Here is a 144,179-nt window from a genome sequence, read left to right as displayed (position 1 = left end):
CAAGTGTAGGAAGGAGGGGGCAAGATGGCAGCACAGAGAGGAGTGGAATTTAGTTAGCCCCCTGAAGCAACTAATGGACAACCAGGAACAATTAGTAAATACTTTGGAATAACTGCTGGGGGACAACTGTGACTGTCCACACATCATACACCAACCTGGATTGAGAGGAATGCCTGAGATTGCAGCATAAAATCTGTAAGTAAAAGCTGTGGAACCCCACTGGGAGCCCCCTCCCCTGACAGCAGGCTGAGCTGCAAGACCTCACTGTGGTAGAAAGCAGCACTCTCTGAGCAAGCAAATATAGTTCAGCCCAGCTCCAACTGGGGTTTTAATTAACAAATGTGGACTGCTGAATACCAGCTATAACCCCCTAACAAGTAGACAGAAGCTTTTAGTGATGACTGACCTTAAAGAACCAGAGGACTCATCTATGCCAGGAGGGGGAGCCCAGAAGACTGGGTGTTACCTATGGCCAATGAGTGAAACGGGGGAGCTGTGGACTGGCTCTGAAAGGGGGCTTTCTTTCCCTTTTTCTCTCTCTAAACCTGAGGAGCTCAGTGGAGAGAGCCTCAGCCATTCTCAGTTCACAGCACTATGACCCAGACAGGGGTGGGGATAACAGAGTCGGAGAAACAAAGGAGATATTCAAATGCAGATGATAACTCCCTAGGGGGTGTATCTTCCCTAAGAGGAAGGAGATAGGGCCCAGCTCTACTACCAGTCTTCCCTTCAGAACCAGACCCCAGAGCCTGGGGGAAAACAGCCAAAACAGAAACTAAAAAGGGGCCACACCCCCTTACGCCAGTTGGGAGTGACAGGCTGACAGGCACCACCTGCTGGGCAGGTTAGGAAAAGAACAGTGGCTAGAGACCTCACAGGAAAGTCTGTCAATCTCTAAGACATACCGGCAGGGAGAATTGAAGCTGAATATAACTCCATTCTGAGATCTGAACCTGTTCTGGTCTGGGAAAATTTGATTGGGGTAACCAAGGAAACCACATGCCTAGACAACAGAAAACTACAATCTACACTAGGAAAAACAAAGATAAGGCCCAGTTAAAGGAACACATTTACACTTCAATCAAGATACAGTTGAGGTACTGTTTCACTTTAATGAAACAATCTGTTAAAGATTTTCAAAGAAATATGCTAAATCAAGTGAAAAACCAAATCAATGAGTTCAGGGAAGATATGGCAAAAGAGGTGGAGGCTATAAAGAAAACACTGGGTTAACATAAGGCAGAAATCAAAAGTTTGAAAAAACAACTGGCAGAATCTATGGACATGAAAGGCACAACATAAGAGATGAAAAACACAACAGAGACATACAACAGCAGATCTCAAGAGGCAGAAAAAAACATTCAGGAACTTGAGAACAAGATACCTGAAATCCTATGCCCAAAAGAACAGATAGAGAAAAGAATGGAAAAATACGAACAATGTCTCAGGGAACTGAATGACAACATGAAGCACATGAATATGTCATGGGGTGTCCCAGAAGGAGAAGAGAAGGGAAAAGGGGCAGAAGCAATAAAGAGAAAATAATCAATGAAAATTTCCCATCTTTTATGAAAGACATAAAATTACAGACCCAAGAAGTGCAGCATACTCTAAACAGAATAGATCTGAATAGATTTATGCCAAGACACTTAATAATCAGATTATCAAACATCAAAGACAAAGAGAGAATCCTGAAAGCAGCAAGAGAAAAGTGATCCATCACATACAAAGGAAGCTTAATAAGACTATGTGCGGATTTCTCAGTAGAAACCATGGAGGCAAGAAGGAAGTGGGGTGATATATTTAAGACACTGAAAGAGAAAAACCACCAACTGAGAATCCTATATCCAGCAAAACTATCCTTCAAATATGAGGGAGAGTTCAAAATATTCTCTGACAAACAGACAACGAGAGAGTTTGTGAACAAGATACCTGCACTACAGGAAATACTAAAGGGAGCACTACAGACAGAAAGGAAAAGACAGGAGGGAGAGGTTTGGGAAACAGTTTTGGGTGTTGGTGGCACAGCAATGTGGGTGCTCTGAACAGGGATAACTGTGAGTATGGTTGAGAGAGGAAGGTTAGGAACATGTGGGACACCAGAAGGAAAGAGGAAAGATAAAGACTGAGACTGTATAACTCAGTGAAACCTAGAGTGCTCACAATTGTGATAAAATGTACAAACAGGTTTTTGCATGGAGGAAAGCAAATGAATGTCAGCCTTGCAAGGTGTCAGGACTTTGAATGTATTTCAAATGGTATTGGGGGAGAAATATAGTCAATGCAAACTGGAGACTGTAGCTAACAGAAACATTGTATTATGCTTCCTTTAATGTAGCAGAGGCAATATACCAAAGCTAAATGCCTGTAAGAGTGGGACGTAAGGGAGGGGTATGGGACTCTTGGCATTGGTGATGTTGTCTGACTCTTTTATTCTACTTTAGTTTAATTCTTTCTTTCCTTTTGTTACTTTTTAGCTGTCATATTTTTTTTTCTTTTGTCTCTCTACCTTCTTGTAGAAGAAATGGAGATGTCCTTATATAGATAGTGGTGAGGGTGCTGAAAATACATTAATACATGACTATACAGGGAACCATCAATTGGTTACTTAGGACGGAAAGTATGATGGATGAACAAAACTGTCTTTTAAGAAAAATGGTTGATGAAGAAACCTTGAGGGCATTATATTGAGTGAAATAAGTCAGACGCATAAGGACAAATATTGCATGGTCTCACTGATATGAACTAATTATAATATGTAAACTCATAGACATGAAAGATAAGTTATCAGGATATAGAACGAGGCTAAAGAATGGGAGGAGCTGCTTATTATGAGCAGAATGTTCAACTAGGTTGAACTTAAGTGTTTAGAGATGGATAGAGGTGACGATAGCATGTTATTGTGAGAATAACTAACAGTGCTAATGTTGTGTGAATGTGGTGGAAAGGGGAAGCTTAGAGTCACATATGTCACCAGAAGGAAAGTTGGAGGTTAAAAGATGGGAATATATAAAAGAGTGAATCTTGTGGTGGACAATGTCCATGATTAACTGTACAAATATTAGAAATCTCTTTCATGAACTGGAACAAATGTATGAAATAGAGAGGTATATAGGGAAAAATATACCTATTGCAAACTATGTACTACAGTTAGTAGTATTTTAGCATTCTTTCATCAACAGTAACAAATGTACTGTACAAATACTATGAGTCAATGATGGAGAGGGTGGTTAGGGGTATAGGAGGATTTTTCTTTCTTTTTTGTCTCTATTTCTTTTCTGGAGTAATGAAAATGTTCTAAAAATTGAAAAAAAATTAATTGTGGTGATGGATGAACAGCTGTATGATGGTACAGTGGGCAACTGATTGTACACTTTGGATCTTTGGATAATTGTATGGTATGTGAACAATCTCAATAAAATTAAATTTTTTAAAAAAAGGTCTCACTCATTGTTAGGCAGGATAAATGAAACTGATGCTGACAATTTATAATCCCGAGGAAAGAAAGAAAACCCTCAGTGTTACCAGGGAAGATAAACAGTCTACTGACAAAGGAATTCTTAATAATTAGATTGATATCAGACTTCTCATTTGAAATTCTGGATATCAGAAGATAGAGAAATACATTCAAAGTCCTGAAGGAAAATTATTTTGAACTCAGAATTCTTTACCTAGTCAAAATAGCATTCAAGTGTGAGGCCACATACAGGAATTTTCAGATAATTCGGACTCACCAATTTTGCCACCCTATATTCCATGAATTATTTACTCAAGGATGTACTATATCAAAAAAGCATAATTAGGAGACTATTGAAGATGGCGGCATAGAGAGGAGTGGAAGCTAAGTACTAAGTAGTCCCCCTGGAACAACTACAAAAAACCAGAAACTACTAGTAAATAATCCAGAATAACTGCAGGGGGACAAATGAGACCATCCACTCATCATACACCAACCTGAATTGGGAGGAATGCCCGAGAACACAGCATAAAATCTGTAAGTAAAACCTGCGGATCCAAGTCGCAAGACCCCCTCCCCCATAACCGGAGCTGCAAAGCCTCGTGGTGCCAGAGAGAAGCTCTCTCCCAGCAAGCGAATATAGCTCAGCTGAGCTCCAACTGGGGTTTTAAGTAGCGAGTGTGAACTGCTCACTACAGGTACGCATCCCCAAAAAACAGACAGAGGCTTTGGGTGACGACTGACCTTGGAGAGCCGGAGGGTCACCTTGGACTGGGTCTGAAGGGGACTATCTGTTTCTTTCTTGGCTCAGTGGAGAAAGCCCCAGTCATTTTCAGTTTCCAGGGCTGTGACTCGGGGAAGGGTGGAGACAGCACAAGCAGAGAGTGAGACCATTGAGATGCTAATGACCTCCACCTGGGGGGTCTGTCTTCTCTAGGAAGAAAGGGGTGGGGCCCTTTCCATTCAGAACCAGACCCCAGAGCCTGGGGGAACGTGGCCATACCTCCTCACACCAGTCAAGAATTATAGGCCAACAGGCATCACCTGCTGGGCAGAAAAGCACAGTGACCTGAGGCATCAAAGGGTGGAGCAATTTTCTAAGACACACCCGCAGGGAAACCAGATACTGAATATTTCTTCCCTCTGGGACCTGAGCCTGTTCTGGTCTGGGAAAACCTGATTTGGATAACCAAGGAAACCATGCCTAGACAACAGAAAATTACAACCTACACTAAGAAAAACAAAGTTATGGCCCAGTCAAAGGAACAAACGTACACTTCAACTGAGATACAGGAATTTAAACAACTAATGCTAAATCAAATCAAAAAGTTTGGAGAAGATATTGCAAAAGAGATAGAGGCTGTAAAGGAAACACTGGGCATATATACGGCAGAAATCAAAAGTTCAAAAAAACAACTAGTAGAATCTATGGAAATGAAGGGCGCAACACAGGAGATGAAAGACACAATGGAAACATACAACAGCAGATCTCAAGAGGCAGAAGAAAACACTCAGGAACTGGAGAACAAAACACCTGAGAGCCTACACGCAAAGGACCAGATGGAGAAAAGAATGAAAAAATATGAGCAACGTCTCTGGGAACTCGAGGATGAAACAAAGTACAATAATGTACGTATCATTGGTGTCCCAGAAGGAGAAGAGAAGGGAAAGGGGGCAGAAGCAATAATAGAGGAAATAATTAATGAAAATTTCCCATCTCTTATGAAAGACATAAAATTCCAGATCCAAGAAGCGCAGCGTACTCCAAACAGAAGAGAGATGAATAGGCCTACGCCAAGACACTTAATAATCGGATTATCAAATGTCAAAGACAAAGAGAGAATCCTGAAAGCAGCAAGAGAAAAGCGATCCATTACATACAAAGGAAGCATAATAAGACTATGTGCGAATCTCTCAGCAGAAACCATGGAGGCAAGAAGGAAGTGGTGTGATATATTTAAGATACTGAAAGAGAAAAACCGCCAACCAAGAATCCTATATCCAGCAAAGCTGTCCTTCAAATATGAGGGAGAGCTCAAAATATTTTTTGACAAACAGACAATGAGAGACTTTGTGAATAAGACACCTGCCCTACAGGAAATACTAAAGGGAGCACTACAGGGTGATAGAAAACAGGAGTGCGTGGTTTGGAACACAATTTTGGGAGATGGTAGCACAACAATGTAAGTACACTGAACAAAGGTAACTGAATACGGTTGAGAGAGGAAGGTTGGGAGCATGTGAGACACCACAAGAAAGGAGGAAAGATAAAGACTGGGACTGTGTAACTTGGTGAAATCTAGAGTATTCAACAATTTGATAACGTACAAATATGTTCTTTTACAAGGGAGAACAAGCAAATGTCAACCTTGCAAGGTGTTAAAAATGGGGAGGCATTGGAGGAGGGATGCAATCAGCATAAACTAGAGACTGTAACTAATAGAATCATTGTATTATGCTTCCTTTAATGTAACAAAGGTGATATACCAAGGTGAATGCAGATAAGAGGGGGGGATAGGGGAGGCATGTTAGACACTTGACATTGGTGGTATTGTCTGATTCTTTATTCTACTTTGATTTAAGGTTATTTTTCCTTTTGCTGCTTCCTAGCTGTCATTTTTTTCCTCTTTCTTTAGCCTCTCTACCTTCTTTGACTCTCCCTCCTGCCTTGTGGAAGAAATGTAGATGCCCTTATATAGATAGTGGTGAAGGTGGTGAACACATAAATGTATGACCATGCAGAGAACCATCAATTATTGACTTGGGATGGAATGTATGGTGAGTGAACAAAACCATATTAAAAAAAAAAAATGGGTTGATGACAAAACCTCGAGGGCAATATACTGAGTGAAATAAGCCAGACACGTAAGGACAATTATTGCAGGGTCTCACTGATAGGAACTAATTATAATATGTAACCTCATAGACTTGAAATATAAGGTACCAAGATATAGGACGAGGCTTCAGAATGGGGAGTGGTTGCTTAGTATGAGCAGAATGTTCAACTAGGATGAACTTAAATGTTTGGAAATGAACAGGGGTGTTGGTAGCAAGATGTGAGAATAGCTAACAGCGCCGAATGGTGTGTGAATGAGATGGAAAGGGGAAGCTCAGAGTCATATATGTCACCAGAAGGAAAGTTGGAGGTCAAAAGATGGGAATGTATAAAACTGAATCCTATGGTGGGCAATGTCCATGATCAACTGTACAAATACTAGAAATCGCTTCCATGAACCAGAACAAATGTATGACAATACAATTAGAAGTTAATAATAGAGGGGCATATAGGGAAGAATTATATACCTATTACAAACTATATACTACAGTTAGTAGTATTTCAACATTTTTTCATAAACAGTAACAAATGTAGTATATCAATACTACGAGTCAACAATTGAGGGGGGTTGTTTAGGGATAGGGGAGGATTAGAGTTTCCTTTTCTTTTTTTCTTTTTTCATCTTTCACTTTATTTCTTGTCTGGAGTAATGAAAAGTTTCTAAAAATTGAACAAAAATTAAGTGTGATGGATGCACAGCTGTATGAGGGTACCCAGGGGCAAGTGATTGTACACTTTGGATCTTTGGATAATTGTATGGTATCTAACAATCTCAATAAAAATGAAGAAAAAAAAAGCATAATTAAAATGAATCTAAGAAAGAGGAAGACCAGATGCAAATTTTGGAGCCAAAACCATGGGTTATTTCTTTTTATATCCCCAGAACCTAGAAAAATACTTGACACACACACAAGCCCCAGCCAGCTGGAAAGAAATATGTCAGGCATACAAAAAAAAAAAGCATAAATCATCTGATTACCTATATATCCATGCCTGCACAGGGGTAAGCAATTGTTAATGCAAATGTGACCTTTTTTCTGCTTAAAATCATTGATGGCTTCCGTCACCTGCAGGAAAGAGCCATAACCACTGTACCCAGCTCCTGTGGGCAGCTCCAGGTTAGTCCTCTGGCTGCCCCTTTAGAAATGCTGAATGCCTTTTCCTTTTCTCCTGGTATTCTCCCCACTCTTCATGTTCATTTATACCTCAGTGTCTGTGCCTGTCCCCTGGGCAGCCTTACCCTTTTCTCCTGGCTGACTTTTACTCCTCCTCTATCTCTCAGCTCAGATGTTCTTTCCTTCATAAAGCCTCCCCTCGCCTCCAGATGGAGCTAAATGTCTTTTCTGTCTGTACTGTAGCATCTGCTCTAGTCCTTTATTTTAATACTTACTGCATTACACTGAAATTACCATGATTCTCCTGTTAGACCACAGGCTCCCTGAAGACAGGAATCACGTCTTTATTCATGGCATATACTGGTGTTTGGTGACTGCTTGCTAAAGTACCTCACTAAAGATGAAAGAAAAATGTGGTGAACCCCACATTGTTTTAAAAATACAGCCTGGAGAATTCGATTGGATTAAAAATAAAATAGTAATATTATCTATCTTTAATACATAAAAAGATAATATAGTACCCTTCTATTTTTAGGAAGTTACACTTTGATTTCATTTTAAGCAAAATTCAAACTCTTCATCTTCAAATTAAGTAACTCCAACAAAAAGATATCCTTTTTTCACCTATTAAGCTGGAAAAGATTTTAAAAGTTTGAGAAGACACTATGTTGGAAATGGGACTATAAATTGGTTCAACCTCTTTACAGGGCAATTCAGCACTATCAAAATGTAATATCAACATATGTACTCATTAATCTGGCAATTCTATTTCTAGATTTTTTTCTTAATGCCCTGCACATGTATGAAAGGATATGTACAAGGACATCAAGTGAAGCATTGTTCCTAATGGCAAAAGATTAGAATCAACTAAGGGCCTATCAATAGGACAATGGTAAAATAAATTCTGGCAATTTTACTATGGAACACTGCAAAACCATTCAAAAGAACGAAGTGGATCCATGTGACTGATCTGATAGGATCTCCAAATTATATTCTTAAATTTAAAAAATCACCGCATGAAAGAAAGAAAAAGAAATTAAAGGCATACAGATGGGAAAGAAAGTAAAACTATTCCTATTTTCAAAAAAAAAAAAAATGACAACCCAAATGCTGATGAGGATGCAAAGAATTGGATGACTCATACATTGCTGTTGGGAATGAGAAATGATATAGAAACATTGGAAAATGGTTTGGGAGTTTCTTATAAAGCTAAACATGCAATCACCATATGACATAGCAATTGCACTCTTGGGCATTTATCCCAAAGAAATGAAAATTTATGTTCACACAAAAACTTGTCCAGGAATGTTCATAGCAGCTTTATTCATAAAAGCCCCAAACTGCAAACAACCCAGATGTCCTTCAGCGGATGAGCAGTTAAACAAACTGGTACATCTGTACCATGGAGTTACCACTCTGCAGTTAAAAGGAGTGGACTCCTGATACACACAACAACTTGGACGAACCTCCAGGAAATTATGCTGAGAGAAAAATGCCAATCCCAAAATGTACTGTGTGTCTCCATTTATATAACATTTCTGAAAAGATAAAATTTTATCTTTTATCTGGAGAACAGATTAGTGGTTGCCAGGGTTCTGGATGGGGGCGGAGAGGCAGGCAGGAGGTGGATGTGGTTATAAACAAGGAAACCCAGGGATGCTTGTGGGGATGGAACTCTTTTGTAGCTTGACTGGTGGCGTAAACACAAACCAACACCCAGGATAAAATTGTATGGAACTTGATGTGCATAAATGAGCACAGGTAAAACGGGAATCTGAATCAGGTGGATAGATGGTATCAATGCCAATATCCTAGTTGTGATACTGTACTATAGTTTTGCAAGATGTTACCATTGGTGAAAACTGGGTAAGGGTTATTCATATCTCCCTGTATTATTTCTTATAACTCTAAGAGAACCGACAATTATCTAAAAAAGTTTTTTAAAGAAAAAAAATCAAGGTACAGAACAATGCATCTAGCATGCTATTATTTTTGTGAAAATGGGGGCTATGTACTTAGAGATATGCTTTTTTTGCATAGAATATTTCTGGAAAGAGATGAATAAAAATGGTCATGGTGGTTGCCTCTAGGGAGGGGAACCAGGAGATTGAGGGTCAGGGAGACAGGCTTTTTACTGAATATCTTTTTGTACAGTTTAGAATTTAAAACTGTGTGTGTATTGCTTTTATATTAAAAACTCTAAGAAATTAAAAATGAAGGCAAATGTAATATTCACATATATATATTTTTTTGTAGTGAAAGCAAAAACGAGAGCTTACAAACCACCGGTTTATGTAGTTGAGACCCTATGTCCCTTTTAATAAGGGGAAGTTAGGGCTTCTGCAAGGAGGAGGGGGGAATGCAGAATGGATTCTGGATCAGCAAAAGAACATGTACCTACCTCAGAAGGCCTCATGAGTCTCTAGTTTGTAAGTTCAAGATGGGGAGGGGGTGTCACTGTACCCCATGAACTGACAAAAGCAACGCTTCCCAACCTTCTGCAGCTGAGTGTGTAGACAGCCTGATTCCACTTCAAGCCTCCATGGTTCAGCCCCAGGGGAGGCTTTTATCTTCCCAAATGTCATTACACCTAATTTAAAATTTTAAATTAATCATCAGTCCCAGCCACGTAGGTGTTCTTATTGTGGATTAACATGCTGAGTTGGAGGGTGTGCTGAAGGTAAAGGGCCCACGCTTCCAGCAGGATCAGCCCCTGACAATTTTGATCCCTTGAAGTGAAGCTACTTGGAGCTGTTTGATCTTTTGAAATGGACCAACTGCCTGTTTACTTTGTTTACAATGATCAATATCACTGAGTTCTTTTAATTTCCTTACAGTTTATCACGTCCACCTAATATTTGTTGGTAAAACCTCTTTTTAGGAGACAAAGATTCATACTTAATGAAAAAAAAAATTAACAGGCAAGCCTATAAAAATACACTTAAAAAATCCTGCATCCCTCACTATCAGTAATGAAAAGGCAGTCTCACACCATTGAAATTTAAAATAGGAGATATAAATTACAAAAAGTAGTTTGATTCCATGATGAGCAGTTTAAGTATTTATTAGCTAAAAAACAATTCTTTCTCTGCACCCTATCCCCTACACCACCAAAGATCTAAAATATTTCAGAGCTGAAAGATGCCCAAATCTGTCAGCACTAGCAGTTGGGAAACCAATGCAAATAGAACATTACACCTCCCCAAAACCTACTGTTCCCGCTCTTACCACACAACAAGCTACGTTACAGACCGTGATAAAATAAGCCTTATTGGTTATACTGCCAGTAATACCAGAAAACATTTAATGCCAGAAACTGAGCATTCAGTTCTCTTGCAAAAGATGCAATGCGGAAAAAAAATAAACAGGAAAGTGGTACCTTTGGCAGATAGCCCGTTTAAGGAATACTGCATGAAAACCCGGAAGAAGTGGATCTCAGATTTGCTGAAAATGCATGGTTTTTATAAAGTTTCTTAACATAAAACCCTCTTGGCTTTGCAGGAGTTCGAACTTTGGTGCCCTTTGGAATTTCAGAAGAAGGCCAAGTGGAGGCAAAAGTGAATCCTGTGGAGTGTGAGTCTGTGTGAGGAGGTGTTGTAGCTATTGTCAGTATCCCCTTGGGCCGATGCTCTGCTGGAGACCCCTGAAAGCGTCCTCTCTTTACCTACTCAATCCTCAGAGACTGTGCTGGAAGGCCGCCATTCCTGGAACACCAAACCCATGCTCTGTGCAGGTGATGCCCTCACCTTGGGGGGCAGGAGGTGTCCTGGCTTCTGGGGCTCAGCTGGGTCCACGTCTAGGGTGATCAACTGTCCCACCTGATGCTCTGATTGGCCAGCCTGAGTTACATGACCACCCAGGTCCACCTCACACAGACCACTGGGGCTAAGAGTGGGGAAGGGGGAGTCCTCCAAGGAAAACTCAAGGGCAAATAGATTCTGAGCAAGCAAAAACAACTTGCCCGCCACCACTTGCCTCTGATGCTGGAAATACTTCATTTCTTCTTTTTTTTGGAAATACTTTGAAATGTTTCAATGTAACAACTAGAATAGATTCTCAGGCTTACTTTTCAAAGACTCCAATCCTCTAGGGCAGGGTTTTACAATCTTGGTACTATTGACTTTTTGAACTGGTTGTTTCCTTGTTGGGGGGGCTGTCCTGGGCATTGTAGGATTTTAACAGCATCCCTGGTCTCTACCCACTAGATGCCAGTAGCACCCACCTATTCTACCCCCTTTCCATTATGACAACCAAAAATGTCTCCAGACATTGCCATAATCACTCCCAGTTGAGAACCACTGCTCTAGGCTATGTGATTTTCTCAGGTTTGTTTTGTTATAATTATCCAGACAAAATCCAGTTTTATCAATTGATTCCAAGCACAGAAGGTTTTTCAGTGAAGATAACTGGCTTTTGAGAAGTTGGGAAAAGAAATCTTGCCAAAGTAGCTCAAGTGAAAGGAGGGTCTTATTTATGAGAATATACTGGCAAAGGGATGGCTGTGTGCCCCAAGCCAGACCAGTCCTGGGATCTGGAGGACGCTCTTGCCGTGGGGGATGCTGTGGGGGGCAGATGTAAGTCTCACCTGCGGGCAGGTGTCTTGCACCAAGAGAGCACCTGACTAACCTTGGAGCCCAGAGAGGCAAGCCCAGCTAAGAGGAGTGTGAGTGAGGCTGGGTTCCTTTTAAGCCACTAGATCTAGCCATCCCAGAGCCAACCCAACCCCCTCAGTTTTCAGTAAGGTGAACCAGTACATTTCAATTTGGGCTTAAGTTGGGAGGCACAGTGTGTGCTGGTTTGAATGTATTATTTCCCCCAGAAAAAGCCATATTTGATGCAATCTTGTGGGGCAGATATATTAGTGGGGATTAAGTTGGAGCATTTGGATTAGGTTGTTTGCATGGAAATGCGCCCCACCCAACTATAGGAGATAACACTGATGAGCTAATTTCCATGGAGGCATGGCCCCACCCATTCAGGGTGGGCCTTGATCAGTGGAGCCATATAAATAAGCTGACAAACAGAAGGAACTCAGTGCAGCTGTGAGTGATGTTTTGTAGAGGAGCAACAGCCAAGAGCTACACTTTGAAGAAAGCACAGGAGCTGCAGATGAGAGACAGTTTGAAGACAGCTGTTGAAAACAGACTCTTGCTCTGGAGAAGCTGAGAGAGGACAAATATCCCCAGTGCAACTAAGAGTGACATTTTTGAGGAACTGCAGCCTAGAGAGGAACGTCCTGGGAGAAAGCCATTTTGAAACCAGAACTCCAGAGCAGACACCAGCCATGTGCCTTCTCTGCTAACAGAGGTTTTCCAGACACCATTGGCCATCCTCCACTGAAGGTACCTGTTCTAGTTTGCTAGTGCTGCCAGAATGCAAAACACCAGAGACGAACTGGCTCCTACAAAAGGGGGTTTACTTGGCCACACAGTTACAGTCTTAAGGCCATAAAGTGTCCAAGGTAACACAGCAGCAATCGGGTACCTTCACTGGAGGATGGTCAATGGTGCCTGGAAAACCTCTGTTAGCTGGAAAGGCACGCAGCTGGCATCTGCTCCGAAGTTCTGTTTTCAAAATGGCTTTCTCCCAGGACGTTCGTCTCTAGGCTGCAGTTCCTCAAAAATGTCACTCTTGGTTGCACTTGGGGTATTTGTCCTCTCTTAGCTTCTCTGGAGCAAGAGTCTGCTTTCAATGGCCGTCTTCAAACTGTCTCTCATCTGCAGCTCCTGGGCTTTCTTCAAAGTGTCCCTGTTGGCTGTAGCTCCTCTTCAAAACATCACTCACAGCTGCACTGAGTTCCTTCTGTTATGTCAGCTCATTTATATGACTCCTTTTATATTGATCAACTTAGACCCACCCTGAATGGTGGGGCCATGCCTCCATGGAAATATCTAATCAGAGTTATCACCTACAGTTGGGTGGGGCACATTCCATGGAAACACTCAAAGAATTCCAATCTAATCAGCACTAAAATGTCTGCCCCACAAGACTGCATCAAAGATAATGGCATTTGGGGGACACAATATATTCAAACTGACACAGTACCCAATTGTTGATGTGTTACCTTGGACACTTCATGGCCTTAAGACTGTAACTGTGTAACCAAATAAACCCCCTTTCAAAAAAGCGAATCCATTTCTGGTGTTTTGCATTCTGGCAGCATTAGCAAACTAGAACAGAGTGGCTCAGATAGTATTTCTGACATTGGTTTTGCAAAGCATAGGAAAGACTACAGTGGTAACATGTAGTACATATATACATGTATATGACTCATAGTACATGCATATATATATATGATATGCATATATATGTACATATTATATATGTATATATGTATGTATCAAAATAGTGACACTATTTGGAGTCTTGCTTTATTGTTTGTCTTGACAGAAGATCCCCATGCCTTGCTTCCACTCTCCCTAGCCCTCTTCATTCCCTGTCGTCTTCCTCCTAATGAGTCAGTCATTGTTGCCTTCAGCCCTTTGAGTCTGCAGTTCCCTTCCTGCCAGCTGCTTGCTGTTGGCGCCATTGAACCAAATGCATGCGGACTCACACTCACTGAGCACCTATTAGTGCCATACACCGTGCCAGGTACTGCATATGTATTACTTCATTTGATCTGCATAACAACCCTTTGTGGTACTGTTATTTTTCTCACTTTTACAAATTAGGAACTTGCCCAAGACCACCCAGCCCATACGAGGTTGACCTGACATTCAAACTCAAGTCCACTGGGTTCCATCTTAACCACTACCCCATACTGCCATCTTGGTTTTTTCTTTTTTTTTTTAGAAAAATTAACTGCTTAAGCCAGAAAATGTGTTCCATGGAAAAGAATCAATTTACATTCCCAAATCATATTTTCCTACAGAGGCTTAGATATGAAGAAAGCTGCAAGTTTTCAATATCTGTGAATTGTCTTTCATTATCTCAAGGCATTTTTTTGGTTTTCTTTTAAATTCAGTTTTATTGAGATATATTCACATATCATACAATCATCCATGGTGTACAAGCAACTGTTCACACTACCATCATATAGCTGTACATTCATCACCCCAATCTATTTTTTGAACATTTTCCTTATAGCAGAAAAAGTAAAAATAAGAATACAAAATAAAAATAAAAAAGAACACCCAAATAATCCCCACCTCCCACCCTATTTTTCATTTAGTTTTTGTTCCCATTTTTCTACTCATCCATCCATACACTGGATAAAGGGAGTGTGATCCACAAGGTTTTTATAATCACACTGTCACCCTCGAGGCATTTTTTAATCCAATATAGGTTTCAACAGTTTCCACAAAGGGAAATGTAACTTGCATAGATCGGGGTTGGTCTTCCAGCTGTATAATCATTATGCAATCTTTTTAATCTCTGTTTGACAATGCATCAGCGCTGCCTGGTAATATACGGCACCATGCGGCTCTGTGTCAGTGTTTCTGAGTCATGGCCCAGTATCTATAACAGCCAAGTGACATATGCGCTAATAGGGTCTGAGTCACTTACGTGCCATTAACTTGACACAGAGTTTGCTTTTATAAAGTTGAAGAGGACTCTGACTTTGTTAGTCTCTCTATATAACCATGATGTGACTTCAAAATTATCCTGTGACCCCGTGTGAACTTGTTCTGGCCATTGTTGAATTGCTCTCCATTTGTCTTGAGGGAAATTTCTCAGAAGGGTTGTCTATCCTTGCTGTCCCCATCTCTTGCTCCCCATTCACTTCTCCACCTCTGCACTCTGGCCTTCTGGCTTCTGCTCTCTCCATGTCACTCAACTAAGCTATGACCTCTAGATCCAATGGAACCTTTCCAGATCCTACCTGGTTTGGCTTCTCTGCAGCATTTGATGCTATTTACCAGTGTATTCTCTGTAATATTTTCTCTCACATTCCAGGAAAGCATTCTCCCTTGGCCTTTTGGCATAGGTTTTAAATCTCCCTTGCTGGTTCCATTTCTCCCCCCTCTTTCCCATTCCCTTTCTCCTTCCAGTCTGCACACCTTCCCTGGGTGATCTCATCCATTCCCATGGCTTCCAGTATGACCTACCTGGTGATGACTCCCAGGTGGATGCCTCACTCCCCCATCTCCCGTGGAACACCCCGGGGTGGATGGCCATGGGCAACTAAACTCCACCAAGTCCCAGAAGTGCACCCATCACCCTCATTTATTCTTGTTTCAGTGAATGGTGCCATCTTCCAGATGCTCAAGACAGAAACCTAAAAGTTATCTGCGATGCCTTCCACTCTTCATCCTCCACATCCAACCAGTCACCGTATCTTCCTGTTTCTAATTCCTAAACTCTCAGGAATCCATCATTTCTTACCTGAAACATTGGGCTTGCCTCCTAAATAGTTTCCCAATTGGACTCACCACCTGTCTCAACTACCATGAATCCATCCTTCACCCCGCTGCCTTGGTGATCGCTAATGTAACTTGACTGAATCTCGGGGTCCCCAATGCCATCCCGGCTTAGTGTGGACTTCAAAGACACACACTCCAGTAACCAAAGGTAATTAAAAAGATTTCAATCTTCACTTCTACATTGTGAAACACATCGAAAGAGTTTCAATGCTTAACACTAGATGCTGCCTCCCTGAATCCCATTTCCCTACTATTCAGTCATTTAAAGAGTGAGGTAAGCTAAAACAAATGGCTTACTCCTAAGTAAAACACACAAGTTGCAGAAAAAGATGTATAACACAATTCCATTTCTGGTTTAAGAAAATTTATGTGGGTATATACAGGAAAAAATTCAGCATGAAATGCACAGAACTGTTAGCAGTGGTGACTAGAGGTTAAGGCAATGGTGGGGGAGGCAGGAAGGAGGTTTGGAGGAGTGGAGGTGTTCTACAGAGAGAAAGACAAAGAGAGAGGGAGAGAGAGAGAGAGAGAGAAGAGAGAGAGAGAGCAAGCCGGACTGATTACAGGTCATTTTAACTTTGTTGTGTTGTCCGGTGTGTTTTTCAAATTTAGATAATTCTGTACCATTCCTTTCGTTCTCTGCCAGAAACCCTCCCCAGCACTGTGCTTGAAGAGGTTTTTTGCTCCCCTGGCCTTCTCCTTTCTTCTCCTTCTCTCTACAAGTAAATTCTGTATGGTCACTCTCACCACTCCAGGAACTGGAGGAGGATGGGAATAGTCCTACATTATTTGTGGTCCTGATTAATATTAAAATATTGCTCCCTGCTCTAAAGCCCTTCGGTGGCCACAGGAAAACACCTATAGCCTTCAAAGCCATGAGCTTGCCATCTAATTTTCCTTCAGCCTGTACTGCCACTCTGCCAGCCTCCCAGAGCATCTCTTCCCACCTTCTATATCACCTGGTATTAGACTTTTAATTTACCTTCCTCCCTCACTTGACGGTGAGCACTGGGGAGTGGGGAGAGAGGGGCAGCCATTTACTCTTTCCCTCCTGGGTCTCCTCAGTGCTCTACACAGTGGCTGGAACATACTATGTGCATGTTCTAAGGATGAGCTAACACCTATTGAGTGCCTACTGTACCCCACTACCCTCCTCTCATAGACGGCTCTGCCCCTTGTCTGTGCGAACATAGCAGCTGCTCTCTCAACCAGGAGACGCCTCTCCTGGGCCACAGCTGCCCGAACCAGGGCTGAGTAGCTGACCAGAGCCCAGCCCCCTACAGAGGACCAGGTCTGCAAAGGACTCCGTTAAAAAGCTCCACCCAGTAAGATTGGATGGTGATTAGAGGCCTATCGAAGTCTCTCCTGGGAATTTCAGCTGGGAAATAACCAGGAGAAGCCCAGTTAGTTAGCAGCGAAAGCAGAAGATGAAAAGATGCATGGCAAAAGGCCATCGGGTTTTTATCTCCTAAATATTTCTTGAATCTACCCCTTTCTCTCCACCCTTATCATTGCTCTGATTCATTCACTCTTACATATAATTGGCCTCTGGTCTTCTTCCTCCAAATCCATCTTCTCCAAGATCCACATTTTTAGCCACTACCCTATAATAGATTCTCATCTTTACTAAAATGATCTGTTTATGCAGGTGTCTCTCTCACTAGACCACACATTTCTTTAGAGTGAGGCCTTTGTCTTAAGTGTCCATATATCTCCAGTGTCAGCTTCATGCTGGCCACACAACGAATAATGCTTGGCAAGTGTTGAAAATATCTTAAAAAGGTAAAAAAGTTAAAAATTCAAAATACATAAATGAATAAAGGACAATAAGTAACCACTAATTACACAAAATGTGTAGATGGTGACATTATAATACATACCTATATTATATATATATATATATTATATATATATATATATATTTTTTTTTAAGGGCCATCAGGCAATAGTTGTCACAAGTAAACAGAAGCAATGAGGTAGAGAAAAGGTCCAGGGCAAGGGGCAGGGTGCTTGCTGGAGCAGGAGTGACAAGAGCAGGGAAGAATGAGACAGGAGCTGAGTCTACATGATGGCGAGGATGAAGGAACCCCCACAGTGGAGGGGTGGCAAAATAATCTGTTCCTCAGAGCTGGGCTGCATCCTTCCTACCACAAACGCCATCAGTCCCCATCAGGCCTGAGCAGTGGCTCTTTCTGTGAGGTCCGGGTGGGGGGTGGAAGGGCCTGGGTGGGAGTCCAGCCTTCCTTACTGTAGGTGCCTTTATGGTATGTCCCAATTACATGCCTGGGTCTTGGGCCTATGAAACAAAATAGCCTGCCTAATACAGGTGCTCAAAATTGCTGCCTGGGTTAGGACACGGAGGCACCCAGAGGTGAAGCAACTTCCAAAGTGGCAGAGCTGGGCTGTGAACTCAGGCTCATTGACTCCAAAGCCTGTAGAATGGGCTGCATCTGCGGCATCCTAGTGTTCAATGCCTTCATTAACAAGGTGGCAAATAAATCTAAATGTGCAAAACCCGGTCTCTTCCCAAGCTCTGTAATGCAGGCTCTTATTCAACATGGGCTTGGTTTTCATAAATCACATGTTTCCCTCTGTGGAATATTGAGACTCATCATTAATTACTTCATTATGACTGTACCAGATGGTGTCCCGGGCCCTGGGTATGTGTAACCAGTTACTTTTCAACTTGGGTTCAGTGATAACAGGAGGCAACCAGGAAAGAAAACACCAGATCATATTTATGGTGGTTGACTACTGGATTAATCGATTATTGCTTTTCTGCCCCAAACCTCTCCCCCCACCTTTTTCTGGAACAGCCATGTGGTCTCAACAGCAGCCGGTCACTACGGAACCCACACCCTGGCTAGAGTTGATTGGGACAGGGATGGTCATGTCTAAAGCCAGGTCCTTCTCTGTATTTACCAACTTGGAACTTAGAGCGATATTTCAGTGTGTGGAGGATGCTTCCTCTCTTTCCTACAAATGAAAGGTACTCTATAGTTTTGTAGTAGTCATTTACATTGAAATAACACTTAAAAAAAGGAACTTCACTGGTTTCTGAACTTGCCCACTCTAAATGTATTATAGTCTAGTTATTTAACCACAGTAGGATGATCAGCCCATATTTTCCTTTTTGGAATTTCCCAAATAAGCCATGGTAGACAGCTTCTTCATTAATCTTCAAAATGACTGTACCAGATGGTCCCCAAACCCTGGTGTGCGAAACCAGTTCATTTGCAACTTGGAGACAGCTCTGCTTCTGTGCCTGATTCTACACACTAGTGGTTCTCCACAGGGGGTGATTTTGAACTCCAGGATACATTTGGCGATGTCTGGAGACATTTTTGGTTGTCACAACTTGGGGGCGAGTGACACTGGTGTCCAGAGGAGGCCAGGCCTACTGCTAACATCCCACAGGGAATTATCTGGCTCAAAATGTCCTTAGTGCTGAAGCTGAGAAATCCTGACCTACATGGTAGTGACAGTTATATGGTAGTGACAGTTCCCTGTTCCATGGAGACCACACTTCTCCTGTGGAGGAATTGTAACTACCAAAATGGAATGGAAAACCTGAATTTTCCCTGAAAGGAGATCTAGGGAGGTTTTAACCACTTTGGTCCACTACCAACAAAAACTATTTCTGAAGAATATGTTATGCTTAAAAACCTTTTCCCTGTCTAGTGATTCTAAATCTTGACCTCACATGATGCTCTATTCATATATATTTTTTTAATTAGAGAAGTTGTGGGTTTACAGAACAATCATGAATAAAATACAGGATACCACCCTATTATTAACAACTTGCATTTGTATGGAACATTTGTTACAATTGGTGATAGCACGTTTTTATAATGGTACCCGTTAACTAAAGTCCATGGTTTAACTTAGGGTTTTCTGTTTGCATAGTGCAGTTCCATGGATATTTTTAAAATTTTATTCTATTACCATATATACAATCTAACATTTCCTCTTTTAACCACATTCAGATATATATTTCAGTGTTGTTAACTGTGTGTACAATGCATTCATAACTTTTATAACCTCTTCCTATATCTTAGTTTATATATTCAGCATTTGACCAAAGAAACCAAAAATTTTGCAAATACCCCAACTTTTTGAGGAGTTAATGGTCAGGATGCTTTCTTTTAGTTATTATGAAGCACTTACAAATTCCTGGATCTCAGGTGGCCTGGAAAATGAATGTAATCCTCAAATTTATCTCTTGGTAGCAAATGCCTCCACATCAGTACTATCACATGGCAATTAATCTGAAATATATAGGACCCAGATAATTTTCTTCCCTTCGCAGCTAAGATCCTGTGATAGAAACCCACAGAATTCCCAGTTATGGTATTTTCTTGATTTCTTGAGAGGAAAAGAGGAAGTAAAACTAGGCTCTTTAGACACTGTGGGGGTCTGGAGCCAAGTACCCCAGAAAAACATGTTCTTAAACTTAATCCATTCCTGTTGGTGTGAACCCAAAGGTAAGTTGGACCTTTTGATGGGTTACTTCAGTTACGGTGTGACCTAACTCCATCAGGATGGGTCTTAATCCTATTACTGGAATCCTTTGTAAGCAAAACAAAATTCAGACAGACAGAGAGAGAGACCCACGGGAAGCAAAAAGCTGAAGGTCAGTGGAACCCAGAAGAAACGGGAAAGGCCATAGGATGCTGCCATGTGCACTGCTATGTGACAGAGGGCCAAGGACCAAGGATCGCTGGCAGCCAGCCCCAGAACGCCAGCCTTCAGGCAGAAAGCATCACCTTGATGATGCCTTGATTTGGACTTTCTCATAGCCTCAAAACCAAGAACCAATAAATTCCCATTGTTTAAGCCAACCCATTGCATGGTATTTGCTTGAGCAGCCACAGAAACTAAAACAGACATTATTTAAGAGAAGTTCTAATTTAGATGTAAACAAGAATAGCCCCAGGATTCTATGGGCTAGTCGGGGACTAAATGAATCCTTGAGTGTAAATTATATACTTTGTGAATGTAGCTAACTTCCCTGTACCATGCTAAGTACCTTATACCAAGTTACTGAGTTAGAATCCTTGTTAATCTAGTTCCAGAGGCCCCAACCCCAGTGGGCTTAGGCAAAATGGCAACTCAATGACATTTCTTGAGCGTTTCCTGGGGAGCTGGATTCTGGACCTCAACGTAATGGGTTCAGGTCCCTATGTCTGGGACTTCTGGCTTTGTTCTTGCCTGGGTGTGAGCTTCAGTCTCAAGCTTTAGGAAGAGGCAAGGTGGTCACAGCTCCACCTTCACATTCTTCCAGGTTCACGCCTAGCAATAAAGCACAAGCACGGACACGCCTTGCTCTCCTAGAAGCTCCATCTAAAGCCACACATCACCTCACTGGGTCACATGCTATCTTGTAGCCAGGCCTGAGCCTCCTACCTCACCAGGGAGGGGGGCAATGGAGTCAACTGCACCCAAAGCATAGGACTGAGAGTAGTCCGGGGTGGCCCTCAGGGGCAAATTTGCCAACTGTGAACAGAAGAAAGGAAAGTTAATGGTGGCCCGTTAGAATAGCACCACTAATGTAAAACATATAGAAAACCAATAATGAAACAAAGAACAAAGTGAAAGAAACCCTTGGGCCAGCTAACATTTCAGCATTTTTAAAATTTCAAAGTGTTTTTAATGGTTGTTGTGGACAGCCCTGGCAACATTCCCATGACTTAGTAAATCAAGCATGGCTCCTCCCTCTTCTTGGGGAGGGAAACTAGCACCCTGCCTGGTTGTCCGAGGTCCTCTACTCAGGGGCAGAAGCCTGACTAGAAACCAGGTCTTAGGCTCCTAAAATTGCTCTCTCCTTCATCCTGAGGGCCGAACTGCTTTGTTTACAGAACACAATGCAGGAGGAATTTTGCTTGTTGTTGTTGTTTTAAGTAGCATTGGCCAAGTTTCCGCTTCAGTTCAGTCAAAGAACTTGCCACTCAAGTGCCTAGAAGTTTTCCTGCTCCTCCAGTTCAGTCAAAGAACTTGCCACTCAAGTGCCTAGAAGTTTTCCTGCTCCTCCTGATGAGACTGGATTGCGCTCAGGAATCATTTTATTTCCAGAATCTGGGCAGGAAGAGGTTGAGGAGCATGATGGAGAGGTAAGTCCACATATGGTGGACTTTCAGCTTGTCCATGAAATCATAAAAATCTCAGTAAAGAACAGAAAACACGAAAGCCTTTAGATGGAGGTGCGCTCTCTGCCCATGGTGCTAACCTGAGCTGTCACCCAAGTGCAGCCCTCCCCAGAGGGCTCTGCAAGCAGCAAGGTCTTGGGAAGTGAGAGCCACCAAATGGTCAACCTGGGTGTCACCATTAGCCTCGTGTCCTTTCCGAGGTTAAAATCTTTCTGAAAGGAGCTTGGGTGGATTAAGCCTTTGTGATTTGGTTGTTGGCACTCAGGAAATTTCTTGTCTCCATTCCTAATTTTAGAGCCAGCAGCTGTCACCGCTTTGTTCTAAAAGTCAGTAATTTTCCATTCCCCTTACTTACTTGTATTCCCTTAATATATTTTAATCACTCACTCTGCAAAATCTTCTAACTTGGTCTTATTTTTCTTAACCTCAAGGAAAGACGTGCATGTCATTATATTCTGTAGTTGAGTGATTCCATCTATTCTGTAATTTGTAATTGCTTTTTTAAAAATTAAAAGTTTCTATCACCTTTTATTTTACCTACGTACACTTTACTTATATAAGCCTTCTTATATTAGCTCCTAATATGACAGATATAGAGTTTTATCATGTGTTTTATAGTATATGGGATTCGATGCTTTTCATCTTCATAACAAGGGGTTGCATTTTTTTTCTCATTTGTCCATTTAATTATGTTTTAGGATTCCATGGGTGGTCACTAGAATTTCTTGAAGGTATGTTACAAGGGGTATAATAATTTTTCTCTGTTAATTTTGCATTAGTCTGGCACTTGTTTGGAAATAACCCAGTTGGGGACAAGGAGCAGGGATTAGATATGAGTTGATGAAACAAGACTGGCCAAGCGTTGCTAACTATTGAAGTGGGCGGAGGGACATGATAGTTCATTAATGTCCCTATCTTTACGTATGCTTGAAATTTTCCACAATAAAAAGTTTCAAAAATTTTTGCAGAAAGATTAATTCTAATAATCTCCCTCTAATAAAGATGATGTTGATTGTACAAGTATTGCCACCTATAGGTGGAAAACATATTAACAATTGTTTTTCTTTGCTTTGGATAAGTTGCGACACAAAAAAAGAGGAAAAATTAATTAAAACCTTCATCTCCAACCTAGCAAGTAGTAACTCTAAAATATTATTGCCATCTTTACTGTTTTTTTCCCAGAACTCTGTTCATTTGAATTTCTAGTTTCAATCCACATACATTTTATTTTATTATAATCTGTCTTCTATAAATCAGTAAAACTAGTGTTTGAAAAGGGCCAAATTATTTTTCAATATAAAGACCCATGATTTTTTAAAGTTTGAAAACTCCAAACCAGACTGTAATAAAAAGTGTATTTTTGACACTTGAAATGTGTTTGGAGACTTTGAGATTCTGTCTATATTTTAGTTTTGCATATGCATGTGAGGTTGGCATTCTTCAGCAAGTAAAAGAGCCTACAGAAAGTACTGCTTTCAAATTTGGGTGAAATGTAGGAGGCACTTCTTTAAATCACACAGAGTAGGCATAGGTAACTTTATAGATGCCATAAATGAGTGACAAAAGTAAGTACTTTGGGGGTTAAGCAGAATGTGTTGGAAAGTGTACTTGAAGCTTTCCGCAGTTCTGATACCAGGAGGGGCACAAAGTCGCCATCAGAACATATTTCAGACCTCCCTTCCTATCCTGTGATGAGTTACAAAATTCAATTAATTCTTCTTTGTTTTCCCAGGCATAAAGTGTAGTCTACATAGTAGCTGTGCCTACCCCTTTCAGATGAAACTTATAATACTATTTGGCTATTAAATTTCCAAGAGTAATCATCTCTTCTGAAGGGCCTTGCTCCGCATTTTTTCTTCATTAATTGCGACTGCTGGATCATGTCTGCCCCTTCTGCTCCTTACAAGGTATTCTGAAATGGACGAAAGTTTACTAGTAAATGAAAACATGTTCATTACCTTGATCCTGTAGGCCAAATTTATTGAAGCAAGGAGTCAGAACACAGACTTTTACATCTTCCTGAAAAATCTATACAACTAGCTAACCCTGGCTCTCTCAGTACTAATCAGACACAGCACAAAGATACTATCTCAACATGCTCAATAATCCAAACACAAATCCTAATCAAAAATCATTGCAATTCATCCATGATTCCTTTACAAAACAGTGACAGTTCCTGCTTGATGATGTTGAATTTCTAATTTTTTTTAGGATTAGAGCTCATTTTGGGGTCTGCATTTCACTGTCAAATTGTCAGTTTGTGGAAAAAAGAATAGTTTTTGAAAGAGAGAGAACTTCAAAATACAATGAGAGGCATGACAAATCTGGATGTTGCTGTGAATTTGTGAATTCAACTTGGAGCCATCTTCATTTATTCAATCAAACAACAGACACTTTTTTTCTTTCTAGTTTTTTTTTTTTTTTATTAGAGAAGTTGTGGGTTTACAGAACAATTGTGCATAAAATTCCCATATACCACCCTATTATTAATACCTTGCATTGGTATAGAACATTTGTTACAACTGATGAAAGCACATTTTTATAACTGTACGATTAACCATAGTCCATGGTTTAACTTAGGGTTCACTGTTTGTGTAATGCAGTTCCATTGTTTTTTTTGTTTTAAACTTTTTATTCTGTCTAGTTTTATTATTTGGTAGAAAGACAGGCTTATTTAGCACTTTATAAGAACATTTCGCAAACTGTATCTTCTAGATTACAAAAAGTCAAAGCCAATTTTCTTTTCTGGGTTTTTAAATCTCATATTCAAGTCACCATAACAGAAATAGGAACGGCTGTACCTGACATTCTGGTAGGTGCCTCAACAAGGGCATCTGAAGTCCTGTCTGTTTAAAAACCTGCTAGCATTTAAATCCTATGAATGACACTAAAAAGAGAATCCCAGTTTAATGATTCCAAACTCCATCCTCTAAATCTGCTCTGTGGACACTCAGTGAAATGACTTCTCCCTTCTTATTACACCCAGGTGGTTTTCTCAAACACAGGTTCAAGCCTCCCTGGGACCCAGGCACTGGCAGCCTAACATAACCTCACCCAGTCTCATCATCTGGTCTCTGGCTTTTGGTGAATTTCATTGTCATTAATCTTCAGTACTTGGAAAAAGTCTTTTTGTTAAAAAACAAACATACGAACAAAACAGCTGGGGGATGGGAGGCTATTCTAAGGATTCAACAAGAGAAATAGGCACCTTTTATGAATAGGACTTTCAAGCTCTCTGAGCCCACAACTTCACCAAAATATCATTACAGAAGTGTCTCCAAGTAATCACTTCCAACTTCAGCCCAGCAGCCAGACAGATGGGATCTGTGTACAGTGAGCATCCATTTAAAATGTCCTTGTTAGAGGAGAGCAATTTATCCCCTTAAGTCCAATCCACAGTTCTCCAGGCTGCACGTTACAGAATTAGTTGTAGAAGTAGTTAAGTCCTGCTGGACAGCCGTGAGTGCCCCGGCACTCCCGGGATGCCCCCAACCTAATGAGAAGCTCCCAGCCTAGCGAGAAGACACTGGAGATGTCTGCTTTGGAGGTGGGTGCGGGCAGGGTATGGTTCTCAGCAGGTGGGCATTGTGGAGGCTCCAGATTCACGTGTAGCAGTTGGCAAACTGCACCGGGAGTCGTCTTCCTCGTGCACGTGCAGGGGCAGGTAGGCTACTCAGTCTTGGGACCCTCAAACCGCCTGACACACTCCTTGGCCCTCAGGTCCCACAGCTTGATCTTTCCAGCCATGTCTGATGCCATCAGGTACTGCGCTCTTGTTGGAGGATTTGTACAGAGGTCACAGCAGGGTCCTGGAACAGGCGGATAGGCTCCCAGCTCTTGCCCTGATTTCAAGAGCACAGACCAAGTGCAAAGATCTCCCAGAACTACAATTCTTAAACAGCACCGGGATCAGGACAGTAAACTGCTGGGCCATCGCTATTGGTCCCAAATGACTGCCAGTATCCCGTCACCACACTGGTTGCCAGGACCAGCAGAGACAAGCCTGTACTGAAGCAGTTATTTGCCTGGATATTCAGGGGATCCGGAAACTGCAGAGCAGGCCAGGCCCTTCTCCCCCTGAATTGCTATTGGCGAACAGGGACGCTGGGAGCGGAGTGGCACAGCCTGGGGCATCTGCGATTCTCAGAAGGCACAGCAGAATGTGGGGATCCAAGTGAGTCAGCAAGGCCCAGCACACAGAATTCACCTTCCAGTTAGTGAAGTAGAGGTTTTCATGCATCTTCACGGTGAGTGCCTGTGTCTGAAGCCCGCCTGGGGAGGATGATTCCATACTTGATGCCTCCGACTGTGACAGCGTTCACTATGAAGAGCCGGTCCCTGTTGGTACCTGCCAGAAGGAGATTAAATTGGTCGCTCACCAAAGCAGAGGGATCCGAGCTCCATCCTGGACCTTTTTCTTCTGCACGCAGCTCACTCGCCACTCACGGGTTAAATGGCAGTAACTGGTGTCGCTGAGAACACCCAGCTGTCTTTTATGTAGCAAGGAAGATGCATTAAATCCCATCCTAGCTATTTGCTTTTCCTGCTTGTCCTCCTCTAGCAGCTATACTCTTTTTTTTAATTAATTTAATAAATTTTATTTTGAAATAAATTCAATCTTACAGGAACAGTTGCAAAAACAGTACAAACCCCATACATAGAACTCCATCATACCCCAACCCCCTCCCCCGATAACCCAATCCACCACCTTTAACATCCTGTCACACCACTGTTTCTTTCTTTCCCTCCCTCTTTCCCTCCCTCCCTCCCTATCTATCATCCATCATCTATTGTAGCAGCTATACTCTTTTGCACTCCATCTCTTTCTGCAGGATGCTCTCCTTCATGAGGGGGTTGCAGTTGTTATGTCAAGGAGCAAGAGGAAGTAGTGTTTCCTTTCAGGGTCAAAGTAACCCCCTGGTAGACCTGGCCCGGAAGAACTTCTACCTCTGCTGGATGAGGTAGGTGGGGCCTCGTCATCACCGCAGCCAGAATCCTGTGGGCCTTGGGGTGTCCCTGTGTTACACCTCTCAATAGAGCCACCTTGTCTCACCAAGGGCTTTGCTGGTGATTCCTTCTCCCATGGCTCCTTCTATTCTGATGGCTGCTTTTATCCATTTCTGTTCCAGATTGGTGGGTCCCTCCAACAGATACTTTTTAATTTTTTTTATTATTAAATTCAGTTTTATTGAAATACATTCACACACCATACAATCATCCATGGTATACAATCCACTGTCCACAGTATGATAACATAGTTATGCGTTCATCATCACAATCTGTCTCTCCAACAGATACTTTTTGAATAAAGCAAGGACTATAGAATTTTTGACACTTTCTCTGCCCTCAAAGATCTTATAATCTAGTAAAGGAGCTAAGGCATGTATGCAAAGAATTGTAAGTCAGAAAGTAACCCATATGATAAAAGTGACTGAGAAGTAATTAAATCAGTTAAAGATTGGCACTTGAGTAGACATGCAAATCTATGGGACAGAATAGAGTCCAGAAATAGACCCAAAAAGACAATTTGTTTCTGGATAAAGGTGGTATTTCAAATCAGTGGGGGAAAGGTAAGTTTGTTTAATACATGGGGCTGGAGAAATGAGTGTTTAGTTCCAACTTACTCTATGTAAAATACATTCCAAATATGTCAAGGATTTAAATGCAATGAAATCATTAAAAGTCCTTGAAAAAGTTATAGCAAAAATATGTTTTTAAATCTTGAAGTGAAGAAGCTACACAGAAAACCAAGGAATCTTTTAAAGATTGATACATTTTACTGTATAAAGGTTAAAATGTATTGCACAGGGAAATAGTATATATTGCAAGATCTATCTTAGATTGAGTGAATTTCTTTAATGCATAAAGTGCTCCTATTGATTAACAAGAAGTCCAACAAACCAGTAGAAACTCTAATTGAAAGGAATAAATTAATATTTTTTTTCATGCATCAGAATGGCAAAGATAAATATGTTAATACTCCAAGGGTGAAGGAGACAAAGACTCATTTAGTGACTGTTTCTGTAGAAATTCAAGGACTGAGGCTCTGGACTAGGAAGGAAAGTAATTTTAATCCCATTTTTAGGTTGTTGAGAGAGAGAGAAAAAGATTGATTTTGAATGAGAGAAGGTTTGGGTGGGGGAATGAGGGAAGACACTCATGCTGCCCGGGTCAACAGAGCGAGGCCTTGTGGAGGGCAGGACAATGAACTGGGCTGAGAACACCGTAGCTGCAAAGCAGAGATGCGGGCACTTCTGAGTTTGAAACAATGTCTAACCTAAATTCCACATTTTCATCAACTGAATGAGGCTGGGATCTCAAAGGTTCTTTTATTAAACAAAAGGATTATGGCCCTGAAAAAAATCAGAACATCCTGAAAACTCAGCATTCTTTTGTTTTTTCAGATTATAGGAACTAAGTTGTGTTAGTGACCAAAAGAGAACTCTCTGGGAACTTGGTTCTATGTTCCAAGGCAACTCTAGCTTACAAATGTCAACTTTTGAGAACATATTTCTTATGTTTGCAGAAATCAGAATAGGTCACTTGGGATGTGGTGGATAAAACTCCTAACTGAACATCACATCTCCTGCCTCTAGACCCAGCTGTGCTGCCAAAGGGGATCCAGGCAGGTAACAATCCACCCTTCCCTTCTGTAAAATGATGGAGTTGGACCATCTGGGCTCTGTGCTTTCCAACTCCAAAATTATACATGGTGTTTCTTTACGACTTGTTGCCAGAACTAGTACAAAGAGATGATGACTGGTTTTCCTTGAGGCAACAAAATGGAGCTGAATAAATGTCTGAGGAACACAGGGGAAGGAGGGAGGGAGCCCTTGGAGCAGTGGGGTAGAACAGAATTCTGTCCCAGGAGAAAGGTCTGAATGAGACAAACAGATGTTCATGTAGACTCACAGGGAAGTCCTCGCCCCATCCAGATGTTTCCTCTTACCCAACAATTTTTTCTAACTTCATGGATGTTATACAATCACATTTCCAGGTGTGCTACTGGAAAAACTCCCTGTGCTCTAAGTGGTGAGACCTATTTTTGTCTCCCTCACAAAAGAGTTTGGGATACTTCTAACTTGTGAAAATCAGAAAGGGTTGTAGTTGGTCATCTTTTCAAAATAACTTTGTTATAGATCTTCAGACTTCTGGGAAGATAGCAGAATAAGGACAGGCAGAACTCACTCCTCCACCATCAAAAAATAGAGAGGGAAGCCATTGGGAAGAAACCCTGAGCTCTGCTGGGCCTCTGCTCCCTGACATGTAGCCTAAACGCCCTCCCTGCCCTGAGTGGGTTTGGGGGCCAGGAGTGGCCATTAATTTAAAATCCTATAGGGAAGGCAATGGCAGTGGGTGGGAGTGATGGGCAGCTTCAGCCCCTTCTGAGAGCAACTTTCAAACTCACACCAACATCTTGGTGGCACCTGGGCAGGACTGAGCACTGTGCACATCTGGACCCAGCAGGGTGGCGACCATTCAAGAGGGGCTGGAAATCACCTGGGACCACAGTTTCAGGGTGTGAGCAGCAGAGAGACTGCACCTCAAGGGACAGGGTGAGTTTGTTCAGCCGGGACCACCTTCTGGGGCTGGCAGCAGCAAGACAGCCACTGGGAAAAGGAGTGAACAGCGGCTTTCCACTCCTGTGCAACCACCTTAACAATTAACTGGGGAGATAATTCCCATGAGAGAACCTGGGAGGCATGACTATTGACTGCATTTACACTCCATCCACAGAAGTCCAAGGTGTACAGGCAAGAAGCAGGGATAGGAGAGGGAGCCACATGGAAGCACCAGCAGCCCCTCCCTCACCCCAGAGGCTCATGGGTGCATGGCAGGCAGGGAGTGGGACACGTTTGAGCTGGAGAGTGCCCCTGAGTGGATTCCCTGCCATACTGCACAGGGCCCACATCGCATACCCAGGGCAGGCAGTCCCCACTGCACAGAGAACTGGTGCACTGACTGGATTCCCACCCAGTTTGGACCCCACTCAGCACACAGAAGAAGTTGGAGGAAAGCTGGCTTGAGGGTAAGAGGTGGTTCAAGAGTACCATCTACTGCTAGAACAGGGAAAGTACACTCCAGCAAGCTGTAGCTCTGCAAAATTATACATAAATGCTCAAATAATCCTGCATTTCCCAAAATTATCTTAGCAAGATAAAAATGCCCCGAAGCCAACAAAAAATCATGAAGCACATGAAGAACCAAGAAGATATGGAAAAGCCAAACAAACAAATTAAGAAGCTAGAAGAGACAAAATTTGGAGCAATTAATTAAAGAAGTACACACAACCTCCAAAACAATTTCAATGAAAGGGCTAAAAACATAAAGGACATCAAGAAGACTCTAGAAGAGCATAAAGAAGAATTTGAAAGAGTAAATAAAAAAATAGAGCTATGGAAATAAAAGATATTGTTGATCAAATTAAAAATAGAGACATACAAGAGCAGATTTGAAGAGGCAGAAGGAAGGATAAGTGAACTAGAGGACTGCACAATTGACTGAAAACACACAAAGAACAAATTGTGAAAAAAAATGGAAAAATTTTAAATGGATCTCAGGGAAATGATGGAAACATGAAGCACACAAATATAAGAATCACAGGTATCCCAGAAGGAGAAGAAAAGAATAAAGGGCTAGGAAGAATGTTTCAAGACATAAATGGGGAAACTTCCTAACCCTTCTAAACAACTTCCTAACCCTTCTAAAAGCAAATCAAAGATACCCAATGAACTCAAAATAGAATAAATCCAAATAAACCCACTCTGAGACACATACTGATCAGATAGTCAAATTCTGAAGAGAAGGAGAAAGTTCTGAAAGCAGCAAGAGAGAAGTGATTCACCACATACAAGGGAAACAACATAAGACCAAGCACTGACTCAGTGGGCACCACAGAGGCAAGAAGGCAGTGCCATGACATATTTAAGATTCTGAAAGAGAAAACTTGCCAGCCAAGAACTCTTTATCTGCAAAGCTCTCCTTCAAAATTGAGGTAGTTTAAAATTTTAACAGACAAACAAATGCTGAGAGAATTTGTTAACAAGAGATTTGCCCTGCAAGAAATACTAATGGAAGTTCTACTGGCTTAGGAGAAAAGAAAGGAGAGAGAGGCCTGGATAAGGGCACAGAACTGAAGAGTATTAGTAAGGGTAACTTAAAGGAAAAAAAGAGAGAGAGGGAAAAGTAGATCTGACAACTAAGTAACAAAGGATAAGATGGCTGGTTCAAGAACTCCCTTCATGGTAATAACTTTGAATGTGAATGGATTAAACTCTCCAACTAAAAGATACAGATTGGTAGAGTAGATTAAAAAGTATGACACATAGATATGCTGTTGACAAGAAACTCATCTTAGACCCTGCAACACAAAGAGACTGAAGTGAAAGGATGAAAAGAATATTCTATGCAAGCAGGAACCAAAAGAAAGCAGGGGTAGCTATCCCAATATCAGACAAAATAGACTTAAAATGCAAAGATGTCATAAAATATAAAGGACACTATATATTAATAAAAGGGAGAATTCATCAAGAAGAAATGACAATCATAAATGTTTATGCACCCAGTCAAGTAGCTCCAAAGTACATGAGAAAACATTGGTTAAACTGAAGGGAACAATAGACATTTCTAACATAACAGTAGGAGAATTCAATACATCACTCTCTTCTACAGATAGAACAACTAGACAGAGGGCCAACAAGGAAATTTGGAACCTAAACAGTATGATAAATGAATTAGACTTAAGAGACATATAGATCGCTAACATCCCAAAGTACCAGGATGTTACTTACAGAACATTCTCCAGGATAGATCATATGCTGGGGCACAAAACAAGTCTTAATATATTTAAAAAGATTGAAATTATTCAAAGCATATTCTCTGACCATAATGGAATGCAGCTAGAAATCAACAACCACCAAAGAACCAGATCTTTCACAAACATATGGAGGTTAAAAAACAACTCCTAAACAACCAGTGGGTCAAAGAAGAAATTGCAAGAGAAATAGATAAATATCTTGAGATGAAGGAAAACAAGAGCACAACATATCAAAACCTATGGGATTCAGGGCAAGATGGCGGCATAGAGAGGAGTGGAAGCTAAGCAGTCCCCCTGGAACAACTACAAAAAACCAGAAACAACTAGTAAATAATCCAGAATAACTGCGGGGGGACAAACGAGACCATCCACTCATCATACACCAACCTGAATTGGGAGGAATGCCCGAGAACACAGCATAAAATCTGTAAGTAAAACCTGCAGAACCAGGTCGGGAGACCCCCTCCTCCATAGCCCGAGCTGCGGAGCCGCGTGGTGCCAGAGAGAAGCTCTCTCCCAGCAAGCGAATATAGCTCAGCTGAGCTCCAACTGGGGTTTTAAGTAGTGAGTGTGAACTGCTCACTACAGGTACGCATCCCCAAAAAACAGACAGAGGCTTTGGGTGACGACTGACCTGGGAGAGCCGGAGGGTCGCCTTGACTGGGTCTGAAGGGGACTATCTGTTTCTTTTTCGGCTAAGTGGAGAAAGCCCCAGTCATTTTAAGTTTCCAGGGCTGTGACTCCGGGAAGGGCAGAGACAGTACAAGCAGAGAGAAAGACCATTGAAATGCTAATGACCTCCACCTGGGGGGTTTGTCTTCTCTAGGAGGAAAGGGGTGGGGCCCTTTCCATTCAGAACCAGACCCCAGAGCCTGGGGGAGCATGGCCACACCTCCTCACACCAGTCAAGAATTACAGGCCAACAGGCATCACCTGCTGGGCAGAAAAGCACAGTGACCTGAGGCATCAAAGGGTGGAGCAATTTTCTAAGACACACCCGCAGGGAAACCAGATACTGAATATTTCTTCCCTCTGGGACCTAAGCCTGTTCTGGTCTGGGAAAACCTGATTTGGATAACCAAGGAAACCATGCCTAGACAACAGAAAATTACAACCTACACTAAGAAAAACAAAGTTATGGCACAGTCAAAGGAACAAACGTACACTTCAACTGAGATACAGGAATTTAAACAACTAATGCTAAATCAATTCAAAAAGTTTAGAGAAGATATTGCAAAAGAGATAGAGGCTGTAAAGGAAGCACTGGACATGTATACGGCAGAAATCAAAAGTTCAAAAAACCTACTAGTAGAATCTATGGAAATGAAAGGCACAACACAAGAGATGAAAGACACAATGGAAACATACAACAGCAGATCTCAAGAGGCAGAAGAAAACACTCAGGAACTGGAGAACAAAACACCTGAAAGCCTACACGCAAAGGAGCAGATGGAGAAAAGAATGAAAAAATATGAGCAATGTCTCCGGGAACTCAAGGATGAAACAAAGTACAATAATGTACGTATCATTGGTGTCCCAGAAGGAGAAGAGAAGGGAAAGGGGGGCAGAAGCAATAATAGAGGAAATAATTAATGAAAATTTCCCATCTCTTATGAAAGACATAAAATTACAGATCCAAGAAGCGCAGCATACTCCAAACAGAAGAGATATGAATAGGTCTACGCTAAGACACTTAATAGTCAGATTATCAAATGTCAAAGACAAAGAGAGAATCCTGAAAGCAGCAAGAGAAAAGCAATCCATTACATACAAAGGAAGCTTCATAAGACTATGTGCGGATCTCTCAGCAGAAACCATGGAGGCAAGAAGGAAGTGGTGTGATATATTTAAGATACTGAAAGAGAAAAACCACCAACCAAGAATCCTGTATCCAGCAAAGCTGTCCTTCAAATATGAGGGAGAGCTCAAAATATTTTCTGACAAACAGACAATGAGAGACTTTGTGAACAAGACAGCTGCCCTACAGGAAATACTAAAGGGAGCACTACAGGGTGATAGAAAACAGGAGTGCGTGGTTTGGAACACAATTTTGGGAGACGGTAGCACAACAATGTAAGTACACTGAACAAAGGTAACTGAATACGGTTGAGAGAGGAAGATGGAGAGCATGTGAGACACCACAAGAAAGGAGGAAAGATAACGACTGGGACTGTGTAACTTGGTGAAATCCAGAGTATTCAACAATTGTGATAAAATGTACAAATATGTTGTTTTACGAGGGAGAACAAGCAAATGTTAACCTTGCGAGGTGTTAAAAATGGGGGGGGCATTGGGGGAGGGATGCAATCAGCATAAACTAGAGACTGTAACTAATAGAATCATTGTATTATGCTTCCTTTAATGTAACAAAGGTGATATACCAAGGTGAATGCAGATAAGAGGGGGGGATAGGAGAGGCATGTTAGACACTTGACATTGGTGGTATTGTCTGATTCTTTATTCTACTTTGATTTAAGGTTATTTTTCCTTTTGCTGCTTCCTAGCTGTCATTTTCTTTTTTTCCTCTTTCTTTTGCCTCTCTACCTTCTTTGACTCTCCCTCCTGCCTTGTGGAAGTAATGTAGATGCTCTTATATAGATAGTGGTGAAGGTGGTGAACACATAAATGTATGACCATGCAGAAAACCATAGAGTATTTACTTGGGATGGAATGTATGGTGAGTGAACAAAACCATATTAAAAAAAATGGGTCGATGACAAAACCTCGAGGGCAATGTACTGAGTGAAATAAGCCAGACACATAAGGACAATTATTGCAGGGTCTCACTGATAGGAACTAATTACAATATGTAAACTCATAGACATGAAATATAAGGTACCAAGATATAGGACGAGGTTTAAGAATGGGGAGTGGTTGCTTAGTATGAGCAGAATGTTCAATTAGGATGAACTTAAATGTTTGGAAATGAACAGGGGTGTTGGTAGCAAGACGTGAGAATAACTAACAGCGCCGATGGTGTGTGAATGAGGTGGAAAGGGGAAGCTCAGAGTCATATATGTCACCAGAAGGAAAGTTGGAGGTCAAAAGATGGAAATGTACAAAACTGAATCCTATGATGAACAATGTCCATGATCAACTGCACAAATACTAGAAATCACTTCATGAACCAGAACAAATGTATGACGATACAATTAGAAGTTAATAATAGAGGGGCATATAGGAAAGAACTATATACCTATTACAAACTATATACTACAGTTAGTAGTATTTCAACATTTTTTCATAAACAGTAACAAACGTACTATATCAATACTAGGAGTCAACAATTGAGGGGGGTTGGTTAGGGATAAGGGAGGATTAGAGTTTCCTTTTCTTTTTTTCTTTTTTCATCTTTCATTTTATTTCTTGTCTGGAGTAATGAAAAGTTTCTAAAATTTGAACAAAAATTAAGTGTGATGGATGCACAGCTGTATGAGGGTACCCAGGGGCAAGTGATTGTACACTTTGGATCTTTGGATAATTGTATGTTATCTGAACAATCTCAATAAAAATGAAAAAAAACCTATGGGATTCAGTGAAGGCAGTGCTGAAAGGGAAATTTATAGCTCTAAATGGATATATCAAAAAGTAAGAAAGAGCTAAAACCAAAGACCTAACTGAACAACTGAAGAGCCTAGAGAATGATCAGCAAATTAACACTTAAGCAAGTAGAAGAAGAGAAATAACAAAGATTAAAGCAGAAATAAACGAGCTGGAGAAAAAAAAAACAAAACAAACAATAGATAAATAAAACCAAAAGTTGGTTTTTGAGAAGATCAACAAGATTGACAGACCCTTAGCTAGACTGATAAAATCAAAAAGAGAGAAAACTCAAATAAACAGAATAAGAAATGAGTGGGGTAATTATTATGGATCCCCCCCAAAATTAAAAAAAAAATCATAAGAGGATACTATGAACAACTGTATGTCAACAAGCTAGACAATTTAGAGGAAATGGACAATTTTCTGGAAAGACATGAACAACCTAGACTGACCCAAGAAGAAATAGAAGACCTCAACAAACCAATCACAAGCAAAGAGATCCAATCAGTCTTCAAAAATCTACCTACAAATAAAAGCCCAGGGCCAGATGGCTTCACAGAGGAATTTTACCAAACTTTCCATAAAGAATTGACACCATACCTGCTGTTCTAGTTTGCTAATGCTGCTGGAATGCAAAACACCAGAAATGGACTGGCTTTTATAAAAGGGGGTTTATTTGCTTACACAGTTACAGGCTTAAGGCCATAAAGTGTCCAAGGTAACACATTGACAATTGGGTACCTTCACTGGAAGATGGCCAGTGGCATCTGGAAAACCTCTGTTTGCTGGGAAGGCATGTGGCTGGTGTCTGCTCCAAGTTCTGAGTTCAAAATGGCTTTCTCCCAGGATGTTCCTCTCTAGGCTTCAGCTCCTCAAAAATGTCACTCTTATTTGCTCTTGGGGCATTTGTCCTCTCTTAGCTTCTTTGGAGCAAAAGTCTGCTTTCAAAGGCTGTTTCCAAAATGTCTCTGTAAGCTGAAGCTTCTCTCTCAGTTCCAGTGCATTCTTCAAAGTGTCCCTTTTGGCTGTAGTTCCTCTTCAAAATGTTACTCTCAGCTGCACTGAGTTCCTTCTGTTTGTCAGCTCATTTATATGGCTCCAGTGATTTAATTTAGACCCACCCTGAATGGGTGGGGTAACACCTCCATGGAAATTATCCAATCAGAGTCATCACCCACAGTTGGGTGGGGCACATCTCCATGGAAACACTCAAAGAACTACAATCTAATCAACACTGATACGTCTGCCCACACAAGATTACATCAAAGATAATGGCATTTTGGGGGACATAATACATTCAAACTGGCACACCTGCTCAAACACTTTCAAAAAATTGAAGAAAAAGGAACACTATCTAACTCATTTTATGAAGCTAATATCACTCTGATACCAAAACCGGATAAAGACATTACAAAAAGGAAAACTACAGGCCAATGTCCCTAATGAATATAGATGCATAAATTCTCAAAAAAATACTTGCAAATTGAATTCAAAGGTACATTTTAAAAATTATACACAGACTAGATTGATCCAAGAAGAAATAGACCAATCATAAGCAACAAACCAATCATAAGCAAAGAGATCCAATCAGTCATCAAAAATCTACCCAAAAATAAAAGCCCAGGGCCAGATGGCTTCATAGGGGAATTTTACCAAACTTTCCGTAAAGAATTGACACCATTCCTGCTCAAACTCTTTCAAAAAAGAGAAGACAACATATCAAAACCTATAGCCTATACCATGGCCAAGTAGGGTTCATTCCTGGCATGGATGGTTCAACATAAGAAAATCAATCATTGTAATACAATACATTAACAAATCAAGAGGGAAAAATCAAATGATCATCTCAATAGATGCTAAAAAAGCATTTGATAAAATTCAACATCCATTTTTGATAAAAACACTTCGAAAGACAGGAATTGAAGGTAACTTCCTCAATATGATAATGGGCATATATGAAAAACCCACAGCCAGCACAGTACTCAATGGTGAGAGGCTGAAAGCCTTCCCTCTAAGTTCAGGAATGAGATAAGGAAGCCCACTGTCATCACTATTATTTAACATTGTGCTAGTAGTTCTAGCCAGAGCAGTTCACCAAGACAAAGAAATAAAAGGCATCCAAATTGGAAAGGAAGAAGTAAAACTGTCATTATTTGTAGACGATATGATCTTATATTTGGAAAATCCTGAGAATTCAACCACAAAGCTACTTGAGCTAATAAACAAATTCAGCAGAGTGGCGGGATACAAGATTAATGCACATAAATCAGTAATGTTCCTATACACTATGTGCTCATTTTATGTATTGTGTCCCCAGAAAAAGCCATGTTGTTTGATGCAATCTTGTGGGGGCAGACATATTAGTGTTGATTAAGTTGGAATGTTTGGATTAGGTTGTTTCCATGGAGATAAGCCCCAACCAACTGTGGGTGAAAACTCTGGGTAATTTCCATGGAAGTGTGGCCCTGCCCATTCATTGTGGGCCTTGATTAGTTTACTAGAGCACTAAATAAGCTCAGACAGAAGGAGCAAGCTTGCTACAGCCAAGAGGGACACTCTGAAGAACACACAATAGCTGAGAGAGGAGCTGCTGTAGCTGAGACAGACTTTTCTTTTTTAAGTGAAAAAGAACACTGGGTGGGTTTTTTTTGTTTTTTTGTTTTGTTTTGTTTTTTGCCCCCATTCTTCTACTCATCCTTCCATACACTGGACAAAGGGAAGTGTGATCCACATGGCTTTCCCAATCACATTGTCACCCCTCATAAGCTACATTTTTATACAATCATCTTCAAGATTCAAGGGTTCTGGGTTGTAGCTTGATAGTTTCAGGTATTTACTGCCAGCTATTCCAATTCATTAGAACCTAAAAAGGGTTGTCTATATTGTGCGTAAGAGTGTTCACCAGAGTCACCTCTCGACTCCATTGGTTTGGTTTTATTTTTTTATTTATTTTTTTTTTTTTTCATACAAAACAAATCATACATTCGATTGTTCACAGTACCATTACATAGTTGTACATTCATCACCTAAATCAATCCCTGACACCTTCATTACCACACACACAAAAATAACAAGAATAATAATTAAAGTGAAAAAGAGCAATTGAAGTAAGAAAGAACACTGGGTACCTTTGTCTGTTTGTTTGTTTGTTTCCTTCCCCTATTTTTCTACTCATCCATCCATAAACTAGACAAAGTGGAGTGTGATCCTTATGGCTTTCCCAATCCCATTGTCACCCCTCATAAGCTCCATTTTTATACAATTGTCTCCGAGATTCATGGGTTCTGGGTTGTAGTTTGATAGTTTCAGGTATCCACCACCAGCTACCCCAATTCTTTAGAACCTAAAAAGGGTTGTCTAAATTGTGCGTAAGAGTGCCCACCAGAGTGACCTCTTGGCTCCTTTTGGAATCTCTCTGCCACTGAAACTTATTTCATTTCCTTTCACATCCCCCTTTTGGTCAAGAAGATGTTCTCCATCCCACAATGCCAGGTCTACATTCCTCCCCGGGAGTCATATTCCACGTTGCCAGGGAGATTCACTCCCCTGGGTTCGACTCCATTTGAAATCTCTCAGCCACTGAAGCTTTATTTCATTTCATTTCGCATCCCTCTTTGATCAAGAAGATGTTCTCCATCCCATGATGCTGGGTCTAGATTCCTCCCCAGGAGTCATATTCCATGTTGCCAGGGAGATTTACTCCCCTGAGTGTCAGATCCCATGTAGGGGGGAGGGCAGTGAGTTCACCTGCCAAGTTGGCTTAGCTAGAGAGAGAGGGCCACATCTGAACAACAAAGAGGCATTAAGGAGGAGACTCTTAGGCACAATTATAGGCAGGCCTAGCCTCTCCTTAGAAGCAATGGTGAAACAGACATTTTGAAGACAGCCATTGGAAGCTGATGCAGACATTTTGGAGAACGCCATTTTGAAATGCAACCTGGGAGCAAGCAGACGCCAGCCACTTGCCTTCCCAGCTAACAGAGGTTTTCCAGATGCCAATGGCCATCCTCCATTGAAGGTACCCAATTGTTGATGCGTTACCTTGGACACTTATGGCCTTAATACTGTAACTGGGTAACCAAATAAAACTCCTTTATAAAAGCTGATCCATTTCTGGTGTTTTGTGAAAAGGCATCATTTAGCAAACCGGAACACACTAGCAATGACCTAACTGAAGAAGAAATTTAAAAAAAAAAGAAAAAAAAAAAAAAACTCCATTCACAATAGGAACTAAAAAAATCAAGTGCCTAGGAATAAATTTAACCAAGGATGTAAAAGACCTCTACACAGAAAATTATAAATTGCTACTGAAATAAATCAAAGGGCACCTAAAGAGGTGGGAAGATATTCTGTGTTCATGGCTAGGAAGGCAAAACATTATTAAGATGTCAATTCTACACAAACTGATCTACAGAGTGAATGCAATTCCAATCAAAATTCCAACAAACTACTTTGAAGTCTTGGAAAAGCTAGTTGTCAAATTTATTTGGAAGGGAAAGGGGCCTCGAATTGCCAAAAACATTATAAAAAAGAAATGGGAGGACTTACACTTCCTGACTTTGAAGCCTACTATAAAGCCACAGAAGTCAAAACAGCATGGTACTGGCACAAAGATAGACATATTGATCAATGGAATCAAATTGAGAGTCCAGAAATAGACCCCCAGAAATCTATGGTTGACTTATTTTTGATAAGGCCCCCAAATCCACTGAATTGGGACAGAACAGTCTCTTTAACAAATGGAGCTGGGAGAACTGGATATCCATATCCATATCCAAAAGAATGAAAGAGGACCCCTACCTCACACCCTATACAAAAATTAACTCAAAGTAGATCAAAGACCTCAATATAAGAGACAGTGCCATAAAACTCTTAGAAGATAATATAGGGAAACATCTTCAAGATCTAGTAATAGGAGGTAGCTTCTTAGACCTTATACCCAAAACATAAGCAATGAATGAAAAAAATAGATAAAAGGGAACTCCTCAAAATCAAAAGCTTCTGTGCCTCAAAAGACTTTGTCAAAAAGGTGAAGAGGCAACCAACTCAATGGGAGAAAATATTTGGAAACAATATATCTGATAAGAGACTGATATACTGCATATATAAAGAAATCCTACAACTCAACGACAGTAGTACAAACAGCCCAATTATAAATTATAAAATTTACAATAGTACAAACAGCCCAATTATAAAATGGGCAAAATATATGAAAAGGCATTTTTCTGAAGAGGAAATACAAATGGCTACAACACACATGAAAAAACATGTTCATCTTCACTAGCTATCAGGAAAATGCAAATTAAAATCATAATGAGATCCCATCTCACCCCAATTAGAATGGCTGCCATTAAACAAACAGGAAACAACAAATGCTGGAGAGGATGTGGAGAAATTGGAACTCTTATTCATTGCTGATGGGACTGTATAATGGTACAGCCATGGTGGAAGACAGTTTGGCAGTTTCTCAGAAAACTGGATACCGAGTTACCCTACGATCCGGCAATTTCACTCCATGTTGTAACATGTATCAGAGCTTCATTTCCTTCTATGGCTGAATAGTGTTCAACTGTATGGGTATACCGCATTTTCTTTATCCATGATCTATTGATGGGCAATTGGCTTATTTCTTCCTTTTATCTTTTGTAAATAATACTGCTATGAACATTCATGTACAAGTTTTCATTTCAGTTCTATTGGGTATACACCTAGGAATGGAATTGCTGGGTTGTATGGTAATTCTATGTGTAACCTGTTGCGGAAATCAAATGGAATCTTACCTTTACTCTCCAGTAGGAAAAACAGGCAGAAGCCGAGGTGCTCGGGCTGAAGAGATCCCTTCTTGGCCTCCTGGATTCATGCCCCATGTATAAGCAGAAGAGTGGTTAGAACCCCAAGTTTCAGTGATCCAGAAATAACAATGTTCCAAATGCCACTGGCCAATTAGAAGACAGTGACAGCTGCAGAGAGCCACTTTCCTGCAGTCAGACATTGTGCTTTTAAGAGTTTATTTCACAAAAAGTGGAGGGTGCTAAGCTGCTATGCGTCTGCCATTCAGCCTTACCGGAAAGGAGACAAATACAAGAGTCATTTGACAGCGAGACCTTTCCACAAAGCAATTTCTGGGGCATTCCTGTGGCCCTCACCCTGTGTCCTCTGCCTAATATGAGAATTGAGACCCAGGATGACGTCAAGGGGCAGCCTGCCATCTGACGGCCTCTTCAGAAGGGAGGGAGGGGTGAGCCGCGTTTTAGGCTTCTTCATAAGACATTTGTCTTTGTGCTCATGGATGTTTTTCTGGAGTGAGCATGCACTTGTCTTGAAATAACAAAGGGGAAAAAAAGGTACCCATCTGGTGCCTTCTCTCCCTGTACTTCTGTCCCTGGAATAAATCTTCCCTCTCCCAACTTTGAGCCCATGCCTGTCCCTCTGTCCTGAGTGTCCTTCCCTTACTGGTATTTCAGGTCTCGAACATAACTTCCTAAGGCAGGCCTTCCCTGGCCCCAGGCGAGATTACATTCCCTTGATGTGCCCTCCCATAACCACTAAACTTCCAATCTTGTTCCGTCCACCCATCCTGCTTGTTAATGCTTAATTAATGGTTGTCTCCCCCACTGGATCTGAGCTCAAGGGGAACATGGGCCAGTCTGCCTGGCTCACTATTGTTTTCTCAATGCTTAGTCCAATGGCACCTATAGATTCTCAATAACTATTTATTGAATTGGCACAAAGATCATTAAATTGCATTTCTTGGATAACTCAGTGAAATGTACATTTCTCTGGCCATACTGCCATCCACCTCATCTCCCACCTTCCCATCTGCGCCTGGTTTCTGCTTGGGGATCCATATGTCCCTAACTTCTCCCTTGAACCAGCCACAGCGGAGGCAGCCACGGTAGAACAAGTCACCCAGGCTGCTAAAATGAGCCCACGTTATCCCTCTGACTGTGCGATTGGTTCAGAGATGGACATGTGACCTGGACCTGTCCAATCACAAGAGCCTCGGAACGTTTGCTGGGAATTCTGGGGGAAAAATCCCTTTCTCTGCCTTGCCTGCCGCCCATGTAGGAGGACACAGAAAACCCTGTGGTTGCTGTGGGGATGCCGAAGAGCACCAGACAAAACCGAAGCTTTGGAAGGCAGAAGGGAAGAGAGGAGCTGGCTTCCTGGAGCCCCTGTGAGTCCATCGATAAAGCCTCGCCTAAAGCCTGCCCTGCTCCTGGACTTTTCTGCTGCATGAGCCAATTAAGTCTCTTTACTGCTGAAGTCAATTGGAGTTGAGTTTTCAGTTAGTTGCAACCAAAAGATCTCCAAGTGGTGCTTTAGTTATGCGGACCACCTCCTCTGATGAAATCAGAAACAAAGAACCAATTATCACTATTGCAAAAATCTGTATATGCAGAATACAATTGTCTTGCTAAACTATATGCATGTCATTAAGATTCTTCACTTTAAAAAGGACTTGACGTTTAAAAATGATTAATTTTGTTAAACACCAAGCTACCCTTATATCTATAAAGATTAAATTGAATGTGTCAGGAATACAGCTGTTGATTCAAGGGAAGTATACCTATCACCTGAGGATTGTGGTCAGGATCCACGCTCACCCATAGGACATCTTGGGGAATTAGAAGAGGGTACCCCTCTAAATGAAAGTATCCCCTGGTCGGTGGGTGGGGCACTGACTGGGTTTTAGCTGTACCTGTGCAGTGAAAGATCTGCACCCCCATATACAGACCCTGCCTGGAACGCTAACAAATGAAATGGAAGATTTTTTATTTTAATGTGGGATTGATTAGAAGTATTTTTCAGTGTAAACCCAGGTTAAAGTGTTTTTGTGTTTTGTTTTGTGTTGTTTTTTCCAAAATAGATGTGTTTGGAATATGTTCCCATAGATTATGCTAAATTTAAGTTTTTCACATATAGGGATAATATTTTTGGATATTCTCTTATTGACAAACAAGTTTCTTCCCAAACACCCCCACACTCCTGTTCCCCGTCAGCCATATTCAGTCCCAGGGCAGGGGGAGGGGGCAGAGCAGGGCAAACGCCACCTCAGGGAACAGGAGGGTAAGCTATGGGGACTTTCTTGTCAGACAGGAAGATGTGGAATCCCACGCCCTTCACTGGAAAAAGCGGTAGAGGAAATGGTAAGCCACGGTCAGATATGTCAGTCATGGTTCACCGCAAATCTCAGAACAAGTGTCCTGTTAGCTAGGTTGAGGGAGAGTAAAAAGCAGCAGAGAGCTTTTGAGTTACAAAATTCTGGGGTGGGGGCGTTCCTGTCACATGAGGGGTGATCCATGGACAGTCGGAGTGGTGGGCAGAATGACAGTGTAAGGCAGGGAGAGCCCAGGTTAGCAGCCCCCTCCCCACTTGCAGCATGGAAGAGACCCAGCAAGTCCCACCTCCCTGGGGAATGAGAAAGTGGCAGATGGTGCAGGGCGGACAGACCAACTGGTGGACATGGATAAAGGGAGTCAGACCCCAGAGTGACTGGGGCGGGGGCTGAGTCCACTGAGCAGAGAGGCCGTCCAGCCCCAAACAGCCACGGGGACAGACCACAAGGTCAGGCAGCTAGAAGACAGAGGAGCCTTGGGAGGACTCAGAGGACATCGGGCACATGGGGAACCTCTTCTCCTCACTCCACGAGGTCATGGAAGCCCCTTCCTACAGCCAGATACCATCTGGGGGGAACAGGGAGTGAGGACCCACAGAAAGTTGGACTCTGCCATGGATGAAGATCTCCCAGACAAAAGGCTGGTTTAAACCGAGTGTCACTGTTAGTCAAACTAACTCACCGTCCACCACCACCACCGCCCCTCCCCTGGAACCTACCCAGAGAAAGGAGAAATAGTGTCAGTAATAAAGAACCAGCTGAAATATGGCGAGAGCAAATTGGCACATGTGATACACAAATACAAAAAACGGTGTCAGGTTATAGGGTGGATAACTCCTGCACTAGTGGTTCTCAGACTTGTGCTGTGCCGGAATCACCTGGAAGGCCTGTGAAAGCCCGATGGCTGGGACCCACCGCCCAGAGTTTCTGCCTCAGCTGGTAGGGGTGGGCTGAAATTTTGTAATTTCGACAAGCTCCCGGGTGATGCTGTGGTTCAGGTATCACACCTTGAGAAGTGCTGATCTACATTTCCAAATGGCACTGCCCTACTCTTTTTTTAAATTGTAGTAACTTATGTAACATACAATTTGTCATTTTAATCCTTTTAAAGTTACAATTCAATGGCATTAGTTAAAATGCTGTGCTACTAATAACCTCAAACATTACCAAAACTTTTCCATCATGCCAAACAGAAACTCTGTACCCATTAAGCAATAACACTCTCTCCCTGCTCCCCAAGCCCCTGGTAACCTCTAACCTACTTTCTGTAGCCTGCCCTATTTTTGCAGGTGTTGAGATTTTCTCAACCCTGTGGTTAGGCAAGGCCCACCTATAAGGATCTGATTCATCTATAAAATGGGCAGACAGGAGAGAACTGGCTGAATATTTGTAGGGTGGGTCCTCCAGTCCGCGGAGGGGTTGCAAAAGGGAGAACTGCATACTTCTGCAGGATCTCTGAAAGATTTTCACATTTTTTTTTCATTTTTATTGAGACTGTTCCGATACCATACAATTATCCAAAGATCCAAAGTGTACAATCACTTGCCCCTGGGTACCCTCATACAGCTGTGCATCCATCACACTTAATTTTTGTTCAATTTTTAGAAACTTTTCATTACTCCAGACAAGAAATAAAGTGAAAGATGGAAACAGAAAAAAAGAAAAGGAAACTCTAATCCTCCCCATCCCTAACCAACCCCCCTCAATTGTTGACTCCTAGTATTGCTATAGTACATTTGTTACTGTTTATGAAAAAAATGTTGAAATACTACTAACTGTAGTATATAGTTTGTAATAGGTATATAGTTCTTCCCTATATGCCCCTCTATTATTAACTTCTAATTGTATTGTCATACATTTGTTCTGGTTCGTGGAAGCGATTTCTAGTATTTGTACAGTTGATCATGGACATTGCCCACCATAGGATTCGTTTTATACATTCCCATCTTTTGACCTCCAACTTTCCTCTGGTGACATATATGACTCTGAGCTTCCCCTTTCCACCTCATTCACACACCATTCGGCACTGTTAGTTATTCTCACATCTTGCTACCAACACCCCTGTTCATTTCCAAACATTTAAGTTCATCCTAGTTGAACATTCTGCTCATACTAAGCAACCACTCCCCATTCTTAAACCTCGTCCTATATCTTGGTGCCTTATATTTCATGTCTATGAGTTTACATATTATAATTAATTCCTATCAGTGAGACCCTGCCATAATTGTCCTTATGTCTCTGGCTTATTTCACTCAGTATATTGCCCTTGAGGTTTTGTCATCAACCCATTTTTTTTTTAATATGGTTTTGTTCACTCACCATACATTCTATCCCAAGTAAATGATCGATGGTTCTCTGCATGGTCATACATTTAAGTGTTCACCACCTTCACCACTATCTATATAAGGGCATCTACATTTCTTCCTCAAGGCAGGAGGGAGAGTCAAAGAAGGTAGAAAGGCAAAAGAAAGAGGGAAAAAATGACAGCTAGGAAGCAGCAAAAGGAAAAATAACCTTAAATCAAAGTAGAATAAAGAATCAGACAATACCACCAATGTCAAGTGTCTAACATGCCTCTCCTATCCCCCCCTCTTACCTGCATTCACCTTGGTATATCACCTTTGTTACATGAAAGGAAGCATAATACAATGATTCTATTAGTTACAGTCTCTAGTTTATGCTGATTGCATCCCTCCCCCAATGCCTCCCCATTTTTAACACCTTGCAAGGTTGACATTTGCTTGTTCTCCCTCGTAAAACAACGTATTTGTACATTTTATCACAATTGTTGAATACTCTAGATTTCACCAAGTTACACAGTCCCAGTCTTTATCTTTCCTTCTTTCTTGTGGTGTCTCACATGCTCCCCACCTTCCTCTCTCATCCATATTCATAGTTATCTTTGTTCAGTGTACTTACATTGTTGTGCTACCACCTCCCAAAATTGTGTTCCAAACCACGCACTCCTGTCTTCTATCACCCTGTAGTGCTCCCTTTAGTATTTCCTGTAGGGCAGGTGTCTTGTTCACAAAGTCTCTCATTGTCTGTTTGTCAGAAAATATTTTGAGCTCTCCCTCATATTTGAAGGACAGCTTTGCTGCATATAGGATTCTTGGTTGGCAGTTTTTCTGTTTCAGTATCTTAAATATATCACACCACTTCCTTCTTGCCTCCATGGTTTCTGCTGAGAGATCCACACATAGTCTTATGAAGCTTCCTTTGTATGTAATGGATCGCTTTTCTCTTGCTGCTTTCAGGATTCTCTCTTTGTCTTTGACATTTGATTATTAAGTCTTGGCCGAGGCCTATTCATATCTCTTCTGTTTGGAGTATGCTGCGCTTCTTGGATCTGTAATTATATGTCTTTCATAAGACATGGGAAATTTTCATTAATTATTTCCTCTATTATTGCTTTTGCCCCTTTCCCTTCTCTTCTCCTTCTGGGACACGAATGATACGTACATTATTGTACTTTGTTTCATCCTTGAGTTCCCGGAGACGTTGCTCACATTTTTTCATTCTTTTCTCCATCTGGTCCTTTGCGTGTAGGCTCTCAGGTGTTTTGTTCTCCAGTTCCTGAGTGTTTTCTTCTGCCTCTTGAGATCTGCTGTTGTATGTTTCCATTGTGTCTTTCATCTCCTGTGTTGTGCCTTTCATTTCCATAGATTCTACTAGTTGTTTTTTTGAATTTTTGATTTCTGCCGTATATATGCCCAGTGTTTCCTTTACAGCCTCTATCTCTTTTGCAATATCTCCTCTAAACTTTTTGATTTGATTTAGCATTAGTTTAAATTCCTGTATCTCAGTTGAAGTGTACGTTTGTTCCTTTGACTGGGCCATAACTTTGTTTTTCTTAGTGTAGGTTGTAATTTTCTGTTGTCTAGGCGTGGTTTCCTTGGTTATCCAAATCAGGTTTTCCCAGACCAGAACAGGCTCAGGTCCCAGAGGGAAGAAATATTCGGTATCTGGTTTCCCTGCAGATGTGTCTTAGAAAATTGCTCCACCCTTTGATGCCTCAGGTCACTGTGCTTTTCTGCCCAGCAGGTGATGCCTGTTAGCCTATAATTCTTGACTGGTGTGAGGAGGTGTGGCCATGTTCCCCCAGGCTCTGGGGTCTGGTTCTGAATGGAAAGGGCCCCACCCCTTTCCTCAGATATTATGCTGTGTTCTCGGGCATTCCTCCCAATTCAGGTTGGTGTATGATGAGTGGATGGTCGCGTTTGTCACCCCGCAGTTATTCTGGATTATTTACTAGTTGTTTCTGGTTTTCTGTAGTTGTTCCAGGGGGACTACTTAGCTTCCACTCCTCTCTATGTTGCCATCTTGCCCCGCCCTCCCACATTTTAAATTAAAATAGGAGGTTGGAATTTCTTAGGGAGGGCAGAGAAGGAAGTGGGAGGAGGGTAGCTCATAGCATCTTATAGTGTTTGTACTAAGCCTAAAATGACCAGTTTAATCCTGGTTCAGAGAAGCAGCTCCCTCATCTGTCCTGCTCTGCCTCCAGTTTTCTGCTTCTCTTTGCCACCCCTCTTCATCGTACCTTAACTCCTATAGGAAAATAGAAGGAGCCATCTGTGAAAACTGTCTAGGAAGTTAGCATCCAACCCTCAGAGGTGCCCAGCCTTCTCTACCCACTGACTCTTCATTGAATAAAGGGGGGGGGGCATCAAAATTTCAATAAAGTTTTAACATTTTCAACAAATTGAGAAAGGCAAGCAGTTTTCTTTTAAAAAAGCAGCTCCCCCCCAAAACAGTGATTAGGAACCAGTGAAACTAGTTTGCTTTTGCACATGTTTCTCTTGCTGTTTATAAATGGCAGCCTGTCAACCTAGGAATCAACAGTGTAGAAACCTTTTTACATCAATTTTCTTAGTGCTTTGGCTGCCCTTTTGAGAAACTTGAATGTAGAATGTTGTAAGCAAGATCGCCACCTACTGGCTAACATGAGCATTGCTCGTGAGCACCAGTGTGGCATTTGATGGGGAGGCTGCTGGGGCAATAGGAATGTTTCTTACCAATACACTGGTTGGACTTTCCTGGGCGATGTATGGGCCATAATCTTTATGTGGTCACCTAAGGAAATGACCGACAGCTCAAAATGTACCTCGTTGAGGAAAAAATGTTCCCATGTCTGTTGAAACTGTCCTGGGATGCTTTATACCTCTGGGACAAAGTGTATTGTCCAAAATGACTGATGCTTCTCAAACTCACCTTCTTGTGAAATAGAAGCTCTAAAAATATTTCATTTAATTGATTTATGGGTTAACTTTTAAAGAGCAATGCAGCCCATTACTTTCCCCACAGAACACATAGTTTAGGGGGTGCCATAAGAATACTAGACCTCTTATTATAGGGAGAGGGACTTCAGGAGTGGCCAGTGCTCATCCAGCACCTCTTAGGCCTAGTACCGGGCTACAGGTTGTGAACCCAAGGCTGGAAGACAAGGATCCCTCCTCAAAGGCTGCACAGTCCGGAGTTTAGCTTATGTCTGTTCTATTTTGTTAAGCATGCCAAGTGACTAGCCTTTCTAGACCCTTCTTGCCACCCTGGGTGGGGGAAGCACCAATGCAATTGAGTAAGTCACTCCTTTTCTGATATATATTTTTCAAGAGCATCAGACAGATCTGGGTTCGGATCCCAGCTCCACTATTTATAAACCGTGTGACCTTGGTCAAGTGGTTTCACCTCTCTGGGCCTCGGCTTCCTCATCTTTAAAATGTGGACAATAAATTTTACCACATATGGTTGTTGTGAGGATTAAATGAGATGACATCCATTAAAGCATTTAGCAGAGTCTGACCCACAGTAAAAATAGTTGTTATAAGAAATGAAGCTCTGATACATGCTACAACATGGATGAACCTTGAAAATATTATTCTAAGTGAAAGAAGCCAAACACAAAAGGTCACATACTGTATGATTCCATCTTTATGGAATATCCAAAAATTGGTAAATCCATAGATGCCAGGCCCCACTGCAGATTAATTAAACCAGAGTCTCTGGAGGTGGGGTCAGGTATGGGCATGGTTCGGCTCCCCAGGTGATGGCACGGTGCAGCCCGAGGACCATTTGCAGGGCATGCACAGCTCATTTCTCAGACGAGACGCACTCAGCTCACACCTGGCCCTGTTCCATCCCTCACTCAAGTGTCCCTGTCTTCAGAATGTCTTCTTCAAGTGCCCCTGTGCACCTCTCTGCCCAGGTGGGTGGCATGCCCTCTCCCGTCAGTACTCAGAAAATCTTCTTCCAGAGGGTGCTCTGTATTCGAGGGTCTCCTTCCCTCTAGACCACAAGCTTTCTGGGGGCAGGCACCAGGCCTTCCTTATATCCCAGCACAGTCCGGCAGAGAGAGGAGCCAAAGAAATGTTGAGTGACTGAAAGAGTGAATGAATGAACGAGTGAGTGAGTGAATGAGGGGAAGCATGGTGTACCTGTCCCTTGTAGCATTTCTTCCACCTACTGAGCTTGCCGAGAGCTTTCATAACAGAACTTTTGAAGGATTCTTTGGGGAGTGGGACCCTCATTTGTCCTACAGGCCTATCCCTGCAAAATTAAGTGGCTTCAGTGCTGACAGGTGGAAGACATTTCAAACTTCTTGTCAAGTGTCTCATGCCATTCCGTTGAACATCCCTGCACCTTAGAATCACCTGGGGAGCTTTAAAATAATACCAATGTCCTGGCCCCATGCCCAGAGTCTGCTTTAATTGGCCTGTGGTGTTAAAAGCCCTCAGCTGATTCTAATGTGCAGCAAGGCTCACACATCACTGTATAACGTGCTTGTTTGCTGTTTTCTTGAATACTTTCATTTCTAAAAGTCCCATTCAGAAGTTGACCCTAAGTTTCCTGCGCATGGAAGCAGAAAGATGTTTAGGCACAACTATGGCAGAGGCCTTGAATTTGTTCTAGAACTGGGTGCCATTCCTTGAGTGTTACTGTCTTTCAGGACGAGACAGCCCCTGGGGGAGATGATTTGCTGTCACTGTCCCCTGGCTAAAGGAGGCTGTCCCCAGCTGCTGTAGCAACAGCTTGTTTTGTTGATGTAGCTTAAAGCTGATGAAGTGAGAAATATTTAGGGACTTGTAAAAGCTGGAGGTTGTGTTTCTTTCCTCTTCTATAAATCAACAGAAAGAGCAATGTGAAGTCAACCTCATAACCTGCCATTCCAAGCATTTCATATTCACTTAGACAACACAGTCTATTTTAAAAACACAACATGTTTCATATTATAGCTAAAAGAGTTTTAACTCCATATGTTTGTTTTGTTAAAATTATTATACCTTGCTGTTGAATTAACAAAAATATCAGCTCTCCTTTGCCTTGTTTTAGTTAAATAAGTAAATATTTGTTGTTTTGGGTGATATTTTGCTGGTAGTATTTTTGTTTCTCTTAATGCAATGTGACTAAAAAAAAAAAATCCCTTAAATATTCATGGCCAATTCTTAAACTAAATATGGTCTCTGCCCATTGAAGTCACAGATTTTGGTTTCCTTTAGCTTGACTGGTAAACATAGACCTCCACTGGCTTTTATTTGTGGCTACAAGTGTTTTATGTATAGCATACAGCTTTCTTAAATGAAGAGTTATCTCAGAATTGTAGAAAAATGTACTAAGGTTGTGTTAAAGAGCAACTTTTCATAATTTTTCCTTCCTTCCTATTCTTTGCCTATGCCTGTTCTCTTATCCAGAGGGGACAATTCAATTGACTGTCTAACTAATAATGTGATACCACTTCACATCCACTAAGATGGCTAGACATAACGAGTGTTGATGAGGATGTGGAGAAATTGGAACCCTCCTAAACTGGCAGACAGGAATGTAAAATGGTGTAGTCATTTTACATTCCCAACATACAGTTGGGCCGTTCTTCAGAATGTTAAACATTGAGTTACCATGTGACCCCCTAATGCCCCTCACAGGTATATGTGAAAAGGGAAATGTATCAGAAGTGAAAACGTGTGCATTAAAAACTTGTACAAAAATGTTTGCAGCAGAATTATTCATAATGGCCCCAAAGTGGAAGCAACCTATCTGTCTGTCAAATGATGAATGAATAAACAAAAGGTGGTATATCCATAAAACAGAATATATCTGGCTATAAAAAGGAGGCAAGTACTGATACATGGGCAAACAAATGCAGGTGCACACATGTTCCTGGCAGTGTGATTCACAATAGCCCAAAGGTGGAGGTTAAATGTCCATCCATGGATGAATGGAGAAACAAACTGTGGTCTGTCCACCCAATGGAATGTTCCTCAGCACAAGAAGGAATGAAGTCCTGATACATGCTACAACATGGATGAACCTTGAAGACCTTATGCTGAGTGAAAGTAGCCAGTCATCAAAGAGACCATGTATTGTATGATTTCCATATACATGAGGTGTCCAGAGTAGGGAAATCCATACAGACAGTAGCTTAGTGGGTGCTTAGGGCTGAGGGTTTGCGGGGCAGGTGGTGAGAAGGGAGCGACTGTCAATGGATATGGGGTTTCTTTACGGGGTGATGAAAATTTTCTAAAATTGAATAAGTGATAGTTGTACAAGTCCATGTATTTACTAAAAATCACTGAATTTTACACCTCAAATGGGTAAATTTTATGGTATGTGATCTGTCTCCATAAAACTGTTTTTTTTTAAAAAGCAACAAAAGCACTTAATGGCCAATCTGAGCTCTGAATAAGCCTCAGTGTGATATTTATTGCTTTGTAACTTTAACTGTTTTACATAGCTAGAATGTTTGACTCTCGGGATTTATTAAAATGGGTGTCTCACTGCAGGGAGTTCCCAAAGGAAAACTGATGTACATCTTCCCTGCTTCTTCGTCTAACTTGGTGTGCTGGTTTGGATGTATTATGTCCCCCAAAAAGCCATGTTCTTTAATGCAATCTTGTGGGAGCAGATGTATTAGTGTTGATTCGGTTGGAATCCTTTGATTGAGTGCCTCCATGGAGATGTGACTCAATCAACGGTGAATGAAATGTTTGATTGGATTATTTCCATGGAGATATGGACCTCGCCCATTCAGTCTGCATCTTGATTTAATCACTGGACTCCTATAAAAGAACTCACAAACAGAAGGACCTCAGAACAGCTGAGACAGACATTTTGCTGCTGCAGCCAAGAGAGACATTTTGGAGATGGCCATTGAAAGTAGATATCTGCTAGTCCAGAGTTTGCCTGGGAGAAACTAAGAGGACACCCCCAGACGCCTAGAGAGGAATATCCTGGGAGAAAGCCATTTTGAAATCAGAACCTCAGAGCAAACACCAGCCACGTGCCTGTGCCTTCCCAGCTAACAGAGGTTTTCCAGATTCCACTGGCCTTCCTTAGGTGAAGGTATACTTGTGCTGATGCCTTAATTTGGACATTTTCATGGCCTTCAGACCGTAACTTTGTAAGCAAATAAACCCCCTTTATAAAAGCCAATCCATTTCTGATATTTAGCAAACCAGAACCTTGGTTTTCTGATGCTTTTTTTTTTTCTTGTTCAGTAAGGAGTGTTTTAAGGCTAGACACTTCCCGTAGAGTACAAATGGTTGAATAATAATCATAATTAGAATAATAATCATTTATTATTCCAATTTTTATTATTAGAGAAGTTGTAGGTTAACGTAAAAATGCAGAAAGTAGAGAGTTCCCATAGCCCCCCACCCCCAAATACAGTTTTCCCTATTAGTAACACTTTGCATTAGTGTGGTACTTTGTTACAATTGATGAAACACTATCAAATGGGTGACTTTTTGCTCCTACTTTTGAATTTATTTCTAGGTTCAATTTATTATGATCAGAGAATGTGATCTGTACTATTTCTAATTTGTTGCGTATAATGGGTTTTCTTTGTGGACAATTTTTATAACTTTCTCCATTCATGCTTGAAAAGAAGCTACTCTTTTCAGAGAACAGAGTTTAGAATATTTAGGAATTAACGTTATTCTTATCTTTCATAGTCTTACTTTTCTTTTCTCTACCTAGTCTAATAAGAACCAAAATAAGCAGGAAAATTTTTACCTCCACTTTTGCATTTCTGTTGATTTTCCTTGGTTATTTGCTGCAAAAGTTCTCTACATATATAACAGGATGCTGAAATGGGACTCCCTCATTTCAGCTTCAGCTGAGGCCCCAAAGTGGGGTGAGATCAATGCAACAGATGCCAGAAAACCCCATCCCCTAAAGGGGGGGACAGGAGTGTCTGTGCAAGACATGCTGAGAGGCTGCAAAAGTGTCCAGTGTAAAAAATACACTTTAACCCCACAATTAGGATTAAATGTGCATTTAATGTGTATTAAATGTGTATTTAAATAAAATATAACAGTAATTTATAGTAGGTTCATATGATAGAATTTTATGCTATTGTTAAAAGTTGTACTTTTGAAAAATAATTATCTGGAAAAAAAGATCATAACATAAAGCAGAAAAATGCAGGACACAAAAGTACATTTATATATTAAAAAGCAACAAAAAGTCTCAATATACAAACATATATTAATTCTAATTTGATCAAATAAAATTCACATAAGTACATATAGACACACACACACCACAGGAAAGAAATACCCTATTGAGATTTCAGGTACTTTTTTTTTCCATCTCTTTTCTGAATTTCATAAATTTTCTACAATCAATGTATTTTGTTTTCTTTTCTAATTGTCATTTTTATAATTAGAAAAAAAGCAGTTTTTTCAAGGTAATTCAAATGCCCAAATAATCACCTGCTTCCCAACTTAAGACCAATATGAATAAGTCCCAGAGGAGGGAGGGGGCCAGTGGCCCCGCCTCAGGAGCAGGCAGTTTTCACAACAGGTCCTAGCACTTGTCTTCCCGGCAACCAGAGTGTCCTGATGTGCAAATGTGGCCTCCTTTGTTCTTGGATATTCCCTTGCAGCTGGTGCTGGGACGAGTGCAGTAGGTCTAGTTTGACGTTGAATCAAGGCACAGAAATTCGGTTGCCATAGACACAGAGGATGGGAATGATGTTACTGTTGCCATTTGTCTCACGAGCTGGTTAAAACTGACCTTTAAAACCCGATCTTAATTATCTTCACTGCCAAAACAGGCCCCAGGGACATGCAGCAGTGAATTCATATTTTGACAACCACTTCCTTCTTTCTTCATCATTACAACTTTTTTTTTCTTGGTCTGCCGTTGAATCTGCACTAGGCTTCTCAAATTGCACATTTTCCAAATCCACATATGGCAAAACTCTTTATTTGTGCTCTGCTTTCTCCTGAGAGGAGCAAGATGACAACCCAGGAAGAAGGTGGCCTAGTTCCCTCTCTCTGTCCCTCCCCGCCAGAGGGATTGGGATCTACTGTCAGGGGAGAACTGGTGGGGGTAAGGCTGGAGGTTGTAATGATCCAAGGCTCCCCGACTCCTTCCTGTTCCTCTCACTCAACACAGCAGCACCCTGTTTTATAAATGCTCTGGGAAAAAAATTCTATAAGTTTGCTGTGGTTTAAAAAATCTTTAGTCTCCTCAAGGATCATGCAACGTATCAGCCGTGCACCCAAGCTGCAGCTGCACGTCCCTGTGCACACGGCAGAGGCACCCCACCAGAGCTTCAGCTGCTCCATGAGCAGTTGAACACACATCTTCAGTCACTGAACAAATGTCCTGGAAACTGAGGACACAGCAGTAAACAAAACAGTTGAGAAGCTAGGTTTTACGTGGGAGGCAGGCAGAATTCCCTCAGCATTAGGTGCTGTGAGGGAAGACCTCGGGGTGTCATGAGAGCCTATTTCTGATCTCCAGGGTGAGGGGGGCAGAGGTGCAGGGGGGAGCAGGGTTCAGGCAAGTCTCCCCAAGGAAGTGGCATTTAAGATCTGAAAAATAGCATCCCAGAGTTTCTGTGTGGGAGATGATTTGGGACAGTATTGATGTTACAACAGGAGGTTGGAGGCTGTGTATTGTTGAGAAAATGAGAATTGCTCATGTCAGAGAAGGGGAGGTGATGGGTAAGAATCCCCCACACATCCCTTTATGAGGCTGCCAAAGGGAACAGCAGTGCAAAGGCCCCGAGGTTCACCCCCTAATGGGGCATTTGGATAAAAGATCTAAACCCAAGTGGTTATCATAGTAAGCCAGTGGCTCTCAAACATTTTGGTCTCGGGATCCCTTTACTTTATAAAAATTACTGAGGGATCCAAGACCATTTATGTGGATTAGATCTCCTAAAAATAAATTACCTATTAGACATTAAAATTGACCAAAATGTTGTTGTTTGTGCCAGTTTGAATGTACTATGTTGCCCCAAATGCCATTATCTTTGATGTAATCTTGTGTGGACAGACCTATCAGTGTTAATTAGATTGCAATGCTCTGAGTGTTTCCATGGAGATGCAACCCACCCAACTGTGGATGATGACTCTGATTGGATAATTTCCATGGGGGTGTTGGCCTGCCCATTCAGGGTGCGTCTGAGTTAAATTACTGGAGCACTATATAAGCTGAAGGAGCAAGCTTGCTACAGCCAAGAGGGACACTTTGAAGAATGCACAGAAGCTGAGAGAGTAGCTGCAGATGAGAAATACTTCGAAGACAGTCGTAGAAAGCAGACTTTTGCTCCAGAGAAGCTAAGAGAGGACAAACGCCACAAGAGCAACTGACAGTGACATTTTTGAGGAACTGCAGCCTAGAGAGGAATGTCCTGGGAGAAAGCCATTTTGAACCCAGAACTTTGGAGCAGATGCCAGCCACATGCCTTCCCAAGCTAACAGAGGTTTTCCAGACACCATTGACAATCCTCCAGTGAAGGTTCCCTGATTGTTGATGTGTTACCTTGGACACTTTATGGCCTAAAGACTATAACTGTGAAACCAAATAAACCCCCTTTTATAAAACCCAATCCATTTCTGGTGTTTTGCATTCTGGCAGTATTAGCAAACTAGAACACTGTTTATTAATTCTTTAAAAATAATAAACCTATTATTTTAATATAAATAACATTTTGGTGGGAAAAAAAGCAACAATAAAAGATATGCAGGATAGAATGAGACAGTCTAACATATATCTATTTGAAGTCCCAAAAGTAAAGAACAGAGAGCCTGAAGAAAAGACAATCTGTGAAAAGATAATGGCTGAAAGATTTCCAGAACCTATTAAACATAAATCCCCATATCCCAAATAGGATAAATAAAAAGAAATGCATGTTTCAACTCATTATAATGAAACTGTAGTATGCCAAAAACAAAAGAAGTTCTTCAAAGTGGCCAGAGAGAAAGGAGAGATAAAGAAACAAGTTATATTTAGGATAGATTTCTCAAAAACAGTGGCACCCTGGAGACACAGGAAGAATATCTTTAAAGAATATCTTCAAAAAACTGAGAGAAAACAGCTCTCAACCTAGAATTGCGTAGCCATCAAAACTATTTTTAAAAAAGAAGGATGTAAAGCTGTGAGACACGCCACAAGGTGAATGGATCCTGTAGACAGCATTTTGAGTGAAGTACGCCAGAAACCAAGACAAACACTATAATGCCTCACCAACATGGACTAACTACAATGCATAAAGTCAGAATTGAATCTTAGAGCACAGCCTAACAAGGAAATGCTTATAATTGTGCTTAAGGGTCTCCCCCTGAGTGCCTCTTTGTTGCTCAGATGTGGCCCTCTTTCTCTCTAACTAAGCCACCTTGGCAGGTGATCTCACTGCCCTCCCCGCTATGTGGGACCTGACTCCAAGGGTGTAAATCTCGCTGGCAACACAGGGTATGACTCCCAGGGATGAATCTGGACCCGGCATCGTGGGATTGACAACATATTCTTAACCAAAAGGAGGATGTGAAATGAAATGAAATAAAGCTTCAGTGGCTGAGAGATTTCAAATGGAGTCGAGAGGTCACTCTGGTAGACACTCTTACGCACTATATATATACAACACTTTTTAGGTTTTAATGTACTGGAATAGCTAGAAGTAAATACCTGAAACTACCAAACTCCAACCCTGTAGCCTTGACTCTGGAAGATGATTGTATAACAGTGTAGTTTACAAGGGGTGACAGTATGATTGTGAAAACCTTGTGGATCGCACTCCCTTTATCCAGTGTATGGATGGATGAGTAGAAGAATGGGGACAAAGACTGAATGAAAAATAGGGTGGAATGGGGGGAGTGATTTGGGTGTTCTTTTTTACTTTTATTTCTTATTCTTATTCTTTCTGGTGTAAGGAAAGTGGCCAAAAATAGATCGGGGTGATGAAGGCATAACTACGTGATGGTACTTGAACAGTTGATTATACACCATGGATGACTATATGGTATGTGAATATATCTCATTAAAACTGAATTTAATTTAAAAAAAGAAGGATGTAAAAAAAGACAGACTGGCAAAAACTGAGAGCATTTTCCATCAAGAGACCTATACTAAAGGAAGTTCTAAAGAATGTTCTTTGGGGAAAACATACCAGATACAGATACAAGGTCTGAGATACATGAAGAAATAGGAGTATGAAGGGAAATGGTTGCTTTTTGATGATTCTGAAGTGAAAGTTACTGAAGAGAAGGACTTTTTGAATTCTCTTTCCCCTTCTACATCTCCTACATCTACTCCTTACTTGCTATTTTATAAGAAATTGTAGAATGAGTGTATTTTCCTTGTGTATATATTAAACAGACATGGACAAACATTGGTAAATGTAATTACAGTAAAGAGTTGTTAGCTTATCTTTGGAAGCTACTGGAATTATTGGTCTCTCTAGGTTTTTATATAAATAGTGAAATTTGAATTACTAAAAACCATGTTAATTTTTAGAATTCACTTTTTTTACTAGAGATTAGTGATGCATTAGCTTCTGGGAACAAACTTGTATAGATTCTGAAATGAATTATCCAAAATGGAAGCATTAAACACTTTCGAATTTACGCCTATCTTTTGTGTTTCCTTTTTAAAATAAAGTGCTTGACCTCCTCCCGAATGCCTCTTTGTTGCTCAGATGTGGACCTCTCTCTCTACCTAAGCCAACTTGAAAGGTGAAATCACTGCCCTCCCCGCTACGTGGGATCAGACACCCAGGGGAGTGAATCTCCCTGGCAACATGGAATATGACTTCTGGGGAAGAATGTAGACCCGGCATCGTGGGACGGAGAACATCTTCTTAACCAAAAGGGGGATGTGAAAGGAAATGAAATAAGCTTCAGTGGCAGAGAGATTCCAAAAGGAGCCGAGAGGTCACTCTGGTGGGCACTCTTACGCGCACTTTAGACAACCCTTTTTAGGTTCTAATGAATTGGAGTAGCTGGTAGTGGATACCTGAAACTGTCAAACTACAACCCAGAACCCATGAATCTTGAAGACAATTGTATAAAAATGTGGCTTATGAGAGGGGACAGTGGGATTGGGGGGGCCATTGGGATCACACTCCCGTTTGTCTAGTTTGTGGATGGATGAGTGGAAAGGTGGGGGAAGGAAACAAACAAACAGACAAGGGCGCCCAGTGTTCTTTTTTACTTTAGTTGCTCTTTTTCACTTTAATTATTATTCTGGTTATTTTTGTGTGTGTGGTAATGAGGGTGTCGGGGATTGATTTTGGTAATGAATGTACAACTATGTAATGGTACTGTGAACAATCAAATGTACGATTTGTTTTGTATGACTGCGTGGTATGTGAATATATCTCAATAAAATGAATTAAAAAAATAAAAAATAAAGTGCTTGTATTTGTATTCTCCATATTTTGGAGTAATTATCCACATGATGTTTATAGGTCCTGTGGCTTTTCAGTGAAGCAGCAGAAGCTCATTCAGTACATTTAGTTTTATAACACAGATGAGAGGCCAAAACTTTGATGGGCTGTATCAGAGGCACAGAGAGTCTAGATGTGTGTATTCACAATGGTGTTCATTTTGTGCCTTGAAATACTTTTAAAGTGTCTCAGAAAACCTGGACAGTCCCCTCCTATCTTTAGAAGAATTTTATATGTATTTATGAAGATGATTCTGTACTCTAGTAAGCTAATCTTTTTGGGCATGGACTAATTTGTATCTCTTCATAGTCATATTCTGCATGATCTGTATATAATACATCAAACTTACAGTTGTGACCTTAAATTTAACTTTTTTTAAAAACCGGGAGGTCAATAAAATTTGAACAGCTTAACTACGTATACAAAGAATATGTGTCTGTATAGACTGATAGAAAATAAACACGAACAATTACATTTGATAATGCTTACTACTTTCTGACAGTGGCAGTAAAGAATTTTTCAAATAGGATTTGTGCTTGGTCCATCCAAGTTGTCATGCTTGAAAGTTTACAATAAAAATTGTCACATCTTGGTTGACATTTAAAGTAGACATCTAACTTTATGGAATCCAAACTAGGAGAACTTCATGCTTGGGTACACATAAAAACTTGGTTAAATTTTCATTATAAATAGAGTACACTAAATTGTAAATGACCAATTATCTTATGACTTGTTCAAGGAAATTGTTGGTACTAAGAATATTTCTTAAAAATGATTTTAAGTATGTAAATGCAATTAGAATAATACTGTTATACTCTTTCAACAAATACCATTGCCTTGGAACAAATACATTAGTTACATGGTTAAAAAAAAAAAATCAACCAATAAAAGCAGGCATAGTTATATGAATATCAGGAAACTTTAATACAAAAGGTATTATTAGGGATATGGAGGGTCATAAAAAGCTCAATTCACCAGGAAGATATAAGAATTTTAAGATTGTATATCTAATGAAATACCCTCAAAAGATATAAAGCAAAGTTACCATATCTATGGGGAGAAATTGATAATTGGCACCTTTCTTAATTATTCATAGGTCCAGCAGACAAAAACCAAGAAAGATAAAGAAGATTTGAACAGCACAATCAACAAGCTGGTATACAAATGACACATTTTCCTCAAGCTCACATGGAAGAGTTACAAAAATTCTAATCACATACTAGGCCAAAAAACAAGTCTCAGAGATTTTGTAGAATCAGTATTACATAAATCACATTCTCAAACCGATTAGGTTAGCATCTATCAAAAAGGTGAGTAAAAACCCACAGCTAATATCATGTTCAATGACAAAAGACTGAAAGCTTTCCTTCTAAGATCAGGAACAAAACAAAGATGTCCATCGTCACCACCATTATTCAACATTGTACTGGAAGTTCTAGCCAGAGCAATTAGACAAAAATAAATAAAAGGCATCCAAATTGAAAAGGAAGAACTAAAGCTTTCCCTATTTGCAGATGACATGAATCTATATACAGAAAATCCTGAAAACCCCCCAACAAAGCTCCTAGAGCTAATAAATGAATTCAGCAAAGTGGCAGGGTACAAGATCAACACAAAATCAGTAGTGTTTTTGCACACTAGTAATAAACAATTGGAAAAAGAAAACAAGAAGAAAATTCTATTTACAATAGCAACTAAAAGAATCAAATATCTAGAAATGAATCTAACCAAGGATGCAAGGGACTTGTACACAGAAAACAACAGAACATTGCTAAAAGAAATCAAAGAAGGCCTAAGTAAGTGGAAGGACATTCTGTGTTTTTGGATTGGAAGACTCAATATTGTTAAAATGTCAATTCTAACTGAAACTTCATATGTGTGTGTGTATATACATATACATATACATATATATATATACATATATACATATATATATATATATATATATATATATATATATATATTTTTTTTTTTTTTTGCATGCTGGGGTGTTGGAGTGACCCAAAGTAGGCTAATGACATGGTAGAACTGTAGCCTATAGTATCCCTTGGGATTTGCTCTATAGCTGCTCGCTGAATTGTGCCTTGAAGGCCTTCACTTTTCTGTATATAACTCGTATTACATAATAAGGAAAGAACAGAAACTGTGGAACTGTAATCCATAACAATTTTTGAAATTACCTATATGACTGCTTGTTGAGCTGTATATCAAGAGATGATACCTTTCTGTATGTATGTTATATTTTACAATAATGGAAATGGCTGAAGTTGTGGAACTGTGACCCATGACATTCTTTGAAATGTGCTCTCTAACTACTGTGAAATTGTACTTTGAAAGTTATCACTGTTATGTATACATGTTAAAGTTCACAATAAAAAAAAAGATGTCAATTCTACCCAAAGCGATTTACAGATTCAACACACTCTCAATCAAAATTCCAAAAGCCTTCCTTGCAGAAATGGAAAAGCCAATCATCAAATTTATACAGAAGAGTAAGGGGCCCTGAATAGCCAAAAGCCATCTTGAACAAGAAGAATGAAGTTAGAGGACTCACACTTCCTGATCTTAAAGCGTATTACAAAGCAACAGTAATCAAACAGCATGGTACTGGCACAAGGACAGACACATAGACCAATGCAATCTAACTGAGAGTTCAGAACTCAATCCTCACATCTATGGCCAACTGATTTTTGACAAGGGGGCAAAGACCACTCAATTGGGAAAAAAAAAGTGTCTTCAACAAACAGTGCTGGGAAAACAGGATCTCCATTTGCAAAAGTTGAAGGTAGACCTCTACCTTACACCATATACAAAAATTAACTCAAAATGGACCAAAGACCTAAATATAAGAGCCAGAACTATGAACTCCTAAATGTAGGGACACATTTTCAGGACTTTGTGTTAGGCAATGGTTTCTTAGACTTTACACCCAAAGCACAAGCAGCAAAAGAAAAATAGATAAATGAGACCTTCTCAAAATTAAAACTTTGTTTTTCAAAGGACTTTATCATGAAAGCAAAACAACAACCTCCACAATGGGAGAAAATATTTGGAAACCGCATATCCAATAAGGGTTTAATATCCAGAATATATGGAGAAATCCTACAACTCAACCATAAAAAGACAACCCAATTTAAAAATTAGCAAAAGACTTCAATAAACATTTCTCCAAAAAAGATAGGCAAATGGCCAAAAAGCTCAACATCATTAGTCATTAGGGAAATGCAAATAAAAGCCACAATAGGATGCCATTTCACACCCACTAGAAAGGCTCCACTATTTAAAAAATGAAAAAATTACAAATGTTTGAAAGGAGTGGAGAAATAGGAGCACTCATTCATTGCTGGTAGGAATGGACAATGCTGCAGCCACTGTAGAAGACCGTTCGGCAGTTCCTCAGAACAATCTCACTGCTAGGAATAGACCCAAAAGAATTGAAAGCAAAGACTTGAACAGATATTTGCACACTGATGTTCACGGTAGCATTATTCACAATTGCCAAAATACGGAAGGATCTCGAGAGTTCCTCAATCAATGAATGGATAAATAATATGTATATGGTGTGTGTGTATATATATATACATATATACATATATATATATATGATGGAAGTTCTGATACATGCAACAATATGGATGAACCCTGAAGACATCATGTTGAGTGAAATAATTCCAACACAAAAGGACAAATATTTAATGATCTCCCTGATACGAAATAATTAGAATAAGCAAACTCATAGAGTCAGATTCTGGAATATAGGTTACCAGGGGATGGAGTGGGGTTAGAAAATGGGGAGTTAAGACTTAACATGTACAGAGTTTTTATTGGGGATAATGAAAAAGTTTTGGTAATAGATGGTGATGATGAAAGCACAACACTGTGAATGTAATTAACATATATTTGAATGTGGTTAAAAAGGAGAAATCTTAAGTTGTTTATATGCTACTAGAATAAAAGTTTTAAAAAAAGAGATTAGTAAAAATACCCCTATATATGAAATTTTAAAACACACTTCTAAGTAGTTCAAGAGTCAGAAAAGGATTGTAATGGAAATTTTAAAATCCTTAGAAGTGAGTGATAAGGAAAGTAAAACCTATCAAAACTTAAGAGATACCGAGAAAGAAGAACTTAAAGGGAAACACAGAGCCCTAAATGCTTAGGATCGTTAAAAATTAATGGTCTAAATGTCCAGCTTTACATTTTAGAAAAAGAACACAGAATAAATCCAAAGAAGGTAGAAGAAAACAAATGATAAAGATAAGGGCAGAAAGCAATAAATTAGAAAACATAGATACAAAAAGAATATCAACAAAGAAAAATGTTTATCCTGAAAACACCAATAAAATGGAACTCTGGGGAAACTGATAAAAAATAAAGACAGAGACATGAACAAACAATACTAGGAATGAGGAGAAAAGGATGTTAATTTTTACAATAGAGATTGAAAAGATAGTGATTACTAAGGCCTTATGCCAATACATTTTAAAACAAACAAAATGGAAAAGTTTCTAGAATAGTAAAATTTGCTAAAGATGTCTCAAGATAAAAAGCCTGTATAGCCCTAGAAGTACTAAAAATGTGAAGCTGTGGTTAGAAATCTCTCCACAGTTTTCAAATGAGTTCTGCAAACTTTCAAAGAACAGACCATTCCATCTCCCTAATTAAATCCATAAGACCAGCATATTTGACAGGGACAATCCAAGAAAGAAAAATTACAGGCCAATCTAACTCACAAACATAGATGCAAAAAATTCTATACAAAACAGTGGCAAACTGTGGTATAGAAACAGATACATTAATCTCTGAAATTCATGAGTGGTTTCACTTGAGAAAGTCACATTAACAAATTAAAGAAGAAAACCATGTGATTATTTCGATACCAGAAAATTATCTGGCAAAATTCAATCCCAGATTTTGACAAATATGAAACAAAGCCTAGAAATAAAAGGGAAATTCTCTAACTTGATCAAGTAAATCTAACAGCAATCTATAGCCTACATTATTCTAAATGAGGACATGTTAGAAACCTTCTCTTTAATCCAGACCACGACAAGGATGCCCACTATTTCTGGTTCTATTTGACTTTGTATGGAGGGCTTAGCCAAGGCGGTAAGACAAGAAAAAGAAATGACAGACATAACAATTGAGAAGGAAGAAATAAAATTGTCATTATATGCAGGCAATATGGAAAACCCAAAAGGATCTAAAGAAAGATTATTAGAAATAAGATGATTTAGTAAGAAATAGTTAAAAGGCCTTGTTATAAAAGAAGACATCATTTAATTGCAGCCAAAAAATATAAGATACCTAGGAAAAAATTCTATCAAAAGTTTTATAAGACATCTGTGCAGAAAGTCAGAAAATTTTATTGAAAAATCTCAAAGAAGGCCTAATTAAGTTGAGAAATACACTGTGTTCATGGATAAGAAGTCTCAATATTTTAAGGTTGTTAATTTATCCGTAATAAATTATCCGTAAATACAAGGAAATTCCAATCCAAATCTTAGCAGGGTTTTTTTGTGTGTGGAACTTGCCAAGTCGATCTAAAATATATAAAAGTTAAAGAGCCAAGAATAATCAAGATAGTTTTGAAGAAAAGGAATTAGGTGGGAGCACTCGCCCTACTAGATTTTAAGACTTGTTATAAAGTTATAATATTGAAGATTCTGTGAAATCGGCACAAGGACAGACAAATTGACCAGTGCCCCAGAAGGGGAAACTTGGAAACAGTCCTAGGCATATGGAATTTGATAATCGTCCAACAACTCATCACAGATCTGTGGGGAAATAAAGCGGGTACAACTGGGTATCCCTGTGGGCATCCACCTGGGAAAGATGATTCCAGTGTGAAGAGTTGAGAAGAAAACATGGTAGACTAACTCTCTGATATTGGGCTAGGGACGGGTTTCTTGAACAAGACACAAAGATCAATACATTTGACTTCATTAAAGGTAAGACCTCCAGTTAATTAAAAAAATAACGTTAAAAAATTGAAAACACGGGCGACAAATTGGTAGATATTTGCCATACATATAGTGAATAAGGGCTTACTATCCAGAATATATTAAGAATTTCTAAATATCAATAAGTAAAAGGCAAGCAGCTCGAGAGAAAAAAAGGACAAAAGATAAAAAGATGAACTCTTACAGCCAGTAAACATATGGGAAAATTTCTCAACCTTAGCAGTGATCAGGGAAATGCAAATGAACATGAGCTATCATTTTATACCCACTTGACTGGCATAAAGTTAAGGCTGAGAGTAACACGTGTTGGAGAGGACACAGATCAAAGGAAATTATACACATGGTTGGTATGAGTGTAAATTGGCACGACCACTTTGGAAAACAATTTGACATTAGCTTGCAGTTAGGTACTCACAAACCCTGTGACACAGCCATCCTACTCCGAGGCATATCCACCCTGGGGAAGCTCTTGCACACGGACTCAACATATTGTTGACTTACGTACATACGGATAAAGCTATTAATGGGCACAGGAATGATGAATGCATTTCTTCCCTGGAAATGGGAGGATGAGATAAGGAGGGGAGGGACACGTGTCTCTTGGATTGTGTGTTGAGTTTGATGGTACGAAGAAATAAGTTTTTAAAATGCTCCTTTTAAATTGAATAATCTAAAATCCATAGTTGTCAGAAGAGAAATTCACACTAATAGACTTAAAGTACATGCGGTACAAATATTCATTATTCGTCAATCTCAGAGATCATTGACATAGTAATTTGATTTTCAGGGGTCAGTGGCTAATGACATGCATTTCATTTTGATAAAAATTGAAAACCTGTTCCACTCAAGCTCTTCCTTGATAAACATGATATTCTGTTTAAAACACTTTAGGAAGATAATAATATTCTGTGAATGACCTGTTTCACTAGGCTTGCAAATCCAACACAGATATCTGAAAGTAAAATAAATACACCAAATAATGGCATGAAACCATTAAACCATTTTTGTCATTTTCAAACAAGCACAATGACTTCTCTCATAAGTAGAAAACATGGGGTACACGAACGTGGAAAAATTACTTGATTATTTTTTGTTCTGTTTCACAAGAGAAGAAACTTTTACATGTAGGTAAGCTATTATTGGTATGTTTAAAAACCATTTTCCAAAACTGCAACAGAAGATGATGAAATGTTATCCAGAAGGGGAAGCAACTAACTGGACTAGAAACTCCCCCATCACTATCTCCAGGATGAAACATTCAATTCCCAGGTTTGGGAGGTGGGTAGACCCGTGAGCACACCGAGGGAAGTCATCAGTGAAAAAATCTCTCCTTGATTTTGGACTCCCTGTTCAATCTGCGTATCCAGAATATCTGGCAGAGCTTCCAGAACTTGCTGCCATTCCAGATGTCCTTTAATTAAGAGTCAGGTTTTTCTAACTTAATGAAAATAACAAGTAAATATAGAAAGCCATGGGTTGAGGAGCCAGAACTGTTTCAGCCTACATATGGAGTCCTTGATGAAAAGATTGCAAACGGATTTCCTCTCAAAGATAGAAACCTATTATTACCGTTATTCTTATAACGGTAAATAACTGGATAACTGTTTTAAAAATAATTAAATATCTGTTTTTTTTCCAAAATCATGATGAATCTTTAAAAAATTACCTAAAGTTGGTAATTTGCATTGACCAGCGCAGAGAGGCTGAAGATTTGAGGCCCGCAGCTCCCAGGGTCTGCGGGGTGGGGGGTGGGGGGCCGTTGAGGGATTCTGAGCCTGACTTGTGGGTTATGCTGGATCCTTCTTGTGAGGAAATAAGAAGTCTGCACTTTTTCCTGCAGGAAATTTAAAGGGGAATGTGGAGAGAGCTGGGCCTTGTGCACTAGCTTCAGCATCCTCACGCTTACGGAGGGGCTCCTGGCTTTGCACCAAACACCATTTCTGCTTCCACCCCTTACAAAGGCAGTGTGGCCCCAGCTGAGGAGCGCAGACTTGGAGTCAGTGCACCGCCCACACAACTGAAGGCTCTGGGTGGGAGGCCTGCTTCTGCCACTGTCTAGGCGTGTGACTTCCCCACTCCAGGCCACCACGTTCTCATCTGCAAAGCTCAGGTAATTCCTTCATCCTGGGAGGATGACTGTGAATCGCAAATAGGAAAATGCACTTGAAAGTTCTTTAGGACCTGAGACACAGAACAAATTAAAAAATCATCTCCCACTTCTCCCCCTGCCAAAAATCTTTCCCATTCTATTCTCTCAGCAGAAGCCAACCCTGCCTGGTGTAGGGTGGTAAGGGCTGGGGCATGCAGGATGCCAGGGAAACCATGAGGGGAAGTATATAGCAGCTTTTTTCTGATCCAGACTTCACTTTTTAGCCATCCATCCTGCCTTCCATTGGCCATTCATCTACTCATCCAACATCTTTTAAATGCCCGTTATACCCCAGGAGCCTGCCAGAGCCCTGTAGTTCCTTGGAGTTACATCTAACCACAAAGTTGTCAACACTTTTCTCAAGTCCAGGAACTTGCACTGAAACCAAAGCTGCTCCCAGTGGCTGGAGTTCAGGCCCCATCAGGCCCTGGGTTTGGCAGAGCCAGGCTGGTGGCCCAGCTTGGACCCTCAAGTCAAGGAGCTAAAGGAGATCAGGCTGAACCACAAACAGAACACACAGTGAGTGTAAGAACACTCGCAGGGATTGGGAAATACCAAACCTACCTTAGTGTGGGTTTCCTCTATCCAGTCTCACCAACTCTCGTGGATGCTTAGCATTTGCAGGGCAGGCACTGAGGGGGTTAGAAGCCAGGCCATGGCCACAGCCGGGCAGGACTCTGTGACCAGCAACAGGGATGTCTTCTCAGTACAGCCATTCCCCGGGGAGAGCCCAGCTTCCCCATGTCCAGACGTTTGCTTGGTGACACCATGGTAACCGTGATGCCACAATGGAACATTCTTCCTCAGCTGGTGGAAGAAATCCTGTTGAGCTCTGTGTAAGGCCAGATTGAATTCATTTCTCCTTTGGGAAGAGCAGTTCACAGAAGAACTCTTGAGAACCATCCTGACAACAACAGACATCGGGTGTCATGAGCAGAAAACGGTGACTTAGAACTGCACTCCTGGGTCCCTTAGGCTACTGTGCATTGCTTGAGGCAAGGGTTTGGACCTGGTGGAGCAGCCTCTGGTGAAACACGCATGGGTTTTGGACTCAGACACACCCAAGCTGGAATTCCACCTCTTGCTAGCTGTGGGATCTCAGGCAGACTACTCAATGTTTCCGAGTGTCAGTTTCTGAATCTGTAAAATGGGAATAATGATAGCGCCTACCTCATAGGATTATTGTGCAGAGTGAGCCAGATACTGGCCGTTACTCGTTAAGAGGAAATGCAGCTGAGCTTAGCATGGGGGTAGGCGTGGGCTTGTATTAACCCTGGCCTTTTCTTTCAGCAGCATTGTATGGCCACAGAATTAAGGCAAGGGTTGAATTCCACAAGTCAGAAAACCACCCTTTTCAGAAACCCAACTCTCCAGGAAGCCCAGAGGCTCAGGCTAGACGGAGGAGAAAACTACCGAGCAGGTGCCTGCTGCCTTCTCTCCTTGGGCCATCTCACAAATTGCTAACCAAGCATCAGCATCGGACGGCTGGTCCTTGCCTCTTTCCTGCCCGGAACCACGCAGCAGGGGCATGACAGGTCGGTGCCTGCAGCCTTGGAAAGGAGAAAGGCAGGGCCCCCGATGCCAGGGGAGAAGCACCACTTTGGGGCAGAGAGGAAGAACCTGCGCATGTTTGGGAAGATGATGGTATCATTGGCTTTTGTTTCCACAGCTGCCCATGGTGTCTGCTGCGGTTCTCTTTGGGGATGGCGGAGATGAGAGGCATGCTCCTACTACTGCTCTGTGTTTCCCACTCTTCTGCCAGTGAGTGTGGTTTCTTCTGTAATGACTTTAGCTGAACATGTACCACAGAAGGGGATCGTCCAGGAAATTAAATGGTCTAGAGAGGGGCCCCAGAGAGGGACTTGGGGGGCAGAGCAGATGACTCACAGCCCTTTGCTCTGCGCAGCAGGCACTGGTAGCAGGAACCAGGCGGAGAAGTGAACTGTGGGGTGTGGCTGTAGGAACCCAGGTCTAATCCTCAGGGTGGGAGCGGAGTCAGGAAATAAGCCTCAGGCTACAGCCCTCCGGCCCGTGGGGGTCCGCGTGCAGCCTGCCTTCCCCCTCCCAGCCCCTGCCCTGCTCTTCCTGGGGAAAGTCCCTGGGCACGGTCAGATAAGGATGTGCTCTGCCGGTGATGTGTCCTGTGCTTCTGGGAACCACGCTCACCCTGTGCTTTTAACGTCAGCATTGCTGTTCCAATGGATCCTTTTGTGATGAAACTAAAAGGGCTTATTGCTCTTTTGCAAACTATAGCCCTTAATTGCCTGGCTGGACCTAGGAGGAGGGATGCACAGGGGGATAGGGGAAGGGGACAAGGAGCTGGGCTGCTACTGCTGCCAGTGCCGCAGAGACTGCCAGTGCCTCTCTGACCTCCAGGCTGTCCAGGACTAAAGAATCCCAGTGGAGAAGGGGCAGGCAGAGGAGCCCCTGACTGAAGCAGGCTGTGTCCCACCTCGCAGCCACCCCAGCTGGCTATTTCCTTTCCTGGAGTCACACAGGAGATATGAGAGAACCCCCTCGCCAACACACATGCAGAGAGGGGAGCCCTCCACCTTCCTCAGCTTCTCCACCTCCTCTGCCTCCTCGTAATCCTGAGGAGCCACAGCCCAGTGGCCTGTCTCTGGGTCAGATTTCCTCATGACATCCCGGCCTTCCAAAGGTTTTGTAAAGTTCAATGAGCTAACAGACTATAGCTTTGAAAAAGCAAAAGGCATCACACATGTGTAGTTCTTGTTGTGTTAGGAAGGACAGGTGAATGCCTTGCTTGTCACAGGTCACCAATGTCCTAAGAAAAAATCACACTGAAGATAAGGAATCCTTTCTTTGGAGATGCCAAGGCACTTCGTGGCCTTGCACACCTCATCTTGCTAATAACCAGCTGTCACTGTCCCAGGAAAATCTCCAAGTGTCAATAAATAGAGATGTTGGCTCACATAGCGCCCCCGAATGGAGAGGCTTTTTATGGTCCTTTAATGATAATACTGTATATTCCAACTCTAGTATCATGGCATGAAAACTCTGTCTCTCGCGCTCACCTTAAAGGTCACCACCTGCGGGAAGCCCTCCCAGACTTCCCCGCGCAGAATCCACGCCCCCTCCTCTGCATACTTCTAGACACAGTCCTCTGTCTCCCCACATGGCCGTCACCCTTTGGCTTGTCTGTCTCCCCCATCAGTGATTTTAGAAGCTTCCCTGGTGGCTGTAATATGTAGTCAGGGAGAGAATCACAGCACTACACTCTGCTTGGGTGAGGATGAGATGGGCACCCCTGGGTCCATAACGGGGTGGGAACCCACTCTCGTGGCATGAACAGGGCATACTGATCAGGGAGGGAGGACACGGGGCAGTGGGGGGAGTCAGCTGTCAGTGACAGCAAAACACCAACTGGTGTGAATGCCACAGTCGTGGGGCCTCCTGAAGTGAGGTGGTCGAGCGGAAAGGGCCGAGGCTTTAAAGAAGTCAGCTCTTGTTTCCGACTCAATGACCTTCAAGGACTCTTCCTGTTCTAACATTCAAACATCCTCAGTGACTCTACGAGTATAGAATTAACCACCACAACAAAATACAGGGCAATACATATTCTCTCGGACCAACCCAGGGCTGGCAGGGGGAGAATATCACTTAAAACTTTAATTGACATTTTAACTTTCATTTGAAAGAAAGTCCAGGCTTCCCTCCCAAGAGACTGGCCAGTGGAGGTGACCCACACTGGGTGCAGGAAGGCAAGGGCTGGGCAGCCTGCAGGGCTGGAGCCAGAGCCAGCCTCACCTGCCAGGGCCTTTAGCCCCTTGATGACAAGAAGTCAGGGGCTGCTTAGTTGGCAGAGCACTTCTGTTCATTCATCAGATGATTTATTGAGCATCTACTATGTGTCAGGCACCTTGCTGGCCTGGAGGATACACTGGCAAGCAAAATGGGTGCAGCAGAGGGAACCCCGCATGCAAACAACCTCAGCAGGGAGGGACAATGGCATAACTGGGGAGATGAAATGTGGCTGCAGCAGAGACTGGGGAGTGTGGGTGTGGAGTCGACATTCCTGCAACTGTATAACCTGAACCAGGACTCACCTTGCTCAAAGACTCAGTTTCCTCATCTGCAAAAGGAGGGCACTGTCCACTTGTCAGGGCCCTTGGGTGGACTGGATGAAGTGGTGCCTATCAGCGTTCTCAAACTTTTTGGCCTCAGTGGACTTCTTTACACTCTTAAAAACTATTGAGGAATCCAAAGAGGTTTCATTTATGGGGTTATATCTTTGGATATTTACCATATTAGAAATTAAATCTGAGAAAAAATTAAAACACAAGAATACACAATCACGCGTGCTGTTAGCTGTCAAAGCCATTGACGTCATGTAACCTCTGGAAAATTCCACTGTACACTTGTGAGAAAATGGGAGTGAAAAAAGGCAAATAATGTCTTAGTATTCCTAGAAAAATAGTTGTAAGCTCACAGACTCTGGAAAAGGTTTTTGGGACCCCCAGAGGTCTCCAGACTACAATCTGGGAACTACACTTTGCACAGAAAAGATTTTGCATACTTCCTGCATGGACGTGTTCAAGACATAATAATGTCTATTACCAGTAGTCTAATGCTATTTTTAGGTTCAAAGATGCCACCAAGACCTTATGGGGACAAGGACCCTCTAGTATAAGAAAAGGGTGATAGGGTAATGACCCAGATGGAGGCTTGGGAGTAGTGGGGAGCCAGCAGGACAGGGGATCCTGAGGTCTAGTGCAGGGGAGCGATGGACCCCTTGCCCTGGCAGTGAGCCCCCGGCACCCCCTCTGCAGGATGTGGCATCCAGAAAGTCTTCCAACGGGACACTTCCCAGAATGTGGTCTTCAGCAAGGAGTTCCCGTGGGTGGTGTCACTGCAGAACTCCCGGTACAAACACCTGACTTTCGGCTGCATCCTCAGTGAGTTCTGGATCCTCAGTATCGCATCCACCTTTCAGAACAGGCCAGTACCCCCTGCTTTTGGGCCCCCCCAGCTCCCGGGTGAGGGGCAGGGGTAGGGACAGGGGTGGGGGCTCTACTTCCTCCTCAGCCAGGGGACACCGGCCAAGGTGGACCCAGGGCCAGAGCCGCAGGGCGTCTCCCTCTGGCCTGAGCCTCAGGACCTAAAGTGACCAGTCGCCGAGCGGGGCCTGGTCTGCTGTCCCCTGCGCTGTGCAGACTGCGGGCGGCACAAGTGACCAGGGAAGTTTTTACTCCCCGTTCTGCATGGGACGGAGAGGAGGCCGCTGACTCTTGCTCCTAGAGGTCCATCCTGGCTTAGCTTGTTACACAAATCAATAGGAGCCTTGGTTTCTTTTAAAAACAGTTTTCTTGGGCTTTGAAAATGTTCCTGCCATGAATATGTATGTAGAAAAAAGACCAGAAGGAAAAATTCTTAAATTCTTTAAGAGTGCTTATCTGTGGTTGCTCAGGATTCACGATTGCCATTTCCTTCTTTGAACTTCTCTGTAGTCTCCAAATTCTGTAAAAGCATTATTTTAAATCAGGAAAAACATTAATGTTATTAAAGGATTATAACTTTTTTTTTTTTTTTTTTTTTTTTTTGGTAAAACATCTCAATTCCTAGAGATTCCCCTTTTGGGACTTAACGTTAAGGAAATAATTTCAATCACTGAAAAAGTTTTAAGCAAAAAGTTGTTCCCAGGATCTTTAACGTCGTCGTTTCTTAGGGCTGCCTTCGCCAAGTGGCTTAGAACAGAAAGGTAATCTCCCACAGTTCTGGAGACCAGGGCTCAGCAGGCCGTTCTCTCTCTCGGGGCTCTGGGGAAGAGTCCTTCCTGCTCTCTCCTAACCTCTGGGGCTGGCCTCCCTCGCTCCCTCACACTCTGTGGCTCCCAGCTGCACACCTCCACCCCTGCCTCCATCTCCGCAGGCCCTTTCCTGGGTGCCTCTGTCTGTCTGTCTTCCACGTTGGATTCAGGACCCACACTGCTCCACCTGCACTGAGCCTATTTCCAAATAAGATCATATGCTAAGGACCGAGAGTCAGCACTTCAACCAACTTTTTGGGAGACACAGACCTAGGACACTTATGTACCCACAAAGCACTGGAAAGAAACTTAATGTCCAATTACTGGGCACTGGCTAAATAAATGATAGTATAAACCCTCAATGGAATAGGTGCAGCTGCTGAATTTTTAATATTAGATTTATTATTTTTAAGTCAAAAACACGTACGCGATGGTACATACATGGCTCACAAGGAACCCAAGGGTAGACGGTGAAAGCGACTCCCTCCGTCCCTGCCTTCAGGTGCTTCCTCCCCTCTGTCCTAGTGTCCCGCCCTGTGGTGACAGAGGGCCACAGCTGGGGGGCTGGAGACGACAGATGTGTTGTGTCACAGTTCTGGAGGCTGGCAGTCCGGAATCAAGCTGTGGGAGGGCCATGTTCCCTCTGACGTCCGTGGGGGAGAATCTGTTCCGTGCGTTGTCTGTCCTGGCTTCTGGAGGTGGCGGTGGTCCTTGGCGCCCCTTGGGATGTGGCATAACTCAGTCTCTGCCCCGTCGTCCTGTGGCTGTCTTCTCTCTGTGTCCATCTGTATCTCCTCTCCCCTTCCTCTAAGGACGCCAGTCATCACACACCATATTCTTTTTGTCGTCTGTATGCTATTTCATTGCATGGATGTACCATAATTACAGTCCTCCAATAATGGAAATGTGGGTTGGTTCCCATCTTTTTACTATTACAAAAAAATGCTACAGGAGATATACTGGTACATATATTACTCCAAATGCATGCAAGTATATCGTGGCATAAATAACCCAGGAGTGGAAATCCTGGGTTAAAGAGGATACGCATTCATAATTTTGATAGCCATCACCAGCTAGCCCTTCAGAGAGGTTCTGTTTTCTATGCAGAATTTTCATTATTGCTGTTTTCTATCTAGACTGCTGTTAGGGTTTTGATTTTCTCTTTGATTCAAGGGTTTTATTAAAGACAGAATTTTCTTCCCCCCTGCAATTTTACTGAGATATATTCACATACCATACAATCATCAACAGTGTACAATCAACTGTTCACAGTATCATCATATAGTTGTGCATTCATTACCACAATCAGCCCCTTAACATATTTGCCACTCAAAAAAATTAAAATAATAAAAATTAAAATAAAAAAGAACACCCACATGCCCCCCCTCCCATCCCCTCCTATTATTCATTTACTTTTTGTTCCCATTTTTCTACTTATCTGTCCATACACTAAAGAAAGTGTGAGCACAAGGTTTTCTACAATCACACAGTCATACCATATAAGCTATATAGTTATACAATTGAAAGACAGTTTTAAAATATCCTGGTGATAAGGTTGTTTTTTTTTTCTTTTCCCCCCAATAATGATTTTGAGTTATACTGCAGAGTGATTTATTTAGGAATTTTTTGTTGTCCTTATGGCCTAATATGTGTAGTTCATCTTAATATTTTCCACTGGTAAATTAAAATGTGTATTTTTTGTCCTTGTGTACAATGTTACATATAAAATTGATCTGTCCTAGGCTGAGAGAAGTGAATGAAAATCTTCTACCATAAATGAACTTCTGACTTTTTTTTCCGTGCATTTTCTTTAGTTTTTACTTTGTAAACACTATGTCACTTGCTGCAGATATTTATAACTGTGAGATCTCTGCTTTGGACAGAATTCCTTATCATTACTTTTGTCTTAATGCTTTTTTGCTCTGAATTCTTTAGTCTTGTTTGATGTTAAAAATGTGACTCCTACTTATCTATCTTAGGTAATGTTTTCTGTTTTTATTGCATCTTGTTTTGCTTTTTTAATATGTATCTCCTTTGTTTTGCTTTGTATGTCTGTTCTGACAAATTTGGAAATTTGTATTTTCATTCTGGTATTCATCTTAGAGTTACAATTTCATGTAAGATACCTAAATCCTCTGTTTCTTTCTGGAAGTCATCTCTTGACTCCTTACTGTGATCAGTGCCAGAATTTGTATCTTTTTACTTCTTCCTTCCTCTCCCCCTGAAATGACCCAATTTAAATAGATTATATATGTGTTTCTGTGTTTACCTCTACCCATTGATACTTACACAAACTCATTTTACTCAGATATTAGCTGTAAATAATGTTTTGACTCCTAGCTATAAAAGATAAGGAAAACATAGCTTCTTTCCGTCTTTAGTTATATAATTTGATTACTGCTAGGATTTATAACATTTTTACTCTGATCTGTATCTTGCAAAAGGTTTTCTGAAGGCGGGGCAAGATGATGGCATAGAAAAAAGTGGAATGTAGTTAGTCTTCCAGAGCAACTAGTAAACAGCCAGGAACAGCTAGTAAATAGTCCGGAACAACTGTTGGGGGACATCTGTGACTGGATACACATCATACACCAACCTGGAATGGGTGGAACATCTGAAATCACAGCATGGAACTGTAAGTAAAGCTCCCCAAACTGCGGAGCTGGTGCCCCTCCCCTACCAGCACAGCAGGCTGACATAAAACATTTCCCTGTGGAAAAAAGAAGCAGATTACCTGGAGCAAGGGCAAGTAACTCAACCAAGCTCCAACTGAGGTTTTAGTTAACAAATTTGGATGACTGAATACAAGCTAAAAGCACAGATAAACCTAGAGCAAGCAGGAAAGGAACCTGAGGTTCCTCCTGGCAGACAGGAGGCAGGGCTGCTGGAAAAAAAAATACATAAATAAATTAAAACAGAGGCTTTTGGAGACAGCTGAGCTCAGAATACTGGAAAACAACTGTGTCCCAAGAAAAGGGGCACAAAGAACTGGGTACCAAACTGGTCAACTGGTGAAACTGGGGACTGTCTCTGAAAAGGGGCTTTCTCTCTTTTTCCCTTTTTTTTTTCCCCTCTCATTCTAAGTAGCTCATTAGAGAAAGCCTCAGGCATTTTCAATTGTCAGTACTGACACAGGCAAGGGCAGAGTTAACAGAGTCAGAGAGACAAAGGAGGAATTCAAGTGTAAAAGATAACTCCTGAAAGAGTATATCTTCCCTGAGAAAATGAAGGCAGGACCCAGCTCAAGTGGCTGCCCTCCCTCAGAGAATTCAGATGCCAGGGGGGACAAAAACAACTTAAGCTTTGCTTCTGACACCCTCAGCCCCTGTCCAGGACAGGGTCCGCTGAGAATTAAAGGGACCACACATCTTTACACCAGTGGGGAGCTGTGGACTGAAAAGCACCACATGCTGGTTAGGATAGGAACAGCACAGAGTCTAGAGGCCTCACAGGAAAGTCTGACAACCTGCTGGGTCTCACCCTCAGGGAAACCTGATACTGATTATACCCTCCTGAGACCAGGGCCCGTCTGGTCTGGGAAAATCTGATTGGGGTAATCAAGGAAACCAGATGCCTAGACAACAAAAAATTATAAATCACACTAGGAAAAATGAAGATATGGCCCAAAGGAATAAACTTACACTTCAACTGAGATACACAAATTGAAACAACTGATTATTAATCAAACAAATCTCCTAAATCAAATAAAAAATCAAATCAATGATGAAGATCAAATCAAAGATGAAGGATATTAAGGAGACATTGGGTGAACACGAGGAAGAACTCGAATGTTTGAAAAAACAATTGGCAGAACTTATGGGAAAGAAAGGCACAATACAAGAGATGAAAAACACAATTGAGACATACTAGAGCAGATTTTAAGAGGCAGAAGAAAATATTCATGAACTGGAGGATAGGATATCTGAAATCCTACACATAAAAGAACAGATAGGGAAAGAATGGAAAAATATGAGCAACAGCTCAGGGAATTGAATGACAACACAAAGCACATGAATGTATGTGTCATGGGTGTCCCAAAAGGAGAAGAGAAGGGAAAGGGGGCAGAAACAATAATGAAGGAAATAATCACTGAAAATTTCCCATCTCTTATGAAAGACATAAAATTACAGATCCAAGAAGTGCAGTGTACCCCAAACAGAATGGATCTGAATAGACCTACACCAAGACACGTAATAATCACATTATCAAATGTCAAAGACAAAGAGAGAATTCTGAAAGCAGCAAGAGAAAAGTGATCCATCACATACAAGGGAAGCTCAATAAGACTATGTGTGGATCTCTCAGTAGAAACCATGGAGGCAAGAAGGCAGAGGTATGATATATTTAAGATATTGAAAGAGAAAAACTGCCAACCAAGAATTCTATATTGAGCAAAACTGTCCTTCAAAAGTGAGTGGGAGTTTATTCTCAGACAAACAGAAACTGAGAGAGTTTGTGAACAAAATACTTGTTTTACAGGAAATACTAAAGACAGCACTACAGACAGATAGGAAAATATAGAAGAGAAAGTTTGGAGCACAATATTAGGTGATTGATAGTAGCACAATAATGTAAGTACACTGAACAAAGATGACTGTGAGTGTGGTTGAAAGAAGAAGGTTAGGGGCATGTAGGACCCCAAAAGGAAAGATAGAACATAAAGACTGAGACTGTATAACTTAGTGAAATCTAGAGTGGTCAGTGATTGTTATTAAATGCACAAATGTTTTTACACGAGGGAGAAAAAATGAATGTCAACTTTGCAAGGTGTTGAAAATGGGGTGGTATTCGGGAAAAATATAATCGATGCAAACTAGAGTCTAGAGTTAAGGGTAATATTGTAATACACTTCCATTAATTGTAACAAAGGCAATATGCCAAAGCTAAATGTCTATAAGAGGGGGATATAAGGGAGGATATGGGATTCTTGGCATTGGTGTTTTTTTTTTTTTATTGTATCTTCTCTTTTCTTTTTCTTTTTCTTTTTTTTTTTTTTTACTTTTTATTTTTTTGCCTCCTCCTCTTTCTTTGTGGGAGAAATGGAAATTTCCTTATATAGATAGTGGTGGTGAATGCATAACCATGTGATTATACAGGGAACCATTGATTGTTTACTTAGGATGGAATGTATGGTGTGTGAGTAAAACTGTCTAAAAAATAAACAGAGGGATACAAGTCCTGGAGAAAATGTGGAGAAAGGGATGTACCTAATCACTGTTGGTGGGGAAATAGAATGGTGCAGCCCGTATGGAGGGCAGTGCGGTGGTTCCACAGGAAGCTAAGTATGGGATTGCCATATAGTCCTGCAGCTCTGTTACTGGGTGTATACTTGGAAGAACTGAAAAGAGGGACATGAATGGATATTTTTGCAGTGGGGTTTATGGTGTCAGTATTCACAATTTGCAGTGGATGGAGGTGGCCTAAGGGTACATAGACTGATGAACAGAATGGCAAATTGTGGTGTATACATACAATGGAATATTGAGCTGCTACAAAAAAGAGGGAAGTTGTGAGATGAATGGACATTGAGGACAGTATGTTGAGTGAAATAAACCAGTAATGAAAAGGAAAACATTATAATACCTCACTAATATGGACTAACTATAATGTGTAAACTTTGAGAATTGAATCTGAGAGCATAAGTTATCAGGGGAAGACTTGTAAAGTTTCCTAGATTGTAAGCTCTTACAGAAATTACATCTATTCCTGAGTTGTGATGGCTGTTTCTAAATTCTGAGATGCTGAGTTCTTTGTGTATAACCTGGTTGCTCCTGGGAACTTTGGGATCCATGTGACACCTGAGATTCAGAGCCAGAATCTGGCAGCTATGAATGTCTGCATTACCCCATACAGCAAATGTTAAGGAGCTTGGAAAAAACAAGAGAGACCAGACTTCAATCAGAGATATGAATGAAATGAACTTGGTTAGGACTAAGGTAAATCAGACTAAAGGGCAAAGGACTATATTGGCGGTGTTTTTAAAACTTCACCTTCTGTGTAAGAACAAAGGAAGAGATGTTTATTAGGTGCAAAATCTGTATTTTTTGTTACACACTATATAATTTAACTTGTATGGTCAGTTTATTCAAAAAACATAATTAACATGGAATGTTGAATAGAGAGTGAATTCTGTTTGGTTTTTACCAGTTGGTGTAAAGCCCCAACACATCCCAGAGTAATTTGGACACAGAATAAAAGTGTATTTGCAAAGCTCCCTTGAGAGACTGGGGGAAAATGTGGAAATATTGAATTTCCCCACCTGGGGAATTAATGATATTCTCACAAGCATTAGGGACTACCAATTTAGAAGGCTGAGCCCTCGATCTTGGGGCTTGCCCTTATGAAGTTTGCTACTGCAAAGGAAAGGCTAAGCCTACTTAAAATTGTGCCTTTGCGTCACCCCCAGAGAACCTTTGTTGCTCAGATGGGGCCTCTCTAAGCCAACTCTGCAGGTAAACTCACTGCCCTCCCCCCTACACGGGACGTGACTTCCGGGGGTGTAAATTTCCCTGACAACGTGGGTCATGACTTGTGGAGATGAGCTTGGCCCTGGCACATGGAATTGAGAAAGCCTTCTTGGACCAAAAGGGGTTAGAGAAATGAAACAAAACAAAGTTTCAGTGGTTGCGACATCTGAGAGTCAAGAGGTCATTCTAGAGGTTATTCTTATGCATTATATAGATACCCCTTTTTAGTTTTTAGTGTGTTAGAATAGCTAGAAGGAAATTCCTGAAACTGTTGAACTGCAACCCAGTAGCCTTGATTCTTGAAGACGACTGTAAACTATGTAGCTTACACAGTGTGACCATGTGATTATGAAAACCTTGTGGCTCCCACTCCCTTTATCCAGTGTATGGACAGATGAATAGAAAAATGAGGACAAAAAGTATATGAATAATAGGGAGGGATGTGAATTATAGGATGTTTGGGGCATTCTTTTTTACTTTAACTTTTATTCTTATTCTTTTCTGTGTGTGGTAATGAAAATGTTCAAAACTTGATTGTGGTGATGAATGCAGAACTATATAATGGTACTGTGAACAACTGATTGTACACCATGGATGACTGTATGGTATGTGAATATATCTCAATAAAACTGACTTTTGTTCTTAGTCCAGTATTATAATGGATTCTTTACCAACCATTCTTTTGCTGGATTTTCTCCATTCAATAGTGGGTTTGGCTGAAGTTAGTCTTCAATTAGTTTCTTAAAGAAGGTCTCCAAAGCACCATATTCCTTGTTTCTTGCATGTTCAAGAATGTTTTTGTGCCACCCTTAAACCTGAATGACCACAGAAGTATAGAATTTATGACTCACGCCTTCCTTCCTTGAGAACTTGACAGCTATCATTCCCCTGGCGTTCTGGTTTATCCTGTTGTGGAGAAGTCTGAGGCCATTCTGACTGTCTCCCATAGGTATGGTGACAACACTTTCTAATAAGCCTGGGAGACCTCTGGTTTGCACTTATTATCCCAGCATCCTTTCACTCTCACAAGTTCCCTGGATTGGACAATAAATTATATGGGCAACCTTAAGATGACAATGTCATTTTTTTTTTGTTTGGATGCCTAAGGATTCCTTTCTTGTCCAAAGTCCTGCAACTTCACTAGCTGTGCTGGATCTCTCCAGGTTCACTCTTTTTCCCTTTCCTTTGGCTCCTTTCAGGATTTTCTCTGTCTCTGATTTTCTGAAGTTTGAAAACGGTATGCCTAGTATAGATTTCTGGGTATTTATCCTTCTGGATGTTCTCTGAACTTCCTTGATCTGTGGTTTGGTGTCTGTCAGTAACTCTGGAAAATTCCCAGTCATTATTTCTTCAAATATTTCTTCAGTTCCTTTCTTTTGTCTCTTTCATTATATGTACATTATACCTTTGTAACTGTCCCGCAGTTCTTGCATATTTTCTTCTGTTTTATTTTTTTCAGCTTTTTTTCTCTTTGCTTTTCAGTTTGGGGAGTTTCCACTGAAATATCTTCAAGCTCACTGATTCTTTCTTGGCTACGTCCAGTCTACCGTTGAACCCATCGAAAGCAGTCTTGATTTCTGTTAGTGTTTTTTATCTCTCTAGCTTTTCCTTTTGATTATTTCTTAGAGTTTCCATCTCTCTGCTTACACTACCCATCTGTTCTTGCATGTTGTTCACTTTTTCCATTAGAGCCCTCAGCATATTAATCATAGTTGAATTCCTGGTCTGATGATTTCAAAATCTGTCATATCTGGGTCTAGTTCTGATGCTTGTCCTGTCTCTTCAGACTGTGATGGGTTTTTTTTGTTTGCTTGTTTGTTTGTTTGTTTGTTGTTTTTGTTGTTGTTTTGCCTCCGAGCATGCCTTGTAATTTCTTGTTGAAAGCCGGGCATAATGTATTGTATAAAAGAAACTGAGGTAAATAGGCCTTTAGTGTAACGCTTTACCTGGTGTGAAGTTAGGCTGTGCTTACCATTGGCTTTAGCTGCAGATGTCAGAGGCTAAAATGTCCTCTGGTGTCCTTGTTTTCGTCTTCCCTGTTGTCTTTGGGTTTCCCTAGAGATTTCTCCTTAAATAGGGTGTGAGCCTGGCAGTTCTTTTATCTGTCACTTTCTGTTATCTCTTAGGAGCCCTATTGACGTGGCGGCAAGATGTGTGGGGAGGGGAGGTGTTCGATAATCCTATGAGGAGGTCTCAGCCTTTTAGACCTTCACAAGCATTTCTCATCTTTGTTTTCTTCAATTCCTTAGGTGGGACAGGAAGGAGAGAGGGACTGGAGTTGGGTATTTACCTTCTTTGGTAAGGTATTTTCCCTTGAGGGTAGGACTTTGTTAAGGAGGACAGAACTGTGTGGGCATGTTTCAGAATGGTTACTTTTCCCCTCCCTGCCAAAAGCATGGGTATTTTGCTCTGGCATTCACCCTGAGAACCTGGTGGGACTCCTGTAGGTAATCCTGGGCCTCCAGGAGTCTTGACCTCTCAAGCTAGTCCAGGATTAGCCTCCAGCAATTAGTCAATTACCCTTTAAGAATTCCTGTCTGATTTGGCTTCCAGTGGTGGTTTCTACTCCTGGCAAGCTGTGATTCTCCAGTTTTGGGGACAGTGGTTTGTCCTGTGACCTCAATTCTCTGATGGATCTAAGCAGTTATTGATTTTCAGTTCTTTCCTTGTTGTGAGGATGGGAGTGACAACTTCCAAACTCTTTACATGTCACAATGGAAACTGGGAGTCTCTACAATTTTCTACCTTTCTGTGTCCTGGGAGGCTGACTTATGTGGGTTTCATCAATGGGCTGTTTTTTTTTAATCTTCCCAACTTTCATAATATTTTATTATACAAGCAATGCAGGTTTGTTGTATAAAATTAGAACAGACACATAAATATAGAATAAATAGCCTTACTTATATTATTACTACTAACCCTTTTGCAGTGATTCTTCAGATTTTTTCAATGAAAATATGTACATATAATCAGTTAATAGGAGCTTGTAAGAGCATATTTTTTTATTTTTCATTTTTATCATGTTTAGTTTATTTAGTTTATAGTTTATATAGACAACATAATATTTCCCATTTTAACCATTTTCAAGTGTATAATTCCGTGTTGTTAATTACATTCACAATGTTGTGCTACCATCTCACCATCAATTACCAAACTTTTCCATCACCACAGTCAGAAACAATACCTATTAAGCATTTCCCACCTTCACTCCTGGTACCCTGAAATCTACATTTTGTCTTGATGAATTTGCATATTCTAATTATTTCATATACGTGAGATCATATATTTGTCCTTTTGTGTTTGGCTTATTTCACTCAATCTGATGCTTCAAGTTTCATCCATGTTGTAGCATGTATCAGAACCTTGTTCCTTTTTACAGCTGAATAATATTCCATCATAAGTATTTACCCACATTTTGTTTATCCACTCATTGGTTGGTGGACACTTGGATTACTTCCATCTTTTGGCTTTTGTGAATAATGCTGTGTTGAACATTGGTGTATAAATATCTGTTCGAGTCTCTGCCTTCAATTCTTTTGGATACATACCTAGAAGTGGGGTTGCTGGGTCATACGGTAATTTTATACTTAACTATCTGAGGAACTGCCAAATCATTTTCCACAGTGGCTGCACCATTTTACAGTCTGACCAACAATGCATGATTTTCATTTCCCTAATGGTTAATGATGCTGAGCATCTTTTCATATGCTTATTAGACATTTGTATGGCTTCTTTGGAGAAACGTCTATCCCAGTCCTTGGCCCTCAATGAGCTCTTTGCCTTCTAAGTTTCAGTTTGGTGTGGCCAAGGGGAGCAATTGCAAGAGATTAGAGGGAGGAGAGAGAGTGAGGTCAGAGCCCTTGCTCTCCTGAGGGGCACTGTGAACTGGCTGCATCCTCCAGCCAAGTGGCCCACTCCCCACAACTCTGCTTCTGCCTGCCCACCTTCTCTCCTCACAAAGACACCCTAAGGGTAGTACTGGCATCCTGCTTTTACTAGTACTCTTATTAGTACTAGTACTGCATTGTTCCTTGTGGTTTCTTTACATTCTACCAAAACCTTTGTAAAAGGTCCTGTTATTAAACTCTCCTCATTTTCCTGCCAAGACCTGATTAGGATATGTCTCAGTGTTGACCATTCTGTATCATTTTTCGCCTAGCATACGCAGTGCCCTTTCATAGATTTCATGTAGATTCAAGTCTGATTTCTGTAAAGCTTTCTTAAATTATATCTTGAAGTATCTTTTTTTCTGTTTCATTATTTTGGGTACCTTCTTTGTAGTACGTTGGCTCTTCTTGGACTCTCATATCTGCTATTTTCCTCTCTAGCCTCTAAAAATCTTTAATCTCCATTTCATTCTGGTCACTTTTCTCCAGCCTATCTTCAGTGTTCTTTAGTGTTTTTTCTGGAGTCTCTTCTCCTTTATGCTGCTTCCAATTTGATCTTCATTTCTGTGATGGTTTTCTTTCTTTTCCTTCCACTTCTTTGCTGAGAAGGATGCACAGCCAGCTTTATCTGAGCTCTAGGTAGTAGGTGTCATCTTGACTCCCTGCGTTCCTGCCATCCCCACTGCTTTTGTCAGCAATTCCTGTGAATTTAAAATTTGGAGTCTCTTGTGGTGTCTCTTGTGGAGTCTCTTTATGGTGTTTGCATTTGTTTCTCATTCTTGTAGTTCCTTAGGTGATTCCCAAGAGGAAAAGGAGAAACACCCAACTTTATTCCATTATTATTAAAACCAGAATTTCTTTGAAGTGTATTTACACTTCAGAGTGTATAATATAGAAAGATTAGATTATATTAAATGGTAGGTGCTAGAAACAAGAGTCAGTATCACATCTTTGTAATAAGCACAACTATGTAAAAAAAAAAACTGCATAGAAAACAAATCAGTAATAACATTTAGATTCATTGAGTGGTGGAACAAATGGTGTTAAGATAGAAAGATCTCTAAGATTCTATGGGCTCACGAAGGAGGGTACAAGCCTGGGAATTCAGAAAAGATATCCTGGAGATTTGGTCTGAAGAGATGAGTGAAAACTAGCCCTGGACGATGAGTTGGGTGAATGTTCCAGGCAGAAGGAATAGTAAGTGTGAAAACAGGGTAGTGTGGATTTTCCTGGGGGCCTCGGCTTCTCAAGATGCCCTTGTTCTCTCTCCAGGATGAACGCCGTCGTTATAGTTGGTATAGCGAACATGGATGGCAAAAAAATAGCCCATGAAGAGTATCCAGTCAATACCATCATCATCCACGAGGACTTTGATAACTTCTCAATGAGCAATAACATAGCCCTCCTGAAGACAGACACGGCCATACAGTTCAATGACCTGGTCCAGCCCATCTGCTTCCTCGGCAGGAAGCCACATACGCCACCAGTCTTGCAGAACTGCTGGGTGTCAGGATGGAATCCCACGTCTGCAGTTAATGCCCTCCTTTTCCTAGAGGAGGCTGTGTGTATGGGAGCAGCGGGGGTGACTTGCAGGAATAGTTCTAGGGCTTAATTTAATACTTCAGGTTGCTTAAGAGTCTAGAATTGGGCTGGAACCCTCACCTACTCAGTTTTTCTTTCCCAGTGCCTGCCCTTCCTGTGGCCACTCTTCCACTTGGTCCTTTCTTCTCTAGTCCGATACTGAAACTGGAATTATGGAGGCAGTGGACAGCCTGAAACGAGTGTGAGGCTATGGAGGAGCCAGGGAACATTATTTCCTGAACAGGAGTTGATTGTCCTTTTATCTAAGCCATCCTTGTTTTCTTTTATCCTTGGGAAAGAGAGAAAAAAGGACATGTATACTCTGTAGATGTAGAGGGAGAGTGACTAAGTTCTCTACCTATTTTCATGTTCAAGTTCAAAGCAACAGCAGTTTTCAGTAGAAACTCAGACACAGGTTCTGATTTCTGTGAGGAAAAGGGTGAACTGGGACATTTTCTTGTTAACAATTCTTGGGCTCTCTGTTGCATGGTCCAGACAGGAAATCACATGACGATGAGTATCCTGAGGAAAATCTCTGTGAAAGATGTTGAGCGGTGTCCCTTACGCAAGGACCAGAACACAGCATGCGGCAGTAACACACACCAGGAAGCAGAGCCCACCTGCTTGGTAAGAACATGCTGGAGTAGAAGCTAAACATTGGGAGTAAGTACTGCTTACTTCAAGGGGAGCCCCAGCACCCCACCCCGCTCACTGGATGGTGAGCGCTGTGAGGGCAGAGGTGGTGCTTGGGATCCACGGCTGTCTCCAAGGTGACTAGCCCTTGGCAGATAGCAAGTGCTCAATAAAAATCTGCAGAATGGACTACCTAGTCACCATTTTCAGTGTAACATGATTAAAAACAGCTAAATGTAAATGTGTTTTAACTAGCTAAAAATTTGGAAGTGTGAGTCCAAACCAGACATGTAGATAAGAGCAAGCTACAGTGGGGTTCACCATATTTATCCTCTATGGAACTTGGATTCCCTTCTGATGTTTAACAGCTGTTGGGAATGATTCCTGTAAGAAGCTCTGTCCTCCACCCAGAGGAAAGCTGGGTGGGTATGGTTGTCTTGCTGTCTCAGGAAAGTGTGTAGAATTCATGACCACCACCTGGGCCAGGACCCTCATGTCCAAGAAAGTGGTGGCTTACCAAGCTCTTACAGGTAATAAATGTTAGACCAAAGGTTTCCAGCTAGGGTTTCATTCCTCTATGTTAAAATTGTCTTTCTAAGATATTTGATGACATGCTCTCCTCTAAACAACCTTCCAGACCTCCTGATTTTTTTTTTCCAGAGGATCCAGAAGTTCAAGCTTTTTAGGAAAAGGGGGAAAAAATACATATATGTAGACAATTCTTTTTAAAAATCACTTTATTCCTAAAGCATGACGACTGCTTCTCATTGGGCAGTAAGTTTGCCCTTCCAAAGTTTGTTCAACACTCTTTGGGTGACTACTTTGTACCCTGCCAGGTGCAGGATCTTCTCTTAAATAGACAATGTGTTTAAACAGTAGAAAACGCAGCCGTTAATGAAATCCTGCCAACCATTCCTGCAATCTAATACCATACGCCATCAAACCTAAGGTGCTGCCAGTTGTAGGATAAAACCAAGAAAGAAAAATGCTGCCAAGTAAACTCTGATATCCACTGATTAAAAGACACATACATCCCAACTTCAAAGGTGTTAATTTTTTAAAAGGGCATATTAGACTCAAAGAAATTGGGTGAGTCATTTTTACTTTAAATGATCCCCATTTTTAATCCACCTGCAAAGTTCAGATTGGTTTTAACTGCAGCACACCCATAGACATTCCTTTGTTTTTTTTTGTTTTAACAAAATTGTGCTTGTAAATGCCTCAAACAAATGGCAACCTCCCTACCCAGGATGCTGCCCTTGGCAATGTGTCCTAGTGTCTGCAGGTCCTTGAAGCCACACTTCTTGTGTCTGGTACAAACCACCCATGTTCAATATCTGCCTAACAGGTCTCCCCAGAACCCCAACAAAAGTGGAGACACTCTGAACTCATTTAAAAAAAAAAAAAAAAAAAAAAAAACTGTTGAGTCTCAAGGGAGAGGATTGTGCAATGAAAGAGCCCCTCCCTAGGGAAATGAGGTGGGCTGCTCCCCAGGGGTCACTGGGTACTTTTTGCCTCAGCTGTTTCAGGAAGCCACAGTCCTACTGGATAATGGGAAAAGAAAAAGCAGGGTGCTCTACACCCACCTGGGTGGAACAGCAAGCTGTCAAACTGGGCAGTAGCCCGGAATGTCTACCACACAATCATTCACCAAACGATTTGTTCTAAACTGCATGCTTTCTCTTCCTAAAGCTATAAAACCACAGTTAAAAGAAACTGGGCATGGGACGGATAGAGGTGGGGAAACCAGGCCATTCTAGACCAGTGACTCTCGCTGCACCACGCAGACACAACGTGTAGGAGAGGTCTGTGGACAAGTCCCAGGATAACTGGCCTTTCTTCTGTCATTAGTGTGGGGAAAAAACAGTAGGTTGTGAGAAGGTGAAAAATCCAGAACTCTCCACGATGGCCCTGCTTTCTGTCCAGTTAGAGGTGCAGAGTGAATTCTGGCACGCCATCCCCACACGTCCAGCCTGGGCCCTCTGATAGACCACCAGGGAGTAATGGTGGCTCTGCAGAAGTGCCAACCTGCGGCCCTGCTCTTTGGAGTTGTGCCTTTCTTCCCCTGTTCTCTTTCCTTTGTTTTCTGGTGTACCTTCCTCAGAAAAAAGGTTTACTGAAAGTGGATACATGCATGTAGAAACACAAGAGCTTTGGAACAACCCGATCTTGGGGTGGACAGGTCTGAGCTGCTTACTCTCTTGCTTTGCTGCTTCTCGTGGTTGAGTCTGTTCGGACAGTTTCCCGTTGTCAACTGTACCGCCTCTGTGTCTCGGTCCAAATGGCCGAGAGCAACATGGGATGGCCCAGGTCTTTCAGCCAGGCAGGCCACACAGCTCACAGGTGACTGACCAGCCTTTGGATGGTGGTGACCCCTCTTTGGGCCAAGATGACCATGGGAGGGGGAGGGCATAGTCCTTTAAGAGGGTGCCTGGGGAGGGGCTGGGGGAGGCAGGTAAAGTGTATTATTCCTAGTAGCTTGTCTTGTTGCTTGTCCCATATTTCTCAACTTTTTACATAAAAATGATGGCCTTTTATAGACACTAGAATAAGAGTAGCTAATACTTTCTTGAGAGCTTACTGTGTGCCTACCGCTGTGCTGAGTGCCCGCCTGTGTTACAGGCACTGTTAGTGTCCCCACTTTAGCTCAGAGGGATTAGGTAACTTGCCCAGGGTCACAGGTCTAGCTGAGTGTGCCAAGCTTCTACCCCCTCACCTTAATGAGAATAAGGGCTGTAGGGAGAGTTCTGGAGTCCCCTAGGAACTGGGAAGGCCAGGAGCATGGGCAGGGACTGGTGTGCAAGTGGAATAACAAGAAGCTGCTGGGGTGGAAAAGCTGTGAACCTAGACCAGTGTGTGCCCCCAGGAAGCACGCTCCGACCCTGCAGGACCAGGGGTGAGAGGGAAGAGTAAACCAAGGAAGGGAGAATATAGCAAGGAGAGGGGCAAATGTGGGCATTCCAGGCCAGAAAGGAGAGAAATACCAACATTTGGGGAATGAGAAACCAAAAGAGTGGGAGGAGTGAATCAATATCCGGAAAGGGGCAAGAAAATGTAGTGTGAACTAGGGAGCTACAGGCAAACTGCAGGTGTCCATCAATAATCTGCATAATAAAAGAGTGTGCTGGAATTTGTGGTGGTCCCTGCCTAGATGTGAAAGTATCCTATAATTTTACCCTACCCCCAATGTGAAATCAGCATAAGACATTTCTAGGACAAACAGTAAACTGCACAAGGATATACTAAAAAAGAAAAGTTTTTCTAAGACCTGAAGCCCTCTGTCCTTTGTCACAGGCAGACCCAGGAAACCCAGTGATGTGCCAGGTACAGCACTCAGACGTGTGGGTCCTGAAGGGAATCCTGTCGCGCGGTGACAAGCGATGCACCATCCCCTTTCTGTACACCAAGGTAGAAAACTACGGCGACTGGATCATGGCCAAGACTGAGTGGGTCGGCCCCACCCTCTCTCACTCCCGCCCCTGGGAGAAGAAAACCCCTCTCTTTGGTGTCCTGTCACATGCCCCAGAGCTGAGGGATGCCGTGACACAGAAGACACATTCGGGGCTGCGCCAAGCTGGAAGGTCCAGAGTAGGCCTCAGAGGACACGGCTGGGGCATCCGGGGTTCATGGCCGGCAAACGCCTCTAGAAATAGCCTACACCTGATAAAGGGTCTGAGCGGTTCCAGCAGGTCTGACCATGGCGTCCTCCAACCCATGTACTATGACTACTACGGCGGGGAGGACAGGCTTATTTCAGGTCAGAATAGGTTATGTCAGCCCCAAGGAACGATCTTGGTTTTCTTTGCACTTGTTTTCTTTTGTGGTGGTATCTAGTCTGGGAGCTAACCCACCAAACGGAAGAGTGAGCTCGGGCTGCCGGGTGCCAGGCACTCATCAAATTGTTAGGGTGTCTATTTTTGATAGTTGCATTCCTGGGCTGCCACAGCCAGGCCCACGGCACCTCCTGGGCTGGCTCTCCCTCCTCTGTCTCACTCCCGCATGCGGGAAGGTCACTTGAATTTGTGCTTGTGAACTAAATGTGGGCTAACAAGTGTCAAATCATTAGAGTGCCCTGTGATTCTTTCAGTGGTAAGGGTTCCAGGGGCCAGGCTGTGAAAATACTCCCCACGGGCAGATGTGGCCCGGGAAGTGACGGTCAGCCTGGTTCAAGAGTCGGGGACACCAGCCAGCACAGGGCACAGTGAAAGGACCCCATGACTGGAAAGGAGCTGATTACTTTAATGGCTATTTCCCAGGGGGGCAAATTGCCTGCAACTGCTCATTGGTTGTTTTCATTTTATTCCAAGCCTTGCGGTAGCCTTTTAAGGACATCTGTAAAAAGGAAAAAGGGTGGGGAGAGAAGGTCATTTGGGAAAAAACAATTGTGACAATGCAGAATGCACCCTGCCTCCGGCCTTGCTGGTGGTGTGGATGACCGTGTTTGGGGTAGTGCCCTGTGGTGCATGCTGCTGGGCAGGAGCTGCCAAGGGGCAGAACCTTCCGGAAGTTTCTTCTAATGAGCATATCTCTGTCCAAAGAAGCGGGAAGTTGCAGGTTCCTACCGCAATTCCCAGCTACTTCTCAGCTCTAGCTCTGACTGGCCCGAGTTTGGATCCTAATTCACTCCCTGCCACCCAATGGTCACAGGAAAAGCAGGAGAGAGTGCCAGGGGACAAGGAGCTGGGGTCTGGATATGAAAACGCCATGCTCCTGTTCATTTCCCAAATTAAGCTACTCTAACAATGTCTTAAGTGACCTCGGTATGCAGCCTGGCCTGGGGCAGCCTTGGGGCTTTCCTTCTTTCTGATGCCAGCATATCGTTTCCTCGTTGCCCACTTCTCTGCAGTTCACAAGGAGCACGGGGGCTACTGCACCCACTGTGTCATAGGAAAAGGCTGCACAATTAGTTAAAAACAAAAAAGGCCCATGGCAACTATGTAAATGCATGGAATCGGGTACAGCGTGATGTTAAAAATCCATTGTTATCTCTTTAAAAAAAAAACAAAACTGGCTTCTCCATGTATAAGGTAGCAATCACTAAATTAGCAGTGGTGGGAGGGATTCATGAGCTTCCTGAATTCATTGAGAAAACAGCAATTAAAAACAAACTATCTTCAGTGCCTGAAGATACTGTCCTTAACAATGAAAAAGGAGCTTAATAAAAAAAATAATAAAATCAACCTTCGTTTTGGTATAATAGTTAAAGCAACTACTCAGATGTCTCACAGACATTTGTCCAAACACCTATATTCTTACCCTCAAAAACAAAACCCTCAGCAAAAACTTATTCCCAAAAAAGGGAATAAAGCTTCCCGTCTCGGGATGCTCTCACAACTTACCTCTGCAATCTCAACTTTCCTTTCCCACGTCTTAATGTTCTTCTCCAGCTCCCCATTTAGTATCTTCTCCTGGACATACACCATCACCTGCGGCGCCCGGAACTCGGCCAGCTGCTTCCGGAACTTCTTGTTCGAGGCCTCGGCTTTGGCCCGGTCCTGGATCAGGAATGACAGATTAAATGCAGGGAACCCTGGAGCCCCTTGCCTTGAGGACTTGCTTGCCCTGGCATCTCTCCCCACAGTTTCAATATAATTCTAAAAATAACTTTTTAATTTTCCATGCAAGATTCTGATTCTTTATGGATCATGAGGTTTTAATCCAGTTCAGAAACACGATACACAGTCTAAAGCACAGTGTTTCTTTCTTTCTTTTTATACTAAGGAAAATGTTTTACTTATTTTGATTTCTTAGGTTTTTGCGTTTTTTTTCCTGGAAGAATTATCTATAACTTTGATTTGATCAGGTTCAATGCACCTTTCTGTCTTCTGAAAATTTATTTTTCAACCTATCCTATCGTAAAATCAACTGGTCCTTTTAATTAAGTGAATCTTTTCGACTTAGCATTGTCCTTTTCATTTTTATTTGAACAATTATTTTAAGTATGGTATACAGCATAAAAATGATATAAAAGTACACATTGACAAGTTGCCCCTCCTGCCCCAGTCCCCCACCCACCCAGGTCCCAGTCTCCTTTCCAGAAGCATTCACTATTTTTTAGATTCATGAATCCCTGTAGAGATCTATGCCTACACAACATACATTTTCCCCTTTTTTGACCCAAATAATAGTTCATTCTATTCGCTTTTATTCATAGCTCTTTTTTTTTTAATCATTTTATTGAGATATATTCACATACCACGCAGTCATACAAAACAAATCGTACTTTCGATTGTTTACAGTACCATTACATAGTTGTACATTCATCACCTAAATCAATCCCTGACACCTTCATTAGCACACACACAAAAATAACAAGAATAATAATTAGAGTGAAAAAGAGCAATTGAAGTAAAAAAGAACACTGGGTACCTTTGTCTGTTTGTTTCCTTCCCCTATTTTTCTACTCATCCATCCATAAACTAGACAAAGTGGAGTGTGGTCCTTATGGCTTTCCCAATCCCATTGTCACCCCTCATAAGCTACATTTTTATACATCTGTCTTCGAGATTCATGGGTTCTGGGTTGTAGTTTGATAGTTTCAGGTATCCACCACCAGCTACCCCAATTCTTTAGAACCTAAAAAGGGTTGTCTAAAGTGTGCGTAAGAGTGCCCACCAGAGTGACCTCTCGGCTCGTTTTGGAATCTCTCTGCCACTGAAGCTTATTTCATTTCCTTTCACATCCCCCTTTTGGTCAAGAAGATGTTCTCTGTCCCACGATGCCGGGTCTACATTCCTCCCCGGGAGTCATATTCCACGTTGCCAGGGAGATTCACTTCCCTGGGTGTCTGATCCCACGTAGGGGGGAGGGCAGTGATTTCACCTTTCAAGTTGGCTTAGCTAGAGAGAGAGGGCCACATCTGAGCAACAAAGAGGCATTCAGGAGGAGACTCTTAGGCACAAATATAGGGAGGCCTAGCCTCTCCTTTGCCATAGCTCTTTTTTTTTCACTCAATAAATCTTGAAGATCCTTCTGTACTAGCACATAAAGAATTTCCTCATTCTTTTTGACAGCTGCAGAATATTTCGTTGTATGGATGTACCGTGACTTAATTTAACAAGCCCACCACAGTCACTTAGCTTTTCAATCTCTTATTACAACCAACAATGCTGTGATTACAAATCTTCTGGGTACCCATCATCTTGTAAATATGCAAGTATATCAGTAGAAAAAGTTACTAAAAGTGAAATTGCTTGCTCTAAGGTAGCGATTCTCAACCATAGGCATTTTCTTCCTCCAGCAGATATTTGGCAACATCTGGAGATTTTTGGTTGTCACAAGTTGGCAGGAGGATGCAACTGGCATCTAATGGGTAGAGGCTAGGGATGCTACTAAACACCTACAAAGAGGAAGGGACATCCCAGCCCAAAATGTCAATCAGTGTCAAGGTTGAGAACCTCTGCTCTAAGGATATGTGAATGTTGGGTAAATAGTGCTAAATTGCCCACTATAATGATCAAACCAATTATACTTCTGGAAGCAATGTTTGAGATGGCCATTCCACATTCTCTCACCACAGTCTTACCAACTTTTCCATCTTTGTCAATATGACAGATGCAAATGTCTTGCTGTAGCCTTATGGTGCATTTCTCATATTGAGAGAGGTAAAACACTTGTAATATGTTTTAAGATATTTTTCATTTTCTGTAAACTGTTTAAATCTTTTTCCCACTTTTTCTATTAGTTATTAATTTTCTTATTAATTTGTATGTTATTTCTGTTTGAAGAAAATTAGCTCTTTGTGATGAGATACAGTTTTTTTCCCAGTTATTTGTCTTTTGACTTGCTTATGATGGTTTGCTATGCATTTACCTTTCATTTTTATATAATTGACTTTATTGATTTCATGGTTTCTGGATTTTGTGTTGTATTTTAAAAGGCCTGTCCAGTCTAAAATTAGATTAAAATTTTCCCATTATTTCTTTTAGGACTTCAGTGGTTTTATCAGTTACATTTAAATCTCAGATATACCTGAATCAATTTTGGTGTAAGATATAGTTCCAACTTAATTTTTTCCTAAATGGCTACCCAGTTGTCCCTTTTATTAAATGATCTGGCTATATCTCATATACTGTAATACCACCTTTACCATAAAATAAAGGTACCAAAATCAAAACTTTATCATGTCATATACTTAATTGTATATGTAGCATATATGATCTGTATCAGGGCTCATTATAGGACCTTATATTTTTACTTTGGTCTTCAAGTCTATTCATTAGCTTGTTTAAAATACTGTAACTTTACAACATGTTTCATTATCTAGTAGGGCCAGCCTCCCAGTTACTTTTCTTATTAAGAATTTTGGGGATAATCTTATTTATTTTTCCAAAGGGATTTCTGAGTCGATTTATTCAGATCCTTAAACAACATCCCTTTGTTATTTTAATCTGAACACCATTACATCACAGGTCAATTTAAAGAGAACTGACATTTTAATGATGTTGAATCTTCCTATCCTAGCACTGTCTTTTAATTCTTTGTTTCACAAAGTACAGTCTATAGTCAGCATCATCTGGAAGCTGGTTAGAAATGAAGACTACTGAGCCACATGAAACATAATCAGAATCTGCAATTTAACAAAATGCCCAGCTGATAAGTTTGCACTTTCCAGTTTGAGAAACACTGTTTTAATTTAGTATGAAACAAGCTAAAAAAATTATAACTTGTTTTCTGAATACAATAAAAACTTGTCAAAAAGCAGTCAGTGAATACCTACTATCTGTCTAGCACTGAAATTTTACTGCGGGGAGAACTAAAGATGTACTCAGAACCAGCAGTGCACACTTTAGTCAGGATAACAATCAGATAATATCTAAGATAAAACATAACAAAGTAGCAACAACTGAGGTAACAAAAAGTATTACAGCCGTGAGGGGCATGCTGAGAAAACCCAGGCCTACAGTCCTCACCCAAGACCCCACTCCTAGTACAGAGATGTCACTATGAGAGAAGTAGGACACTGTTCGCACCCCCCCCAGCTCCACTGCACTGGTGTAGAGAAGATTTCCCAGGTGGAAAGGTTCTGAGAGCAGAGAGCTCTGCATCTCGGCCTAAAGGTACTGATTATATTTGGAACAGAGGGTGGGGAAGTTCATGCATAAAGGCTTTTGCGGAAAACAAATGAGACCTTTGGGGTGAGCAATTAAGAAGAGGCTGGTAGTTCCAAGATATTAATAGAAATAAAACAATAGACAAGCTAGAGGTTTAACAAAACCAGAGAAAGACAGCTAAGAAGAGCCCTCCTGGGGTTGGAACAAGTCTCAAGACTGGCAACACTTCACTCTGGCAAAGAGGCCCAACTTTAATTGGATCAAAATGTGGAGCAATTTATGCCTCAAGGTGCTGTTGGAAAAACTTGAGCAATCAGCTAGCAATTAGTGGAGGCTAACAGCTGGCAGATAAGCCATCATCTTAATGGTAAGATGAGGGAAAGAATCAAAGAGAATTCAGTTAAAACCAAATCATCCCTGGTGGTCAGTGAGACTATAGTATGTTGAAGGCTGCACTCTCTGAGGAGTGACACGGGAGTTACACACAGAAGACTAGTCCAGCCATGTCACTAAACAAGCAACAAGCTAAAACAATGACAAGCACAACAAAGGGAGTTGTGCAACTCAGTATCCAGAGCTGCTATAATATATTATAAAAAAAATTATGAGTCATACAACAAGACAGGAAAGTGTGACCCATACACACTGGGTCCAGATGTTGGACCCAGCAGGCAAAGTCTTCAAAGTAACTATTATAAATATGTTCAATGAATCAAAAGAAACCATGTTTGAAAAATTAAAGGAAAATGTGACAATGTCTCATCAAATAGATATTATCAAGAAAAATGTAGAAATTTATAAAAATAGCCAAATGGAAATTATGGAGTACTTTTCAACACAGTAAGCAAAATGAAAAATTTACTAGAGGGGTTCAATAGTAGATTTAAGCTAGAAGAAGAAAGAATCAGTAAATTTGAAGATATGCTAACAGAGATTATGCAACATGAAGAACACAGAGAAAAAAAAGAACCAAGAAAAAATTAACAGTTTCAGAGAAATGCCAAACACACAAAGCACACACACGTGTAATGGGAGTAAGAGAAGAAGAGAAAAGGAGAAAAATATTCAAAGAAATAATGGCTGTAGACTTCCCATATTTGATGAAAAACATTTAACCATACATCCAAGAAGCGCGACAAATTCTAAGTAGCATAAGTGCAAAGAATCCATACCTCAACACATCATACTCAAATGCTGAAAAACAAGGCAAAGAGAAATATTGAAATCAGCAAGAGAAAAACAATCACATATAAGGGAAGCCCAATAAGATTAACGCTAACATCTCATCAGAAACAATGGAGGCAAGAAGGCAGTGGGATAACATACTCAACATGCTAAAGGACAAAAGTCTGTCAACAAAGGATCTTATGTCCAGCAAAATAATCTTTTAAAAATGAAGCTGATGCTGCAGCTGCAGAACCAGCGCGGGGGCCGCATCCTGCTCCGTGACATCAGCAAGCCCGAGCACAACAACTGGGAGAGCGGCCTGAAGGCCATGGAGTGCGCCTTCCACCCGGAGAAGAGCGTGAACCAGGCCCTCCTGGAGCTGCACCAGCTGGCCACCGAGAAGAACGACGCCCACCTGTGCGACTTCCTGGAGACTCACCACCTGCATGAGCAGGTCAGGTCCATGAAAGAGCTGGGAGACTATGTGACCAACTTGAGCAGGCTGGGGGCCCCGGAAGACGACATGGCGGAGTACCTTTTCAACAAGCTCACCCTGGGCAACAGTGACAAGGAGAACTGAGCCTTAGGCCGGCTTCCCACAGCCAGGGGCGATTCCCGGTGGTCACCAGAGCCCCGCATGCAGAGTTCTTTGAAAGAGCCTTCTCTTAAGGTTTTTTTCTTTCCATTGTAGCATTTATTCCAATAAAGTGATTTGGTACCAAAATAAAGAAAAAAAAAAAAAAATGAAGCTGAGCAATGAGAACACTCAGATCTTTGTTTCTCATACCATTCTCCAATAAATGGAACCAGGGCTCCATGGAAAAATGGTTGATTCTAGGACTGGTTAGGAAATATACGAGATGAGCCGGAGCATCCTGTAGTGCCAGAAAGCAAGGGAAGTGCTAAACACCAGAACAAAGATGGGGATATGTTAAAGGAGCAGAGAAGCCAAATGAAAGAACTATCAATGGCCTTAGCTGGAACAACTTGAGGAACAAAATAAATGGAGGAGTATTGGATTATTACTCAAAGTATTAAAAAAATCCAAGAATTCATACTGATATAATAAATGATTTAATAAATAAGTGGGGAGAATAGACAAATTTCTCAAACAGAAGAATTCCAAATAATTTATGTGGTACATAACTCTCCACTCCTTAGTGTGGGTGAGCACAGAGAAAAGTATGAAAAAGTGGGGGTGGGGAGTAACTTCTACAGGAGAAACCTGTAAACCACTATTTCACCAGGTGATCAAGGTTATCAACCATGATAAGTCATGTTGATAGCACATCCCTTTCATATGATGTGATGAAAATGGCACTTTATCTCTGTGATCTTTCTCCCCAAAACACATAACCCCACTGCAATCAGGAGAAAAACCCCAACTGAAGAACATTCTGCAAAATACCCAACCAGTACTCCTCAAAACAGTCAAGGTCATCAACAACAAGGAAAGTCTGAGAAACTGTCACAGCCAGGAGGAGCCTAAGAAGACATGGCAACTAAATATAACACGATATTCTGAATGGGATCCTGGAAGAGAAAAAGGACATTAGGTAAAAATTAAGGAAATATGAATAAAGTAGACTTTAGTTAGTAGTGATGTATCAATATTGGTTCATTCACTGTGACAACGTATCATACTAATGAAGATGTTGATAATAGGTGGAACTGGGGTGGGGTATATGGGAACTCTCTGTACTATTTTTGCAATTTTCTTGTAAATCTAAAGCTGTTCTAAAATTTAAAAGTTTGTTTTAAAAAAATAGAGAAATAAAAACATCCCCAGATAAACAAAAACCAAGAAAATTCATTGCTAGAAGACTCACCTTACAAGAAATACTAAAGGAAGTTGTTCAGACTGAAAACAAGTGACGAAGACAGTAACTCAAATCCACACACGCAAAAAACAAACAGCACAAGTAAAGGTAATTAGTATGTAATTATAAAATACAGAATAATTGTATATTTCTTTTCCTTTCTTAACTGATTTTGAAAGTAATTGCAGAAAAAAAATACATATATATTTGTATTCTTGGACCCATAAACATAAGAATGTAAAATATTTGAATGTAAACAGCACAAAGAAGGCAAGTGGGAACAAAACTGTACTGGAGTAAGGAAATGACATCAGATGGTTACTCAAGTCCACAGAAAGAAATGACGAGAACTACAAATGGTAAACAAGAAGGTTTATAGGACATACTCGATAAATATGTACGTCATCTCCTTCCCCCCTCAGCTTTTAGACCCTTTGCTCACACCACACTACACAACTCAAAGGATTGTTCAAGGCTGAGACTGGCAACTCCAAACATAATGTGAGCCTTCGGATTATAAATCTGATACTCTTTCTGCCCCACCTCCTCTCCCAAAAGACCTCTTTGAGTCACATATATACGTGATGGAAATTCAACTATACATGCTCAGCAAAATAGAGAGAGAGATAGATAACATCGATGTAGGGAGCTCAGATGATTCCACCCCCACTTCACAGTGACCACCGGCTCTGGACAGAGCCCAGGACCGGGCCACAGCTCCACGGGCCTTCAGCTATTCTCTGCCCACGGGCTGCTCACGCTGAGCATCCACTGCACCAAGTGAGTTACGTGTTCAAAGAGCTCTGCCTCCTTTACATAAAATTATTTTTTGGCATATGTACTTTTCTCAAATTTAAGTTACATTACTATGTGCATTGTACCTTTACTACAGGGTTGTATACACCAAACTCTGAATGCTCTACTTTATGGGCTACTTAAGGACTCCTAGAGGGTTATTTGGATGCTGTGTGATTTTTATCTTATGAGCTGACTCTAGAACCTAACCCTGCCATAAATGCAACACTCCTGTAAGCCTCCAGATGCCACTTTCCCCTTTGATGACAAAGACCTATTTTGTTTTTAGGGGCTAGGCTTTTCTAGACAAAACAGCAAGGGTGGCTTGGATCTTGGTGGATACTGACTCAAGTCCTTGTAGACAGAAGGAGATAAGCATCAGAAATGGCACGTTTTATCCTCTCCTACCTCCTCTACTTGTATGGTTTCTCTTTCAATTTTTTCAAGCAACTCTTTTCTCAGCAAGAGCTCCCTGTCCAGGTTGATGGACATTTCCATTGCTTGGTGAAGCTTGCTCTGAAATAGAACAGCACAGCCAGTCTTGAGCAAAGACGATCTCTCAGAACTACGGGAAGAGTGGACAGCTCTTTATTAAGCAGGAGGAAAGCAGGACTGTCTAGGAATGTGGGCCACTCTTCTCACAGGGGCCCAGATTTTCAGAATCCGGTGTCTGAGAACGAACAGGAGAAGGGGTAGGGAGAGCTTGGGAATCTTGTCCTTCCTTGGAAAGGCAGAGTGGCCGGACCCACTGGGACCCAAATCGTAGCCCCGCCCCACCCCTTACTACCAGAAACTGTCAGAAACTCACTGATAGTTACTCACCTCGTAGGGTTACATGAGATCCTTTTTGTAAGGCACTGAGCTCAGCGTGCCTGATTCAGGGAGGACACTCAGCAAACAGCTGCCATCACCACCTCCCGAGGACTGAAGGGGAGGAACGCTTCCCCTGAGTAGGTGCTGCTGTGGTCCCCACTTAACAGGGAGGGACCTGAACCTTCCAGATGTGAAGCAGCCTGCCCAAGGTCACAGAGACAAGGGGGGAGCCCAGATATGAATGCAGGCCGTGTGATTCCATGGACCATGGATGCCCTTGTCTCCATCACCTAATGAGGCTGGGGCCTGCAGGATCAGAGAAATCCTGCAGTAGCTGCCCCACGGCTTTTCACTGCATCATTTGCTGCTGCCCCCCATCCCACACATACACACATACCCCTCCCCAGGCCCCTGCCTCTCAGCTTTGCCCCTTGGGACCAGAGTCAGCCTGGAGGAGTTGGGATCTACTCTGCTTGGCTGAGGAGAGGGCTGAGGGATAGAAGCCAGCGACTTCAGGGAGCTTGCTCCAGAAACCCTGAGAACCTGCCTGCCCTGCACTAGGCCCTGGAGATGGGACAGTCAGCGAAGCAACCCAGGCACAGCCAGGACAGGTGGGAGGAGGCACTCAAATAATTGCAGGAAGAAATGTAAACAGCAACTCTGCCAAGCACTAAGAATTCAAGGACAGTGATCCAAGGTTTTCCTAGGGAAGAGATCCTGGAAGGAGAGCTGAAATATTAGGGCAAGTATGTCTATGTCAAGAGGGAAGAACCTTCCAGGCTAAGCTGCTTTGTACCATAGCCTTTGGAAAGGAGGGTCTAAAACGAGCTCGGGGGGTGGGCAAGAAGCCACAGTGAAGGTGGAGGGAGGTGGGTGTTGGGGCCTTGTCCTTGGGTATCAAAACTCAGACCTAGCAGAAAGGCCTGGAGCCACTTGTGTGTGGGACCTTAGGATGCCCAGGGCCACTCCCCTCCCCATTCTTACTCTTCTCTGCAGCTCTTGTTTCTCTGAGGTCCTTTCCTGTGCCAGGTCCTGCACTCAGTTGCTGTGCCCAGGAGAGCCAAAATGAGTAAGAGATGAGACTGAGGGGTCAGCTATGGGGAAGGGGAGTCAGAGCAGGACTTGGGCTTCATTGCAAAGCCAGCAATTCAGGTGGGAGAAAAGAAAACTCAACTGCAAGGGACAAGGCAATAACTGGCTTTACTGGGGCAGGGTCTTCCACCAGGTGTGACGAGAGCAAAATCTGTGATGCTTACTTGGGGTGCCAGTCACATGAGGGCAGCTCTGAAAAGGCACAGATTCGCTTTCTGTTTCTGCATAACAATCTACCACAACTTTGTGGCTTAAAGCAACACCCATTTATTATCTGCTTCTATGGGTCAAGTACAAGCATGGTGTAACCGGATTCTCTGCCCAGTGTCTCACGAAGCTAACATCAAAAGGTTGGCCAGGGCTGCCTCATCCGGGGCTTGGGGTCCTCCTCCGGGGCTTGGGGTCCTCCTCCAAGCTCACTGGTTGTTGGGAGAATTCATCTCCTTATAGCTGCAGGACTGAGGTCCCTGTTTCCTTGCTGCCTGTCAGCTGGAGGTCACTGTCACCTGCTAGAAGCTACCCTCAGGTCCTTTCCACATGGTCCCCTGTATCTCCAAACAAGCAATGGAGAACTGCCTGTCCACCAAAATCTCTTTGCTTTGAGTCCCTGATTTCCTCTTCTGCTACCAGCCAGAGAAAATGCTGTTTTTAAGGGACTCAGGTGATTAGGTCAGGCCCATCTGGTAATCTCCCTATTTTAAAGTCCACCATACCATATAAAATAATCTAATCACGAGAGAGAAATCCATCCTCTTCATCCTAAAGTGTGTGTATGTGGGGCAGGGAATCTTGGGGGGTATTTTAGAATTCTACCTACCACAAGGCATTAGATCACTGGTTTACAGTCAGTTAAGGGGGACACATTGCAGCTGTAAACACAAGCTTATATTCTACCAGACTCCACCAGGCAGGCTTGAGGGTAAAGGTTTAAAGCCAGAGGAAAAGATGCCATCTTGTGTCAGGCTCACTCATAAAACCCACAGAGAAGAGACCTGGTCTGCCTTTCTCATAGCTGTACCTTTAGCCCTTAGTCCTGTGCCTTGCCTACCACAGGTACTCGCTTTTGCTATTACATGAAAGCTATTCTGCATGTTTTTAACCAGGTCTCACCCTTGGGTGATTATTATTTATATCAAGGTTTCCCTGCCAGCCCCATTTCCCACACACACACCTGAAATGCTAGCAAGTCATTCAACAATATTGGTTGAGCATCTGCTTTGGCCAGGTACTGTTCTCAGGGCTGGGGACGTGGCACAGACCACATGGAGCTCCATCCTGTGGGAGACAGAAAACCTGCCTCCGAGAGGTGCAGCATCTTGTGCAGGGGCGCCAGAGGAGTCCAAATTCAAACCCAGGTGAGGTCTGACTACAACTCACAGCTGTTCTGCCTTCATTTCCCCCAGGGCCCCCAGGAGCCCCAAGCACTCAGACAAGGAGGAAGGGAGCCTGCTTCTCTTCAACCCTCACTAGTGTCCCCCTTCAGGCCCCTGCGGAGCGTCTCCTCCCAAGCTCCACCACCTGCTCTGCCCCTATCCCCACAGGCCTCCCAGCACAATGGCCACTGGGATTCGGACTGGAAGCTTCTCGTTCTGCCCGCCAAGGCCTGCATTGCTGCCACTCAAGAATTACAAACTATCTGTACCATGCATTTAGGCCCCGTCCTAAAGAACTCGAGGCCTGCAACCAGGGAGCTCCGTTTTATCAGCTAGTAAGCTCCACTTTCAGAAGTCCTGGCTTTTCCACCCACAAGATCCAGCAGGCCCCTGTGCTGCTTAATTTATTCTTCCAGATAAAATCAAGGCTCTCAGCCAGGGAGGGTCTGGTGGTCATGTGTATTGGCTTGATCTTGAAATAACAGTGCTCAGATAAGATAAACACCAGTGAGACAAGCTAAAAGTGGATGCTCTGTTGAACATTTTCAAATACATCAATCTCAGAATGGCTACACAATATTTTTCTACATACTTTATGCCAGGGAAAGGCAGGTGGGTTAGGTGGGTGAAACAGTGGACTAGCTGTCCTGGCTCTGTCACTAACTTGTTGCTTGAATCTGGCAATTACTCTTCTCCTTTGGGCCTCAGTTTTTTCATTTGTCAAAGGAAAATTTTGAGAACGTAAGTCTGGTCTAAACACCCTCAAATTTACATTTTTTAAAAATACTGTGTGGGCCAAATGAAGCCCACCTGAGCTACCATGCAGGCCACCTGTGCGCTACCTGGGTCCTCTGCCAACGTAGCCAACGTTGCTGCCTGGGCACTAGACCAGGGGTCAGAAAATTTTCTGCAAAGGGCCAGAGAGTAAATAATTTAGGTTTTGTGGACCAGAAGGCAAAATTGAGGGTGTTATGTAGGTACTTATATTAAAAAGAGAAAACGAATTTCCCCAAATGTTTTATTGATGAAATTCAAAATATAATAATAATTGAGTACAATTATTGTGATACAAGTCTACTATTGAGAATAATGGAATTCTTTTTTAGAGAAGATACTATTTCCCTTAATTGGGCTTCAAAGTTAGTGTTCCCTATCATCAAATCGATTGCAAGTATTCTGTAAAAACCATTCTTAGCTTACAGGCAAGTGGGCCAGTTATTCTGGCTGACAATTTGCCATCCCCTGCAAGAGACAGTTGTAGCGGGGTGACCAGATGGCCTGGTCTGCTGGGGACAGGTTCTGCTCATGCTTGTGGTTCCTAGTCCCTGATTAATTATTAACAGCACCTCTTTTCTTTCTCAAAGGGGCTCTGTTTGGATGATAAATTATTCAGTAGTTTTCTGATTTGTACCTAAGACCATTTTCCTTTGTAGGGTTTTATGTAAGAGAGTGCATAAAAATCACTTAGGGGAAAAAAAAAAGATACATATAGACTTCACCCCTTAATTCAATTGGTCAGGGTGGGACTAGGTTATAGTGGGGGTTTTTGTTTTGTTCTGCTTTTTGTTTTGTTTTGTTTTAAGAAAAAGCTCCCCAGGTGGTTCTAATCCACAGCAGGTTGTAGGAACATTCAAGGAATTTAGGAAACATGGTTTTGAGTCAAGAGAAATCAGGGAGCAGTGGGACAGCGAAGGACACCTGAGCTCTGGGGTAGAAGTGCAGTGGTGCATGGGAACCTCACTGTGGCTGGAAAGGCAGGCACAAGAAAGGTGGTGGTGGGGGGGTGGTTGCTGAGCCTGGGCATCGGGGGTGAGCCTTACTTTGTACGCACTGAGGATCTGCAGGGTGTTTCCAGATGCCAGCTTTAGCTGGATCAGTTCTTGATTCCTTGCTTCAATCGTTTCTAAAAACTGAGCATTCTCGATCTTCAGCTGCTGAAAATCAACATCATGGAGGGCCTCGCCCACCTCTTCTTTCTACAACTCAGAGAAAAGAAAGGAATGCTGGTCCTTAACTTGTAACTTCCGAATGCATGGCTCACACTTTGCAACTCTCAGTGAGTCTTTGGAAGTCAGTCATCATTCAGTCATTAGACAAACCTGTACTGGGCATTGGTGCCAGGCATGGTGCTAGGCAGTGGGGACAGAGATCTGAGTAAATGAGACGCCACCTGACCTCAAGGAGTGCATACACAATTAGGACTCACAGAACAAGGGCTTAGGGCACACAGTCGCCCTTCACCAAGGTCAGGGGGAGGAAGGCTGGGTCAAGGAAGGCTTCCCTTAAGGGTAGTGTTTAAACAGACTAAGGAAGGAAAGTAGGAATAAGGTCACTTAAGAGTTGTTTTTACCCTGGAAACCCAAGGAAAACCAGCCGATGAATTCCCCTCCTTTGATCATCTGACATTTCTGCCCTGTAGGTATATTGCGTTCCCCCTTGGGCCCCTCCCTGACCCAGCCCCACCTTCCCTTCTATGACATCTTACATTCGTGGTATGCAATAGCCAAACTCGGTGACTGCCACTATTCTTCACCCCCACGCCCTACTCATGTCACAGGACGTATCTTCTTCCCTTTCCCAAAAACAACACAACAATTTCCTTGAGCCCAAATAAGATTCATCTCCACCTCAAGGGTTCCTTAACTATTTCCCATACCTGAGGGCAATCCTCTCCACTGAGCTTTCCAAAGGCTTTAGCTCCGTGGTCCTTGTTACTATGGCATCTGTATAAGAGTTAGGTATCCATGCCTTTTTCTCACCATCACCACTCCCTACCAGGCTGGGAGCTTGCCACTGTCATCTCTGGATCCCAAGCCAATCAAGGAATAGTTGCCCCACACATAAACTCTCCTGCCTAACTTTGTCATTTGTCAGTGGCCCTCTCTGATAGGCAGGCCATCAGTGGTCACAGTGGAGTAAATAATAAAAGTAGTGAACCAGGAAAGGATAGAGCCACATACTACAGTTCCAGAGGCTCTGCTCCATACTGGCTTACTGTCTTTAATCAGGAGCCTTTAGCTCTAGCTGTTCAACAGCACGACCAAGCCACCAAGGCCACATTCCCCCAACAGGTCAACAAGTATGCCATGGGGTTCTTTCAAATTCAAGCCAACTCTGTCTATAGAAAACTCCAGATCTGTCAGCATAGTAACTGTATTAGTTTCCCCTGGCTACTGTAACAAATTACCACCAATTTATGGCATAAAACACCACAAATTTGTTATCTTATGGTTTAGAGGTCAGAAGTTTGAAATAGGTCATTGGACTAAAGTCAGTGTATCTGCACAGCTGTATTCCTTCTGGAGGCTCTAGCAGAGAATCTGTTTCCTTATAATTTCCAGCTTCTAGGGGCTTCCTTCCTGTATTCCTTGGCCCATGGCCCCATCTCCATCTTCAAAGTGCCTCACTCCAACCTCTGCTTTAGTTGTTGTATCTTCCTGATGCTGATCTTCCTGCTTCCTCTTACAAGGACCCTACAATTATACTGGGCTCACATGGGTAATCCAGAATAATCTCCTCATCTCAAGATCCTTAACTTCATCACATCTGCCAAGTCCCTTTTGCCATGTAAAGTAACATATTCACAGGTTCCAGGGATTAGGACATGGATATCTTTAGTGGGGCCATTATTCTGTCTGTCACAATAACCTTTAAAAATATTTTAAAAATAAATAAATAAATAAAAGAAAAAGAAAATCCACATACCTGCCTCAATTGCAAAAGAAGTTTTTTCCTCTGGACTTTGAGAGAAACATTTTTCAAACGTAATTTATCCTTCATCCTATCCTAAAACACAAAAGCATATTTTAATCCATTTCTCTTATTCCCTGTCAGTTTGAAAAGCTGGCAGATCTGGGGCTTCAGACAAACCGTGGAGCCCTAAAATTCAGTCACTCGCCCCTTTTCAACATGAACAGGTTAGGGAGGTCACTGCTTAGACATCCCTGAAGATCAGGAAAGGGATTAAACTAGAGGAAGGGGTAGCAACAGACAAGATGGAATTTAACAAAGGATTATGAATACTGAATCTTTATATAATTTTCTTTTTCTTAGTTGCTAGAGTACTAGAATAGCTAAAAGGAAAGAACATTTTGAAATGGTGGAACTGTAACACATAGCATCCTTTGAAATTTGTTCTTTAATTACCTGTTAAATTGTAATTTGAAAGCTACACCCTTTTGTATATATTTTATAGTTCACAATAAGGAAATAACTGAAACTATGGTACTATAACTCATAACAACTTTGGGAATTTCCTATACATCTATTGTTAAATCATACTTTGAAAGATATTACCTTTTTGTATATATGTTATATTTCATAATAAGGCAACTTATTATGAAACTGTGGAACTGTAACCTATAATTTTTTTGAAATCTGCTCTCTAACTACTTGTTAAATTGTACTTGGTAAGTTACCACATCTATGTATATATGTTATATTTGACAATAAAAATATGACTAAAAAAAGAAAAAAAAATTCAGTAACTTATTTGGGGTTGCATCCAGAACCAAAAAGCAGAGGACACTGGGTTGGCCACATGCAAATATCTTAGGGTTCCTAAATTCAAGATAATTTGGGTATAGTGCAACTATAGGGGCAGAGGCAAGATCGGGTAACATCTCGAGACCTTCCCCCACAAAACCATCTTAAGATTCTTTGGTCTTCTAGCCTCTCAGTAGTTTGCATGTGTTTTACTATTCACAACATGTAAGGATTAGTGACCTTTCCAAACTGCCTCCAGTGTCCAATGTTTGAAGAGTTATGAAACCTCTCAAAATGAAGGTGAACTGCAAAAAGTCCCCTCCCTTTCCTATGCTAGCTGAAGGCCCATCTCCTCACAATAAGGGAACCCAAAGAGCTTGAGATTTACCTGTCCCCCTCCAACCAGTCACCACTAGGCAGGCTGAATCAGCCCAGTCTCTCACCTTTCTCAAGAAAACACATCAGATCTTGGAACAAGTAATAGTAACAAAAAAAGAGGAAGTCCATCTGAGATACTACTAATAAATCATTCTGCCTGTCTTGATAAGCTTGTATTTAAAAAAATACACATGCACACAAACTTTGGGGGAGGCAAAAATCTGCATATGGGGGCAACATTTATGGTGGGCATGGATAATCTCTAACCTAAAAGAGGTCATTTCTGTGCCATTGTTCTGTGAGCTTATTCTCCCTTTCTAAACTCTAACCCATCCACCAACTCACCCTCTGGCGATTCATGTCCTCAATATACTTCATCACTTTCTGAGTGGCCAAAATACTTCCTTTCTTCTTGGATATGGTTTTCAGAATGTCTTTTTCAAAATCATGTACTGCTTTCTGAACTTCAGCCAATCGAATGTCAGCTTCCTCAATGATAGCCTGAGGGAGTCAGCACAAAAACAGAACAGTTTCCAAAACTTCTCAAGGATATATTCTCTAAGGAAACTAATTTCTCAGGCCTCTTGTGTCCCACACATAATATTTCTTCTGGGTCTTAGAAAGGTATCCTTAAGGCACAAATTTGACTATATAAATATTATTAAAAAGTATACATCCTTCCAGGAAAATGGTAGAATAGGGAGGGAGCTATAGGGCTCACTCCTCTCCAGGCAGAAACTGTCCAAATCTACTGTTCTGGGGCTTGGGAGACCAGGGGAGTTCTATGCAGCACCCAGGGAGGTGTGGGATGAAGAGACTGAGAAACTGTGGTAAAAGACTGTGAGAAACTCTGCCCTCGGCTCTTGGTACCTATCCCCTACCCTCAAGGTAAGCAGCTTTGGGCAGTCCAATCCCCAGCTGTTGGGCTGCTGTGGCTGGGGACAGCCACGGGAGTCCACCCACCTCCACCCACCCCCAAGTACAGAGAGGGCACTGCCCAGAACTGATCCAGATATTGGCCAGTGAATTTAAACCACTGAAGTCCACTGTTCCAGCCCATCCCAGTCAGAAGAATGGAAAAATTGAGTAGGGTTTCAGGGAATTGAATAACAGCACAAAGCACACAAATATACACATCATGGGTGTCCCAGAAGGAGAAGAGAAGGGAAAAGGGGCAGATAGAATACTGGAGGAAATAATGGCTGAAAATTTCCAAACTCCCATAAAAGACATATTTATATTTATATCCAAGGATGCAGCATACTCCAAACAGAATAAATATGAACCACTCCAAGACACATACTAATCAAACTGTCAAATGCCGAAGATAAAAGGAGAAAGCAGTAAGAGAAAAGCAATTCACCACATATAAGGGGTACCCAATTAGATCTAAGTTGTGATTTCTCATCAGAAACCAGGGAGGTGAGAAGGCAGTGGTATGATATATTAAAGGTCCTGAAAGAGAAAAACCACCAAATCTGGCAAAACTGTCCTTCAGAAATGAAAGAGAGTTTAAAATATTCACCGATAAACTGTAAGAGTTCATCAACAAGAGATCTGCCCTACAAGAAATACTAAAGGGAGTTCCGCAGGCTGAAAGGCAAAGACAGGAGAGAGAGGCTTGAAAGAGAGTGTAGAAATGAAGATTATCAGTAAGGGTGATTAAAAGGATAAAAAGAGGGATAAAAATAAGACATGACATATAAACACCAAAGGATAAAATGGTTCAAATACTGTCTTTACAGTAATAACACTGAATGTTAATGGATTACATTCCTTAATCAAAAGATACAGATTGGCAGAATGGATAAAAAAGTATGATCTAATGATCGCTGTCTACAAGAGCCTCACCTTAGACCCAAAAACACAAATAGGTTGAAAGTGAATGGCTAGAAAAATATATTCCATGCAAACAGTAACCAAAAAAGAGCTAGGATAGCTGTACTAAAATCAGACAAAGTAGACTTTAAATGAAAAACTGTTATAAGAGACAAAAAAGGATGCTATATAAATAACAGAGGCAATCCACCAAGAAGAAATAACAATCATAAATATTTATCCACCTAAGCATGGTGCATCAAAATACATGAGGCAAACACTGGCAAAACTGAAAAAAGAAATAGATGTCTCTACAGTAATGGTTGGAAATTTCAATATATTGCTCTTATCAACAGATAGAACATCTAGACAGAGGATCAGTAGGGAAACAGAGAACTTGAAAAATATGATAAATGAACTAGACCTAACAGATGTTGTTCTAGTTTGCTAGACTCCAGTGGTTTAAATTCACTGGCCAATATCTGGATCAGTACTGGGCAGTGCCCATTGGTGTCTCTAGAAATGGATTGGCTTTTATAAAAGGCGGTTTATTCAGTTACAAAGTTACAGTCTTAAGGCCATAAAGTGTCCATCAACAAAGGGTACCTTCACTGGAGAAAGGCCATTGGCATCTGGAAAACCTCTGTTAGCTGGGAAGGCACGTGGCTGGCATCTGCTTGCTCCTCGGTTACGTTTCAAAATGGCTTTCTCCAAAACATCGGCATCAGCTTCCAATGGCAGTCTTCAAAATGTCTGTCTCAGCTCCAACTCACTATAAGCTCCTTCTGTCTGAGCTTACATAGTGCTCCAGTACGCTAAACAAGGCCCACACTGAATGGGCGGGGCCACGCCTCCATGGAAATTATCCAATCAGAGTTATCACCTATAGTTGGGTGGGTCACATCTCCATGGAAACATCCAATCAAAAGTCTCCAACCCAATCAACATCAATACATTTCCTGCCCACACAAGACTGCATCAAAGATAATGGCATTTTGGGGGACATAATACATCCAAACCATCACAGATGTATACAGAACATTACACCACAAAACAGCAGGATATACATTATTCTCAAGTGCTTGTGGATCATTCCCTAGGATAGACCAAATGTTGGGTCACACATAAAAGTCTCAATAAATTAAAAAAGACTGATATTATACATAGCACTTTCTCTGGCCATAATGGAATGAAGCTGGAAATCAACAACAGGCAGAGAACTGGAAACTTCACAAAAATATGGAAGCTAAACAACACATTCTTAAACAATCAGTGGGTCAAAGAAGAATTTTCAAGGGAAATCAGTAAATATCCTGAAATGAATGAAAAAGAGAACACAATATATTAAAACTTACGGGATGCAGAGAAGGCAGTGCTGAGAGGAACATTTATAGCCCTAAAAGCCTACATTAAAAAAGAAGAAAGAGCTAAAATCAAAGACCTCACTGCACACCTGGAGGAACTAGAAAAAGAACAGCAAATAATCCCAAATCAAGCAGTAGGAAAGAAATAACGAAGATCAGAGCAGAAATAAATGAAATTGAGAATTTAAAAAACAATAGAAAGAATTAACAAAATGAAAAATTGTTTTTTGAGATGAATAAAATTGAGAAATCTTTAGTTAGACTGACAAAGAAAAAAAAGAGAAAAGATGCAAATAAATAAAATCAGAAATGAGAGGGGGGACATTACTACTGATCCCACAGAAATAGCAAGGATCATAAGAGGATACTGTGAACAACTGTATGCCAACAAAGCAGGCAACCTAGATGAACTGGACAAATTCCCAGAAACACACAAACAACATACACTGACTCTAGAAGAAACAGAAGACCTCACAGACCAATTACAAGTAAAGGGATTGAATCAATCTTCAAAAACCTCCCAACAATGAGAAGCCCAAGACCAGATGTCTTCACCGGTGAATACACCAATCATTCCAAGAAGAATTCACACCAATTCTGCTCAAACACTTCCAAAAACTGAAGAGGAGGGAATACTACCTAACTCATGCTATGAAGCCAACACCACCATAATACCAAAGCCAGATAAAGTTACTACAAGAAAAGAAAATTATAGACCAATTTCTCTAATGAATATAGATGCAAAAATCTTCAACAAAATACTTGCAAATCGAATTCAGCAGTACATTAAAAGAATTATACTCCCCGAGTACCTCTTTGTAGCTCAGATGTAGCCCTCTCACTCCAGATAACCCAACTTGGCAGGTAAACTCACTGCCCTTCCCGCTATGTGGGACCTGACACCCAGGGATATAAATCTCCCTGGCAATGCAGGATATGACTCCCAAGGATGACTCTGGAACTGGCATCATGGGATTGAGAACATCTTCTTGACCAAAAGGCAGATGTGAAAAGAAACAAAATAAAGTTTCAGTGGCTGAGAGATTCCAAATGGAGCTGAGAGGTCACTCTGGTGGGCATTTTTATGCACTATATAGATAACCCTTTTTAGGTTTTAAGATATTGGAATAGCCAGAAGTAAAGACCTGAAACTATCAAACTGCCACCCAGTAGCCCTGACTCTTGAAGACGACTGTACAACAATGTAGCTTACAAGGGGTGACAGTGTGATGGTGACAGCCTTGTGGATCATACTCCCTTTATCCAGTGTATGGATGGATGAGTAGAAAAATGGGGACGAAAACTAAATGAAAAATAGGGTGGGATGGGGGGGATGATTTGGGTGTTCTTTTTTACTTTTACTTTTTATTCTTATTTTTACTTTTTCTGGTATAAGGAAAATGTTCAAAAAATAGACTGGGGTGATGAATGCACAACTATATGATGGTACTGTGAACAGCTGATTGTATACCATGGATAATTGTAAGATATGTGAATGTATCTCAATCAAACTGAATTAAAAAAGAATTATACACCATGATCAAGTAGGTTTTTTTCCAGATATGCAAGAGTGGTTCAACAAAAGAAATTCAATTAATGTAATATACCACATTAACAAATCAAAGGGGAAAAACCATACGATCATCTCAATTGACACAGAAAAGGCATTTAACAAAATCCAGCATCCCTCCTTGATAACAACACTTTGGAAGACAGGAATAGTAGGAAATGTCCTTAACATGATAAAGGGCATATAGAACATGATGAAGGGCATAAACATCATACTCAGTGGTGAGAGACAGAAAGCTTTCCCTCTAAGATCGGGAACAGGACAAGGACGCCCACTATCACCACTGCTATTCAACATTGTGCTAGAAGTTCTGGCTAGAGAAAAAGGAAGGAAGGAAGGAACAAAGGAAGGAAAGAAGGAAGGAAGGAAGAAAAGGAGAGAGGGAGGGAGGGAGGGAGGAAGGAAGGAAGGAAAGAAAGAGAGAGGAAGAAAGAAAGGAAGGAGAGAAAGAAAGAAAGAAGGAAAGAGAGAGAGAAAGAAGGAAAGAGAGAAAGAGAGAGAGAGGGAAGGAAGGAAGGAAAGAGAAATAAAAGGCATCCAAATTGGAATGCAAGAAGTAAAGCTTTCACTATTTCCAGATGACATGATCCTATATATAGAAAGTCCCCAAAAATATACAACAAAGCAATTAGAGCTAATAAACAAGTTTAGCAAATTGGCAGGATACAAGATCAATATGCAATAATCAGTAGTGTCTCTATATACTAATAATCAGCAATCTGAGGAGGAAATTAAGAAAAAAATCCATTTACAATAGCAACTGAAAGAATCAAATATCTAGAAATAAATTTAACCAAGGATGTACAGGACTTAGAAAACTACAAAACATTGCTAAAGAAATCAAAGAAGACCTAAATAAACGAAAGGACACCCCATGTTCATTGCTTGGAAGATTAAATACGTTGAGATTTCATTTTTACCCAAATTGACTTAGATTCAACACAATTACAATCAAAATTCCAACAGCCTACTGTGCAGAAATGGAAAATCCAGTTATCAAATTTATGTGGAAGGGTATAGCCAAAGCCATCTTGAAATAGAAGAACAAAGTTGGAGGACTCACACTTCCTGGCTTTAAAGCATATTACCAAGCTACAGTGGTCAAAACACAGCATGGTACTGGCATAAAGATAGATATAATGACCAATGGAATACAATTGAGATTCAGAAATGGACCCTCACACCTATGGCTAATTGATATTTGCCAAGGTTGCCACATCTACACAATTGGGAAAGAACAGTCTCCTCAACAAATTATGCTGGAAGAATTGTATATCCATATGCAAAAGAATGAAAGAGGACCCCAATCTCACACCTTAAACAAAAATTAACTCCAAATGAATCAAAGATCTAAACATAAGAACCAGGACCATAAAACTCCTAGAAAAAAGCGTAGGGAAACATCTTCAAGATCTAGGTAATAGTTTCTTAGACTTTACACCCAAAGCACAAGCAATGAAAAAAAAAAAAAAAAAAAAAACAGATAAATGGGACCTTCTGAAAATTAAAAACTTTTGACCTTCAAAAGACTTTGTCAAGAAAATGAGAAGGCAACCTACTCAATAAGAGTTCAATAGCCAGAATATATAAAGAAATTCTACAACTCAACAATAAAAGACAAACAACCCAATTTAAAAATGGGCAAAAGGCTTGAACTGACATTTTTCAAAGAGGAAATACAAATGGCTAAACAGCACATGAAAAGATGCTCAACATCACTAGCTATTAGGGAAATGCAAATCAAAACCACAATGAGACACCATTTCACACCTACTAGAATGGCCACTATTGAAAGAACAGAAAACTAAAAGTGTTGGAGAGGATGTGGAGAAACAGGAACACTCATTCACTGTTGGTAGGAAAGTAAAATGGTGCAGTCACTGTGGACGACAGTTTGGCAGTTCCTCAGGAAGCTAAGTACAGACTTGGGCTATTACAAATATAACTGCTGTGAACATTCCTGAAACAAGTTTTTCTGTGCACATAGCTTTTAGGTCTCTTGGGTAAATATCTAGGAGTGGAATGGCTGGATCATATGGTGGTATATGTTTAGTTTTTTAAAAAAAATCTGCCAAAATTTTTCCAAAGTGGTTTTACCATTTTACATTCTCACCAGCAGAGTATGAGAGTTCTAATTCTTCCATATCCTTGTCAACCCTTGGAATGGTCAGTCTTTAAAATTTTAGCCATTCTAATTGGTGTGTAGTGCTAACTCGTGGTTGAATTTGCATTTTCCTAATGATTAATGATGTCAAGCATCTTTTCATATGCTTATTATATATTCTTTGATGAAATATCTGTTCAAATCTTTGACCCATTTTAAAATTTGGTTATTTTTTTTTATTGTGGAATTTTGAGTGCTTTGAAAGTTTATTCTAGATAACAAGTTCTTTCTCAGATATGTAATTTGTAAATACTTTCTTTCAGTCTGTGATTTGTCTTTTCATTCTCTTAACAGTGTCTTTTGAAGGGCAGAAGATCTTAAGTTTAATGGAGTCCAGTGTATCCATTTTTTCTTTTATGGATCACACATTTGTTGTTAATTTTTGTATATAGTGCAAGGTGTGGATCAAAGTTTAGTTTTTGCATATGGACGACCCATCGTTCCAGCATCATTTGTTGAAAAGGCTTTCCTTTCTACACTGCCTTAATTGCCCTTGCACCTTTGTTCAAAATCAGTTGACCATATGTGTGGGTCTGTTTATGGACTCTCTTTTCTGTTTCATTGATCTATTTGTTTATCTAGCACACTACCAGTGTTTTGATTACTTTTTTTAAGGGGTTTTCCACCCAACTCATTGATTTATACCTCAAATCCCTTGTATTATTAAGGAATTATTATGAATTTGTAAGGGCTTTTATGGGTATCAGGGTAATGTTTTTTTTAAAAGAATTCATATTAAGATCTTAGAGATAGAGACTGAAATTTATAGAAAAAGTATGTCTAAGATTTGCTTCATAATAATCCATGGAGGTGAGGGAAAAGTTGGTAGGGATACCAATGAACAAAAGTGGCCATACATTGATGATTATTACCTCTGGGTGATGGCTACATAGGCATCCATGGTGCTAGCCTCTCTACTTTTGTGTTCTTTTTAAATTTTTTCATAAACTGAAAGTTTAAATTTTGTTCTCTTTACACAGGTGGTTAAGTTCCTTAAAGGTGGACCCTCAATTTGTCTTATTCTACCTATGTTTCATCCAAAGCACCTATGTTTCAGTGAAAAGACTATAGAGACTTCTTGGTGAGGCCAAAGAGGGGAGCCCAGAGCGGACACTGAGAGCAAGGTGTACCTCATGGTGCTGCAGGTCCCGCTCAGCATTCGCCCGCATGTGCCTGACCTCATCCTTCATGTCTTCCAGCTCCCTCTGTACAAGCTCGCATTTTTGGTCAACAGTGAGGCTTGTCAGACCTATGCGGGATTTGGATTTTCGCCGGCCTCGGAACTGCAACCCAAGAAAAGCAAAGCCATTTTCAAATAGGAATTGGTAATGAAGCAGTCCAAGATGGGCCTCAGAATGGCCACTCAGACCTGCTGGAAATTACCCTGACTGACAGCAAGAGAGAATGACCTCACGGAGAATGAATTAGGGATTTTAGGCCTGAGGTGACACTTGTTTCACGGTCACCTTGTGATGGTTTGAATTGTGTCCCCTCAAAAGATATATCAAAGTTCTAATCTCCAATACTTCAGAATGTGAACTTACTTGGGAATAGGGTCAATATGGATGGAATTAGGCAAGTTAAAACGAGGTCGTACTGGAGTAGGGTGGGCTCTTAATCTAACATGACTGGTGGCCTTAGAAGAAGAGGAAATTTGGACAGAGACAGAAAGAAAGGAGAATGCCCAGGGACACTGAGGCAGAGAACGCCATGGATAGCTGGCAAGTCACTGCCAGGAGCCAGGAGCCAGGCATGGAACATTCTCCCTGACGGATTCCAGAGGGAGCAGGGCCCTGCCGACACCTCGATTTCAGATTTTAGCCTCCAGAACTGTGAGACAATAGATTTCTGTTGTTTTAAGCCACCTAATTTGTGGTTATTTGGTACAGCAGCCCTAGGAAACGAGGACACATCTTAAGGTCCTGGGCTAAATACTTCAAAGGCTACGTTTGACAAGGAACTGAAACTAAGTAAGAGAAAAGTGTCTCCAGGGTAAAAAAGAGTGTGAACTGGATTTAGACCTGCATTCAAGTGAGAGTCAAGGGAACCCCAGACCTCGGTGCCTTCAAACTGAACAAAGAAGAGAAATGGCATCTGGGGATGCTGAGTTCAGCAAAAACAAAAAGAGACAAAATTCTTGGGCTTTCTATGCATAAAAGGCAAAGGTCCCAAGCCAGGGATGCAGAAAATATGTGGCCTTCAGGTGGGTTTACTTGGCCCTCGAAGTTGGACAGACCTGCACATGGTTTAAAATGTTTTAAAATTAATTGTCCACATTTAAAAATCGGAAGATTCCATCCAAGAAATCCAAATTTCCAGTTTCTCTTAAAAAACCCAGCTGCTCTGGCAACACCAGGCTGATCCTTTTAGATAGGAGAGGTACTTACGTGGCCACATCGGGCCTACTTCACTCCTGCAGGTGGGTGGCCAGGCCTTGTAAACATTTAAGTTCAAGTCCCCCATTTAAGGGAATTCTTTGAACCAAACTAAGATATTCTGGGAGGGTCAATCCATTCTTAATCAAACCTGATTCCTTTTACATTCACTTGAAAGATAAACTCAGGAGGGGAAGGAAGACGCAAAAACAAAATCAGGAGAAATTCATATGGTTACATGGCCAACAGCATAGTAAAGGCAGACACACAAACACCACTTGCATCTTAAGGTACAAACAGAAGAAAGAAATTCTTAGACCTCTGCTGTGTACCTGTGAAAATTCTGCTGCTGATATTTTAATTTCTGATAATCGTGGATGTCGCTGATCCCTTGGCTCCAATTTATTGTAATATTTCTCAAACATCTCTGTCTCGATTTTGAGAGCAGAGTTTCCATAGCTGTAAGACAGAATACCTGAGTAAGTTCTACTGACGCAAGAGTTTGAACACCAAATAACTAGTATCTAATGTTTACTAGCTGTGTGTGACCTTCTGCAAGACACCTAACCTTTGGTGCCTCAGTTTCTTCATCTGTAAAATAGAAATAGTAACAGCACTTCCCTTTCAGGGTTGCAATAAGGAATGTAAAGCCTTTAGAACAGCGCGTGGCACACAGTAGATGCTATAAGTATTTGGTATTTTTATTAGTATATTTAATGAGCCACAAAATTCAGAGGACTGGGATGATACTGAAAATTGTTACTTAGATGAAGTTACAGGTTTCATCTTCATGTATCTTTTAATCCATTTGTGAAATTCTTTCTGAATTATCACATTCTTGAAATTACACACACTCACAATCTTCAGATGTTTCCTTTAATTTGTTTCTCAGCTCTTTTATTTCTAGTACCCAACAGATGAACCAATCCACTGGAAGTTTATTACAAATGGTGGAAAAGCTTTGAACAGATGTTTTTTAAGGAACTAGAGGTGACAAATCTGGTTTATCCTGCATATGGCAAGATTCCTGTTTGGCAAAACTTTAAGATTAGTGAAAAAGGTGGAATGGAAAGCCCAATAAGTTGAAACAGTTTCTTTTTCAGCATTTATCATGTTCTCAGTGTAGACTGTGTAATCACACCTGAGTCTGAATCCTGGCACAACCGCTGACTAGCTGTGTGACCTTAGGGAAGTGACTTAAGCTCTGTGTCTCTGTCACCTCACCCACCTTCTAGGGTTATTGTGTCATTAAATAAGGTCATATATGCAAAATACTTGGCATATAATAAGCACTCAGTAAATGGTAGCTATTAGTAATAATACCTCAATTCTGACCTCAAGTATTTCTGATGTATAGAAATAACATCTATTCAGTTTCCAGGGCCACGATTTTCTGATTGAGACCAATAAGTGTTGTACAATTAACCCTCAACTACATCGTGAAAGCTTGCTATCCAGTTTACTTGCCATACAGATATAGAACAGACTGCTAAAAATACAGAATATTGGGTCAATCATTTTTTGTTGTCCATTTCTGTGCTTGTACACTTTCAGGCGCATGTGGCCTTATATTAAAACCATCTCGAGAGCCTCCTTTCTATCCTGCTGCCATTTTAGTCGTGTTATAGAACCTTAGCATCGGAAAGGGCCTGAGAGGTCGCCTGGTCCATCCTGTCGTCTCAGGAAGAACAGGGGAAGGATTAAGTACGCAACCTGGCACTGGACTGGCCTCACCAGTCACCCTCTGTGCTTCCCACCAGCGGCCCCAATCCCCTCCCACCTCCACCCCGTCTGGCTCCATCAACGGTCGGTTCAGTAGCGGTGGAGGCACAGGGATAAAGCAGCAAAGACAAGTTCCTTCCGTACTTTTGGCTGGTAGGGGTGGGGGCTGTGTCTCAGTTTCTCCAATGTTCAGTGCGAGTTTAGATTGTCTCCGTGCTGGACCCGAGAGCACGAGGGGCGGGGGGCGCACCCGGAACAGGAGTTGCCCTAGAGGCCGGCCCTACCTGAGCTCCTCCACCAGCCCGCACAGCTGGATGACCGGCAGGTCGCTCTCCTCCCCGACCTGGGACTCGGTGCGGACGCTGTCGGAGTCATCATCGGTCATGTCGCTGCAAAAGAGGCCTTCGCCAGTGCCGAGTGCTCCCGGGAGCGCCGGGTGCTAGGGACGCCGCGTCATTCCCGCTGCGACCTGGCGGCTCGTTGCCAGGCGACGGGACACGGGCTGGGGGGCGGGGACGGGCTTCCGGCGGACCACCCAGCTCGCCCCCAGCCCGCCTCAGCTCTGACCACCGCGAGGTCGCTGGCCTCGACCGGTCTTCAAGCCGCGGTCAGCTTCACTTCTTTAACCTCTTTAACAGTAAGTTTTTAAATGTCACTAAAACAGCTACTACTATTTAATGAGCGCTGTGTCCCTGGCACAGTGTTAAGCACAACTTAATGAAAAGCCTTGCAACAACCCTGTAATAATATCTCCTATTCTCTTCATACACCAAACGGAACCAAGGAGCCCAGGGGGTCTTCTTCCCCCTCCCTCACTGTGGGGCCCCTGCTTTGTTGCTGCATAAATGCTAATTGCAATTTCTCTTAGATGTCAACATCCTGCATTCCTGGAAGGAAAAAACCTGGCTGATTATTAAATTGGTATAAATTCAAGAAACATCCCTGAACAGGCACTGAACATCTCTGTACCGGGTATGGTGGGGGAATCCATGGGAAAGACCATTCTGGCCTTTAAGGAGCTTCCGGTTTAATGAGGTCAACAGCCCCTTAACATGCTTTTACAATCTGGAGTGAGAGACATTGTTATCCTATGCTTCATAGACATCATCTTTCTTAATCTCAGAACAATATTATGCAATTGGTATTGATATCTTCATTTTACACATCAGGAAATTAAGGAATAGAGAAGCTTAGGTGGGTTGCCTGTGGCAACTGAGGAGTGGAATCCAACTATGCCCAACCCCAAAGCCATGTGCTGGTGTGCATGGAGGCAAGGATCAGGGAGGCAACAGGGTTGCCTTCTGTCTGCTCCCCATCTGGATGGAAGAGGGTAGAGGGCAGAGGGCAGCCTGGGCAAATTTCTCTTGGGGGTGGGGGTGGGGGACTGGATGTGGTTAGAAAGTCTGATGATTAGGTTCATGTGTCACCTTGGACAGGTGATGGTGTCCAGATGTCTGGCCAAGCAAGCCCTGGCCTAACCGTTCCTGAAGGCTGATTTCTTAAATCATCAGTCAGTTGACTGCACCTGTGAGTGATTATATCAGCAAAGGGCAAGTCTTCCCAATGAGAGAATTCAATCAGCTGGATTTAATCCAATCAGTTGAAGACTTTTAAGGGAGAAAGAGAGAGAAACTTCACTTCTTCTTTGGCTAGCCAGTGAAGTGTCTCCTGAGGAGTTCATTGAACACCTTCATCAGAGTTGCCAGTTCACTGCCCGCCCTATAGAATTTGGACTCGTGCATTCTGCCCTATGGAATTTGAACTTGTGCATACCCACAATTGCATAAGACATTTTTATAAAATCTTGTATTTACAGATATCTCTTGTTGGTTCTGTTTCCCTAGAGAACCCTAACTAATACAGAAAGCAAGCCATGATAAACTGCTTGGGGTGGAAGTCAGCTGCCTCCCTTCCTCCCTTCCTCCCCACACCCCTAACCCCCAAGGGACATGATTTAGCATCAGTAGGGAGTCACAAAGCTCCAAAGGAGGGCTTTTTTTTTTTTTTTTAACTGTATGGGGTGCACAAGTTTAGGGCTAGAGTAGAACTGCTGGAGGTGATAGCAGAGAGGTTGAGCCCCCCCCCACGACCATCTTTTTCCCTCTGCTGGTAGGCCTCTTTGGACTCCAAGGGCAATGAAGACCCCATTTAGGAATTCTGCTCCAGCACATATACCAGGTGACACAAATAGCTACCCGCCCTGAGAGGGCCCAGAGCAGGAAAGGACTCTGCAGCAGGTCCAGGCTATGTTGCAAACTGCCCTGCCAAATAAGCCATGTGATATGGCAGACCCTATAGTGTTGGGGATAGGAAAAAATGCAGGATGAAGCTTAAGGCAAGATCCAGTAGAGAATTACTTTAAGAAACAGCTCCTGGCATGTGCCCATTATGAGCTGGGTTCTGTTGAACCCACCAAGCCATTAAGTCAGATGGGCCCAGATTGAGTCCATTGGAAAATGGAAATAGTTTATCCATAATTAAGCCCCAGCAGGACCAGAGAGCACACATGAGCTGCATGAGCGGGGAGGCTGGACCAATATGTCATCCACCACACTCATACCAGTATATGTGACCATATTTAGGGAGGCGGTGGTGCACAACCAACTGAAAGAGGGGGAAACTTTCTGAGCTTAGTTTAAACATGGCTTTGGATGTGGGTACAAACCATCAAAGGTCAGTAGCTGCATTACAACCACATTCATGGGAGGCCCTGAAAGACAGTGGAAAGGGAAAACCTTCCCAGTGGGTGGATCTCTGAGTGTTGTATCTGGTCATATATTTTATGTGGAAGAAGTGGCCCCAGGTGAGTGTATATTTAAATGTCTGTGTAGTGGCGAATAAGCTGTCCTTCTGGTTAAAAACCTGGAAAGAAAAAAGATGGGAAGAAAAGGAAGTTTGGGGTAGAGGGATGTAGGTGGGAGTAAGCACAAAGTATGAAGATTTTTATGTCACCCATTAATTCCAAGCAGAAAGCATCTGTGCCAGTTTCGATGTATTATGTCCCCGAAAATGCCATTATCTTTGATGCAATCTTGTGGGAACAGATGTATTAGTGTTGATTAAGTTGGAACGTTTTGATGGGATGTTTCCATGGACTCATGACCCACCCAACAGGTGATGACTTTGATTGGATAATTTCCATGGAGGTGTTAACCCACCCATTCGTGGTGGGTCTGAATTAAATCACTGGTGCCATGTAAACGAGCTAGCAAACAGAAGGAGCAAGTAAGTGAGAGTGACATTGTGGAGAGCAGCTGTAGCTAAGAGAAGAAAAAACTCCCCAAGAGCAACATTTTAGAGAATGCCATTTTCAAATGCAACTTGGGAGCAAGCAGACACCAGCCACATGCCTTCTGAGCTAACAGAGGTTTTCCAGACACCAATGGCCATCCTTCAATGAAGGCAGCCTGTTGATGCCTTACCTTGGACACTTTGTGGTCTTAAGACTATAACTTTATAGCCAAATAAAAGCCAATCCATTTCTGGTATTTTGCATATCGGCAGCATTAGCAAACTGTAACAGCATCCATCATGGAAGAGGCACTGAACAGAGATAAGATGGCATGGCCACTCTCTCTCTGGCTAAGCCAACTTGAAAGGTGAAATCACTGCCCTCCCCACTACGTGGGATCAGACACCCAGGGGAGTGAATCTCCCTGGCAACGTGGAATATGACTCCCGGGGAGGAATGTAGACCCGGCATCGTGGGACGGAGAACATCTTCTTGACCAAAAGGGGGATGTGAAAGGAAATGAAATAAGCTTCAGTGGCAGAGAGATTCCAAAACGAGCCGAGAGATCACTCTGGTGGGCACTCTTACGCACACTTTAGACAACCCTTTTTAGGTTCTAAAGAATTGGGGTAGCTGGTGGTGGATACCTGAAACTATCAAACTACAACCCAGAACCCATGAATCTCGAAGACAGTTGTATAAAAATGTAGCTTATGAGGGGTGACAATGGGATTGGGAAAGCCATAAGGACCAAACTCCACTTTGTCTAGTTTATAGATGGATGTGTAGAAAAGTAGGGGAAGGAAACAAACAGACAAAGGTACCCAGTGTTCTTTTTTACTTCAATTGCTCTTTTTCACTCTAATTATTATTCTTGTTATTTTTGTGTGTGTGCTAATGAAGGTGTCAGGGATTGATTTAGGTGATGAATGTACAACTATGTAATGGTACTGTAAACAATCGAAAGTACAATTTGTTTTGTATGACTGCGTGGTATGTGAATATATCTCAATAAAATGATGATTAAAAAAAAAAGTTTTGCTGTGATCTCAGCTTTTCCTTCAATTCAAAAAAAAAAAAAAAAAAAAAAAAAAAAAAAGATGGCATGGCCAGTTGACAAGGCTGGCCTTTGTCATTGATAATCTGGGAACTGGCATGATGGACACATGAACGGTGGTAGGGATGGGAGGCTTCTTATGGGCCCAAGACCATGGACTAACACTTACCAAGGCTAATTTAGCTATTGCTGCCTCTGAATGCCCAGTTTGTCCAATGCTGAGCCCCCAATATGGCAACATTCCTTAAGGAGACCAACCAACCACTTGGAGAGGAGTTGGCTACTTTGGGCCCCTCTGCCTGGAAGGGCCAGCAGATAGATTTTATTCCAATTATGGGTTGGCCTTTCCTGCCCACAGAGCCTCAGCCAGCACCACTAATCAGGAGCTTACAGAATACTTGATCCAGTTATGGAGTCCTAACTAACTTTGCATCTATCCAGGAGACCAACTTCACAGTGAAGGAGATGTAGGAGTAGGCCCATGACCACTGCAACTGGTTGCATCACATGCAAAAAGAACGTGTATCCAAAATAAACAAAGAACTCTCAAAACTCAGTTATAAGAGACAGTCCAGTTTTTAAAGTGGACAAAAGATCTGAACAGACACGTCATTGAATAAGATATACAGATGGCAAATAAGCCCATAAAAAGATTATCATTAGGAAAATCTTATTGTACAAATGAACATGAAAGTTACACTGAGTTACTTCTACACACCTTTAGAGTATATAAAATTAAAAACACCAAGTGTTAGGTGAGGATTCTCACTGCTGGTGGGTATGCAAAATGGCACAACCACTTTGGAAAATAGGTTAGCAGTTTCTTCAAAAATTAAAGATACAAGGTGGAGCAAGATGGCAGCATAGAGAGGTGTGGAATTTAGTTAGTCCTCTAGAGCAACTAGTAAATAGTCTGGAACAACTGTTGGGGAACATCTGTAACTGAACACACATCATACATGAGCCTGGAATGGGTGGAACGGCTGAGATTGCAGCATATAACTGTAAGTAAAGCTCCCCAAACTGTGGCGCTGGTGCCCCTCCCCCACTGGCACAACAGGCTGAGCTGAAACACTTCCTTGTGGAAGAAAGAAGCAGGTTACCTGGAGCAAGGGAAAGTAACTCAACCAAGCTCCAATTGAGGTTGTTGGTTTTTTTTTTAATTTTATTGAGATTGTGTACATACCATACAATCATCCAAGGATCCAAAGTGCACAATCAGTTGCCCATGGTACCATCCTACAGCTGTGCATCCATCACCACAATTAATTTTTTTTCAATTTTTAAAGAACATTTTCATTACTTCAGAAAAGATATAAAGGCAAAAAAGAAAACTCGAATCCTCCCATACCCCTAACCACCCCCTCTCCATTAGTGGTATAGAACATTTGTTACTGTTGATGGAAGAATGTTAAAATACTACTAACTGTAGTACATAGTTTGCAATAGGTATATTTTCCCCTATATACCCCTCTATTATTAACTTCTAGTTATAGTGTCATACATTTGTTCTAGTTCATGAAAGAGATTTCTAATATTTCTACAGTTAATCACAGACATTGTCCACCACAAGATTCACTGTTTTATGCATTCCCATATTTTAACCTCCAACTTTCCTTCTGGTGATGTATGTGGCTCTAAGCTCTCCCTTTCCACCACATTTACATACTATTCAACACTGTTAGTTATTCTCACAGTAATGTGCTACCATCACCTCTGTCCATTTCCAAACACTTAAGTTCAACCTAGTTAAACATTCTGCTTATAATAAGCAACCACTCCCAATTCTTTAGCCTCATTCTATATCCTGGTAACTTAAATTTCATGTCTATGAGTTTACATATTATAATTAGTTCATATCAGTGAGACCACGCAATATTTGTCCTTATGTGTCTGACTTATTTCACTCAATGTAGTGCCCTCAAGGTTTCTTCATCAACCCATTTTCTTTAAGACGGTTTTGTTCACCCACCATACATTCCATCCTAAGTAAACAATTGATGGTTCCCTGTATAATCACGTATTTATGCATTCACCATCACCACTTTCTATATAAGGACATCTCCATTTCTTCCACAAAGGAGGAGGAAGAGTCAAAGAAGGTAGACAGATAAAGGAAAAAGAAGAAGGAAAAAAAAAAAAAGACAGCTAAAAGGAACAAAAGGAAAGAAAACTAAACTATAGTACAATAAAAGAGTCAGACAACATCATCAGTGCCAAGAGTCCCATACCCCTCCCTATGTCCCCCTCTTATAGGCATTTAGCATTTAGCCTTTATTACATTAAAGGAAGCATTATACCATGTTTCTGTTGACTATAGTTTCTAGATTGCATTGATTGTTTTTTTCCCCCAGTACCACCCCATTTTTAACACCTTGCAAATTTAACATTCATTTGTTTTCCCTCATGTAAAAACATATTTGTACATTTTTTCACAACTGGTGAGCATTCTAGGTTTCACTGTATTATACAGTCCCAGTCTTTATCTGTCCTCTTTCTTTCTGATGTCCCACATGCTCCTAATCTTCCTCTTTCAACCATACTCGTAGTCATCTTTGTTCAGTGTACTTACATTGTTGTACTATGGTCACCCAAAATTGTGTTCCAAGCTTCTCACTCCTGTCTTTTCCTTTCTGTCTGTAGTGCTCCCTTTAGTATTTCCTGTAGGGTAGGTATCTTGTTCATAAACTCTCTCATTGTCTGTTTGTCAGAGAATATTTTAAACTCTCCTTTTTATTTGAAGGACAGTTTTGCCGGATATAGAATTCTTGGTTGCCAGTTTTTCTCTTTCAGTATCTTAAATATATCACACCACTTCCTTCTTGCCTCCATGGTTACTACTGAGAAAAATGCAAATAGCCTTATTAAGCTTCCTTTGTATGTGATGGATCGCTTTTCTCTTGCTGCTTTCAGGATTCTTTCTTTGTCTTTGATGTTTGATAATCTGATTATTAAGTGCCTTGGCATAGGTCTATTTATATCTATTCTGTTTGGGGTACACTGTTCTTCTTGGAGCTGTAATTTTATGTCTTTCATAAGAGATGGGAATTTTTCATTGATTATTTCCTTTGTTATTGCTTCTGCCCCTTTTCCCTTCTCTTCTCCTTCTGGGACACCCATGACACATACATTCATGTGTTTCATGTTGTCATTCAATTCCCTGAGACGTTGCTCATATATTTCCATTCTTTTCCCTATCTGTTCCTTTGTGGGTAGGATATCAGGTGTCTTGTTCTGAGTGTTTTCTTCTGCCATTTGAGATCTGCTGTTGTATGTCTCCATTGTGTTTTTCTCCTCTTGTGTTATGCCTTTCATTTCCATAGATTCTGCCAGTAGTTTTTTCAAACTTTCAGTTTCTACCTTATGTTTACCCAGTGTTTTCTTTATATCCTTCATCTCTTTTGCCATATCTTCCCTGAACTCGTTGATTTGGTTTTTTATTTGATTTAGCATATTTCTTTGAAAATCTTTGATTGTTTTATTAAAGTGAAACAATATCTCAACTGTATCTTAATTGAGGTGTAAGTTTATCCTTTGACTGGGCCCTATCTTTGTTTTTCCTATTGTAATTTGTAGTTTTCTGTTGTCTAGGCATCTGGTTTCCTTGGTTACCCCAATCAGATTTTCCTGGACTAGAATGGGTTCAGGTCTCAGAATGGGGTTATATTTAGGGTGTATCTTAGAAGAATGACAGGCTTTCCTGTGAGGCCTCTAGCTGCTGTGCTTTTCCTAACCTGCCCAGCAGGTGGCACTTGTCAGTCTGTTGCTCCTGACTGGTGTAAGGAGGTATGGCCCCTTTAGTTTCTGTTTTGGCTGTTTTACCCTGGGGTCTGGGGTCTGAGTTCTGAAGGGAAGGCCAGCCCTAGAGGTGAGTCCCACCTCCATCCTCTTAGGGAAGATACACCCCCTAGGGAGTTATCTGCTGCATTTGAATTGGTGCTTCTGTTATCTCCACCCCTGTCCAGGTCAAAGCACTGTAACTGAAAATGGCTGAACCACTGAGGTTGAGAAAGAGAGAAAGGGAAAGAAAGTCCCTTTTCAAAGCCAGTTCATGCCCTCCCCACCCACCCACCCCCAGTTTTGCCCATCGGTCAGAGAGAGCCCCTGGTCTTTCTGGCTCTTTAAGGTCAGTCATCTCTAAAAGCCTCTGGCTGCTTGTTAGGGGTTTTGTCTATGTTTGTAGCTTGTATTCAGCAGTCCACTGAGCTACATTCACTGGCTCTGGGAATGCTGGTTTCTCCTACAGCGAGGGCTTGCAGCTCAGCCTGCCATGGGGGGAGGGGATTCCAGCGCAGTTCTGCAGTTTTTACTTACAGATTTTATGCTGCGATCTTAGCCATTCCACCCAATCCAGGTTGGTGTACGATGTGTGGACAGTCATGGTGGTCCCCCAGCAATTGTTCCAGATTATATACTAGTTGTTCCTGGTTGTTTATTAGTTGCTCCAGGGGATTAAGTAAATTCCACTCCTCTCTATGTCTCCATATTGCCCCTCCTACTCCAGTTGAGGTTTTAATTAACAAATTTGGACTACTGAATACAAGCTATAAGCACAGATAAACCTGGAGCAAGCAGGAAAGGAACCTGAGGTTCCTCCCCACAGAGAGAAGACAGAGCTGATGGGGAAAAAAATACATAAATAATTAAAAACACAGGCTCTGTCACAAAAAAAAAAGGACAGAGAATTGGGTATCAACACTGGTCAGCCAGTAAAACTAGGGGACTGGGGGCTGGCACTGAAAGGGGGCTTTCTCTCTTTTTCCTTTTTTTTCCTCTGTCATCCTAAGTATGTAGCCCATTAGAGAAAGCCTCAGGCATTTTCATTTGTCAGCACTGACCCAGGCAAGCGTGGAGTTAACAGAGTCACAAAGGAGGAATTCAAGTGTAGGAGATAACTCCCTAAAGGGTGTATCTTCCCTAAGAAAAGGGGGGTGAGGCCCAGTTCAAGTGGCTGCCCTCCCTCAGAGAATTCAGACCGCAGGCCTGGGGTGGGGGGGAACCAGAAACAACTTAAGCTTGGCTTCTGACACACTCAACACCTTGCCAGGACAGGGTCTGCTGAGAATTAAAGGGACCTCACCTCTTTACACCAGTGGGGAGCTGCGGGCTGACAAGCGCAACCTGCTGGACAGGATAGGAAAAGCACAGAGTCTAGAGGCCTCACAGAAAAGTCTCACAATCTGCTGGGTCTTGCCCTCAGGGAAACCTATACTGACACAACCTCCTCCTGAGACCGGGGCCATCTGGTTTGGGAAAATCTGATTGGGGTAATCAAGGAAACCAGATGGCTAGACAACAGAAAATGACAAATCACACTAGGAAAAACAAAGATATGGTCCAGTTAAAGGAACAAACTTACACTTCAACTGAGACACAGGAATTGAAACAACTAATTATTAACCAAACAAATCTCCTAAATCAATTCAACAATCAAATCAACGAGTTGAGGCAAGATATGGCAAAAGTCATGAAGGATATAAAGACACTGAGCAAACATAAGGAAGAGCTTGAAAGTTTGAAAAAAACAATTGACAGAACTTATGGGAATGAAAGGCACAACACAAGAGATGAAAAACACAATGGAGACATACAACAGCAGATTTGAAGAGGCAGAAGGAAAGATTCTTGAACTGGAGGACAGGACATCAGAAAACCTACACACAAAAGAACAGATAGGGAAAGAATGGAAAAATATGAGCAACATCTCAGGGAACTGAATGACAACATGAAGTGCAAGAATGTACAAGTCGGAGAGGTGGGGCAAGATGGCAGCATAGAGAGGCGTGGAAGCTAAGTAGTCCCCCTGGAACAACTATAAAAAACCAGAAACAACTAGTAAATAATCCAGAATAACTGCGGGGGGACAAACGAGACCATCCACTCATCATACACCAACCTGAATTGGGAGGAATGCCTGAGAACACAGCATAAAATCTGTAAGTAAAACCTGCGGATCCAAGTCATGAGACCCCCTCCCCCATAGCCCGAGCTGCAAAGCCTCGTGGTGCCAGAGAGAAGCTCTCTCCCAGCAAGCGAATATAGCTCAGCTGAGCTCCGACTGGGGTTTTAAGTAGCGAGTGTGAACTGCTCACTACAGGTACGCATCCCCAAAAAACAGACAGGCTTTGGGTGACGACTGACCTTGGAGAGCCGGAGGGTCACCTTGGACTGGGTCTGAAGGGGACTATCTGTTTCTTTTTCGGCTCAGTGGAAAAAGCCCCAGTCATTTTCAGTTTCCAGGGCTGTGACTTGGGGAAGGGTAGAGACAGCACAAGCAGAGCGAGACCATTGAAATGCTAATGACCTCCACCTGGGGGCTCTGTCTTCTCTAGGAGGAAAGGGGTGGGGCCCTTTCCATTCCAACCAGACCCCAGAGCCTGGGGGAACATGGCCATACCTCCTCACACCAGTCAAGAATTATAGGCTAACAGGCATCACCTGCTGGGCAGAAAAGCACAGTGACCTGAGGCATCAAAGGGTGGAGCAATTTTCTAAGACACACCCTCAGGGAAACCAGATACTGAATATTTCTTCCCTCTGGGACCTGAGCCTGTTCTGGTCTGGGAAAACCTGATTTGGATAACCAAGGAAACCATGACTAGACAACAGAAAATTACAACCTACACTAAGAAAAACAAAGTTATGGCCCAGTCAAAGGAACAAACATGCACTTCAACTGAGATACAGGAATTTAAACTAATGCTAAATCAAATAAAAAAATTTAGAGAAGATATTGCAAAAGAGATAGAGGCTGTAAAGGAAACACTGGGCATATATACGGCAGAAATCAAAAGTTCAAAAAAACAACTAGTAGAATCTATGGAAATGAAAGGCACAACACAAGAGATGAAAGATACAATGGAAACATACAACAGCAGATCTCAAGAGGCAGAAGAAAACACTCAGGAACTGGAGAACAAAACACCTGAAAGAATGTACAAGTCATGGGTATCCCAAAAGAAAAAGAGAAAGGAAAAGGGGCAGAAACAATAATGGAGAAAAAAATCAGTGAAAATTTCCCACCCTTATGAAAGACATAAAATTACAGACTCAAGAAGTGCAGTGTACCCCAAACAGAATAGATCTGAACAGACCTGTTCCAGACACTTAATAATCATGTTATCAAATGTCAAAGACAAAGAGAGAATTCTGAAAGCAGCAAGAGAAAAGCAATCAAACACATACAAGGGAAGCTTAATAAGACTATGTGCAGATTTCTCAGTAGAAACCATAGAGGCCAGAAGGCAGTGGTATGATATAGTTAAGATATTGAAAGAGAAAAACTGCCAACCAAGAATCCTATATCCAGCAAAACTGTTCTTCAAAAATGAGAGAGAGTTTAAAATATTCTCTGACAAACAGACAATGAGAGAGTTTATGAACAAGATATTTGCTTTCCAGGAAATACTAAAGGGAGCACTACAGACAGACAGGAAAAGACAGAAGAGAGGGATTTGGAGCACAATAGTAGGTGATGGTAGCACAATAATGTAAGTACACTGAACAAAGATGGCTATGAGTATGGTTGAAAGAAGAAGGTTAGGGGCATGTAGGACACCAGAAGGAAAGATAGAAGATAAAGACTGGGACTGTATAACTTAGTGAAACCTAGAGTGGTCAATGATTGTGATTAAATGTACAGATATGTTTTTACATGAGTGAGAACAAATGAATGTCAGCTTTGCAAGGTGTTAAAAATGGGATGGTATTTGGGAAAAAATACAGTTACTGCAAACTAGAGTCTATAGTTAACACTAACATTATAATATTCTTCCATTAATTGTAACAAAGGCAATATACCAAAGCTAAATGTCTATAAGAAGGGGATATAAAGGAGGGATATGGGATTCTTGGTGTTGGTGGTGTTATCTGACTTTTTTATTGTATTTTATGTTAATGCTATTTTTTCTTTTGTTGCTTTTTAGGTGTCATTTTTTTCTTTCTTTTTCTTTCTTTTTCTTTTTTCTTTCTAATTTTTTTTCCTCTTCCTCTCTCTTTGTGGAAGAAATGGAAATGTCCTTATATAGATAGTGGTGGTGAATGCATAGCTAAGTGATTATACAGAGAACCACTGATGGTTTACTTATGATGGACTGTATGGTGTCTGAATAAAAACATTTAAGAAATAAACAAAGGGATACAAGTGCTGGAGAAAATGTGGAGAAAGGAATGTACCTAATCACCATTGGTGGGGAAGTAGAATGGTGCAGCCCAACTGGAGGGCAGTGTGGTGGTTCCACAGGAAGCTAAGCATGGGGTTGCCATATGGTCCTGCAACTCAGTTATTGGTTATATACTTGGAAGAACTGAAAAGAGGGACACAAATGGACATTTGCACAGTGGGGTTTATGATGTCAGTATTCACGATTTGCAGTGGATGGAAGTGGCTGATGAATAGAAAGACAAACTGTGGTATATACATACAATGGAATATTGAGCAGCTACAAAAAGGAGTGAAGTTGTGAGGTGCATGGACATTAAGGACAGTATGTTGAGTAAAATAAACCAGAAATGAAAAGAAAAACATTATAGTGCCTCACTAATATGGACTAACTATAACGTGCAAACTTTGAGAATTGAGTCTGAGAGCATAGGTTATCGAGGGAAGGCTTATTGTAAAGGTTGCTAGATTGTAAGCTCTTACAGTAGTAACATCTATTCCTGAGTTGTAATGGTTGTTTGTAAATTCTGAGATGCTGAGCTCTTGTGTATAACCTGGTTGGTCCCTGGAACTTGGGGTATCTGTGTGATACCTGAGACTCAGAGCCAGAGTCTGGCACCTATGAATGTCAAGCATTACCCCATACAGCAAATATTAAGGAGTCTGAAAAAAAAAATGATTAGACTTCAGTTAGAGATATGAACGAAATGGACTTGGTTAGGATTAAGGTAAATCAGGCTAAAGGGTAAAGGACAATATTGACAGTGTTTTTAAAACTTCAACTTCTGTGTGATACCAAAGGAAGAGATGCTTATTAGGTGCAAAATCTGTATTTTTTGTAACACTGTATAATTTAACCTGTATGGTCAGTTTATTCAAACAACATAATTACATGGAATGTTGAATAGGGAGTGAAATCTGGTTGGTTTGTACAGGTTAGTGTGAAGCCCTAACACCTCCCAGAGTAATTTGGGCAGAATATAAAAATGTATTTGCAAACCGCCCTTGAGGGACTGGGTGAAAATGTGGAAATATTAAATTTCCCTACCTGGGGAATTAATGACGTTCTCACAAGCATTGGAGGCTACCAGTTTAGAAGACTGAACCCTCAATCTTGGGACTTGCTCTTATGAAGTTTGTTACTACAAAGGAGAAGCTAAACCTATTTAAAATTGTATCTTAGAGTCACCCCCAGAGAAGATCTTTTGTTGCTCAGATGTGGCCTCTCTCTCTAAGCCAGCTCTGCAGGTAAACTCACTGCCCTTCCCACTACTTAGGACATGACTTTCAGGGGTGTAAATCTCCCTGGCAATGTGGGACATTACTAGCGGGGATGAGCTTGGCCCTGGCATCATGGGATTGAGAAAGCCTTCTTGGACCAAAAGGGGGAAGAGAAATGAAACAAAATAAAATTTCAGTGGCTGAGAGATCTCAAATAGAGTCAAGAGGTCATTCTGGAGGATATTCTTATGCATTATATATAATATATACTATACTATACTATACTATACTATACTATACTATAATATAATACATAATATAATAGATTAATATATTATATATAATAAAACATATATTCTTATGCATTATATATATTTTAGTTTTTAGTGTATTGGAATAGCTAAAACGAAATAACTGAAACTGTTGAACTGTATCCCAGTAGCCTTGATTCTTGAAGACAAATGTATAACTGTATAGCTTATACTGTGTGACTGCATGATTGTGAAAACTTTGTGGCTCCCACTCCCTTTATCCAGTGTATGGACTGATGATTAGAAAAATGAGGACAAAAAGTAAATGAAAAATAGGGAGGGATGGGAGTTATGAGATGTTTTGGGCATTCTTTTTTACTTTAACTTTTATTCTTATTCTTTTTGTGTATGGTAATGAAAATGTTCAAAATTGACTGTGGTGATGAATGCACAACTATATAATGGTATATGAACAATTGATTGTACACCATGGATGATCGTATGGTATGTGAATATATCTCAATAAAATTGAATTTAAAAAAATTAAAGGAGAGGAGGGGCAAGATGGCGGCATAGAGAGGAGTGGAAGCTAAGTAGTCCCCCTGGAACAACTACAAAAAACCAGAAACAACTAGTAAATAATCCAGAATAACTGCTGGGGGACAAACGAGACCATCCATTCATCATACACCAACCTGAATTGGGAGGAATGCCCAAGAACACAGCATAAAATCTGTAAGTAAAACCTGCGGAACCAGGTCGGGAGACCCCCTCCCCCATAGCCCGAGCTGCAAAGCCTCATGGTGCCAGAGAGAAGCTCTCTCCCAGCAAGCAAATATAGCTCAGCTGAGCTCCAACTGGGGTTTTAAGTAGCGAGTGTGAACTGCTCACTACAGGTACGCATCCCCAAAAAACAGACAGAGGCTATGGGTGACAACTGACCTTGGAGAGCTGGAGGGTCGCCTTGGACTGGGTCTGAAGGGGACTATCTGTTTCTTTTTTGGCTAAGTGGAGAAAGCCCCAGTCATTTTCAGTTTCCAGGGCTGTGACTCTGGGAAGGGTGGAGACAGCACAAGCAGAGAGCGAGACCATTGAAATGCTAATGACCTCCACCTGGGGGGTCTGTCTTCTCTAGGGGGAAAGGGGTGGGGCCCTTTCCATTCTGAACCAGACCCCAGAGCCTGGGGGAACACGGCCATACCTCCTCACACCAGTCAAGAATTATAGGCTAACAGGTGTCACCTGCTGGGCAGAAAAGCACAGTGATCCTAGGCATCAAAGGGTGGAGCAATTTTTTAAGACATACCCGCAGGGAAACCAGATACTGAATATTTCTTCCCTCTGGGACCTGAGCCTGTTCTGGTCTGGGAAAAAGTGATTTGGATAACCAAGGAAACCATGCCTAGACAACAGAAAATTACAACCTACACTAAGAAAAACAAAGTTATGGCCCAGTCAAAGGAACAAACATACACTTCAACTGAGATACAGGAATTTAAACAACTAATGCTAAATCAATTCAAAAAGTTTAGAGAAGATATTGCAAAAGAGATAGAGGCTGTAAAGGAAGCACTGGACATGTATACGGCAGAAATCAAAAGTTCAAAAAAACAACTAGTAGAATCTATGGAAATGAAAGGCACAACACAAGAGATGAAAGACACAATGGAAACATACAACAGCAGATCTCAAGAGGCAGAAGAAAACACTCAGGAACTGGAGAACAAAACACCTGAGAGCCTACACGCAAAGGAGCAGATGGAGAAAAGAATGAAAAAATATGAGCAACATCTCCGGGAACTCAAGGATGAAACAAAGTACAATAATGTATGTATCATTGGTGTCCCAGAAGGAGAAGAGAAGGGAAAGGGGGCAGAAGCAATAATAGAGGAAATAATTAATGAAAATTTCCCATCTCTTATGAAAGACATAAAATTACAGATCCAAGAAGCACAGCGTACTCCAAACAGAAGAGATATAAATAGGCCTACGCCAAGACACTTAATAGTCAGATTATCAAATGTCAAAGACAAAGAGAGAATCCTGAAAGCAGCAAGAGAAAAGCAATCCATTACATACAAAGGAAGCTTCATAAGACTATGTGCGGATCTCTCAGCAGAAACCATGGAGGCAAGAAGGAAGTGGTGTGATATATTTAAGATACTGAAAGAGGAAAACCACCAACCAAGAATCCTGTATCCAGCAAAGCTGTCCTTCAAATATGAGGGAGAGCTCAAAATATTTTCTGACAAACAGACAATGAGAGACTTTGTGAACAAGACACCTGCCCTACAGGAAATACTAAAGGGAGCACTACAGGGCTATAGAAGACAGGAGTGTGTGGTTTGGAACACAATTTTGGGAGATGGTAGCACAACAATGTAAGTACACTGAACAAAGGTAACTATGAATACGGTTGAGAGAGGAAGATGGGGAGCATGTGAGACACCACAAGAAAGGAGGAAAGATAACGACTGGGACTGTGTAACTTGGTGAAATCTAGAGTATTCAACAATTGTGATAAAATGTACAAATATGTTCTTTTACGAGGGAGAACAAGCAAATGTCAGCCTTGCAAGGTGTTAAAAATGGGGAGGCATTGGGGGAGGGATGCAATCAGCATAAACTAGAGACTGTAACTAATAGAATCATTGTATTATGCTTCCTTTAATGTAACAAAGGTGATATACCAAGGTAAATGCAGATAAGAGGGGGGGATAGGGGAGGCATGTTAGACACTTGACATTGGTGGTATTGTCTGATTCTTTATTCTACTTTGATTTAAGGTTATTTTTCCTTTTGCTGCTTCCTAGCTGTCATTTTTTTTTCCTCTTTCTTTTGCCTCTCTACCTTCTTTGACTCTCCCTCCTGCCTTGTGGAAGAAATGTAGATGCTCTTATATAGATAGTGGTGAAGGTGGTGAACACATAAATGTATGACCATGCAGAAAACCATCGATTATTTACTTGGGACGGAATGTATGGTGCGTGAACAAACCCATATTAAAAAAAATGGGTTGATGACAAAACCTCGAGGGCAATATACTGAGTGAAATAAGCCAGACACATTAGGACAATTATGGCAGGGTCTCACTGATAGGAACTAATTACAATATGTAAACTCATAGACATGAAATATAAGGTACCAAGATATAGGACGAGGCTTAAGAATGGGGAGTGGTTGCTTAGTATGAACAGAATGTTCAATTAGGATGAACTTAAATGTTTGGAAATGAACAGGGGCGTTGGTAGCAAGATGTGAGAATAACTAACAGTGCCGAATGGTGTGTGAATGAGGTGGAAAGGGGAAGCTCAGAGTCATGTATGTCACCAGAAGGAAAGTTGGAGGTCAAAAGATGGGAATGTATAAAACTGAATCCTATGGTGGGCAATGTCCATGATCAACTGTACAAATACTAGAAATCACTTCATGAACCAGAACAAATGTATGACAATACAATTAGAAGTTAATAATAGAGGGGCATATAGGGAAGAACTATATACCTATTACAAACTGTATACTACAGTTAGTAGTGTTTCAACATTTTTTCATAAACAGTAACAAACGTACTATATCAATACTAAGAGTCAACAATTTAGGGGGGTTGGTTAGGGATGGGGAGGATTAGAGTTTCCTTTTCTTTTTTTCTTTTTTCATCTTTCACTTTATTTCTTGTCTGGAGTAATGAAAAGTTTCTAAAAATTGAACAAAAATTAAGTGTGATGGATGCACAGCTGTATGAGGGTACCCAGGGGCAAGTGATTGTACACTTTGGATCTTTGGATAATTGTATGGTATCTGAACAATCTCAATAAAAATGAAAAAAAAAATTAAAGATACATCTACCATATGACCCAGCCATTCCACTCCAAAGTATTCATCCAAGAGAAATGAAAACATATGTCCATCCAAAGACTTGTATCAGAATTCTCATAGCAGCTTTATTTTTAATAGCCCAAAACTGGAATCAATCCAAATGTCCATCAAGTGAAAGGATAAACAAATTGTGGCATTTGTGATGGAACACCATCCAGGAAAAACAAAACAAAACAAAACTCCACGCTGTATGGTTACAATTGTTGAAATTCTAGAAAATGCAAACTAATCTATAGTGTTGAAAAGCTGGGGTTGGAGGAGGAGTGGGAAAAATGAGGGAAAAGATTGCGCTGGGATCCCAGGAAACTTTGGGGGGTGATGATTTCATGGGTGTATATATTTGTCAAAACTTATCAAGTTGAACACTGTACAGAATTTAAATATGTGCAGTAGTATGCCAATTACACCTCAATAAGCTGTAAAACAAACATGCTCTCTCCTCTCCTCCAGCCTTGTACCTCCAATTGCTTACTCAACATTGGCACTTGGATGTGCAATGGGCATTCAAACTTATGCCACCAATGAAACTCATGCCCAAACCCACACTCCAGACCTGCTCTTCCCCTATTTTTTCCCAGCTCAGTAACTGGCAGCTCCTTCTTTCCAGGGTTTCAGGCCAAACCTTTGACTCCCCTCTTTCTCTCACCTCCGCCTCTGAGCTGTCAACAGATCCCATTGGTTCTACCTTTAGAATAATCCAGAACTTGATTTTTTTCTCATTAATACTACCACCTCAGTCCAAGCCACCATCGTCTTTTGCCCAAATTATTGCAATTGTCTCCTCACTTTGCAGACTGTTGCATGTCATTTAGGTCCCAATAAAATGCAAAATGAAAAGAAAAGAAAACTCTCCCAATTCCAAAATCCTACCCCCTTTTCTTCTCACCCCCATCCCCTGTAGTATATAGTGCAGCCAGAGGGATCCTGTTAAACACAAATCAGATCACAGCTTCTCTGCACGATACCCTCCAATGACTTATGTCTCACTCAGAATAAGAGCCAAAGCCGCTTCTGATGGCCTGCCCTCCCCACCGTTTCCTCTCGGCCCTCATCTCCCACCCTGATCTCTTCACTTACACCTCTCCAGGCAGGCTTCCACCTCTGGGCCTCTACCTTGGGAATTCACTCCACCTGGAACACTCTTTCCCCATGTATCCACATGGCTCATCCCTTCCCCCCCTTCAGTTTTTGCTTAAATGGGTACCTCTTCTGTGAGGCCTTCTTAGCGACTCTATATAAAACTGAACCCCTCTTCCCACACCACTCCCCACCTTTAACAGGGTTCTCCCTGTGCTTTATTGTCTTTCCCATAACACCTATCATAAATAAAATACCATCTATTTTAATTATTCATATCATTATCTGTCTTTCCTCCCCACCCCCACACCAACCAACTAAAATGTAAGTTCCGGGGCAGGGAATTTTGTTTGTTTTGCACACAGCTTTATCCCTGGCACCTAAACCATAGTCCAGCACACAGTAAAGTGCTCAATATATATTTGTTGAGTAACCAAAGAATGTGAAGAAAAGATCATAAAGTGGTTAAGAGCTTGGGATCTAGGATCAAACAGACTCAGGTTGAAATCTGGGCACAGCCACTGATTTATTGTGTGACTTTGGGCAAGTCCCTCATGACCTCTGTCCCAAGGTTTCTTCCTCTGCAAAAAGGTGGATACATGGGATAAATACCTAGCTCCCAGGTGGCTGGGAAGATTCACAGAGGCAGAGAGGAAGTACCCAAGAGAGATGACAGGCATGGTTATTCGTCATCCAGTTCTGACACTGCATGGCCACTGTCTCCCCTCCACTCCAACCTGGATGGGGACAGCAAAACTAGGGACCCACCCAGAAGGCCATGGAACCGGCACCAGGGGAGGATTCCCAGACCCGAGGAGGGAAGGCCTACTCAGCTGGGTGGGCCTCCCTCTTCCAGGCCTAAATCAGACTTTCAGATCCTCCCTAACCAGGGCTGGGTGGGAGGAAAGATGGAAATTATTTGCAAAGATAACCTCCAATGTGCCACCCCTTTTACCTCCTTCCATTCTGCCTCCTGAGTTGTAATCCAGAATCCAGCCTCGCCCGGTAGATGGTAGCACACGCTTCTTCGCAACAGCACAGCCAGCCTTGGCCATCTGACTGCCGGGTTCACAGGCTTTCTCAGTGCCCCCCTCCCCCACGTCTCTGCCTGTGCTAGTCTGGAACTGTTATGTACCCCAGAAAAGCCTGTGTTCTTTTAATCCATTCTTGTGGGTGCAGACCTGTTGTGGGTAGGACGTTTTGATTGAGTTGTTTCCATGAAAATGTGATCCACCCAGTTGTGGGTGGGACCTTTTAATTAGGTTGTTTCCATGAGATGTGACCCACTCAATTCAAAGTGGGTCTTAATCCTTGACTGGAGTCCTTTAAGAGAACCCACAGAAGGAGAGAGAGTTTAGAAAGAAAATGCCCTGGGAGAAGCGAGAAGGACCCAGAAAAGCTGAGACAGAAGCCCAGAGACATTTTGGAGAAAGCCACTGAAACCAGAAGGTAAACCCAGGAGAGAAGGATCAGCAGAGCCAGTCATGTGCCTTCCCATGTGACAAAGGAACCTGGGGTGCCATCAGTCTTTCGTCAGAGAAGGCATCATGCTGTTGATGCCTTAATTTGAACATTTTCATGGCCTTAGAACTGTAAATTTGTGAACTAATAAATGCCCATTGTAAAAGCCAATCCATTTCTGGTGTATTGCATTCTGGCAGCTTTAGCAAACCGAAACAATGCCCTTAACCTAATGCTTCAAAAAAATTCATTACATCACAGTATAAACTCTGCTTTCATCACACCCTTCTGAGCACCAGTCATCTGGAAAGCTCATTTCCAGAGAACATAAATACCAGGATTTAGTTACCTTTGGATATCTTTGCCCTCTCCCCCATTCTCAGTCCTGGCAATTCAGCAAGTAAAGTTGGTTCGTTTTGAAACAAGCACCAAGAATGCAAAGGGCCGAGCCAACAAGTTTCAAGCTGTGCCGGTTTGAATGTATTATGTCTCCCAGAAAAAGCCATATTCTTTGATGCAATCTTGTGGGGCAGACATAATAGGAATTAAGTTGGAACCTTTGGATTAGGTTGTTTGCATGGGGATGAGCCTCACCCAACTGTGGATGATAACTGATGGGATATTTCCATGGAGGCATGGCCCCACCCTGAATGGAGCCATATAAACGTGCTGACTCAGAGAGAAGGAACTGAGTGCAGCTGTGAGTGACATTTTGAAGAGGAGCAAGCTTGCTAGAGAGGAATGTCCTGGGAAAAAGCCATTTTGAAACCAGAACTTTGGAGCAGACGCCAGCCATGTGCCTTCCCAGCTAACAGAGGTTTTCTGGACGCCATCGGCCATCCTCCAGTGAAGGTACCCGATTACTGATGTGTTACCTTGGACACTTTATGGCCTTAAGACTGTAACTGTGTAGCCAAATAAACCCCCTTTTTATAAAAGCCAATCTGTCTCTGGTGTTTTGCATTCCGCAGCATTAGCAAACTAGAACACAAGCCTTCCTATTTGTGGCAGAGGAGTTCCTGCCAGTATAGCCCATCCCCACTTCAACTCCTTGCCTATACTGCTGATTCTCCATCTGCCCCCTTTCACATCGTCACCCCACTCATCTCTTCACTCCCTCTCCCCCCACATCCCCATTGCCCCATCCCTCCCTGTCATCTCTACCCTGCTCTCTTCCCTAGGAGGATGGCCCCTGGAGACTCCATCTCCCAGGCTCCTTTGCTGTCCAGTTTCAGCCAGTGAGAGGCACTGCAGGAGACAAGGGGGTGGGACGTGAGAGCACCCAGGGTATTTCTTCCCTGCTCCCTCCCACCTTTGACCCCACAGTTCTGGTTGGGGCATAGCCCCTCTATGACAACAGTCCTGTCTGGTGGCCCCTCCCTCACAGTGCCAGCCCTCACTGGATGCAGACATTTCACCTTCTCTCCCCTTCCCCTTTGTACCTAGACTGCTGCTGGTGCCTGGGAGCCTCACCATTCTCACTGGTTCCCTTAACTCTGCCTCCAGGACTAAATAGTCCCTTCGCTAAGGAAGGTCTCTAAAGTTGAACTTTGTGGAATTCTGTTTCCTGCCAGGACCCTGACTAATAAATGTATCTGGAATCCACCTACTTGAGGATTTCACCTCAGCTCCAAAAACTACTGGTTGCCTACTAGACAGAAAGGTTGGCTGGGCAGGTATGTCTGGGAGAGAAAACTATTAATATAAAGTCAATCTAAACTGAAGGCCGTCAGCTCCTTCTCTTAGAGTCAGGCTTTGTTCGGGAGATGATACCAGGTCTCTGAAAGAAGTGGGGAAGGGGGTTCCCTGGAGATGGGTGATAGGGTTGGGAGCCGAGTATATTTTAATAGCCCAGGGTTCCAGCCCTGGCGTGGCTACTGGCCACTTAAGCTTGGGTAAACCACTCGATATTTTTGTCCCTCAGTTTCCACCTTTATAAAATGGGGACTACACATTTAAGTTCCTACCCTAGGCATCTTACAAAGGGATGGAGTAAGAGAAAGAAATGGTCCCTGCCCTAGTTTGCCCTGGTCCATAATAGATTACTACATGAAAGACTGAGTCAGCTTGCAAGGCTTTAAATAATAATGATAATTGCTGTTATTTCCTAATATACTTATTACTAATTATTATTGCTTAATAAAAACACTTGTAACAATTATTGTTTCAGTTACTATTTATTGAGCACTAGCTGTGTACCTGACACTGTGATGAGCACATTCCTCACCTTGTATCATCTCAGTAGCCTACATTATCCCCGGTTTTACTCATGAAGAGACAGATTCAAAGTTAAGCAACTTGCCCAAGGTCACATAGCTATCTGGAGTGAGTCTGGAATTCAAACCCAGGTCTACCCCACTCTGCCCTGTCCTCTCATCATTTTGCCAGCCAGAGCAGTGGTGCTCAGGAGGGGGCTGTTTTGCCTAGAGACATTTGTCTAGAGACATTTTTGTTAGTCACAACTGGAGGAAGTGCTACTAGTATCCATGAGTAGAGGCCGGGGATGCTGCTAAACCCTGCAATGCACTGGACAGACCCCACAGCAAAGAAGTACCTGGCCCAAAATGTCAGTGGTGCTGAGGTGGAGAGACCCTGCTTGAGAGGGTGGTGTTTCTTCTCTGCAAAGCTGCAAGACTGGGCCTCTGCTAATCCAAAAAGCTACAAACAAAAAGGGGTTCAGGGCCACTTGTAGTCCTGGAGCCACCTTCTCCTGCCCACCCATTCCTTCCACTTTTCTGAGACCACCTCCTCTTCTGACTCAGCCTCTGATATCTCCATGCAGATTCTGCCCCTTGCCTGGCACTTTGCAGCACTTTATGTTCTGCTTAAGAAGGATGGGGTCAGACCCACCCAAAGTATTAAACTTCAACGATAAATAAGAAGAATTTCCTGGCCTCATTTTCTCCAAAAGGCAAAGGTAAGATGCTCAAAAATCAGATAAAGGAGCTCAGGCTCATGGGTAAGTGATATTTGCAAGCCATGGAAAAGGGAGGTGCCCTGGGTGAACTGTGATTCATTCCCTCCACAGATATTTATTGAGCACGTACTATGTGCTTGGTGCTGGGGAAATGGTAATGAGCAGCAAGGCTGATGTTTCTCTACTCATGTGGAGCTTACATTCTAATGTAAACAATTGCAATCCTGTGTGATAAGTGCTAAACAGGGCAGTACAAGGTGCCCCAGATTTCAAGGAGTCAGGGAAGGCTTCCTGGAGCAAGTGATATCTACGCTGAGACGTGAGGACTGAGTAGATTTGAATCCAGTGAGTCAGATGCTTTGGCCCAAACTCAACCAAACTGTAACCCCAAGCAAAGGCCAAGGGAAGAGCGGTACCAGGAGAGGACAGTCTCTGTGCAAAGGCCCAGAGGGAAGAGCGCAGGTTTGGAGGAATTGAAGGAAGGTCTGTCTATGCTGCACTGCTTGGCAAAACACAGAAGGTCATTACCACCATCTACCTTCCAGAGGTTTTCCTCCCCATGCTCTGGGGGTTCCCTTTGACACCCCACTACTAATGTGAGTTGTTCGGATGCTTTCTCTTGCTGTCCATGTTGAACTCAATTCCCTTGTCCTCAGAGTTACCGGGGTCCCTGTTGGCCTGATCCCCAGGCCAGGACAAAGCCTTTTGACCTCATCCAGAAGCAGAGAGGGCGTCGGGCAGGACAGAAGCCTTTGCTGTCTCATAAAATGTTTAGAAATCGCTTTGTCCCAGCCTGGGTAAGGCAGTGAGAAAGTCCCAGGAAAGCATCAGGGCTGGGGCCTGTTCACTGACAAGGCAGCTCCCATTTTGCACATTAGACTCGGGAGGCATGGAGCCGAGTGCCAGGAGCTTAGTGGGCATTATCCGGGCCTCCTAGACCCCCGGGGTCACAGAGGAACAAAAGGGTTAAGAGTCTGGGCTCTGAAGCCAACGTGGTGAAGCCAGTTTGAACAAGTCACCTCACCCTTTGAGCCTCATTTCCTGACCGTCAGAATGCTGTTGGGGGCTGGGGGGCTGTGTGTGTGCTGGGGGAGGCATGAGGCTGCCCACCTGAGAACTCAGCACAGGGCTTGGTGCCCAAGAAAAGCCCAATCCTCTGAGCCTGCTTTTCTCATCCTTGACCATGGACCCAGGCCCAGGCCTCCCTCCTCCAGGTTTTAGGGAAGCTCTTTGGGCTGAGATGGAGGAAGCAGGAAGAGGGAAAGGAAAACAGACCCCACATTGGGATATCCACTCTCTTTTTATAGTAAACTTTTTAGTAAACAGTAACATACAAGAAAAGCATGCATGAATCCTAAGTGTACAACTTGACAAAATTTCAAAAACTGGACGTACTGTGTAACCAGCCCATGGATGAAGAAACAGAATATTTCCAGTCCCCTAGAAGCCCCCCAAATGCTCCTTTACTATCACCACCCCACCTCCGAAGAATACCCATTTCCCCAACTTCTGATGCCAAATATTAGTGTTGCTTGTTTTTCTATTTATATAAACGGAGTCATGCGGCATGTTTGCTTGAGTGTCTGGCTTCTTTCACTCAACACTGTGCTTATGAGTCATCGACATTGTTGCGGGTAATTACAGAGTGTTCCTTCTCATTGCTGTAGAGTACTCCATTGTGTGAACATACTGCAATATGTTTAGCCATTGCACTGTTGAGCATTGAGGGAATTTCCAGTTTGGGGCCATTGCAACAGCACTGCTATGAACATTCTAGTACACACATGATAGATACACACTCAGGAGTGGAATTACTGCGTCATGGCATGTTCAACTTCAGGAGATACTGCCAAACAGCTGTCTGAAGCAATTGTACCCGGCGTCACTTTTAGAAGTGATTCAGTGTTGCGAGGCACTGGGCCTTCCTTCCCGAACAGTCCATCATTTATTCACACACATTTATTAAGCCCAGATCTGTGCCAGGCACTGGACGAGCCATTGGAATACCCAGGCGGAGAGGCCTTGGGTCGATCCTGAAGGCTGTGTGCCCTGAGATCATTCCTCACCCTTTCTCTTCCTCTCTCTCTCTCTTTCTCTCTCTCTCTCTCTCTCTCTCTCTCTCTCTCTCTCTCTCTCTCTCTGTGTGTGTGTGTGTGTCAGGGGAGGAGAGTGCTGAGCCCTGTCGGCTGCACTCCCAGGCTCCCGGGACAGCTGACAGGCACTGGCTGAGGAAGCCAGAGGCTTGGGCGGTTGCCCCCTCCTCGGCCTCAGGCAGCGCCTCTGGCTGGGGCTGCATCTCTTCCCTGGTTCCAGCTCCAGTAGGACAGGCCTGTCACGGTTCCTGCTTCTGCAGGCGACCAGCCTCTGGGCTCCAGTAACACCACCTGCTTGCTTTGCCCCTCTGGCTGAGGGACAGTGGCTTCCTGCTGTAAGTGCCTCTTTGGCTTTCCCTTCCATCACCCTATCCAATTCCCTGCAATCCTGCCCTCTTTAAGTGCTTCAGAGTAGTTTCTGTTTTCCTGGTGGGGCCCTGGCTGACCGTGGCGGGGGCCTCTCAGCCAGTGAGAGTGAACTGGTCTCACTCGCCAACACCATTGCAGTGATGGTGGCAGACAAGGGGTGTTGGGAGTCTGGACACAGTCTCAGCGGCCTGGGAGTCTCCAGGATGTCTGCTGCCAAATCTCTCTCTCTCCTCTCAGTAGCTCCTCTCAGGCCAGGGAGTGATCTTGGGATGCCCACCTCTGGGTCTTGCCAGCCAAGGATGCTCCCCCAAAGTCGTCTCTCTGCATGATTCTATGGACCAGTAATCCACAGCCCAGTGCTCAGCATGAGCTGCCTGCAGTTCCCTCTGTGGGAACGTGCTCCCTCTGCCCAGCTGCTTCGCAGGGAGTAGTCCCTGGAGAGGGAGCGACATCTTAGAACAACACTTGTGTTGTTCCCAGGCCCTCATGTGCTTGGATTATCCACGTAATCCCCAGAGGGGAGATTTATGATCTGAGGAAAGGGTTTGGGAATAACCTAGGCAAATTCACTTGGGTAATGAACATCTACTATGTGCAGATACTGTTCTGAGCACTTGACGTGCCTCAACTTATTAACATATATTATTATGATCCCCATTTTACAGGTAAGAAAACTAAGACAACTGGTACGCCATCAGTGTTGTTGACAATAGCATCAGTAATTAGTACAACAGAGTACTTAGCAATATGAGTTTGGGAATTCAAAACACAATGGTTTGAATCTGGATTCTGCCCCTTACTAGTGGGTGGCTTTCTTTAGTTTCCTTCACCATAAAATGAAGATAATTATGCCCACCTTGCCAGGTTTCCAGGAGGATTAAAAGAGAGAATGAGTGAGCAGTGATGGAGTAGTGTCTGCCAGAGAGATGGAGAGAGGCTAGGGCTACTACCATATATGT

The 144,179-nt window shown here is 41.9% G+C and overlaps 2 protein-coding genes and 1 pseudogene across 4 annotated transcripts; 1 reads left to right on the top strand and 2 right to left on the bottom strand.

Moving 5' to 3' along the window:
- Positions 1–25,429: 25,429 nt before the first annotated feature.
- Positions 25,430–27,035, bottom strand: LOC119518384 (annotated as a pseudogene).
- A 41,849-nt stretch (positions 27,036–68,884) lies between these two features.
- PRSS54 (serine protease 54) lies at positions 68,885–89,734 on the top strand. The gene is made up of 6 exons (XM_037815486.1): positions 68,885–68,942; positions 71,972–72,140; positions 84,575–84,833; positions 85,379–85,510; positions 88,811–89,288; positions 89,652–89,734. The coding sequence occupies exons 1-6, from the start codon at positions 68,885–68,887 to the stop codon at positions 89,732–89,734; spliced, it is 1,179 nt and encodes a 392-aa protein (XP_037671414.1).
- Position 89,735: 1 nt separating this feature from the next.
- Positions 89,736–117,959, bottom strand: CCDC113 (coiled-coil domain containing 113). Of its 3 annotated transcripts, XM_037816332.1 has the most exons (9): positions 117,790–117,959; positions 116,116–116,242; positions 114,539–114,691; positions 106,838–106,993; positions 105,335–105,415; positions 103,450–103,605; positions 98,760–98,867; positions 90,856–91,011; positions 89,736–89,848 (listed from the first exon to the last, which is right to left on the bottom strand). In XM_037816332.1, exons 1-9 carry the CDS (start codon positions 117,888–117,890, stop codon positions 89,762–89,764), a joined length of 1,125 nt encoding a protein of 374 aa, XP_037672260.1. In that variant the 5' UTR covers positions 117,891–117,959; the 3' UTR covers positions 89,736–89,761. The 3 variants fall into 3 exon arrangements, with proteins under 3 accessions (XP_037672260.1, XP_037672262.1, XP_037672261.1); XM_037816334.1 differs by lacking the exon at positions 114,539–114,691; XM_037816333.1 differs by lacking the exon at positions 98,760–98,867 and having other exon boundaries at positions 117,790–117,958.
- Positions 117,960–144,179: the final 26,220 nt, after the last annotated feature.

The sequence above is a fragment of the Choloepus didactylus genome, chromosome 22 (genome assembly GCF_015220235.1).
Source record: "Choloepus didactylus isolate mChoDid1 chromosome 22, mChoDid1.pri, whole genome shotgun sequence".
NCBI classification, from domain to species: domain Eukaryota; kingdom Metazoa; phylum Chordata; class Mammalia; order Pilosa; family Megalonychidae; genus Choloepus; species Choloepus didactylus.
Note: the sequence above shows the minus strand (reverse complement) of the source record. Positions and strands in the feature narration are given on the sequence as shown.

Excerpts from the sequence above, each read along its gene's own strand:
- PRSS54 (XM_037815486.1), top strand. The coding sequence starts at position 68,885 with ATGGCGGAGATGAGAGGCATGCTCCTACTACTGCTCTGTGTTTCCCAC. Across the intron at positions 68,943-71,971 it reads TGTTTCCCACTCTTCTGCCA|GATGTGGCATCCAGAAAGTC; the intron begins GTGAGTGTGGTT and ends CCCCCTCTGCAG. Across the intron at positions 72,141-84,574 it reads GCATCCACCTTTCAGAACAG|GATGAACGCCGTCGTTATAG; the intron begins GCCAGTACCCCC and ends TTCTCTCTCCAG.
- CCDC113 (XM_037816332.1), bottom strand. The coding sequence starts at position 117,890 with ATGACCGATGATGACTCCGACAGCGTCCGCACCGAGTCCCAGGTCGGG. Across the intron at positions 116,243-117,789 it reads GGGCTGGTGGAGGAGCTCAG|CTATGGAAACTCTGCTCTCA; the intron begins GTAGGGCCGGCC and ends TCTGTCTTACAG. Across the intron at positions 103,606-105,334 it reads TTCTTTTGCAATTGAGGCAG|AAAGAAGAGGTGGGCGAGGC; the intron begins GTATGTGGATTT and ends TCTGAGTTGTAG.